The 144,179-nt window shown below is 45.2% G+C and overlaps 3 protein-coding genes across 5 annotated transcripts; all 3 read right to left on the bottom strand.

Moving 5' to 3' along the window:
• Nucleotides 1-1,878: 1,878 nt before the first annotated feature.
• On the bottom strand, nt 1,879-19,734 carry LOC134351105 (low molecular weight neuronal intermediate filament-like). The gene is made up of 4 exons (XM_063057186.1): nt 17,872-19,734; nt 13,728-14,045; nt 9,834-9,958; nt 1,879-7,972 (listed from the first exon to the last, which is right to left on the bottom strand). The coding sequence occupies exons 1-4, from the start codon at nt 18,652-18,654 to the stop codon at nt 7,747-7,749; spliced, it is 1,452 nt and encodes a 483-aa protein (XP_062913256.1). The 5' UTR covers nt 18,655-19,734; the 3' UTR covers nt 1,879-7,746.
• A 20,633-nt stretch (nt 19,735-40,367) lies between these two features.
• On the bottom strand, nt 40,368-119,533 carry LOC134351103 (serine/threonine-protein kinase 10-like). 2 transcript variants are annotated; one of them, XM_063057184.1, is made up of 20 exons: nt 119,011-119,533; nt 90,512-90,676; nt 88,113-88,161; nt 84,884-85,033; nt 81,520-81,592; nt 80,112-80,306; nt 75,141-75,222; nt 71,788-71,898; nt 68,454-70,373; nt 66,733-66,936; nt 66,346-66,372; nt 62,813-62,943; nt 61,719-61,842; nt 61,418-61,594; nt 56,996-57,125; nt 55,415-55,539; nt 49,869-50,054; nt 47,324-47,449; nt 43,871-43,984; nt 40,368-41,124 (listed from the first exon to the last, which is right to left on the bottom strand). In XM_063057184.1, exons 1-20 carry the CDS (start codon nt 119,161-119,163, stop codon nt 40,990-40,992), a joined length of 4,377 nt encoding a protein of 1,458 aa, XP_062913254.1. In that variant the 5' UTR covers nt 119,164-119,533; the 3' UTR covers nt 40,368-40,989. The 2 variants fall into 2 exon arrangements, with proteins under 2 accessions (XP_062913254.1, XP_062913255.1); XM_063057185.1 differs by having other exon boundaries at nt 66,346-66,369.
• A 6,986-nt stretch (nt 119,534-126,519) lies between these two features.
• Nucleotides 126,520-137,943, bottom strand: fam136a (family with sequence similarity 136 member A). Of its 2 annotated transcripts, none has more exons than XM_063057182.1 (3): nt 137,826-137,943; nt 135,449-135,589; nt 126,520-130,809 (listed from the first exon to the last, which is right to left on the bottom strand). In XM_063057182.1, exons 1-3 carry the CDS (start codon nt 137,916-137,918, stop codon nt 130,621-130,623), a joined length of 423 nt encoding a protein of 140 aa, XP_062913252.1. In that variant the 5' UTR covers nt 137,919-137,943; the 3' UTR covers nt 126,520-130,620. The 2 variants fall into 2 exon arrangements, with proteins under 2 accessions (XP_062913252.1, XP_062913253.1); XM_063057183.1 differs by having other exon boundaries at nt 135,449-135,584; nt 137,826-137,937.
• Nucleotides 137,944-144,179: the final 6,236 nt, after the last annotated feature.

Here is a 144,179-nt window from a genome sequence, read left to right as displayed (position 1 = left end):
GTATCTATTAGTTTGTTAACATGATCTTACTCATCTCTGCAGTCTACTTGAGAGGACCGTTTGTAATCGATTCCAGATTCTGTACTATAAGTAGCTTCCACACTAGGTGCTGTTGCTCTTCATAATGATAGACAGAATAATACTGAGACATCAGGCATCAGGTGAATCGGAGGTCAAAGTCATTGTTATGTAAATGCGATAGAACAGGGAACATAGGACAGTGCACACAGTACAAGCTCTTCAGCCCATGATGTTGTGCCAACCTTTAAACCAACCCCAGGATCAATCTAACACTTCCCTCCTACATAACCCTCCAATTTTTGATCATCCACAGCCTATCTAAGAGCCTCTTAAATGTCCTAATGTATCTGCCTCTGTCACCATCTCTGGCCCCATGTTCCACACACCCACCACTCTCTGTGTAAAGAAAACACACCTTTAACATCGCTGCTATGTTTTCCTCCAATCACCTTGTATTAGCCATTTATAGTACTGCGCGAAAGTTGTAGGCAAATACATACAGACTTAGGGTGGCTATGACCTTTTGTGGGAGGGGAGTGTTAGATTGATCAATTTAACACTCGCCTAATCACACGACAATTTACAATGACCAATTAACCTTCTTACCTTTATGTCTTTGGATTGTGGGAGGAAACCAGAGCACTCAGAGGAAACCCATGCAGTCATGGGGAGAGCGTACAAACTTACAGACAGCGGCAGAAACGGAACCCCGGTCTCTGGTGCTGTAAAGCGTTGTGCTAACCACTACGCTACCAGATCGTCCCTTTTGTTAACATGGAGGATCATATATGCCCTCTGTAAATGCAGTTCAAATCTTACAGACCTTATTCATTATGTTTTGTAACTTCAAGACATTAAACTAATTCAAAGGAAGTCTGAAATGTGGATCTAACTTTGAGTATCATGTGGTAGTGTGATGACATATGAATTCGTGTATTTATACATATAACCCATAATGAATTATTTAAATGAACAAGAATGCTTAATCAAACTATATACATATATATAAAAAATCGCGTGTGTATATAAGATTGTTCAAATATTACTGAAATATTAAATACACATTATTGTTCAATATTCCTTGAATTTACCGTTCTTTCATTTAATGGCACAACTCTTGTTTAATCATTGATATCATAGACTGTATGGTAGTGCAGCAGTTGGCACAATCCCTTTCCGGCACCAGGGATCATCGATCGGGCTTCGATTCCTGCCGCTGTATGTAAGGGGTTCGTGTGTTCTCCCCAAGACCGATGGGTTTTCTCTGGGTGCTCATTCTAAGCTATTGCTCTTTTCATAAATATTTGTTCAGTGGTATAACATCCAAAAACTAAATTCAATGGAAGAATCCACAACCTTGTCAAAACTCTAAACCTGACACTCAAACAATCAATGGGAAGTCCCATTTTGCCTCTCTCCAGGCCTTGATAGAGTGGATGTAGAGAGGATGTTTCCTATGCTAGGATCAGAGGGCACATCCATTTAGAACAGAGATGAGGAGGAATTTCTTTAGCCAGGGAGCGGTGAATCTGTGGAATTCATTGCCACAGGTGGCTGTGGAAGCCAAGTCATTGGGTATATTTAATGCAGAGGTTGATAGGTTCTTGATTAGTCAGGGCATGAAGGGATACGGGAGAAGGCATGAGATTGGGTCTGGGAGGGAAATGGATGAAATGGCAGAGTAGACCCAATGGGCCAGATGGCCTAATTCTGCTCCTATATCTTATGGTTATTTAGGTTTGGGGTTGTTCCTTACTTCACAGACAAGTTATTTCATATCTTAAACCTGCATTTGAGCCATATCATAATCACGAGGACAGTTAAGGTGAAACACAAGACAGGGAGAACAAATTTTTGTAGTTTGCTTTATTAGGCATCAGAAGGTTGGAGGGTTTTTTTTCATTACAACAGGGTAAAACCATACAGATTTGAATAAAATTTTTGCATTTAGACATTTCCAATGGCTGATTCATTCTCACATTTAACATGACTGTTATAAGCAAGCTGCAAGTCCATGGAGATGCATTTTATACCTGTTTCCTTTCTCAGCTTCAGGCAATTCCTCTGCAAGAAAGTTCACTGTTGTTCTTCACACAAGCTATAAATTGCATCCTGCATTACAGTCTCTAAGGATTATTACAAGTTCATAACTTTGTTCCTCACTTCCCTTTCCAGCAAAATGACTCCTTGACATTTTATACTTTTAAATATACACTCTACACCCTCCCCCGGTTCATTGTTTTTGGGTTGGTTTGCAATTTGTCTCCCTATTACATAAATTTAACTTTATATTATGTAGTAATATGTTGGTTAAAAATGCCAAAAATATGAAAACATTTTCTCTACAACTCATGTTCTCAATATTACTGATTATTAATATTCATTTGTATTTGCACAGTTTGTCTTCTTCTGCAAATTGGTTGTTTGTCTGCCTTTGTGTGTAGTTTTTCATTGATTCCATTATATTCCTTTGTACCTACTGTAGGAAAATGAATATCTAGGTAGGATATGGAGACGTACATACTTTGATAATAAATTTACTTTGAACTTTGAAAAATGTTTTTCTTTAGACCAGGAAGATGAATGAAAAAGACAATGTCCTGCTGGAATCTGGTATTATTCAAAGAAGATTTTGCCAACAAAAAGACTAAAGAGGGAGGCTCAAGAGAACAACATACATGGCTCCTTTACAGGCTCTGAATTTGTGATCAGGAATTTTGAGGTGTTATATATATTTTGGTGTGTTTTCCAGAGGAATCGTAGCAGCAATGCTTTACAATAGGCTATCCAGAATATGCCTAGGTTAATGTAGCAATAGTATTGCTTGGAGAACATCACACAGATGGACTTCTTGTGAATTTCACTTTAACAGCAGGAAATAAGAATCCTAATAAGCCAATTGGATGCTCCTTCAGTCTGCCTCATATTCATGCAACTCCTCATTTGAAACATTGTGATTGATAGTTTGTGTTTAAGGTGATAGATATTAAAATAGGGCAATTCTCAAATTAAGCTTTGAAATGACGCAAATCACCGTCCCCATTCCGCAAGCCTCAGGATTGAGGGACGTCCACTTAGAGCAGAGATGAGGGGAAATTTCTCTAGCCAGAGGGTGGTAAATCTGTGGAATGCTTTGCCACAGCCAGCTGTGCAGGCCGAGTCATTGGGTACAATGAAGGTTCTTGATTAATTAGGGCATTAAAGTTACGGGGAGAAGGCAGAAGATTGGGATAATAGGTCAGCCATAATGCAATGATGGAGCAGTCTCAATGGGCTGAATGGCCTAATAACGCTCCTGCCTTATGATCTCAATACAATTTCCATTCCATTCTTCATCTCACCTGCAATATTCCAAAAGCAAACTTGTACCCCTGTAATATTACATACTGTTGCCATGCCAAAGCCTGGAATTCCTTTTTCCTCTGCCTCTCTGTGTTTGTTGTTGTTCCTCTCCCCACTTTTTAGTACATTGGGTGGCAACCTTGCTCTTTCTTTGACATTTGTCTATTATTTTTTACGAGACCAAGTTGCTAGCTCGATGCTCAACCCTGCAGGGCTGGAAAGCATGCAAGGAGCCAGCCGGATTCGAACCGAGGCCACTCACCTTGAAGTCTGGTGCAGATGCCACTACACCACCGGACAGCTATCTGTGTTCCCCCCCCCCCCCCGCTTCCATTATGGGCTCTAAAACCAACTTAAAACAGATGGAGTCCCCGGCTGTGTCCTCAGATCCTGTGCGGACCAACTGTTGGAAGTATTCGCAGCCACCTTTAACTTTTCCCTACTCCTGTCTGTGTTTCTGACCCCCTTTAAGAAGACCACTATTCTGTCAAAGCAGAATAAGGTAACACACCCTGATAACCACCGCCCAGTGGGTTGGACACCTTCCATCATGAGATGCTACAAAAGGCTTCATGGCACATGTCACCTTCACCCTCCCATCTAACCTCGACCCACTACTGAACACATGAACACCATCTCCCTAGCCCTACTCTGATCTCTTGAACATCTCAATAACAAAGACACCCATGTCAGATTCATTTTTATTGACTGTAGCTCCAAACAACTCCAAACAAGGTAATCTCAAAACTCAGATCTAAGACTCTGTATCCTTCCTCTGCAAATGGATCCTTGACTTCTTGACCAGCAGACCATGATCAGCAGATAGGCAGTAACACCTCCTCCACAGTTATCCTCAACACCACTGCCCCACGGAACTGTACCTTCAGCCCTTATTACCCATACATTCAAGACTGTGTGGCTGGGTTCTGCTCTGACCAGATACAAATTTGCAGGTGACACCACCATAGTTGGCATATCTCAAACCATGAAGAGACAGAGTACAGGAGGAAGATAGAAAGCCTAGTGGCATGATGTCAAGTCAAGACCCTTTCCATCAATATCCACAAAATGAATGAAGGAGCTGGTCAATAACTTCAGGAAACTGGATGCAGTACACATCCCTGTTAGTATCAATGGGCTGTGAGGTGCAGATAGCTGAGAGCTTTGAGCTCCTGGGTTTAAATATTGTGAATAATTTGTCCTGGACCAGCTATGTAGATGCTACAGCCAAGAAGGCACACCGGTGTCCTCAAAAGGCTAAAGAAATGTGGCCTGTCCCCAGTGACTCTAACCATTTTTAACAGACGCACGACGAAGAAACATTCCATGCAGATGCATCACAGCTTAAGATGGCTGTTGCTATGTGCAAGACCACAAGAAATTGCAGAGTGCATTCAAGATGGCGGCACGTACAGTCTTACAGCTCTCCAGTCCGAGCTCCGCAATTGCGTCTTGAGCAAAGGCAATAAAGTTTTATTCTATTCCAGAGTTGTGAAGACAGCCCAGTTCACCATGGAAACCAGACTCCTCTCCATTGACTCTGACTGCACTTCCTGTGCATCAGTAAAGCAGATAAGGACCCCTCTCATGCCAGTCATTTTCTCCTCCGTCATTCCGAAGATAAAAAATGCCTGAAAGCACAGACAAAAGCCTCTGCTTAGGAGCACATACTACCAGGTTGAAGGAAAGCTTTATCTTTCCAACCTGGCTCTGGGTCCCCTTCTCCCTCCCTTTCTCCCACGGTCCACTCTCCTCTCCGATTAGATTCCTTCTTCTCCAACCTTTTATCTTTCTAACCCACCTGCTTCACCTATCACCTTCTCACTATCCTCCTTCCTCTCCCCCCACCTTTTAATTCTGACATCTTCCCACTTCCTTTCCAGTCCTGATGAAGGCCCTCAGCCTGAAACATCGACTGTTTATTCCTCTCCCTAGATGCTGCCTGACCTGCTGAGTTCCTCCAGCATTCTGTGCGTGTGTGGCTTTGGATTTCCAGCATCCGCAGACTTCCTCGCGTTTAAGCTTTCTATCCTGCTGTTACCAGACTCCTGGATGAACTCTGTATCCACGAAGAATAAAAAGAACTCTGAACTTCCAATCTACCTCGCTAGAATTTCTCTGTAATGTCATATTCTGCACTCTGTTTTCCTCTGTGTGACCTTGATGTATGATGTGTGAGGTGTTGTCTGGATGGCACACCAACAAAAGTTTTCCCACTGTACCTCAGTACGTGTGACAATAATAAACCAGTGCCAGCTCTGTCCTTGGCCCCTACGTTGTTCTTGTCACCACTGCCGGGACACAGGGTGCTGACAGCAGCTTGCCAGATTCCTCTATCCTGGGCCAGTCTTCTATGTCTGGGTGTAGCTCATCGATACATCTTCTAGGTGAAGATCCTTCCTCTCCCAGGGACGAGATCTTTGGAGCTTCTGTTGGCGTTTCTGTAGCTCTGGGTTTTTATGGGGTGGGTTTGCTAATCCTTTGCCCAACCCCCACCTCTTTTTGTTGCCGGACATCGGACCAGAGTTCCACCACGTGCTGACCTTTTATCCCACTCTGAGATCAATCTATCTCCAAGAGGACCACAACTTTGTCAAGGGGTTTGGAGGCTTGTGTGTCCTAATGACATGGAGGTCTATGTTGGTTGGAGTCAGAGCTCTTGGTAAAGTCACCCATGTCAAACAGGTCAAAGGATAGAGGCCAGACTGAGAGAAGCCCACCAATCCTCCAGGTTTGGAGGTTCAGCTCAGGAGTTTGTCCCTGACTGGCAAAAACAAATTGTTATGGAAATAGCAATGGAAGTTCCTTGGAGCTTCATGCTGCCCTAAATACCAATGACATAACAGGCAGTAACCACTACCCGCACGGTGACTTGACTTTTAGTAATTTTTCCCTATTACTATCTCTTTGTGTGGCTCAACATTGGCTTTTTGTTGATTCACAGTGACGTCTGATGCCCATTCATGTTGAAGCTGCTATGCAAATGGAAGATGTCATCCAAGAACATTTGAGAGTCACGAGAGAATCTGCAGTTGCAGGAAATCCTGAGCAACACACAAAAAGCACTGGAGGAAGTCAGCAAGTCAGGCGGCGAATAAACATGTTTAAACATGTTTTGGGCCACAGTTCATCAGGACTGGAGAGGTAGGGGAAGAAGAAGACTGAAGAAGGAGCTGGGGGAAGGGGAGGAGTAGAAACTGTTAGGTGATAGGTGAGCCCAGGGGAGGGACTGGGTGGGTGAAGTGAGAAACTAAAATGGGATAGGTGGAAGAGGTAAAAGGCTGAGGAAAGAAATCTGATGGGAGAGGACAGTGGACAGTGGACCATGGGCGAAAGAGAAGGAGATGGATGTTGCCTGACCTGCTCAGTTCTTCTGGCATTTTTTGTGCGTTAGAGAACATCGGTTGCATTTCAAACATGACGGACGACAATACTCTGATTAGATAATCGGGTTTAACACGGAAGCATGCAAGATTATGTCCTCAGTCCTCCAATGGCCAGTGCATCTCCATCACAGCTCAGCCGCCTGCAGCTTGTCTGAAGGTATGCGATCAACTGGAAATGATCGGATTTAATACAAATCCAGGTTGGGCTGTGCTCACGATGGGCGGTTTGACAACAGATTGCAGAAAAGGCCTAGGCACAGCTGCACATGGTGTAGGGACAGGGCTGGATTCAAAGGCCTGCCCAATTGCACATTGACGGTGAACATGCATGTAATATGCATCAATTTAAAATGCCCTTCCCAAAGCTGTCAGGTCTAAATTCCTAAACACACCCGCGAGTCTAAGCCACAGGCAACAGCGTCTGATGACAACTCTGTGAAGTGCCATGAGAATTCTGTACTTAAGGCAAACATTGTGCTGTGGGAATGAGTGAATGACCTGAGGGAGGAAATGGGAACAGGAAAAGGAAGATTACATTCCCTTCCAATGCGGCTCTTTTCTAAATACTAATCCATGTTTTTAAAATATTCACATAAAATCTTATTGTAAGTACTGTCTGTAATAAATTAAGGATCAAGGATACTGTAGTTCCAAGCATTGACAATAACCTTCAGGATATTATTGTTGATGATAAAATTATAAATATATAATAATCTAAAAACAAGAATACATCTGATTTGAGAGTTAACCAGAACAAATATAAAATAATTTCAATTAATTAGAGCTAACTATACCTTTGTATATGCTGAGCTTTATAGATAGAATATAATAGGAGGATCGTGTTGTAATAATCCTGACTGTCTCCTGTAAGCAGACTGCAAAATATCCTTTCTGTTCGCTAGAAACTATGTACTTGTTCTTGATCTGGGGTGAGGTGAGGTGAGGAGAGAGGTGTGAAGAGGTTGGAAGGGAACAGCTGGTTGAAGAACGGGCACCATTAATTCTTGCTCTGCATTTTTCCTGCCTTCTCATCCTCGGCAGTCTTGTCCCTCTCTGCGGCCCGTGCTTTCTCCATGCCGTCCGCTCCTGCGCTTCTCCGGAAGCCACCGCCAGCAGTGAAGGTCTTTGTCTCAGAGAAGATGGAGGTAAAGGTAGGGATCATGAACGCGGGAGAACCGCCACCTACTGTGTTCAGCCGAGTCTCCTCTCCCTCCAGCAGTTTCCTTGAAAAGATTCAGAATATTACGTTACTAAAGTAGTATTTTTTAAAACACACAGTGGGTACATGGAACACATTGGCAGCGGTGGTGGCAGAAAGGGACGTTTAAGGGGCTCTTAATAGGCACATTTGGTCATTTGTATGTGATTGATCGACGTTATCGTGTTCTTTGTTTCCCTGTGAATGCCTGCAAGAAAATGAATCTCGAGATGGTGAATGGTGATATACGCACTTTGATAATAAATGTACTTTGAAGTTTGAACATGGATGATAGAAAAATGGAAGGCTACGTGGGAGGAAAGGGTTCCATTGATCTTAGAGTAGGTTAGAGGTTGGCAGAACATTATGGGCCAAAGGGTCTGTACTGGGCAATAATGTTCTATGTTCTATTCTGGTTTTTATATGGGTTTGGGGGTGGAAAATTAATTTCATTTTTTTCTGATACATAGGCTAGCAAAAACAGTACTTTCAGACCCAATTTGTAATTCAAATTCTATATGGGAACTTGAATATTTGGTTAAGTCTATTTTTAAAGTGTGATTTCACATAAAACACTTCTCAGTAATCTAAGCATTTAAATAAGTAAATTCAACCAAATTTCAAGTCTCACCCACCTGCCTTTCTCCACACTCCACACCACCCCTCCCCAACCGGGCTCTTTTTCCTACTCCTACTGCACGGGAGGAAAGTGCACTGCAGAGAGCTGTGGACTCAGTCAGCTCCATCATGGGCACTAGCCTCCATAGTATCCAGGACATCTTCAATGAGCGATGCCTCAAAGAGGTCATTAAGGACCCCCATCACCCAGGTCATGACTTGTTCTCATCGCTACCATCAGGTAGGAGGTACAGGAGCCCAAAGGCACACACTCAGTGATTCAGGAACAGCTTCTTCCCCTCTGTCATCCAATTTCTAAATGGACACTGAGCCCATGAACAGTACCTCACTACTTTCTTATTTCTATTTTTTTGCATTACTTATTTAACTATAGTAACTCACATGTTTTCCTCTCTATTGTAATGTATTACACTGCACGCTGCCACAAATTTCACGATGTGTGCCGGTGAGGTTAAACCTGATTCTGATTCCTCACCACTCCTCAGTTCACCTATCACCTAAGCCCCCTGACTCACCCCCACCACCCCTGCTTCTTATAGTGGCCATCCTTGCTCTTCAATCTCAACATTGATGCAGGAATATTAGCAATTCCTTTCTCCCCACAGATAGTGCACCACCTGCCAAGTCCCTCCGACCGTTTGAATTTAGCACAAAGCACGTTTCTTGTCTACCAATAACTATTAAACTTACTACAATGATGATCAAGAAGCATTGAGCAAATTATTTCACTGATCGTATTGTAGAACTGGCTCTACAATGACGTTCATTGTTCTTGATGAGAAATTTGAAATACTCTTTTAAGATTTGATCAAATTGATTGTAAAACATTAATGAATATTGACTTATCGCCTCCAGAAGTTTTCAACTATTCTGTTAAAAACCATAAGATACAAGTGCAGAAGTAGGCCATTCAGCCCATTGAATCTGCTCTGCCATTCTATCATGGCTGACTTACTATCCCCCCAACCCCTCTGCCTCCTCCTGTACCTTTGACATCCATACTAATCAAGAAACTGCCAGCCTCTGCTTTAGATGTACTCAATAACCTGGTCTCCATATCCATCCATGGCATTGAATTCCACAGATTCAGTACCCTCTGGCTAAAGAAATACCTTCATCCCTGTTCTAAAGGGACGTTCTTGTCCATGGATGGGTTTGCTAAACAAACTTTCAGTAAATGCTTCTGTGAGAGTTAGCAGGCTGGGATAATTAGCACACCAAGACATCGTTACAAAGTAGGCCTTTACCTATATGCAGCTATTTCGATGTCCAGGGCCATTTTGACGTTGAGCAAATCTTGGTACTCTCTCAGATGCTGAGACATTTCACTCTTAGTGGATTGCAAAGCATTTTCAAGTTGATTGATGGTCTCCTGTTGAAGTTAAAAGAAGTACAATCAGGTTTTTAGTTTTACAGTTTTTAAGTCTTCCACACCTGCTAAAGGCAAATTGGAAATCATTGTATAGGCTATCACCATATGGCTGAAGACCCATCTTTAATCGAGATAAAACTCTAGTCAAAATGTTTCAGTAAAAGCTAAACGCTCTTTAAGTATATAAAGGGTAAAAGAGAGTTGAGGGTAGATATAGGACCAATAGAAAATGTCGCTGGAGATTTGGGACTTGGGAGTCCTTGTGCAGGATACCCTAAAGGTTAACTTCCAGGTTGAGTTGGTGGTGAAGAAGGCGAATGCAATGTTGGCATTCGTTTTTAGAGGTATAGAATATAAGAACAGTGATGTGATGTTAAGGTTCTATAAGGCACTTGTGAGACCACACTTGGAGTGTTGTGTGCAGTTTTGGGCTCCTTATTTTAGAAAGGATAAACTAACCTTGGAGAGAGTTCAGAGAAGATACACAAGAATGATTCCAGGAATGAAAGGGTTACCATATGAGGAACGTCTGGCAGCTCTTGGGTTGTAATACCTGGAGCTCAGGAGAATGAAGGGTGATCTCATAGAAACATTCCAAATGTTAAAAGGCCTGAACAGATTAGATATGGCAAAGTTATTTCTCACTGTAGGGGAGTCTAGGACAAGAGGGTACAACTTCAGGTTTGAAGGACGTCCATTTAGAACAGAGATGTGGAGAAATTACTTTAGTCAGAGGGTGGTAAATCTGTGGAATTTGTTGCCAAAAGCGGCTGTGGAGGGCAAGTCATTGGGTGCATTTCAGGCAGAAATAGATAGGTTCTTGATTAGCCAGGGCATCAAAGGGTATGGAGAGAAGGCAGGGGAGTGGGGATGACTGGAAGAATTGGATCAGCCCATGATTGAATGGCAGAGCAGACTCGATGGGCTGAATGGTCTACTTCTGCTCCTATACATTATGGTCTTCAAATGTACAGTCTTGGCAGAGATTCATTCTTAACTAAATACAAGCATTAAAAGATTCTATATCTGTCATATCCAAACATTGAAAAATCAGTTGGGTCAATGACCAACCGAGTGCAAAGATGTGCTGGGCAACCTGCAAATATCGCCAAGCTTCCGGTGCTAACAGACCATGCCCACAAGTTACTAATCCTAACCCATACATCTTTGGAATGTGGGAGGAAACCCATGTGATTACGGGGACAGCGTACAGACCCCTCATAGGATTGATGGGAATTGAATCACAGTGGTTGATTGCTGTAAAGAGTTGTGCTAACCGCTACACTATCGTGCTGTCCTCTCTATTTTGCTCAAATTACATAAAATATTTAGCACAGAAATATTCAGCACAACCATTTGAGAATTGTTCCATCCTTCCTCAATTAATTTTCTCAAAATAATTTCCGTTCCTGTTAATCTTACCCATATTGTGAGCACTTACCAATCCCAAATTCAAAATAAAATTTATTATCACAGTATAATAGTAACTGTAACAGGATCAATGAAAGATCAACCAGAGTGCAGGAGACAACAAACTGTGCAAATGCAAATATAAATAAATAGCAATAAATAACAAGAACATGAGATAACAAGACAGAGAATCCTTAAAGTGAGATCATTGGTTTGGCCACTACAACTATACCTATACAAAGACTGATATCAGATTTGCAACCTCGATTTACCAGTGACTAGGTGATCCAGATCCTTTCGAATATACAATGTAATGGACATCGAGAACTGTGCAGAAGTCTTAGGCAAACATATATAGCTAGGCTATTTAAGACTTTAGCAATTTTATGTATTGCGCTGTTCTGTGCCACAAAACAAAAACAAATTTCATGACATATGTGAGTGATGATAAACCTGATTCTGATATGGGTCTCGGCTGTGGACTGAGAGTGGGAAGGGGGCAGGGAGAGGGGAATCATGGCTGGGAAAAGGGGAAGGGAGAGGGGAGGAAGTGGGAAGCACCAGAGAGACATTCTGTAGTGATCAATAAACCAATTGTTTGGAATCAAATGACCTTGCCTGGTGTCTCAAGGGTGGGTGTGTCTGCATCCACGCCAACCCCCACCCCGGCACTTCTTCTCTGCCACTTGTCCCACACCCCTCCCATGACACTTCACCCTCATCATTCCCAACATCCTTTGCTCCTGCCAGATTTACACACTTGCTGTCCGCTCCATATTGACAACTACAGTACTGTGCAAAAACCCTTAGGCACCCTAACCATTTATATGTGCCTAAGACTTTTGCACAGTGCTGTGAAAACTGAGCTTAAATTGAGTTGTGTGGTGTAGTAGTTAGCAAAATGCTACCACAGCCCAGCAACCTGGATTCAGTCCCACCGCTGTCTATCAGGAGTTTGAATGTTCTCCCCATGACCAAGCGTAGGTTTCCTCCAAGTGCTCTGGTTTCCTCCCACATTCCAAAGATACATGGGTTAGTAGGTTGACTGGTCACATGGGTGTAATTGGGCTGTGCAGTACAAACTGTTCACCTCGATACTTACACCCGTATGTATGGTGTTTACTCCAGTGAAACAAAAACCTACAAATTAATTCTAAATCTCTGTGGATCATTGATACATTATGGAATGTACAAGGCCTGCACTTTAACTGAAACAGTGTACTTTAACTGCACTGCAGTCTGTGATAAACAGTAACCATAAAGCCACAGAGGAGATATTGGGACATGAAAGGTATATTTTAGGAAACAAGACCACATGACCAAAAGATACAGGAGCAGAGTTAGGCCATTTGGCCCATTGAGTCTGTTCCACCATTTGATCATGGCTGATTAATTTCCCTCTCAGACCCAATCTCCTGTCTTCTCCCCATAACCTTTCATGCCCTGATTAATCAAGAATTTATCCTGAAATATATACTCAATGACTTGGCCTCCACAGCCATCTGTGGCAATGAATTCCACAGATTCACCACTCTCTGGCTAAACAAATTCCTCCTCATTTCTGTTCTAAATGGATGTCCCTCTATTCTGAGGTCATGTCCTCTGGTTCTAGACTCCCCACCATAGCGAATATCCTCTCCACATCCACTCTGTCGAAGCCTTTCAACGTTCAATGAGGTCCCCCTCCTCATTCTTCTGAATTCCAGTGAGTACAGGCCCGGAGTCTGTACTCAGAGTTTCAGAGGGGAAGAGATCAGGGCACTTGTTAAGGCTTTGCTGTTTGGAACGAAGGAGGATTAGAGGTGACTTGATAGAGGTGCACAAGATGATAAGAGGCATAGATAAAGTGGATAGCTGGCGCCTTTTTCACAGGTCAGCAAAGGCTGATACAAAAGGGCATCATTTTGACGTGATTTGATGAAAGCATAGGTGCATATCAGAAGTAGTTTTTTGAAAAAAACAGAGTGGTGGGTGCATGGAACGTGTTGCCAGGGGTGATGGTAGAGGCAAGTACATCAGAGATATTTAAGAGACTCTTAGATAGGTACATGGATGATAGAAAAATTGAAGTTTTTGTGAGATGGAAGATTATGTGAGAGGGAAGGGTTAGAATGATCTTGGAGTAGGTTAAATAAAAGGTTAGTACAACATTGTGGGCTGAAGGGCCTGTACTGTTCTATATTTAAAAGGTGTCTAGTGCATTGAGCGCTCTGGAAAGTGAAGGGAAACGGACCGTTGCCATAGCCTCTGGAAACGGGGAGAGGGATGATCTATAGAGGTAGAACTATGTCAGAGTCATTTTGATGTGAGACACCGAGGGAAGTGTTGCCATTTGGCTGGATGAATATTGAGCGTCTACCTGCATGTTATTGATCTCCTCGTTGTGTCTCTCCTCCATCTCCTGCATTTGCTTCTCTAGAGATTCATTGGTGCTTTTGACAGCTTCAATTTCAATGTTTCTCGACTGCAGCTGGCGCCGGTACTCTGAAATCTCCTCCTTGGCTGCCCGGGCAGCCTCGTTGCCACGCGCTGCGTTCTCCGTGAAGTTGGCGAACTTTGACTTGTACCACTCTTCCGCCGTTTGCTGGTTCTTTAATGCTATCATCTCATACTGGGATCTGATTTCCTTCAGAGCGGCCGTCAGATCCGGCTTGCTCACGTCGACCTCCACTGACACCTAGCAGGAGGCAAGGTCATTGATTAAGGTCAGAACACAAAGTCACAGGTCTTTGAAGCACAAATCACTAGACCATTTTAACAATGGTGATACAGTACTGTGCAAAGTCTTACACATGTATAGCTAGGGCACCGAAGACTTTTGCACAGTACTGTAGTAATTTTATGTACTGTATTGCACTGAATGCTGCCACAAAATAAAAACAAATTTCATGACATATTTGAGTGATGATACACCTGATTCTGATTTGAGTCTCTATTGTGGACTGAGAGAGGGAAATGGGACAGGGAGAGGGGAATCATGTTTGGGAAAAGGAGAAGGGAGGGAGAGGGAGCGGGAAACACCAGAAAGACATTCTGTAATGATCAATAAACCAATTGTTTGGAATCAAATGACCTTACCTGGTGTCTCAGGGCAGGGTGTGTCTGCACCCAAGCCAACCCCTCCCCCTCGCCCCGGTACTCATTTTCTGCCACCTGTTCGCGACCCCTTCCATGGTATTCCACCCTCACCATTCCCAATACCTTTCGTTCCCACAAGATTTACAAATGCGCTGTCTGCTTCACGTTGACGATACAGTACTGTGCAAAAGTCTTAGGCACCCTGGCTATATAGATGTTCCTAGGACCTTTGTACAGTACCGTGGGTCCACTGGAAGAGTGTGTTTTGCCTGGCCTGCAGAGATTTTACCTGGAGCATGAAATGTACAGCTGTTTGCACACCCAGATCCAAATTGAAACCAGGACTAAAGCATCAGGATGTGATCGCATGGCCCTAATCACTGACTGTAAACACTGTGAATAATGTTAAATTACAGTATTCTAATGTTGTGAAATGTTCCAACGTGACAGAGGTGTGCAAGATGATCATGTAGACAGCCAAGAGGATTTCCCAGCCCCACTTACCCCCCCAATGGAAATGACTAATACTAAGGGGCATAATTTTAAGGTGATTGGAGGAAAGTATAGGGGGAAATCAGAAGTAAGTTTTTTTTAACTCAGAGTGTGGTGGGTGCATGGAACACACTGCCCGAGGGGCTGATAGAGGCAGACACGTTAGGGACATTTAAGAGACTCCTAGGCAAATGGATGAAAGTAAACTGGAGGGCTATGCGGAAGGGAGGGGTTAGATTGATCTTACAGTCGGTTAAATGATTGGCACAAGCGTGTGGGCCGAAGGATTGAATCTTCCAACCATTACAAACAGATGATAAATCAAAATTTCTTCTGATGTTGCAAGAGGAATATTGATCAAAATTCCAGATAATGCTCCTGAACAATACCATGTTTGTTTCAAACCATTAACCCTTTGCACCAGAGAGTCCAGGTAGGAACTTGGTTTCTCATAGCAAATCAAGGACACTCACAACACGCTGGAGGAACTCAGCAGGTCGGGCAGCATCCGCGGAAACGATCAGTCAACGTTTCGGGCCGGAACCCTTCGTCAGGACTGAAGAGGGAAGGGGCAGAGGCCCTATAAAGAAGGTGGGGGGAGGGTGGGAAGGAGAAGGCTGGTAGGTTCCAGGTGAAAAACCAGTAAGGGGAAAGATAAAGGGGTGGGGGAGGGGAAGCAGGGAGGGGACAGGCAGGAAACCTGAAGAAGGAATAGGGGGAAACACAATGGGTAGTAGAAGGAGGTGGAACCATGAGGGAGGTGATAGGCAGCTGGGGGAGGGGCAGAGTGACATAGGGATAGGGGAAGGGAGGGGGAGGGAATTGCCCGTGTCCTAAAAGACGAGGTAGCCCCACCGTAACCTACACTCATTTAGCTGGCTCCAAACCAAATTATATTCTCCTGATTCTATTTCAATGACTACGATTTGTACTATAGTAATGGGAGGCGGGGTGGAGACACGTCTGTATCAAAGGAGGTGTGAGGTGCTCCTTCCCTCCGCTAGCCTGCAGGTCACCCTCGGGCGAGGTGTAGCACCTGATTAGCCTCCCCCCCCCCCACCGGATCAGGGTCAGGTGAAGCCACCGGAGCAGCCTGACATGCTGAGTTCTTCCAACGTTTTGTGGGCGTTGCCCTGAATTTTCAGCATCTGCAGACTTTCTCGTGTTTATAAAACTACTCATTTTAGAGAGAAAAAAATAGCCGGCCGTTCGTATAATCGTAGCAAAAGGAGGAGAAGCATTGAGATCGTCCCGACAAGTTGCATCTCCGTCGGGGATGGGAGCGGCAGATCATCGGACAGGAAGCCCCAACGAGGGACTGTGAGGATCGCTGAGAGGATCATAGGGGTCTCCCTAGTATCCATCGGGGACATTTATCAGGAGCACTGCGAATGCAGGGCCCTTAGTATTATGAAGGATCCCACTCATCCATCCAGCATCCTCTTTGTCTTTCCACCACCGGTGCATGAAAACAAGGCTGGGAAACAACTTCTTCCCCCAGGTCATTAGGCTTTTGAACTCCCCCCCCCCGCCCCCGCTCCCGCTACATCGCATTCGAAGTGTCGCCGGATAATCTGTTCCGTACCTTACAATATTTAAGTTTACTTTGTCATTTTTGCGTGATTCATCTGTAGATTTTATTTTCTTACCTTCATAAGTTAAAAGTGTACTGCTGTGCTTTACACGCTGGTCTGGATTAATATATACATGTATATAGTTAGATGACATTAAACTTGACTTGAAAATAAACCAATTAAACATATTTCACAAGAAATTAACCGTTGTTTTGATGCCACTGGAACTGGGTGCAAGCGAGGGAGCCGAGAAAAGTCGATGTAATTCATTCAAACCATTAATTCTGCCCCTCATTAGAATCAATACTTGGAGTGTATTTTTTTCGGTCTAAAAGATAGTGAATGCGAAGCGCAGAATTGATTTTTAACCAAACAGCGCCTGGACCACAGCCAGCCGCTCTGGCGCACCGATCCGCAGCCCAGTGCGGCCGTGTTTCAGTCGAGAAGGTGACCGAATCTTCATCGATCAACGAAAGGACGCACGGACGGAGAACCTAAACACAAAGAGATTCTGCAGATGCTGGAAACCCGGAGCAACACACACACAAAATGCTGGAGGAACAGCAGGTCAGACAGCATCTATGGAGAGGAATAAACTGTCCACGTTTCAGGCCGAAATGCGCAATCGGGACCCCGCTTTACCGCGTCCTGCCGGGGTATGATGCTTGGTACAATTCGTTAAACATACTCAGCCAGCGTTTTTTATTTCAGAGTCGCGTGGACACAGGAAATATCAGCCCTACCATAAAATGTTTGTACAAATAGCGACCTGACAGCTAATTTTCCGTGCACACCCCGTGTCCCTTAGTAAAAATCTACCCATCTCCGTATCGAATGTGAAGATCAGAAACCTGGAGAAATAAAAAAACAGAAAACGTTGGAAACATTCAGTCAGGAAGGCAGCATCTGTGGAAAGAGAAACGGTTAAGGTTTCTGGTCCGTCCCTCCCCCCCATCTCCTTCATGGGCAATAGCCTCCCCTCACCTACCCCCAGCATCTAGGACGTGCCCTCTTCTCATTGCTACCCAGGGAGGAGGTACAAAAGCCTGAAGACCCACACTCGGTGTTTTAGAAACAGCTTCCATCAGATTTCTGAACGGACAATATTTTGCCCCCTTTTAAACTATTACGTATATACACTTTCCTTACTGTAATGTACAATATAGTTATGTGTTGCACTGTCACGCTGCAGCAAAACAGCACATTTCACGACATATGCCAGTTATAATAATGTAGACACAGGCACACCAGATGCTGCTGAACTCGGCGGTCCGGCAGCATCTGTGGAGGGAAGTGGGCTTGAATATACCAGCTTCGCTGCCCAGTCGGGGGCACTTTCCGCATCCTTGCGCGCTCTACCTGGCTGGCCTGCAGGGCGGCTTGTAAGTCGGCCACATCCTCCTGGTGGATTTTCTTCATGAACGCTATCTCATCCAGGAGGGACTCGATCTTCTTCTCCTGCTCCAGCCTGGCCAAGGTGGCGTCGCCCAGGTCCTTCCTGTGCGCCTTCAGCGTGGCCTCGGCTTGCTTCCGCAGCTGGAGCTCTTCGTCGTACTTGTCCCTCAGCTTGTCGAGGCAGCTGGCCAGCTGCTCGCACTCGAGCCGCAGCTGGCTCCGTTCGTGGCTCAGCTCCTCCACCCGGGTGCGCAGGTCGCGGATCTCCTGCTCGTAGACCTGGTTCAGGCGGGATGGCTCGGCTTGCTTCTGCCGCAGCCCCGCCACCTCAGCCTCCAGCACCTTGTTCTGCTGCTCCAGCTGGTGCACCTTGTCGATGTAGGTGACGAAGCGGTCGTTCAACCCCTGGAGCTGCTCCTTCTCGTTGGTCCTGATGATCTTGAACTCGTTGTTGACCGCCGTGCATTGGGACAGGTCGAACGAGTCGGGGGAAGAAGGGTAGCGGCTAGCTCTCTTGTAAGAGAAGGGGGAGAGGCTCCTCGACACGGACACCTTCGTCACCGAGCTTCGGGACGGGCTGCTGGATGTCAACCGACTGGACAACCGCAGGCAGTCCCCGAAACCCTTACGGTAGGGTCCATGGTAAAAGTCGGCGGTGTAGCTCATCTCGGGGATCAGGCTGCGGACTCTCGCCCTGCGTCGAATGAACAAAGGAGCCTCTGCAAAGCCGTCTTTAGTACCCGGCATGTGAGCGGACACAGCGAATCCGCAGCGCCCAGCACCCCATTCGGCCCCTCCCTTGTTACGACCCTCCGAGGCTTACCGTCCCTCCTTGCAACCAAATCACGTCGTGCCTGACTTCAGCAGAAAATGTACGCATTTCTGTTAATGTTTAATACGCGAAGGGCTGACTTTTAACAGGCGGGGGAACGAAATTATCTGAGGCACATCTACAGATTTTAAACATCTCCCCCCACCCCCCCAGAAAGATCTTGGTGTTATTTCATGTGGTACACCAGAAGTGAAAACGTGAAATAACTGATCCGCCGCCACAATCGGTCTGTCCATTTCCAGCCTTCAAATCACTGAAGCGTGAAAATCTGTCTGTCCCCGTCCTTACTTTCCATACGCGTGGATATTATTGTCTAGAAATAAGCGAACTGCCCGACACAATGTCATACACAACGAGGGTGGACTTACACCTTTTCTGATAGCGCCTGGAACAATTTGTCAGAACTAAAATTAACTATTTTTCCATTGTCCCCCCCCCAATTCGCAAAAGGAATAACGCTGACATTTTATACTTAGTAATTACATTTCTGAACACGCTTTTTCCTATTGTCCCAAGTTTGAAATCGGAGTATTGTGTCTGAAATTCCTCTTTAACCCCCTTGCGCTCCTGGCAGACGATAAAATCAAAGCGGCGGGGATGGGGTCACATGGGCTGGACCTTCATCTCTCAGACAACCAATCGTGTTGCAGTATTTGGCTGCTGCTCAGATTTGCAGGGGTGGTTACAGTTGCCGCATTGGAGCGTCTTTGTCGGCTGCAAAATACAAAAAAAATGCAGAGCCACAGCAGGTCAGGCAGCAACTATGGAAAGGGATTAAGAGCCGACGTTTTGGCCGTAATGTCAACTGCGTGTTCCTCTCCGTACTTGCTCCCTGACCTGCCGAGTTCCTGCAGCATTTTGGGTGCGCTGCTCGCTGCCTTGGATTTCCAGCACTGCAGGAAATCTTGTGTTTTCAAAATTAATTAATTTATGTATTGAGATTAAGCACAATAAACTGGACTGGTCAAAGAACACTGAGGCTGTCTACAAGAAGGGTCAGAGCCGTCTCTATTTCCTGAGGAGACTGAGGTCCTTTAACATCTGCCGGACGATGCTGAGGATGTTCTACGAGTCTGTGGTGGCCAGTGCTATCATGTTTGCTGTTGTGTGCTGGGGCAGCAGGCTGAGGGTGGCAGACACCAACAGAATCAACAAACTCATTTGTAAGGCCGGTGATGTTGTGGGGATGGAACTGGACTCTCTCACGGTGGTGTCTGAAAAGAGGATGCTGTCTAAGTTGCATGCCATCTTGGTCAATGTCTCCCGTCCACTACATAATGTACTGGTTGGGCACAGGAGTACATTCAGCCAGAGACTCATTCCACCGAGATGCAACACAGAGTGTCATAGGAAGTCATTCCTGCCTGTGGCCATCAAACTTTACAACTCCTTCCTTGGAGGGTCAGACACCTTGAGCCGATAGGCTGGTCCTGGACTTATTTCATAATTTACTGGCATAATTTACATATTACTATTTAACTAGTTATGGTTCTATTACTATTTATTATTTATGGAACAACTGTAAAGAAAACCAATTTCCCCTGGGATTAATAAAGTATGACTATGACTATGACTATGACTGAAAAAGCAATATGGGGAGAAAAGATGAGATACAAAGGCAAGCTAGCCAAGAATATAAAGGAAGGCCCTTGAATACAGAAATGAGTGAATTTATTATGGGGAACAAGGAAATGGCAGACGAGTTGAACAGGTAATTTGGATCTGTCTGTCTTCACTAGAGAAGACACAAACAATCTCCCAGATGTAATAGTGGCCGGAGGACCTGGGGTAACGGAGGAACTGAAGGAGATTCACATAAAGCAGAAAATGGTGTTGGATAGACTGATGGGACTGAAGGTTGATAAATCCCCAGGGCCTGATGGTCTGCGCCCCAGGGTACTTAAGGAGGTGGCTCTAGAAATTGTGGACGCATTGATAATTAATTTCCAATGTTCTATAGATTCAGGATCAGTTCCTGAGGACTGGAGGGTAGCTAATGTTATCCCACTTTTTAAGAAAGGAGGGAGAGAGAAAACAGGGAATTATAGACCCTGATATCAGTGGTGGGGAAGATGCTGGAGTCAATTATAAAGGATGAAATAGCGGCACATTTGGATAGCAGTAACAGGATCGGTCCGAGTCAGTGTGGATTTACAAAGGGGAAACCATGCTTGACTAATCTTCTTTGTGATACCTGCCACTGAAACCAAGCAGTTACAGTAACAATGGCGGCCCCTGTTTCCATCCGGGGGTCAGTGTGGACATGGTGGAGGATTACAAATACCTGGGGATACGAATTGACAATAAACTGGACTGGTCAAAGAACACTGAGGCTGTCTACAAGAAGGGTCAGAGCCGTCTCTATTTCCTGAGGAGACTGAGGTCCTTTAACATCTGCCGGACGATGCTGAGGATGTTCTACGAGTCTGTGGTGGCCGGTGCTATCATGTTTGCTGTTGTGTGCTGGGGCAGCAGGCTGAGGGTAGCAGACACCAAAAGAATCAACAAACTCATTTGTAAGGCCAGTGATGTTGTGGGGATGGAACTGGACTCTCTGACGGTGGTGTCTGAAAAGAGGATGCTGTCCAAGTTGCATGCCATCTTGGACAATGTCTCCCATCCACTACATAATGTACTGGGTGGGCACAGGAGTACATTCAGCCAGAGACTCATTCCACCGAGATGCAACACAGAGCGTCATAGGAAGTCATTCCTGCCTGTGGCCATCAAACTTTACAACTCCTCCCTTGGAGGGTCAGACACCCTGAGCCAATAGGCTGGTCCTGGACTTATTTTCTGCCATAATTTACATATTACTATTTAATTATTTATGGTTTTATATTGCTATATTTATACTCTATTCTTGGTTGGGGCAACTGTAACAAAAATCAATTTCCCTCGGGATCAATAAAGTATGACTACTACTACTACTACTAATGTTCACTATATACCTTAAGTCCAGAATATACCTTAACACCCCCAGGTTTATAATAATCTATCATGACTGGGTTTCACACAAATTTCAACTGTCAGCAAGGAGAAGGAACTTCAGTTAGAGGACCGAATTGAGATTTTTTTGAACGGGTTGGTTCCATGGCTCTTTGTTTTGTGACTGTCTGTGGGAAGTCGAATGTCAGAGCTGGATACTGCATACATGCTTCAATAATAAATGTACTTTGAACTTTGAAATTGTGGGGTTGATTTAAAGAGATTACACTTATTTGTCATATGTGCATCGAAACATACAGTGAAATGCGTTGCTTGCGTCAAATCAAATTAGCGAGGATTATGCCTGGGGCAGCCCACAAGTGTTGCCATAGTTCCGGCGCCAACATATCATGCCCCTAACTCACTAATACTTTTGGAAGGTGGGAGGAAACCAGAGCATTTGGAGGAAACCCACACAGCCAATGGGAGAATGTACAAACACCTTACAGACAGTGGCGGGATTTGAACCGTGATCTCACAGCCTGTGCTGTGAAGTGTCGCGTTAACCATGCATGATTTCCCAAGAGCGGAGAAGATCTGACAAATTGTTTTCAATAGAAACCGATGCCCCTAGCAGGAAGGTCCACAGAGGACCTGGATTTAAAATGATTTCCAAAGGGACTAGGGGTAAATGAGGAATATAAGCAGGATCAAATCCCAATAATGGATTTTTATTTGGGATGTGGATAAATACTGGAAATGGAAAGATAACTCCAGCGTTGTTGGGGCGTTGGGAATAATAGGACTGCTGACTGACCCATTTCTATGCAGTGAGGTGACAGCTCAGGATGAAAGTACTAACAGCAGAACGGAAGGCAATTCATTCCACACCGGACACATTTGATTGCATTAGGAAGCATCCACATTAATTTACTTGCTTCAAATGCCTTCAATGTGCACTTCTAACTGAGTCTTAGAGCCTTAATTAACCAGGCACACATCACACGAGGCTGCAGCTTTGGTCTAATGAAACAGGAAGGCAATGTGTTGTAGCTGACATCTTTCCCAATGGGAGTACAGTAACTAATGTCTCTGCAGTCCTATGCTGTATCAGGGCTGGTGCAGTTCTTCACCTTGGGCAGCTTCTTGTCAGTTGCTTCAGCCCTGCAGATAATCAGCATTGCACAGTTAAAACAACATAAATGTTCTGCCACTCTTGCCTTTACTGCAGTTTAAAGGACTATCTATTTATTCAATACCTCAGCAAATATTGATGGCGCTTCGATTAAAATCAATACCTGACAGAGGTTGGTTTGCTGAACAGGATGTAGATTGGGAATATGCGAAGAGTAAAAATTAAGTTCACAGACACTAAAGCATAGGTTTGTCTACATTTAAATAGGTTATCTCCTCCAAGAGGACCACAACCTTGTTCTACGGTTTGGAGACTTGCAACCCACAGAACTACGTTGGCTGGAGTCAGGGATTTATGCTTTGGCTCTTGGGAGGGTCACCCATGGCAAACAGGTCAGAGGGTAGAGGTCAGACTAAGAGTGGTTCACTGGTCCTCCAGAATTGGGGTTCAGCTCAGGGCTAACAACCCTGACTGGCCTAAAAAAAATTGTTATGGAAACAGGCTGCGCTAAACGCCAGAGGCATAACAGGCACTTGATTGATTGATGATGAAATAGGTTATCTGTTAAGGATCGTTCTGAGGTTATGGCATTTTGCATAATTGTTGATGAACTAAAACAAGGAACAGCCTTCAGGAAATAAAACCAGTACATAATTTTGCCCAATGTTTCTTTAATCAATATATGTTAATGTTTCCTTAATCAATATATAGAGGTCCAAGCTAGAGAGAGTGTGATACTGGATTAGGGAATGAGACAGAGCAGGTGACAGAAGTGTGGGCAGGGGAACACTTTGCATCTTGTTATGTTTTGAAACTTCAAAACATTAAACTAATTCAAAGTAAGACATGGGAGTCCAAAATATGGGTCTAACTTTGTGTTTTACTTTGAGCGAGGCACACATGAATCATGGGGTAGTGTGATGACGTATGCAATTTATGTTTCTATACATATACGTCTATACGGATGCACAATATTAAATGCACAACAGATCTAGTGATCTTAATTACATTATATTCATGATAATGAAGGAGAAGGATAGGTCTGGTCCTTATATTGCTACTCTAAATTGGAGAAAGGCCTATTTTGATTGTATCAGAAAGGATCTGGCAAGCGTGGATTGGGACAAGTTGTTTTCTGGCAAAGGGATGCTTGTTAAGTGGGAGGTGTCACAGGGAGCTCTTGCAACAACTGAACCCAAGTGCAGAGGAACGACAGACTCCCATGTAGAAATGAAAATAAGAGTTTACATATAGGAATTCCAACAGAACATATGTGGCTCCACCAAGCGACAGCACGGGACAAATCATTCTTGGAACAAGGACCCCACAATAGGCACTAATTGGGAGTCCGCTACAAATGATCAAGGTACGCAGAAAGCCCAAGCCAGTCAAAGTAAACTCGATAAGGTGAAACAGAAAGCACAAGTTAAGGCAACAATGAACAAATACAGGTGCTCTCGAATTCTTGGAGCCAATGCTTTACAGCTGGCCTCAGGCCCGCAGGTCTCATGACAGAGACGGTCCTCAAAAGTGAAATTATCAGAGTTTGTATGTTTCTATTAGAATAAAAGGCAAGGCTAATAGGTTTAGGGAATTCTGGTTTCCCAGTGATATTGAGGCCTGGTTAAGAAAAAGGAGGTACATACATAGCAGCTGGAGGCTGGAAAAAAAAACTAGGGCTTGAGGAGTGTAAGAAATGCAAGAGAATACTTAAAAGAAAAATCAGGAGGGCTAAGTGAAGGCATGAGGTTGTTCTGGCAGAAAAGGTGAGAGAGAATCCCAAGGGGCTTGTACAGATATATTAAGAGCAAAAAGATAGAAAGGAACAAAGTTGGTCCATTTGGATGCATGGAGTCTAACGAATGGGGGCAACATTCCCCTCTAATTTCATTCTTGGAACTTCAGAAATGAAACGAATGGCTCGCAACCTCAGCTGAAGGTTACAATTCAAGTGGAAATTGCAGTGCTGGAGTAGGACTGGAGAGGAATTGACAGCTGTAGACCTGATTTATGGCTGACCAGCATTCTACTCTGATCAAGGTCTCATTACGTCGGTGGGAAAAATGGGTTGAACTATTGATTAGCTTCACAAAGAGCTGAGACAGTAGTTAAATTGAAAGCACTGAGATTTAGGGTGAATGCTTTTCCACAATGTCCTTTGACAGGGATGACAATTTAAGAAACAAACTCAATACACGAAACGCTGTGAGTTGGAGAGATACGTGGCCCAGGAAGCAGACCTCCTGAATTATTTTGTATTTTTACTTGGTATGTGATATTTTTAGAATAGGTGCATTTACTTACCACTGAATGAGGTGTTCAACCATGGATTTGCCTGCTGTTTTGTCTGGACATAAAATATGTTCATGTGTTAGTCTCGTGAGACTATGGATTTCCAAGGCGCAGGCCTGGGCAAGGTTGTATGGAAGACTGGCAGTTGCCCATGGTGCAAGTCTTCCCTCTCCATGACACCAATATTGTCCAAGGGAAGGGCACTAGTGCCGATACAACTTGGCACCGGTGTCGTCGCAGAGCAATGATTAGTTAAGTGCCTTGCTCAAGGACACACACGCTGCCTCAGCTGAGGCTCGAACTAGCGATCTTCAGATCAGTAGACCGATGCCTTAACCACTTGGCCACGTGCCAACATAAAATATACCATGGTGCCAATTAAAGAACTACTGGATCTCCCCTGGATAAAAATTATTTGGATAATATTTATCCTTTAACCTTCAACAATTATTTCTGGTAATTTTTACAGATCTGTTTGTGGTAGCTTGCTGTGTAGATTTCAGTGGTCATACTTCCAGGATTGTAACAATAGTGGATCTTCAAGATACAGATTTCATTAAAAGGCGTTCTTTAGACGGTATCCTTTCCTTCTTAAGTCTAATGATATGGGGCAAGATTCAGGAGTGTAGCTGACCAGAAGGCATCTTATTGTACTAGGGTACCAGTCTTAGAACATTGGGGTAGAAACCAGTCCTTCATCCCATTGGTATGTGCTTTCAGGACTTTGTATCTTCTGCCTGATGGGAGGAGGAGAACACAACCTATTCCAGAAGACAGCATTCCGCTTTACCTGCAGCGTATTCACAAACATTCACTCCACTACTGGGTTTTCAGGAAGAGGATGGGAGCATGGGGAAATAGATCAACTGTGGTCGAATGGTAGGATGGACTAAATGGGCCGATTGGCCTGGTTCAGCTTCTATACCTTATGGTCTTCTGAGTCAGACTAACAAACCTTGTAGTGTAGTGTTCAATGGTAGCTGCAGGAAATCACTAGATTTCAAAGTTCAAAGTAAAAATATCAAAGTTCATATATATCACCATATACAACCCTGAGATTTATTTTCCTATAGAACATAGACCATAGAACACAGAAAATCTACAGCACATTACAGGCCCTTTGGCCCACAATGTTGTGCCAACCATGTAACCTACTCTAGAAGCTGGCAAGATACCATGGCACAAATTGTGGGCATACTCAATAAATCTATAGAATAATAAGTATAACAGAATCAATGAAAGTCCGTCCAACTAGGTTATTCAACCAAAGTGCAGAAAACAACAAACTGCGCAACTGCGGAAAGAAAAAAACAATAATAATACATAAATAAGCAATAAATATTGAGAACGTGAGATGAAGAGTCCTTGAAAGCAAGTCCGTAGGTTGTGGGAATATTTCAGTGATGGAGCAAATGAAGTTGAATGGCTATCCCCTTTGGCTCAAGAGCCTGATGGTTGAGGGGTAATAACTGTTCCTGAACCTGGTGGTGTGGGACCTGATGGTTGAGGGGTAATAACTGTTCCTGAGCCTGGTGAAGTGGGACCTGATGGTTGAGGGGTAATAACTGTTCCTGAACCTGGTGGTGTGGGACCTGATGGTTGAGGGGTAATAACTGTTCCTGAACCTGGTGGTGTGGGACCTGATGGTTGAGGGGTAATAACTGTTCCTGAACCTGGTGGTGTGGGACCTGATGGTTGAGGGGTAATAACTGTTCCTGAACCCGGTGGTGTGGGACCTGATGGTTGTAGGGTAATAACTGTTCCTGAACCCGGTGGTGTGGGACCTGATGGTTGTAGGGTAATAACTGTTCCTGAACCTGGTGGTGTGGGACCTGATGGTTGAAGGGTAATAACTGTTCCTGAACCCGGTGGTGTGGGACCTGATGGTTGAGGGGTAATAACTGTTCCTGAACCTGGTGGTGTGGGACCTGATGGTTGAGGGGTAATAACTGTTCCTGAACCTGGTGAAGTGGGACCTGATGGTTGAGGGGTAATAACTGTTCCTGAACCTGGTGGTGTGGGACCTGATGGTTGTGGGGTAATAACTGTTCCTGAACCTGGTGGTGTGGGACCTGATGGTTGAGGGGTAATAACTGTTCCTGAACCCGGTGGTGTGGGACCTGATGGTTGTAGGGTAATAACTGTTCCTGAACCCGGTGGTGTGGGACCTGATGGTTGAAGGGTAATAACTGTTCCTGAACCCGGTGGTGTGGGACCTGATGGTTGAGGGGTAATAACTGTTCCTGAACCTGGTGGTGCGGGACCTGATGGTTGAAGGGTAATAACTGTTCCTGAACCTGGTGGTGTGGGACCTGATGGTTGAGGGGTAATAACTGTTCCTGAACCTGGTGGTGCGGGACCTGATGGTTGAAGGGTAATAACTGTTCCTGAACCTGGTGGTGTGGGACCTGATGGTTGTGGGGTAATAACTGTTCCTGAACCTGGTGGTGTGGGACCTGATGGTTGTAGGGTAATAACTGTTCCTGAACCTGGTGGTGTGGGACCTGATGGTTGAGGGGTAATAACTGTTCCTGAACCTGGTGGTGTGGGACCTGATGGTTGTGGGGTAATAACTGTTCCTGAACCTGGTGGTGTGGGACCTGATGGTTGTAGGGTAATACCTGTTCCTGAACCTGGTGGTATGGGACCTAATGGTTGTAGGGTAATAACTGTTCCAGAACCTGGTGGTGTAAGTCCTGAGGCTCCTGTATCTTCTTCCTGATGGCAGCAGTGAGAAGAGAGCATGCCTTGGGTGGTGGGGATCTCTGATGCTGGATGCTGCTTTCTTGCGACAACGTTTCATGTAGCTGTGCTCAACGTTGGTGGGGGGGGGGCTTTACCCATGATGGACTGGGCTGTATCCACTATTTTTTGTAGGATTTTCTTTCCTAAGGTTGTCATAGCTGGGGGTGGTGGTGGGGATAAGCTCCCATTATTTATAAAGTGCTCCAGATGGCATGTGGCTCTAACAGCCTCCTGCAACCAAGTCCAACTCTGGACCTTCACATGTGGATTAGCTACTAGGCCCAGCGGAACTGTTTCTACTGACAGGAGAAGGGGCAAAGGCGGACCACTGGCACCTCAAAACCAGTTGCTTTGGGCAGGTGGGGCTTGTCAGCCTCGGTTGGCAGTTCGCCCAGGAGAAGGAAAACTCTGATTTTAAACCTCTGCTGCCTTGCGGCCATACCCCCCCATGGGAAAGGCTTCGGGAGTAAACCCTGAGGAAGAAATCTGGAGCCGGGGTCCCTAAGGCAGTTTGATGTTGTTTACAACTTCACTCTGGCAACTTCTGCGACGACACTGGTGCCAAGCTGTATTGGCACTTGCCCTTCCCTTCGACGACATCAGTGACGTGGAGACGGGGAACCTGCTGTATGGGCGACAGCCAGTTCTTCAAATCTTCCCGCCCTGGAGAGGACACAGTCCACCAGGGGTGCAAACCCATGATCCCCTGGGATCGACGGCTGCCTACTACTATTAGTTCTTTCCCCAAACTGCTCACCAGAACTGCCCAAAAGGACAAAATGCTCCAAGAACAGGGTGGCAGGGATATTCAGTTGCAACACACATCAAAGTTGCTGGTGAACGCAGCAGGCCAGGCAGCATCTATAGGAAGAGGCGCAGTCGACGTTTCAGGCCGAGACCCTTCGTCGTCCTGCTGTGTTCACCAGCAACTTTGATGTGTGTTGCTTGAATTTCCAGCATCTGCAGAATTCCTGTTGTTTGCGTTTATATTCAGTTGCAAACCGCTTTTTAAAGCTTCTAAGAGTAGTTGGAGCGTTCACATGCGCATTGTGCAGCGTGTGATCCACGCACAGCCCACTAAGGCTGCAGGACTCGTGGCAGTGTTGTCGCTCATTGTTTTGTGCAGCTGCAAAGTTCCTGCGATGATATTGAACCTTGGACACCCGGCCAAGAAGCAGTGCGGGTCACAGACTGGGAAGCATGTCCGGATAGAGGAAGCAGCCCACGTGAGCACTCCTTGAAGGACAGAACACACATGAAACATTGTCGTTGGGGGGAGGCTTGTTGCAGAAAGCAGTGAGTGATGGATCAGAACATAAAACAGTAGAACACAGTACTGGCCATTCTGCCCACAATGTTGTGCTGCCCTTTTAACCTACTCCGAGATCAATCTAACTCTTCCCTCCCACATATCCCCCCCCAATTTCTTTTCATCTATGTGCCTATCTTAAGTGTTCCCAATGTGTCTGTCTCCATCACCACCACACACTCACCACTCCCTGAATAAAATAGCTACCTCTGACATCACCTCTATACTTTCTTCCAATCACGTTTATGCACCCTCATATTATGGCTTGCAGTGGGATCTGGACCTGTTGGGAAATGAGCTGAAAAACTCAGATGGAATTAAACACAGACAAGTGTGAGGTATTGCACTTTGGTAGGACCAACCTGGTTAGGTCATACACAGTGAACGGCGGGGCACTGAGGACTGAGGTAGAACAAAGCGATTTGGGAATCCAGTCCATAATTCATTGGAAGTGATGTCTCAGGTTGATAGGGTTGTAAAGAAAGCTTTTGGTACATTGGCCTTCATAAATCACTGTATTGCGTACAGAAGATGGGATGTTATATTGACTTTATATAAGGCATTGGTGAGGCCAAATTTGGAATATTGTGTGAGTTTATACTTTATACTTTATACTTTATTGTCGCCAAACAATTAGTACTAGAACGTACAATCATCACAGCGATATTTGAATCTGCGCTTCACACTCCCTGGATTACAAATATTAAATATTAAAAATAGTTAAAATTAGTAAATATTAAAAATTTAAATTATAAATCATAAATACAAAATAGAAAAATGGGAAGTAAGGTAGTGCAAAAAAAACTGAGAGAGAGGTCCAGATATTTGGGGGGTACGGCCCAGATCCGGGTCAGGATCCGTTCAGCAGTCTTATCACAGTCGGAAAGAAGCTGCTCCCAAATCTGGCCGTACGAGTCTTCAAGCTCCTGAGCCTTCTCCCAGAGGGAAGAGGGACGAAAAGTGTGTTGGCTGGGTGGGTCGTGTCCTTGATTATCCCGGCAGCACTGCTCCGACAGCGTGCGGTGTAAAGTGAGTCCACGGACGGAAGACAGAAGGTTTGGTCATATGAAAGGTGTAAGTAAGGTTGAGAGAGTACAGAGAAAATTTACTGGGATGTTTCTAGGTCTGGAGGACCCGAGTTATAAGGAAAGATTGAATAGGTTTGGACTTTATTTCTTGGAATGTAAAAGATTGAGGAGATATGACAGAGGTATACAAAATTATGAGGGTTTTCCCCCCACTGAGGTTGGGTATATCTACAACCAGAGGTTAAGGGTGAAAGGTGAAAAGTTTAAGGGGAACATACGGGGAAACTTCCTCACTCAGAGGGTTGTGAGAGAGTGGAACGAGCTGCCAGCTGAACTGGTGCATGTGAGCTCGAGCTCAATGTTTAAGAATGTTATGCAGGGGTTAGTTTACTTGTCGGTGAAAAGCCGCTTCCATCGATCGGCCCTTTCGAAGGATGCAGCAGCTCTTTCCCATTGGTTGCCTTGTGCGCCATGGCACAAATATCCAGTTTCAGGCACCTCAGGGGTGTAAGAGGGGGAGGTTCAGTCTCTGTCCTTTTGTTCCCTGGGGGAGCTTCACACTGACGTCACGATCAGTGCTGATGAACCACTGGGAAAGTGTACTCCAGGCTTAGAAGGCCCGTGCACACTCCCAGCTAAGTATCTATGAGTTGAACATTTAGTTTTGTAGCTTGTGTAACTTGGGCGGGGGGGGGGGTACTTAGATGTTTGGTCAAATCTTTTACCGTTTGTAAATAAATGATTAAAATGCTTATCCATTGTCAGTGCCTTCTGTCTCGCTCTCTAAACCCGTGAACCTGGTTCCACATTAGAAAGAGAAGTTTGGATGGACACATGGAAGGTAGGGGTATGGAGAGCTATGGTCCCAGTGCAGTTTGATGGGAGTAGGCAGTTTAACTCCATTGGCATGAACTAGATTGGCCAAGGGGCCTGTTTCTGGCTGTATTTCTTCAGGACTCTATATTGCAATTTCCATTTTAAGCAGACTCTCAGCATTTTGCATGGGAGACCTGTTTATTTGTGGGGTGAAAACTCCAAATCATTGCCTGGCTGTCAACACTAACCATCAAGATGTCCAGTCTAGAGGCAGACAGATTGGTACCTTCTTCTAGGTCCATCCCACCACTCACCTCAAGCTTTCCTTCCACTCCTGGGGACCATTCCTGTTTAAATAATTATTAAACCATTGCTTCCAGAGGTACATCAGTGATGCAATATTGTAATGAGCTCTTTGGGCGCTGGAAGGCATCGAGCTCCAAGGTTTTTAAGAGCATCTGAATTGGTTACCTGTTGTTTAATAGACCATAAGATATAAGAGCAGAAATAGGTCATTCATCCCATTGAGTTTACTCTGCCATTCAATCATGGGCTGATCCAATTCTTCCAGTCATCCCCACTCCCCTGCTTTCTCCCCATACCTTTTGATGTTCTCGCTAATCAAGAACCTATCTATCTCTGTCTTAAATACCCCCAATGACTTGGCCTTCACAGCCACTCATGACAACAAATTCCACAGATTTATCACCCTCTCACTAAAGTACTTTTTCAACATCTCTGTTCTAAATGGACGTCCTTCAATCCTGAAGTCATGCCCTCTTGTCCTAGACTCCCCTACCATGGGAAATAACTTTGCCATATCTAATCTGTTCAGGCTTTTTAACATTCAGAATGTTTCTATCAGATCCCCCATCATTCTCCTGAAATCCAGGGAATACAGCCCAAGAGCTGCCAGACGTTCCTCACACAGTAACCTTTTTATTTCTGGAATCATTCTCCTGAATCTTCTCTGAATCCTCTCCAATGTCAGTATATCCTTTCTAAAATAAGGATCCCAAAACTGCACACAATACTCCGTGTGGTCTCACGAGTGCCTTATAGAGCCTCAACATCACAACCCTGCTCTTATATTCTATACCTCTAGAAATGAATGCCAACATTGCATTCGCCTTCTTCACCACCAACTCAATCCGGAGGTTAACCTTTAGGGTATCCTGCACAAGGACTCCCAAGTCCCTTTGCATCTCTGCATTTTGAATTCTCTCCCCATCTAAATAATAGTCTTCCCATTTATTTCTTCCACCAAAGTGCATGGCCATACACTTTAATAAGAGTCGTTAATCGTTTAGATTTCCTTCTGTTTTTTTCTTGAGCAATCCGCTCTTTGTAATGGGGGTCTCATGGTGTTTCTGTTTAAGCTTATTAAATTTATTTGATAGGCTCAGGGATCCCACGTTACTTGTATTATTTAAGTGGAAACCTGATTAGAGCTAATCATGGGGTCCTAGTTTTGAGAATGTTAGTTTTCCTGGTGTTATTTGGCTGAGCCACCTATATTCTTTGTAATTAATATGAATAAACTGTAGTTGCCTTCTCTACATTGGAGTCTGTCTTTTCTTTGCACTTGGGTTCTGATACTGCTGTGCACACCGTGACAGATACCACACACTCAGGTCCAAATGAAGATTCATTGAGTGAAACCTCGAGTCTGTTTCAATTTCTGTAGATCTGTTGGGTACTTCTAATATTTTCTGTTTTTATTTCAGATTTCTAGTAACCGTAGTTTAAAATTATTAATATAACATACAACTAGTTTAGTAAGGCTCAAATCTTGAAATGATGCTTGGGTATTTCAAAGTTCAAAGTAAATGTATTATCAAAGTACATATATGTCACCATATACAACCTGAGATACTCAATAAATTCAGGATAGAATGATAACCATAATAGAATCAATGAATGATTGCACCAGCTTGGGCATTCAACCAGTGTTCAAAAGACACAATTGTGGAAATACAAAAAGAAAGAAACAAATGATAATAATAAAATATGCAAAAAATATTGAGAACATGAGATGAAGAGACCTTGAAAGTGGTTGTGGGAAAATTTCAGTGATGGGGCAAGTGAAGTTGAGTGAAGTTATCCCTTTTGGTTCAAGAGCCTGATGTTTGTAGGGTAATATCCATTCCTGAACCTGGTGGTGTGGGACCTGACGGTTGAGGGGTAATAACTGTTCCTGAAACTGGTGGTGTGGGACCTGATGACTGTAGGGTAATAACTGTTCCTGAACCTGGTGGTGTGGGATCTGATGGTTGTAGGGTAATAACTGTTCCTGAACCTGGTGGTGTGGGATCTGATGGTTGAGCGGTAATAACTGTTCCTGAACCTGGTGGTGTGGGATCTGATGGTTGTAGGGTAATAACTGTTCCTGAACCTGGTGGTGTGGGATCTGATGGTTGAGGGGTAATAACTGTTCCTGAACCTGGTGGTGTGGGACCTGATGGTTGAGGGGTAATAACTGTTCCTGAACCTAGTGGTGTGGGACCTGATGGTTGAGGGGTAATAACTGTTCCTGAACCTGGTGGTGTGGGACCTGATGGTTGAGGGGTAATATCTGTTCCTGAACCTGGTGGTGTGGGACCTGATGGTTGAGGGGTAATAACTGTCCCTGAACCTGGTAGTGTGGGACCTGATGGTTGAGGGGTAATAACCGTTCCTGAACCTGGTGGTGTGGGACCTGATGGTTGAGGAGTAATAACTGTTCCTGAACCTGGTGGTGTGGGATCTGATGGTTGTAGGGTAATAACGGTTCCTGAAGCTGGTGGTGTGGGACCTGATTGTTGTAGGGTAATAACTGTTCCTGAACCTGGTGGTGTGGGATCTGATGGTTGAGGGGTAATAACTGTTCCTGAACCTGGTGGTGTGGGATCTGATGGTTGTAGGGTAATAACTGTTCCTGAACCTGGTGGTGGGGCATCTGATGGTTGAGGGGTAATAACTGTTCCTGAACCTGGTGGTGTAGGACCTGATGGTTGAGGGGTAATAACTGTTCCTGAACCTGGTGGTGTGGGACCTGATGGTTGTAGGGTAATAACCGTTCCTGAACCTGGTGGTGTGGGACCTGATGGCTGAGGGGTAATAACTGTTCCTGAACCTGGTGGTGTGGGACCTGATTGTTGTAGGGTAATAACTGTTCCTGAACCTGGTGGTGTGGGACCTGATGGCTGAGGGGTAATAACTGTTCCTGAAGCTGGAGGTGTGGAGCCTGATGACTGACGGGTAATAACTGTTCCTGAGCCTGGTGGTGTGAGACCTGATGGTTGAGGGGTAATAACTGTTCCTGAACCTGGTGGGGTGAGTCCTGAGGCTCCTGTACTGCCTTGCAGATGGCAGCAGTGAGAGGAGGTGGTGAGGTTTGCTGATGAGAGATGTCACTTTTCTGCAACAGCACTCCATGTCGATATGCTCAATGGAGGGGAGGGCTTTACCAGTGTGAGGGACTGTGCTGTATCCACTACATTTTGTAGTATTTCTGTTCAAGGGCATCAGTGTTCAGTATTTGTACAAAATGCTGTGAATCACACCAACTTTGGCATTATGCCTTTTACACTGTTCATGCTTGATTAACACACACACACACACACACACACACAAGATGCTGGGGGAGCTCAGCAGGTCGGGCAGCATCTATGGAGGGGAATAAACAGTCGATGTTGTAGGCCAAGACCATTCATCAGGACTGGAAAGCAAGGGGGAGGATGACGTAATGAGGTGGGGGAAGAGTAGGAGTACGAGCTGGGGGATGATAGCTGCGACCATGCGGAGGAGAGCGTGGATGAAGTAAAAGCTGGGAGGTGATAGGTGAAAGGGGTAGAGGGCTGAAGAAGGAACCTGATAGGATAGAAGAGGTGCATCGGACAGGAGAATGGGCACCACAGGGAGGTGATAGGCAGAAGAGGAGAAGAGAACGGGAAAGAGGGACCCAGAATGGGGAATGGGAAAAGAGAGAAGGGGGAGGGGGAGGGGTATAAATTACTGAGAGGCGGAGAAATCCATGTTGCTTGAGCATTGCTTTCTACGCTGTGGGCCTTGGGCACTCATCATTCATCAGCCAACTCCGCCATCTAGTGTTCATTATCTTACATTTCAGACAAGATGGTTGGTCTATAAACAGCCTGGAACCAGGCCCCCGGTTCAGCTGATCCATCCCAATGAGATCCCTCATCCAAGCTAATCCCATTTGCCAGCAGCCGGCCCCCTAACCTTCCAACCTTTCTGTTGTGTATTTAATATTTCAGTAATCTTGTATATAGTAGATTAGTTGATTAAGCATTCTTGTTTATTTAAATATTTCATTATGGGTTATATGTATATGTACGTGAATTGCACACGTCATCACACTACCACGAGATATGTGCGTGCCTCACTTAAACTGAAAACACGAACTAAGACTGGCATCATCGTGAAGTTACAAAACATCACACATTCGCTACTCATATGCTCCTGTCCAAAATTGTGACGTTGTACATCGTTCAACAGGATTTAGCAGGACTTTGCCTGGACTGGTGTTCCGAGTTAGAAGGAGAGGCTGTGTAGGTTAGTATTTTCCATTTTACTTCTTAGTCAGTCTGATTCTCCAGTATATCCACTTTGTAAGTGTTGGACCAACATAAGGGCTAAAATTATGCTTCGTATGTTATTTGGTTGGCCGGCTGGTGGCGTTGTGGCATCAGCACCAGACTTCGGAGCGAAGGCTCTCGAGTTCGAATCCAGCCGGCTCCCTTGCATGCTTTCCATCCGTGCTGGGTTGAGCGTTGAGCTAGCAACTCGGCCTCGTAGAAATAAGAAAGCCTTCTAAAAAAACGCCGTCAAATGAATGATGGCGTCCCAATGACTCCACTCGGAATTAAGGGCTTTCTTCTTCTTCTTCTACGTTATTTGGTTGGTGGGGTGGAGATGCGTCTCTACCAAAGGAGGTGTAAGGTGCTCCTTCCCTCCGCTAGCCTACAGGTCACCCTTGGACAAGGTGTAGCAGCTGCTTAGCCCCCGATCAGGGTCATGTGAAGCCATGGGAGCAGGTGGTGGATGGTCATACGAGCAGCCGGTGCAGATCACAAGTCCTGGTTATCTAGTCTCTAGATGCTTTTAGAACCAGCTGTTTCCAATCTTTTTTATGCCATGGACCAATACCATCAAGCAAAGGGTTCATAGACTTTAGGAAGCCCTGATCTTGAACTTTAAAAAAAAATTATCAAAGAACAATTGAACAGTTTTCTCTTAAAGCCTGGAGACAAAATTGTAACGTTTGTACATCATTCAACCAGATTTACCAGGATGTTGCCTGGACTTGGTGTCTTGAGTTACAAGGAGAGATTGTGTAGGTTAGTATTTCCCGTTTTACTTATCAATCAATCTGCGTGTTCAGTACATCCATTTTTAAGAGACAGACCAATATGTTTTATGTATGCATACAAGAAATAGACTTCTCTGAGCTTGTGTACAAGTAGGCTCTGAGAACCAAGTCCAGCTCCTGGCCACGTGTGGCTTCGCTACTAAGCCCGGCGGAACCGTTTCTGCTGACAGGAGAAGGGGCGAAGGTGGGTTACTGGTACTTTAAAACCAGTCGCTTTGGGCAGAATGGGGCTCGTCAGCCGTGGTTGGTAGCTCATCCAGCAGAAGGAAAACTCTGATCTCAAACCACCGCTGCCTTGTGGCTAAACCCAATCATGGGGAAAGTTTCAGCAGTAAACCCTGAGGGAAAAATTCGGAGCTGGAGTCCTTAGGCAGCTGACTGAGCTCGACACAGACTGGCAACTCCTGTGACACTGCTGGTACCAAACTGTACCGGTCTCTGTCGTTCCTTTGGGTTTATCAGTTGTCTGGAGAGGAGGAGATTGCTACATAGGCAACTGTTTGCTCTCTATGTTGTACTGCCCAGACTTGTTTATCTAGACAGCCAGGACAGCATGGTTAAGCCTGACTGTTGGAAGCCCTGGACTCTATGAATAAACTCAATTAATTGTAATCAACGACTGACATTATATTTACAAAGGACAACAGCATTTTCTTTATTTGCAGGCAATTATACTTTACAGTGTTGGAAGACATCTTGGAAAAAATATAGGATTCTTGAAACAAGAAATGTTTTAGCTTGGAAATGATCTTTTGATGAGTTATCAATATTCAGTGTTAATTATATTCTCTGAAGTTACAATTTCTCCCCAGAGGAACTTTTTAAACCTTTCTGTTCTCCATCTTTGAATATTTTGGGAATCTGTTTGACATTTAAAAATTTTCAATGCATTAGCTATTATAGATAGTATTTATCGGCCTCCTTGCTCCGGTCAGTGAGTTGGAGTAAGGACAGGGACAGCGTATGTGATTGGTCTCACGGTAAACAGTCTATGGTGTTGCAGGCAAATTCAAAGTACTCAGGAATCAGAGAGGAGCAGAGGGAACAGAACTTGTGGAGAAAACTGCAGCAACTTCTCCCAGTAAGAGCAGGGAAATTTCTCCAGTTGAGACGACTGGCATACAAGGTAGCAGAAAAAACTATCGCAGTCTTTTACAGCAATGCTCAATTGACAGGGAAGTTACCTGATCATTTTTGGTATGGCTGGGAATACCTTTTAAATATATAGAGTCATTTTAAAAGTCAAAACATCATAAGGCATAGGGACAGAATGAGATCATTTGGCCCATCGCGACTGCTCCACCATTCAATCATAGCTAATTTATTTTCCCTCTCCCCATTCTCCTGCCTTCTCCCCATAACGTTTGATTCCCTTACTAATTAAGTATGTATCAATCTCTACTGTAAATACACCCAATGACTTGGTCTCCACAGCAATAAATTCCACAGATTTACCATTCTCCAGCCAGAGAAACTCCCTGACATCTCTGTTCTAAAGGGACGCCCTTCTATTTTGGGGCTATAACACATAATATCACATGAGAGTTGCTTCACTGATGCAAGCAATTGAAAACACATCATGTGATACATCTCCCATTTGCATATAATTATAATATTATGATAGAATTATTGTTCACCCAATGTCAATTCTGATGGAAATGAAAAACCACGAGTGGGAAGATAGCAAGTTGGCTGTGGCACTAACTGAAAACCCTCTGTTGGAGTATTCCCCATTATCGGGGAATCCTACATACCAAGCAACAGTGAGAATAATTACCTCAGCGCTGATTTTCTAAACATAAATAAGCATGTTCAGATTAATGAGGAATCCTTCCAGGAATTTAACAATGACTTTTCCCACTCATCACTCACTGATACATTCTGGGCAAGAGCTCCTGCTTTAAACTTTCAATTACTCCATTTTTCCAGAATTGTGGCTGAGACCAAGGGACATAGGAGCAGAATGAGGCTGTTCGCCCGTTGAGTCTAACCCTACCATAAACCCAGTCAGTGACTCCCAAGCCAATCCACCCGTGAACAGTGACGAGGAGCAGGAGTCTGTGTTGTCTTGTACGTAGTGTTCTGAGTTCTCTGGTGCTGAATTTAGTTAGGGAGTCCTAGATCAGCCAGTGGAGAGGACTCACTGGGCCAGTTGACCCAATTTGACTCCTATGTCTTAGAGTCATAGAGTCATAGAAAAGTACAGCACAGAAGCAGGGTCTTCAGCCCATCTAGTCTGTGCCGAAACCACTTAAACTGCCTGCTCCCATCGACCAGCACCAGGACCATAGCCCTCCATACCCCTACCAACCACGTACCTGTCCAACTCTTAAACGTTGAAATCAAGCTCGCACGCGCTGCTTGTGCTGACAGCTCATTCCACACTCTCACAACCCTCTGAGTGAAGAAGTTCCCCTTCATGTTCCCTTTTAACTTTTCACCTTTCACCCTTAATCCATGACCTCTGGTCGTAGTCCTACCCAACCTCAGTGGAAAAAGCCTGCTTGCATTTACCCTATCGATACTCCTCATAATCTCCTTTCAATCTTCTAGATAGATAGTTAGATAGATATACTTTATTGATCCCGAGGGAAATTGGGTTTCGTTACAGCCGCACCAACCAAGAATAGAGCATAAATATAGCAATACAAAAACCACAAACAATCAAACAACAAAATACAAACTATGCCAGATCTAAAATAGGTCCAGGACCAGCCTATTGGCTCAGGGTGTCTGACCCTCCATGGGAGGAGCTGCAAGTTCGTTGGCCACAGGCAGGAACGACCTCCCGTGCCGCCCAGTGTTGTATCTTGGTGGAATATGGCCGAAGTCCAACAGTAAAAAGTTCAATATCCGGTCTACAAACACGTTCCTCGATCGTAATATGACCCGGATTGCACCATCCGTTGTTAGCCAGAACAGTAAGCACCCAACTCCTTTACGCTTACTGCTCTCAGTGCACTTCTGGTCAGTCCGAACGGTCTGGAAGCCGTCCATGGAAAGGATTCTACGTTCCAAGGAATAAAGTCCTAACCAGGACCACCAGACCGGCAACATTCTTGTAAATTTTCTTTGCACTCTTTCAACCTTGTTTACATTTCCTGTAGGTAGGTGACCAAAACTGCACACAGTACTCCAAATTAGGCCTCACAAACGTCTCATACAACTTCGACATAGCATCCCATCTCCTATACTCAATACATTGATTTATGAAGGCCAATGTGGCAAAAGCTTTTTTATGACCCTATCTACCTGTGACGCCACTTTCAAAGAATTGAGGGTCTGTATTCCCAGATCCCTTTGTTCTACCACATCCTTCAGTGTCCTACCGTTCCTGTGTAAGATGTTATGGTCTATTTATTCCTGAAGAAACAACAGTGATGACCGTCTGGTCCAGACCAGTCCAGGCTTCATCGAAGGGTCAGCAGTGGAAAGGGTGAGCGGCTTCAACTTCGGGGTATCAACATCTCTGAAGATCTACCCTAGGTCAACATATCGATGCGGTTACAAAGAAGGCACAACAGCTATATTTCATTAGGGGTTTGAGGAGATTCGGTCACCAGACTCGAGCAAATTTCTTCCGATGTACCATGATGAGCATTCTGGTGTATCTTCATCTAGTATAGAGGGTCCAATGCATAGGGTCAGAGGGTTCTACACTAAACCAGCTACATTATGGGCACTAGCCTCCCCGCCTTTGAGGACATCTTCAAGAAAGCAGAACCTAACATTAATAACCATCGCCACCAGGACATGCCCGTTTCTCATTGCTACCATCAGAGGGGAGGTCCAGGAGCTTGAAGAGACACAAGTCAAGTGAATGTAGCAGATTGAGAGGAGATTATGAGGAGTATCGATAGGGTAAATGCAAGCAGACTTTTTCCACTGAGGTTGGGTAGGACTACAACCAGAGGTCATGGATTAAGGGTGAAAGGTGAAAAGTTAAAAGGGAACATGAAGGGGAACTTCTTCACTCAGAGGGTTGTGAGAGTGTGGAATGAGCCGTCAGCACAAGTAGTGCGTGCGAGCTTGATTTCTTACCCTTATCCACCGCCATCAGATTTCGGAACAGTCCGTGAAACCATGAACACAACTTCATTACTATGCTTTTTACTGGACTCTTAAAAAAATATTGTAGCTTCTAGTAATCTTTTTATGTATTGCACTGTGCTGCTGCTAAAAAAAACAAAAAAGAAGTCACGACAGATGTTAAACTTGATTCTGGTTCTGTGCTCTGGCTGATCTGGAAGCTGAGACTGAAGCAGGGCTCTTCTCATACAACAAGTTGAATATTCTGACCTTTAACCTTCTGCATATAAATCTGTCATAAATCACTGCTCAGAACTTGTAACATTCATTCACCAAATCCCTCTACAGATGAACTATTTCTGTCTCTCCCCCCAAAAAAACACCTCCCAAACCCATTTCACTTTAAGAAGCTTCTCCCACTGGCTACCTCAATACCAAAGGGAATACCTCACCACCATGTGACACTGTGTAACGTCTTTGCACTTGGTTCAACTTCAGCATTCAGAACTCAATGAGCGATCTCTCGGGTGTGACAGACACCCACTGCTGAGTGGCAGAGTGCCCTCTAGTGCCCGAGAGTGGCAGGGACGTTGCCTATGACTGGAAGGTGTGGAGCTGGAGAAACCTGGACATCCTGTGCAGTGAGGACTTGGAGGAGTCTGGTTCACTGCTTCGCCTGCAAGGGACCTGCTGCTGTTGTCGTTTTCTGGCGAGCTCTTCCTCCAGGATCTGCACAGAGAGAACAACCACGGTTAAGCCTCACTGATGGACAAGAGATCACCAACATCTGAGAAAGATTGTCTTTATGCACGCCGGGACACTGAAACATACAGCGAAATGTTACTTGCACGAAATCAGTGAGCATTGTGCTGAGGGCAACCTGCAAATGTCACCATGTACAAACTATGTACAGGGAGGAGGTCAAACACCTAGAGAGCTGGTGCAGGGATAACAACTTGATGCTTAATGTCACCAAAACCAAGGAGATGATCGTCGATTTCAGACGGTCTCAGCCTGAGCACACCCCCCTCAGCATCAGCGGCTCCACAGTGGAGAGAGTGGAAAACATCAAGTTCCTTGGGGTGCAGATCTCGGACAATCTCACCTGGTCCAGGAACACCACTGGGATTGTGAAACGGGCCCAGCAGAGATTGCACTTTCTGAGGAAGCTTAAACAAGCATCACTCCCCACTAACATCTTAACTACATTCTACAGAGGTGTGGTTGAGAGTGTGCTGACCTTTTGCATCACAACCTGGTACTCCAGCTGCAGTGCTGTCGACAAAAAAGCCTTGCAGAGGGTGGTTAGGGGAGCAGAGAAGGTTATTGGGGTCTCCCTACCTTCTGTCCAAGACCTCTTTCAGAGTCGATGCCTCCAGAAGACACGGTACATCATTAAAGACCCCTCACACCCTCTTCATGAACTGTTTGTTCTTCTGCCATCAAAACTAAAACCACAAGGCTACTAAACAGCTTCCTCCCACAGGCAGTCAGACTGCTAAATAGCTGCTCCACCTGACTCTGCTTTGGACACTTTTAACTTGCACTGGACACTTATAACTGATTTTAACTGACATGTGGCTGTTGTGTTTTACTATTTATTGTTATGTTTATTATTTAGTGTTGCATTTGTTATGTTATGATTGCACTGCTCCTGAGAAACGTTGTCTCCTTCTGCCCTGCAGAGCTGATGTATGGTTAGAATGACAGTAAAGTTTTTTGAATCCTTGAATCCTTGAATGCTTCCAGCAACAACCTGGCATGCCCTGTCTCTGCTTACCTCTCATATACAACTCAGTCTCCTCTATTCCAGTGAATGTAAACCCAACCTACCCTGTCTCTCGTTACCACAGCCCTCTACTCTGGGTACCATCCTGGTGAATCTCATATGCATTCTCTCTGTTGCTCCCACATCTAACCTGTATTGTGGCAGTCAGAACCGTACACAATATTCTAAGTGTGGTCTAACCAAAGTTTTGTACAGCTGCAACATGACGTCCCAATTCTTATACTCAACGTGAAGACAAACAAAATCTGCTTCACTGTTCTCTCCATCAGTGTTCCCACTTTCAGAGAGCGTGGATTTGTGCTCCAAGACCTCTCTCTGCATCAGAACAGAGGTCCCAGTGAAATCAGTTCAGGGTTGTGGTGGATGAAGTTACCCACACAGGTTCAGGAGCCTGATGGTGTAGTGTGATAATTGTTCTTGAACCTAGTGGTGTGGGACCTTATCACCTTGTACATCTCGTTCAAGTCACCTCTTATTCCCCTTCGCTCCAAAGAGAAAAACCCTAGCTCATTCAATATTTACATATTTATAATTTTAATAGCATTCCAATTAAATAAATAAACCAATAGATAGATAAATAGGTAGCTAGATAGTTAGATTGATAAATGAATGTAAAAAAACTGAGTACATGAGTTGTAGAGTCCTTGAGAATGAGTCCATTGGTTGTGGAATCAATTTTGAGTTGAGGTGAGTGAAGTTGTCCATGCTGGTTCAGGAGCCTGATGTTTTAAGGGTAATAACTGTTCCTGAACCTGGTGGTGTGGGACCTGATGGTTGAGGGGTAATAACTGTCCCTGATCCTGGTGGTGTGGGACCTGATGGCTGTAGGGTAATAACTGTTCCTGAACCTGGTGGTGTGGGACCTGATGGTTGAGGGGTAATAACTGTTCCTGAACCTGGTGGTGTGGGACCTGATGGTTGAGGGGTAATAACTGTTCCTGAACCTGGTGGTGTGGGACCTGATGGTTGTAGGGTAATAACTGTTCCTGAACCTGGTGGTGTGGGACCTGATGGTTGAGGGGTAATAACTGTTCCTAAACCTGGTGGTGTGGGACCAGACTGTTGAGGGGTAATAACTGTTCCTGAACCTGGTGGTGTGGGACCTGATGGTTGTAGGGTAATAACTGTTCCTGAACCTGGTGGTGCGAAACCTGATGGTTGAGGGGTAATAACTGTTCCTGAACCTGGTGGTGTGGGACCTGATGGTTGAGGGGTAATAACTGTTCCTGAACCTGGTGGTGTGGGACCTGATGGTTGAGGGGTAATAACTGTTCCTGAACCTGGTGGTGTGGGACCTGATGGTTGACGGGTAATAACTGTTCCTGAACCTGGTGGTGTGGGACCTGATGGTTGAGGGGTAATAACTGTTCCTGAACCTGGTGGTGTGGGACAAAGGTTCATGTACCGCCTGCCCAATGGTAGTAGTGAGAAGAGAGCATGGCCTGGATGGTGAGGTTCTTGAAGAAGAGTGCTGCTTCCTTGTGGCAGCGCACCTTGTATTTGTGCAGATGTGCTCAATCGTGGGGAAAGGAAGGCTTGATGGACGTCTGTATGCAGATGTTGGGTGTGGAACATAGTCTTTACGGGGAATGAGACAGTAGCTTATTGGATGGATTGAAGTCTACGAAGGGAGGAAGTGGGACTGGTTGCAATCTACAATCCAGAACATCTACATTAGACGTTTACCTCTCGGCGAGAAGCAAGACGTTCCTTCCATTCCTTCAGCTCCATTGTGTGCTCCTCATTGAGTGTCTTCAGTTTTTCTTTCTCACTTTCTGTCAGAAGATGCAACTTCTCATTCTGGTGAGAGATAAAACAGCGCGTTAACCCAACGTTCACCTGGTTCAGGTAGAACTCAGTTCAAACCTAGGACTATTTAATTTATTATAACATTCCCGTCTGCCCATAGTCAGGGGTTCCCAGTCTGGGGTCCATGGACCCCTCAGTTAATGGTAGGGATCCATGGCATCAAAAAGGTCGGGAACCCTTGGGTTGGATCCTAATGGTATTAGATATGCGTGGACCAAGGATGGCAATGGAGTAGTATGATTAAACGTTTCTGCTGAGTCATGTTAGTAACGTTAAATGCTGAGCAACTTAGTGTGGGAGTGACGAACCAGGCCCCCAAGACGAAGAACATGCACCAAAAGGCAGAGACCTCCTCGCGTAGGAGGACCAATCGGTTCACTGTGTGATTGGTTGGCCGCACACACGCTTGCTAGATTCTCACATTTGATCTGATATGGTTCAAATGGATGTCCAGAATTCCACCGAACTCCCAGATTCCATAAGATTCCAGATGGCAACAATGTAGGGATGGCTATTTTTAATTTGCAATTCAAATATTGAAACACAAAAACTTTCCAAAAGACACTGAGTCAATGTTTTGTCACTGACGAGGCTTTAAACTACCCCCAAAGCAGTGGTGGGTCTCTCTTGCGTCAGTACAGTCCTGATGGTGAAGCTACTTTGCCAGTGTTTTTAGATAGGGAGTTCAAGAACTTTGATACAATGACACTGAGGCACTTCAAAAATAAATGGAAATTATGACAAGTTTTTATAAATGGCTGGAGTTTGTGCAATGAAAGGAGGGGTGAGGGGGTTTTGGGTTCTGATGTTTCTATTATTCATTCCATAGGGGTACTTGTTTCATGGCTGTCTGTGAAGAGTAAGAATTTCAGGTTGTATATATTCTCTGACATTAACTTGAACAATTTGGAGTTGTTTAGTACTTTAGTGCAAGAGTGTTTATTAGGTGTGTCAAAAGTCAAACTTTCAAAAATTAATGAAAATACTGAAAAGATAACTGCCAATATTTACAAAAAGATATCTACCAGAAAACACAATAATAGCTCCATACTATTTTTGTCCAGTATGAACTCCTGAAAGCCCCGATTTCTCTCCATTACTGAGGTGAAAAGCTCGTTTTTATTTAGGCACCAGGAAGTACCATCTTTAATTACCAACAAAATTAACTTCACGCTACACATGAATCAGAATATGATGTACCCCACAATGTTGTTACAGTTATAATACAAAATAAACAGAAGTAGCTACCTTAAATAAAGGATACAAACAATATATACACATTTACACATCCCCATTACTAAAGGAATGGAATATTTTACCGTTGACCTTTCCAAATCTTCTTTATTAACTTAAAATATACAAATAGAGGAGTGGAGTTGACGACATTACTGAACGTGTCTGATTCAAGGTATTGGTTTAGCCCTGTTTTGTCCTGTTTGCTTTTTTTTGGGTGTAGTATTTAGTTTTTTTTTTCTTTCTCTTTTGAGGGGTTTTCTTTGTTTATATACATTTTTTTCTTTTTTCTCTTTATGACTAATTTCATTATGAGTTTGGAAGTCTATTATACCTATGTTACTTAAAATCTTTTTTGTATATGTTTATTAAGATTATTCCAATCTCTTTGTATCGACATTGTTACTGTGTTTATAATTCTGAAAATTAATAAAAGGATTTAAAAAGAAAGGAATATTCTACTGTGTATGGCAGGAAAGGCCATAATGCCAATCCATTAGAACCCATTATAAGAAGTGTGTGTGTGTGTGTGTGTGTGTGTGTGTGTGTGCGCGCGCAAGGAGTGTATTTACCAAGCACTCTCTGTCACGTACTTCAAATAACTATTCAGAAGATAGAAATTCTGACAAGTTTTGATAGAGTGGATTCAGAAAACTTCCCATTTTGGAAAAACACATCATGTGAAGTGTGGAATATTAAAAAAGTCATCAAGGAACCTAACACGGAGAGTTTAAGAAATGGCCTTAATAAGGAACTGGAACTTTCTCCCACATGACAGGGTGTGTTGTGGTGTATAAAATTTTGTAAAAATATTAGATGAAAGTCTGAGGAATTCCAAGTGACACTTTAACCCTTTGTGAGCTCACAGCATGCAAGGTGCCTGTGCACTGTAGGTTTGTTAAATGTTTGCTAATTGTGACTGGATTCTTTCTTAGCCTCGGGCACCAGTGGCATGAGAACAAAAGACCAAAGAGTTCATCTGTCTCTGTGTGTCTCTCAATGCTTGTGGATTGAACCCTAGTTATTGAGACACCTTTCGCATGGTTCTTGGGAGTTCACCTAGTTCAAGGGTTCCAGGATGGACCCAGGGAGATTACACGAGTCCGAATTCGTAGGTCCCTCAACAACAGTGACAATCAAGTCCCCTAAAGACAGCAACAATCAGGTGGAGACTAAGAATCATGAGCCCTGAAATCTTTGTGGAAATTTTTGTAACTTACGATTTAGTATTTAGAGTTATTTGTGCTTTTTGTTTTATAATAATAAATTAGGCCCAAGTTACTTTGTTGTGCTTGTCTGCTTAATGTAGATACATTTAAGGGGAGAATCAATAATGAAAAGAGGGAGAAGGAAATCGATGGCTATACTGAGAACAGGAGTCATAGACTCCTTGAAAGTGAGTCCATAGGTTTTGGAAACAGTTCACTCTTGAAGTGAGTAAAGTTATCCATGCTGGTAGAGGAGCCTGATGGTTGAGGGTAATAACTGTTCCTGAACCTGGTGGTGTGGGACCTGATGGTTGAGGGGTAATAACTGTTCCTGAACCTGGTGGTGTGGGACCTGATGGTTGAGGGGTAATAACTGTTCCTGAACCTGGTGGTGTGGGACCTGATGGTTGAGAGGTAATAACTGTTTCTGAACCTAGTGGTGTGGGACCTGATGGTTGAGGGGTGATTACTGTTCCTGAACCTGGTGGTGTGGGACCTGATGGCTGAGGGGTAATAACTGTTCCTGAACCTGGTGATGTGGGACCTAAGGCTCCTTCCGGATGGTAGCAGTGAGAAGAGAGCATGGCCCCCATGGGCTGGTCAATTTAAATGGGAAGAGTTTCAAGTGCATCATAAATACCAGTATTCTGTAGTTGGGCTGAATATCCTGTGAGCCTTCTGTCTTACGTAATCCTGACTGAAATTGTGTACAGCAGAGTGCTCCTATTCTGACAGACTTGTTGTGCACTCTTCTTTCTCGGTCATACTTTACCCCTCACCACATCTCTGCTCCAGTCTCTATCTGACCAAAGGCCAGGACCTGGAAGTTGTGAAGATACTGTAAGGCCAACAATGGAGGTGCAGCCGATTCGGCGGGGCTCTGAGTTACCTGGAGCTGCTGTAGTTCCACACTGTTGTTCTCACATTGTTTCAGCAGATCCTTGAAGTGAGCTTCGTGCAGTTGCTGTTGGTGTTGTTTCTCTGCTTTCTGTTGGGCCTCTTCCTGCATCATAAACTGGTGAGAAAATCACAAGTGGTTAACTAATTCTGTAGTTTGCTCAGTGATCTGTAGAGAGGTTGCTCTCTCTCCATTGGCACTCTGAGAGGCTCAATGTTTCCATTTAATATCAGAGAATGTACACAGCATACGACCTGAAATTCTTACTCTTCACAGATGTCCCCGAAACAGGAGAAAACCCCAAAGAATTAATGACAGAAAAGCGTTAGAACCCCCAAGCCCTCCCTCCCCCTCCCCCACACAAACAGCAGCAAAGCATCAACCCTCCCCCACTTGTTCCAGCTGAAAGCATCAGTGCCCCCCACCCACCAAGCAAAACCCCCAAAGAGAACGTGATCCAGGTCCAGCAAAAACCACAATCTATAACCCAGCTCTTCGACATGCCACAGGTCACTAACAAGGGAGAGAGAGGTGTTGCCCCACCACAGTGAGAGGCGAGACCAACAAGCAGCTCCCTGTTCTGATGTTACAGCCTGCAGTGTCCACTTTTATTCTGAGTTTCTCTGAATTGGGAGGGGTGGAAAGGGGGAGGGGGTTGAAGGGGCAAGAGAGCAGTGGAGAGAGGGGGGAGAGAGAGATACACACACAGATGTTCAACTCAATAAAAAAAAACTAGGAATTGTGACGTGTAATTTACCCACATACTCCACTGGAGTACAGGGTATTCATCGACTTCTACCTTAATCCTAACAAATTATACCGATCTTAAAGTGATCCACTCAACGTATTTTAACTCAGTACTAGTTCTAACAACTAAATCCTATTTTAAATACAATTTCAGAAAATGTGGCAAATACTCAGCTGGTCAAGCAGCTTCTGAGGGAAAATTCCGAGCATTTTCCATTTTTATTTCAGATTTCCAGCAACTGCAATCTTTTGCTGATCAGCCCTGGTTAGAGCACACGTGGAATATTTCTTTATTTTATCTATTGCGATCCAGCATGGGATAGGCCCTTCTGACCCTTCGAGCCACATCGCCCTGCAGTCCCTGATTTAATCCTAGCCTAATGACCAATTAACTCACCAGCCAGTATGCCTTTGGACTGTGGGAGGAAACCAGAGCACCTGGAGAAAACCCATGTGGACACGGGGATTACGTACAGACCCTTTGCAGGCAGCGGCAGGAATCGAACCCGAATCGCTGTTACTGTAAAGTGTCATGCTAACCACTACGCTACCATGTTCAGCTCTGTCACCTCATTATAGGAAGGATGTGGAAGCCTTAAGGAGGCTGCAGAGGAGATTTACCAGGATGCTGCCTGGACTGGAGAATTTGTCTTATGAGTGTACTAGGGCTTTTCTCTTTGGAGAGTAAAAAATTTTCTTAGTTTCTGGTTGAAGACAAAAACTTTCTGATTCTGATGAAGGGTTTTTAAATGGAAAAGGTAACCCTGGCGTCTCTTCCTATAAATGGTAACTGACCTGCTAACTCTTTACAGCATTTCCTATCTTTATGTCAGATTTTCAGCATCTGCAGTTGTTTAATTTTGATTTTCTGCACTGAATTCCTCCGCGTGCAACTTTAAACTGGAAGGTAGGAATCAACATTGAGACCAACGCAGCTACAAAGAAGGCAAGACAGCGGCTATATTTCATCAGGAGTTTGAGGAGATTGGTTTGCCTCCTAAAACACTCGAAAACCTCTACAGATGTGCTATGAGAGAATTCTGACTGGCTGCATCGCTATTTGGTATAGGATGGTAGGATCGTGGAACACTGCACAGGATGGAGGAAAGCTGCAGAGAGTTGTAAACTCAGTCCGCTCCATCATGGGCACTGGCCTCCGTAGTATCCAGGACATCTTCAAGGAGCAGTGCCTTAGAAAGGCAGCATCTATCATTAAGGACCCCCATCACCCAGGACATGATGTTACCACCAGGAAGGAGGTACAGGAGCCTGAAGGCACACACTCAGCAATTCAAGAATAGCTTCCTCCCGTCTGCCATCCGATTTCTAAACGGACATTGAACCCATGAACACTACCTCACTGCTTTTTTTTATAATTTCTGTTTTTGCATTACTTATTTTAATTTAACTTTTATAAATATATATTTACTGTAATTCAGTTTTTTTCAATATTTATCATGTATTGTACTGCTGCCACAAAGTTAACAAATTTTTTTGCACTACCTTACTTTCCCTTTTCTATTTTCTATTTATGATTTATAATTTAAATTTTTAATATTTACTATCGATTTGTACTGCAGGGAGCACAAAGCGCAGAATCAAATATCGCTGTGATGATCGTACGTTCTAGTATCAACTGTTTGGCGACAATAAAGTAAAGTAAATTTCATGACACATGCCAGTGATATTAAACCTGATTCTGATCTCTGGTAGATCCCATGCATTAGGGTTAGGGTTATGGCATCGTGTTAATGCTGTGATGCACGTGGGGTCAAATAGAATGGATGACCTGTTTGATGAGATCCCTTTGCTCCAGAGGGCTGATGGCCTGGCTCTTCAGGCTCTGTTTGAAGATATTCAGCTGGGTCTTGGCCTCATTGCGCTGTGTTTTGGGCAGTCGGGCCCGCTCCTGTGCCTGTTGGCTCTTCAGGTCTTCTATGAGGCAGTGGTGATCGTGGGACATTCTCTCCTTCTCCTGCGAAAAAGACAGAGAGAAAAAAAACAGCTCATTACACAGAAGAAATTTAACATCAGCAATGTCTTTTTGCTTTCTGCAAGGGCTTCATAATATTCGTTTGTTCATTATGTGGTGATCTTGGTCTATCCATCGCTATGATTGACCTTGGCAAATTTTTCTACAGAAGCGGTTTGCCATTGTTTTCCTCTGGGCAGTGTCTTTACAAGACGGGTGACCCCAGCCATTATCAAAACTCTTCAGAGATTGTCTGCCTGGCATCAGTGGTCACATAACCAGGACTTGTGATATATGCAAACACGAGGAATTCTGCAGATGCTGGAAATTCTAGCAACACACATCAAAGTTGCTGGTGAACGCAGCAGGCCAAGCAGCATCTCTAGGAAGAGGTACAGTCGACGTTTCGGGCCGAGACCCTTCGCTGGCTGCTCACCCGACCTTCACCACCTGTTCCCATCGCTTCACGCGACCCTGACTGGTGGGTGGAGGGGGGTGCGAGTGACTGAGCAGATGCTATGATGATTGTACGTTCTAGTATCAATTGTTTGGCAGCAATAAAGTATAAAGTGACCTGCTGGCTAGCGGAGGGAAGGAGCGCCTTACAGCCCCTTTGGTAAAGACACGTCTCCACTCCACCACCCTCTTCATAATATTATCCGTCCAAGAAAACCTAATTCCCTTTCTTTAACAGGCAAGGATGTTGCTTTGGCAGACTGACTTCTACCTTGCCACGGACACACAGACACCTCTGCTTACTTCAAGTTCAAGTTTATTGGCATAATCAAAAATTATTGCACCTAACCTCAAATTCAAAGTAAATTTATTATCAAAGTACGTGTACGATATTCATTTACATGTTACCTTGAGATTCACTTTCTTGCAGGCATTTACAGGAAATTGACTGAAACTTCACACCTGTTGGCTCATGCTCCTCACCCCTCCCCCATCATTTGATTTTGGTCTCTCCCCTCTTCCTTTCTAGTCCTGATGAAGGGCCCCGGCCCGAAAAGGTTGACTGTTCATTCCCCTCCATTGATGCTGCCAGACCTGCTGAATTACTCCAGCATTTTGTGTGTGTATACAGAATCTGCAGAACTGGTGAGCACATCTACATAAAAAACACTGTCACAGGAAAGCAGCATCCATCATCAGAGACCCCCACCACCCAGGACACACTCTCTTCTTGCTACTACCATCAGGAAGAAGGTACAGGAGCCTCAGGACTCACACCACCGGCTACAGGAACAGTTATTACCCCTCAACCATCAGGTCCCACACCACCAGGTTCAGGAACAGTTATTACCCCTCAACCATCAGGTCCCACACCACCAGGTTCAGGAACAGTTATTACCCCTCAACCATCAGGTCCCACACCACTAGGTTCAGGAACAGTTATTACCCCTCAATCATCACATCCCACACCACCAGGTTCAGGAACAGTTATTACCCCTCAACCATCAGGTCCCACACCACTAGGTTCAGGAACAGTTATTACCCCTCAATCATCACATCCCACACCACCAGGTTCAGGAACAGTTATTACCCTACAACCATCAGGTCCCACACCACCAGGTTCAGGAACAGTTATTACCTCTCAACCATCAGGTCCCACACCACCAGGTTCAGGAACAGTTATTACCCCTCAACCATCAGGTCCCACACCACCAGGTTCAGGAACAGTTATTACCTCTCAACCATCAGGTCCCACACCACCAGGTTCAGGAACAGTTATTACCCCTCAACCATCAGGTCCCACACCACCAGGTTCAGGAACAGTTATTACCTCTCAACCATCAGGTCCCACACCACCAGGTTCAGGAACAGTTATTACCTCTCAACCATCAGGTCCCACACCACCAGGTTCAGGAACAGTTATTACCCCTCAACCATCAGGTCCCACAACACCAGGTTCAGGAACAGTTATTACCCTACAACCATCAGGTCCCACACCACCAGGTTCAGGAACAGTTATCACCCTCAACCATCAGGTCCCACACCACCAGGTTCAGGAACAGTTATTACCCCTCAGCCATCAGGTCCCACACCACCAGGTTCAGGAACAGTTATTACCCCTCAACCATCAGGTCCCACACCACCAGGTTCAGGAACAGTTATTACCCCTCAGCCATCAGGTCCCACACCACCAGGTTCAGGAACAGTTATTACCCCTCAACCATCAGGTCCCACACCACCAGGTTCAGGAGCAGTTATTACCCTACAACCATCAGGTCCCACACCACCAGGTTCAGGAACAGTTATTACCCCTCAACCATCAGGTCCCACATCACCAGGTTCAGGAACAGTTATTACCCCTCAACCATCAGGTCCCACACCACCAGGTTCAGGAACAGTTATTACCCTACAACCATCAGGTCCCACACCACCAGGTTCAGGAACAGTTATTACCCCTCAACCATCAGGTCCCACACCACCAGGTTCAGGAACAGTTATTACCCCTCAACCATCAGGTCCCACACCACCAGGTTCAGGAACAGTTATTACCCCTCAACCATCAGGTCCCACACCACCAGGTTCAGGAACAGTTATTACCCCTCAACCATCAGGTCCCACACCACCAGGTTCAGGAACAGTTATTACCCTACAACCATCAGGTCCCACACCACCAGGTTCAGGAACAGTTATTAGCTCTCAACCATCAGGTCCCACACCACCAGGTTCAGGAACAGTTATTATCACTCAACCATCAGGTCCCACACCACCAGGTTCAGGAACAGTTATTACCCCTCAACCATCAGGTCCCACACCACCAGGGTCAGGAACAGTTATTACCCCTCAACCATCAGGTCCCACACCACCAGGTTCAGGAACAGTTATTACCCCTCAACCATCAGGTCCCACACCACCAGGTTCAGGAACAGTTATTACCCCTCAACCATCAGGTCCCACACCACTAGGTTCAGGAACAGTTATTACCCCTCAATCATCACATCCCACACCACCAGGTTCAGGAACAGTTATTACCCTACAACCATCAGGTCCCACACCACCAGGTTCAGGAACACTTATTACCCCTCAACCATCAGGTCCCACACCACTAGGTTCAGGAACAGTTATTACCCCTCAATCATCACATCCCACACCACCAGGTTCAGGAACAGTTATTACCCTACAACCATCAGGTCCCACACCACCAGGTTCAGGAACAGTTATTACCTCTCAACCATCAGGTCCCACACCACCAGGTTCAGGAACAGTTATTACCCCTCAACCATCAGGTCCCACACCACCAGGTTCAGGAACAGTTATTACCTCTCAACCATCAGGTCCCACACCACCAGGTTCAGGAACAGTTATTACCCCTCAACCATCAGGTCCCACACCACCAGGTTCAGTAACAGTTATTACCTCTCAACCATCAGGTCCCACACCACCAGGGTCAGGAACAGTTATTACCCTACAACCATCAGGTCCCACACCACCAGGTTCAGGAACAGTTATTACCCCTCAACCATCAGGTCCCACACCACCAGGTTCAGGAACAGTTATCACCCTCAACCATCAGGTCCCACACCACCAGGTTCAGGAACAGTTATTACCTCTCAGCCATCAGGTCCCACACCACTAGGTTCAGGAACAGTTATTACCCCTCAACCATCAGGTCCCACACCACCAGGTTCAGGAGCAGTTATTACCCTACAACCATCAGGTCCCACACCACCAGGTTCAGGAACAGTTATTACCCCTCAACCATCAGGTCCCACACCACCAGGTTCAGGAACAGTTATTACCCCTCAACCATCAGGTCCCACACCACCAGGTTCAGGAACAGTTATTACCCCTCAACCATCAGGTCCCACACCACCAGGTTCAGGAACAGTTATTACCCCTCAACCATCAGGTCCCACACCATCAGGTTCAGGAACAGTTATTACCCCTCAACCATCAGGTCCCACACCACCAGGTTCAGGAACAGTTATTACCCCTCAACCATCAGGTTTCGCACCACCATGTTCAGGAACAGTTATTACCCTACAACCATCAGGTCCCACACCACCAGGTTCAGGAACAGTTATTACCTCTCATCAGGCTCTTGAACCAAAGGAGATAACTTCACTCAACTTCACTTGCCCCGTTATTGAAATGTTCCCACAACCTATAAACTCACTTTCAAGGACTCTTCATCTCATGTTCTCAGTATTTATTGCTTATTTATTATTATTATTTCTTCTTTTTGTATTTGCATTGTTTGTTAACTTCTGCAGTCTGGTTGAATGCCCTAGTTGCCCAGTCTTTCATTGATTCTGTTACGGTTATTATGCTATAGATTTATTGAGTATGCCCACAAGAAAATGAATCTCAGGGTTGTATATGGTGATGCAAATGTTCGTTGATAATGATTTTCTTTTCTGGTCTGATCATCATAAAAATACTGGAGAAGACCATTCAGCCCTTCAAGCCTGCTGTACCATTCAGTAAGGTCTTTTATCACAGAGCTACTTCGCGATGTTGATCTCTGTGTCCTTGGGGACTAGGCACAGTAGAGGGGAATACAGCCCGACACAGTTCAGCAGTGATCACACTGGATGGATGGCAGAACGATAACACAGTGCTTAGCGTAATGCTTTACAGCACCAGTGATCGACTCGTGCCAATGTCTGTAGGGAGGTGGTTCGTTCTCCCTGTGGCTGTGTGGGCTTCCTCTGGGTGCTCTCGTTCCCTCCCACATTCCCAAAAAGTATGCGTGTTCGGATCAGTCAGTTGAGGTCAGGCAGGCACCAGACGCATGGTGGCACCTGCAGTCTGGCTCCAGCACGACCTCGGACTGTGCTGGTCGTTGACGCAAACAACGCATTTCCCTGTGGCGTTTCAATGTTTCAATGATAGACATGTGACAAATAAAGCTAATCTATTTTAATCTTAGAATGAGAGGGCAGGTTTGAGGGGCTGAGTGGCCTAGTTCCTGCACCTATTTCCATAGCCCATATTCTCTTAACATCTAAAAACCTACTGACCTCTGCTTGAATATAGTCCATGACTGAATTTCCACGGCTGCCTTGCTTAGAGAATTCCAAAGATTCACTACCTTATGAATAAAGGAATTTCTCCCCATCTCCTTAGACTCAGAGTCATTGAAAACTACAGCACAGAAACAAGCCCTTCGGCCCATCTAGTCTGTGCTGAACCATTATTCTGCCTAGTCCCATCAACCTGCACTGTGACCATAGCCTTTCATTCCCCTCCCACCCATGTACCTGTCTAAATTTCTCTTAAACGTTGAAATTGAGCCTGCATCCATTACTCACGCTGACAGCTCACCCGGCACTCTCACCACCTCTGAGTGAACATATGCACAGATACTCACCCTTAGTGTGTAGACTTTGCATGCGCTTCTCACTCACCTTCTCATGCCTCTTCATCAGCTGTAGTCTCTGTAGCGAGAACTGTTCCTTCACCTGCTGCTTGAACAAGTGATACTTCTCATTTAGATGTCGTTGCTCAACGTCCCAGACCACTGCCTCACGGTCTAATGTTGGAACGGTTTTACAAAAGGTTATAAAAGATTTAAAAAGCCAGCTAAACATTAAAAGATTAGTGTTGTGTATTTAACATTTCAATAATATTTGAGTAATCTTGTGTACATATATACAGTATATATATGTATGTATGTATGTGTGTATATATATATATATATATATATAGGTTGATTAAGCATTCTTGTTCCTTTAAATAATTCATTATGGGTTATATGTATAAAACGTGAACTGCATACGTTATTATGCTACCATGTGACACGTGTGCACCTCGTTTAAAATAAACTCGAAGTTGGACCCGAGTTTCGGACTCTCGAGTCTTCCTTTGAATTAGTTTGATGTCTTGCAGTTACAAAACATAGCAGCTAGCTTTATTTGTCTGTCCCAATGGACCTACTTTCAAGGACTCTTCATCTCATGTTCTTGATATTTATTGCTTATTTATTTATCATTATTTCTTCTTCTTTTTTGTGTTTGCACAGTTCGATGTTTTCTGCACTCTGATTGAAGGCCCTAGTTGGGCAGTCTTTCATTGATTGTGTTCTGGCTATTATTCTGTAGATTTATTGAGCATACCCACAGGAAATCCCAGAGTAGTATATATTGACAAATATGTACTTTGGTAATAAATTTACTCTGAACTTTGAAACATCAAAGCATACAGTGAAATGCGTCGTTTACATCAAAGACCTGAAGATGTGTTGGGGACAAGTGTCATTAATCTTCCGGTGCCAAACTAGCATGTCCACAACTGACTAACCTACTAACCCCCAGCTCTTTGGATTGTGGGAGGAAACCGGAGCACCTGGCGGAAACCCATGTGGTCAAACGGAGAACGTTCAATCGCCTCACAGCGGCGGGAATTGAAACCCGGGTGACTGGTGCTGTAAAGCGTTAGGCTACCGTGCTAAAGGTTGCTTTTGACATGTCCATGTGTGGACATTTTGCAACAGTGTTGAAAAGTCACACAACTGAGGGAGAGGAGTAATAATTTGCCTGGATGTTTCAGATCTGGGGAGGAAGTGTTACTGTAAATCGATACGCTATGCACTATGCTAGCATGCTCAAGACTGATTTTGACATGTGGCATCTTACAATAGTGTTGAAAGGTCACAGAACTGGGAAAGAGGAGTAATAATTTGCTTGGATACTTGAGATCTAGGAGGTGGTGCTGACAGGGAGACTTGATAGCATTGGAGGTTTCAGATTGGGATACGGCTACCCCAATCATGACTACCAATTCATTGCCATTACAAGTGAGAAATAAATACAAAAAGCTGTGTTAGTCTGGAGCTCTATCATGCAACGTTCACTCGACATCGTTCACCCTCAAGGAAGGCAGCAGTGGTCTCAATGCCACATGCAATTTTAATTTGTCACCATAGTGATACTAAACGTCTGACAATCAACGTGTGATGTGGATTTACATGTGGTCTCAAATGTCCTCACCTCTCTTCAGCTGTTGCACTTTCATCAGCCGCTCAAAATCAGTGGAAGATATTTTTGACTTGCGCTGCTGAACGACCTTTTGCAAGGCCTCATTGAGCTTCTGCTGTTGTTTCTGAATGAATTCTTGCTCCTGGTAAGAAGGAAAGATATCCCAAAGTGATTTGCAGTCAGTCTCCTGCATTGTGATGTTAGTTACTGTCATAAAGTGGGGAAGTTGTAACAACCATAGCACAGAAAAATATTAAAGGTTTCGCACGTTACGTCGTGAGTGTGAACGGAGGCACGCTGGGGTGTGAAGAGTAGTCTGAATCACAGCCTTAGAACTCGGACTCTGCATTGCGAATTAGCGGAACCCCAGCACTCTTGGGATCAGGAACTGGGCTTAGAAATGGTAGATGGAGTTCAATCCGGCAAAATGTCACTTTGGCAGGACAAAATTGAAGGCAGAGTACAGGGACATGAAGAAGGGTCTCGGCGGATAACGTCGACTGTTTATCCATTTCCACAGATGCTGCCTGAGCTGCTGAGTTCCTCTCACAACACCCTGTGTGTGTGTTGTACAGGGTTAATGGCAGCATTCTTGGCCATTCTGTGCCTGTGTGTTATGATCTTATGGAAGGAACAGAGCGATCTTGGGGTCCACAACCTCGTGATTACAAGACGCTATTGGACGTTGTTAGTGTGGAATGCCGCAAGTCCGATTCACTGATTTATTGGCGGCTGGCGAGGGAGCTGCGTCGCCTCGGCTGCAGTGAGGACCAGGCCTCAAGCCGCGGACGCGCGGTGTTGCCTGTTTACAGCTGCAAAGGAGAGAAGCGTCGGAGTCGGTACGCTTCACTGGAGGCAGTGCTGCCCCCCAGTGTTCGCCCAGCAGAAGACAAGCTGTACTGAGGTCTATATTTATTAAATATTGGACTACATATTCTTTTGTGTGACTGTATTTTACTGATATCTTACATGTGCTTGCTATCTTATACGTGCTACATGTGCCTTGTGCTGTGTATGATTGTTGGTACTGTGTTTTGTATCTTGGTCCCTGAGGAACACTGTTTCGTTTGGCTGTGTTGATATATATTCTTGTATGGTTGAATGATAATTAAACTTGACTGTTCAAGGTGATAGGGTGGTGAAGAAGGTGTATGCTGTGTTAGCCTTCATTAGTTTGGAGGTTGATTTTAAGAGCTGCAAGGTAATGTTGCAGCTCTACAAAACCCTGGTTAGACCACACTAGGAATATTGTGTTCAGTTCTAGTCACCTCATTATAGGAAGGATGTGGAAGCCTTAGAGGGAGCACAGAGGAGATTTACCAGGACACTGCCTGGATTAGAGAACATGTCTTATGAGGATAGGCTGAGTGAGCTAGGGCTTTTCACTTAGGAGTGAAGAAGGATGAGAGGCCTTTACTTCCTGAGAAAGCTAAAGAAATTTGGCCTGTCCCCTAAAATCCTCACTAATTTTTATAGATGCACTGTAGAAAGCATTCTTCTAGGGTGCATCACAACCTGGTATGGAAGTTGTCCTGTCCAAGACCGGAAGAAGCTGCAGAAGATCGTGAACACGGCGCAGCACATCACACAAACCAATCTTCCGTCCTTGGACTCACTTTACACCGCATGCTGTCGGAGCAGTGCTGCCAGGATAATCAAGGACATGATCCACCCAGCCAACACACTTTTCGTTCCTCTTCCCTCCGGGAGAAGGCTCAGGAGCTTGAAGACTCATACGGTCAGATTTGGGAACAGCTTCTTTCCAACTGTGATAAGACTGCTGAACGGATCCTGACCCGGATCTGGGCCTGTACCCTCCAAATATCCGGACCTGCCTCTTGGTTTTTTTGCACTACCTTACTTTCCATTTTTCTATTTTCTATTTATGATTTATAATTTAAATTTTTAATATTTACTATCGATTTGTACTCCAGGGAGCACGAAGCGCAGAATCAAATATCGCTGTGATGATTGTACGCTCTAGTATCAATTGTTTGGCAACGATAAAGTATAAAGGTGACTTGATAGAGGTGTACAAGATGATAAGAGATCAAATGGATAACCAGGGACTTTTCCTCGGGTGGAAATGGCTAATACGAGGGGGTATAATTTCAAGGTGATTGAAGGAAAGTATAGGAGGGACTTCGGAGAAAAGTTTTTTTTAGTCAGAGAGTAGTGGGTGCATAGAACCTGCTGCCGGGAGAGGGGTGGTAGAAGCAGATACTTCAGGGACGTTTGAAAGAACGCTAGATAGGCTCATGGATGAAAGAAAAATAGAAGTCTAGGTGAGAGGGTTTGATTGATTGTAGAGTAGGTTAACAGATCGGCACAACATCATGTACTTCACTCTACTGTTCTCTGACTCCGTGGCACGGGATCTGATCACAGCAGGAGCCTAATGGCAGTACAGGAGCCATTCATGGTACCAGCCAATTGTGGCATAGGGCTCCGTCCTAAGAAAAGGCCAAATTGCAGCACAGGATCCCACTCTGCAGTTGACACAGTCACATCATAAGGCTCAATGGTAGCATGGGGTATGATCAGGCCCTGACCAGAAGACCATAACAGCTAGGAGCAGTATTTGGCCATTCAGCCCATCGAGTCTTCACTGCCATTCAATCATGGCTGATTTATTTTCCCTCTCAACCCCATTCTCCTGCCTTCTCTCTGTAACCTTCGATGCCCTGACTAATCAAGAACCTATTAACCTCTGCTTTAAATATACCCAATAACTTGGCTTCCGCAGCTGCCTGTGGCAATGAATTCCAGACTCACCACCCCTGGCTAAAGAAACTCCTCCTCATCTCTGTTCTGTAGGGACTTTGTCTGTCTATCCTGAGGCTGCCCCGACCCGAGACTCTCTCACTTTCACACCAAGAGGCCCCATTATGCAACCATTCATTTCCACAGTACCGACTTCTATTAAGCATCAATTCAATTGTAATGTAGAGCTGCAACAATACTTCAAGTGGATAGACAGAGACTTTTTCCCAGTGTAGGAATAACTAATATGACGGGGCATAATCTGAAGGTGATTGGATGAAAATGTAGGGGGGCAGAGGTAGTTTAAGAAATCTTTTTGCACCAAAAGTGGTGGGTGCATGGAATTCCCTGCAATGGACAGCGGTTCCCAACCTTTGGTCCACAGACCCCACATTTAATGGCATTGGTCCATGGCATAAAAAAGGTTGGGAACCCCTGTGGTAGAGGCAGATACATTAAGGACATTTAAGGTGGGTACATGGATGATAGAATAATTGGGGGTTATGTAGGAGGGAAGGGTTACATTGATCTTAGAGTAGACTAAAAAATTGGCATAACATTGTGGGCCGAAGGAACTGTACTGTGCTGTAGTGTTACACACACGCACGTACGCATACACACACACACACGCACACACACACGCACACACACACACACACACACACACGCACACGCAGGAAGCATCATGAATGCAACAGCAACTGTGACTCATGCAGATGCTGTCTATGATCATAGAGATAACCTTCAACGATTTTCCATGAGCGAAAACTGCTAAAGCAACTTCTTAAAGACTAGAATTGTCTGGCCATAGTAGGCATTTTAATGTACCTAAAATGGCTGAAATCAATTTTCTGGACAAATTCTACAGACATAGAACATAGAACAGTGCAGGCCCTTCAGCCCACGATGCCCTGCTGACCTTTCAGCCTGCTCTAAGCTCAATTAAGTGCTTCCCTCCCATATAGCCCTCTACTTTCCTACCCATGCGTCAACCTAACGTATCTGCCTCTATCCCCATCCCTGCAGGATGTTCCACGTTCTCACCACTCTCTGTGTGAAAAAACCTACCTCTGGCATCCCCAGCCCCTGTAATTTCCTCCAATCACCTTAAAATTATGCACCCTTGTATTAGCTGTACTTGGGGATTTTTGATTCAAAGATTCAAAGTACATATGTGGTGTACAACTCTGAGATTTGTCTTCTCACTGACAGCCACGAACAAAAGGAAAACATCAAATACCCTAATGCACAAAAAAGAAATCACACAAATGGCAGACAAAAGTGAAAAACACAGAATATAAAACCGTCAAGTCGTGAAGTCATTGAACCAGTCTAGGAACGTTCAGTTCAGTCTAGTACTGTGTCATTCATCGACTGCTAGCCGTAGAGCCAGCCCGCCTCGATCGAATCGCACAAAATAGCAACAAAAAAAAGCAGTGCTGGAAACCAGACGCACATCATAACATGAACTACAGAGTATAATCGACAAACAATGTTGATGAAACCTTGCCCAAGACCCTGGCAGCATTGAGCTAGAGGGAGAGAGAGACCAGTAAAATGGGGCAGGATTGAGGATTCTTACATCTAACTCACAGTATATCTAGCCTAGTACCTGATGGCAACTGTTGTAGTTTAATAGAAAATAATTAACAGTATTTAAATTGACCTTACCTGCTTCTTATCCTTCAGATTCCGGCGCTCCTTGGCTAACTCCTTTGCTTGTTCAGCTTTCAGCCTCTTTGCCTCTTCTTGCAGTCGGTTGGTATATTCTATTTCCAGCCGATCAATAGTCTGTCTACAGTTTCGCTCAAGGGTCTCGATCTCCTGATCATAGTAAAGCTTCTTGTTCTGTTCAGGCGTGAACAACACAGGCAAGTCACAGAAGCTCGAAAAGCTCTATGTGTGAATGTGAGATTACACTTTTCACTTCTCAGTACTTTCTCTTTCTCACCTCTGCAAACACCAGCCTTACCATCATTTCCAGCTCGATTTGCCGGAACATCTGCTCTCGCTGTTGCTGCTGTTTCAGGTCGAGCTGAGCCTGCGCTCGCTGTTCCTCCTTCTGTAGCAGTCGAAGTTCCCGGAGTTCCTGGCGCCTGTGGGTAATCATCGAGTTCACTGGAGGTTTCACCCATGTTAACACAGAATGGCCGTTTGGCCATAGGTAGTGGGGAAATCAGTGTGTAATAGAGTACCTTACGTAGGATAACTGGCTAATGGCATCTTAAATCAAATCGGTGACAGGAAATTAAATAGGATAGCGTGTTTCAACATTTCCTAACTGGTAAAATTCATCAAAAATCAAAAGAGTATTAAAATGCCTGATATGCTGTACACTTTGTTGCTACAAAACAACAAATTTCATGACATATGAATCAGAATCAGATTTAATATCACTGGCATATGCTGATAATGTTGATATGGTGACAATTTTCATGGCATCTGTCAGTAATATTAATCCTGGTTCTGATTCTAAGTCTGATGTATGACACAGAAACAGGCCACTCAGCTCGATCTGCTGAGTTGTAGGATTCCGTGATGAAAAGGATTGAAAGGAAGATGCAGGGAGTGTTAGAGAATACCCTGGACTTAGGGTGTATAGCAAAACATTAACTTCAGCCACCAACCTTCAGATCTGAATACGGACTGTAGACTAAATTTAAAATGCAGCTCTGGACAATGGGTTCCAAAGAGCAGTTAACTGGAAGACCAGAAAATGCTGATTTAACATACATTTGTTTGCCTGTAGTGTGGGTGTGAAGAAGGAGGTGTGAAATTTATATGTAATTCAAAGGAAGCATTGTAGATACAGTGTAAATATAGACGTCCTTTGTTATTTAGCATATAAAATGTCACGTAATATTGGGTTGAACAGGTCTCTTCCTCCGAAAGGGTCTCGATACGATGCCTGCTGTGTCTCATTTTGTTGAATAAAAGACTGCTTCATATCTACCAGCTACACCTGTCCGATGACTTAGTTCATGTTACAACAGGGAGGGGTAAGATGGGGAGAAAGATCTAATGGATGGTGAAGACAGTGGAGTTCGAACTGCGGTGAACTCTTACCTGGCTGACCGCATATCTTGGTCCTTTTTGTCATCCTTGCTAACAACCTTTGATGTTGTGACACTGACTTCCACTCCATCCACTACGAACTTCCGGGTTTTCTTTAACGTCATTCTCTGCACGGGTCGCACCTTCAAATGGACAATATATTTACAAAGTCCATGAAACATTCCTGTTACAACGGCATCAAACGTTAATTTCCCACATTATTACCTTACTAAGTTTATATCGCTTATGATCCATTTTCTCTCAGTGCCTGGTAGCCACTGCAGGGTTGCTGATGAGGGGGAAAGATCAAGTGGTTAGGGCTTTTCTCTTTGGAGTAAGGGAGGACGTGAGGTGACTTGATAGAGGTGTGGAAGGTAATAAGAGGCACTGACAGAGTAGACAGCCAGGGACAGTTTCCTGGGTGGCTGCGGCTAAGACCACTTCCAAGCTGAGTGGAGGAAAGATTAGGGGGATGTCAAAAGCAAGTTGTTTTTTATGCTGAGAGTGGTGGGTGCGTGGAACACATTGCCGGGGGTGGTGATAGAGCCAGATGCATTGGGGACTTTTAAGAGACTCCTAGATAGGCACATTGATGAAAGAAAAATGGTTGGGCTATGCGGGAAGGAAGAGATCGATTAATCTTCAAGTAGGTTAAAAGGTGGGCACAAAATTATGGCTGAAAGGCCTCCAGTGTGCTGTACTGTTCTGTGTTTGGTGGTTGAGAGTTGTTGAGTCGGGTATGGTGGGGGAGTCTTTTCCCATGGTGGGGGAGTCTAGTACGAGAGGGCATGACTTAAGGGTTGAAGGGCGCCCATTCAGAACGGAGATGCAAAGACATTCTTTTAGCCAGAGGGTGGTGAATCTGTGGAATTTGTTGCCACGGACAGCAGTGCAGGTCAAGTCATTGGGTGTATTTAAGGCCGAGATTGATAGGCATCTGAGTAGCCAGGGCATCAAAGGTTATGGTGAGAAGGTGGGGGAGTGGGACTAAGTGGGAGAATGGATCAGCTCATAATAAAATGGTGGAGCAGACTTGATGGACCGAATGGCCGACTTCTGCTCCTTTGTCTTATGGTCTTATGGTCTTATGGTACGAATGGGAATGGAGCTAAGGCTGCATTTTGGAGTTAAGGTACAGCTCAGTTACGATTTTGGTTACAAAAGGCAGTGGATTCAGTTCAGTCCATCCCCAACATGGAGCGCATCTACATGACACGCTGTCGTAGGAAAGCAGCATCCATCATCAGAAGATCCCCACCACCCAGGCCCTGCTCCTTTCTCACAGCTGCCATCAGGTAAAAGGTTCAAGAGCTTCAGGACTCATACCACCAGGTTCAAGAACAGTTACTACCCTTCAACCATCAGGCCCTTGAGCAAAAGGGGATAACCACACTCATTTGCCCATCCATTGAGATGTTCCCACAAAGATCTCACTTTGAGGACTCTACCTCATTATCTCATGTTCTCATTATTAGATTAGATTAGATTAGATTATGAGGACACGCAGTCCTCTTTTATTGTCATTTAGTAACGCATGCATTAAGAAATGAAACAATATTCTTCCGGTGTGATATCACAGAAACACAGGACAGACCAAGACTGAAAAACTAACAAAAAACACATAATTATAACATACAGTTACAACAGTGCAACAATACCATAACTTGATGAAGAACAGGCCATGGGCACAGTAAAAAATTCAAAGTCTCTCGAAAGTCCCGCATCTCACGCAGACGGGAGAAGGAAGAAAACTCTCCCTGCCATACCCGACCACAGTCCGACTCTGAGTCGTCCGAAAACTTCGATCTCCGACACCGAGTACCGAGCACCAGCTCTGCCGAACGCTTTGACCCCAGCCTCGGTCGCCAGCAGCAGGCAAAGCTGGGGATTTTGGGGCCTTCCCTCCGGAGATTCTCGATCACACAGTAGCAGCGGCAGCGAACCGAGCATTTCAGAGGTTTCTCCAGATGTTCCTCTGTGCTTCTCGCGTCTGTCTCCATCAAATCAGAATTGTGCATGGCATCCTGCTTACAAATACGCTATCATTTCACCGGAGAGCTGCGTGCACTGCATCACGCCGCCATCTTCTCCCCCCGCCATTATTTATTGCTATTTATTTATATTTGCCTTTGCACAGTTTGTTGTCTTCTGCACTCTGGTTGATCTTTTAATGATCATGTCATAGTTACTATTCCATAGATTTGCTGAGTATGTCTGCAGCTAAGTGATTCTCATGGTTGTATAAGGTTATTTATACTTTGATAATAAAATTTACCTTGAACTCTTGAGCTTTGAGATTGTGTTTGGAAGGGGTTAAAAGATTGGCACAACATTGAGGGCTGAATGGCCGTGCTGTGCAGTACTCTTCTGTGCTCCGCGTCCCATGTTCTCTCATCCCCTGCATCTTACTTCAGCACGGATTGTTAAGCCTAGTATTTGGATACTTTTATCATATTATATAACTAATACAGTATATAGTTGTATAACTTGCTCACTGTTCCCGGAGGAAAGGTTCCTGCATTTAAATGGTCTCTCTCTCTCCCTCTTGCTCAGGGCTGCCAGAGGATGGCGCTGGAGAGCTCTGATAAAAAAAAAGATGTCACCCTGAAATCCTTGATGTTGCAGTGTTTGCCGAGTCCTGTCTGGCCGACGTAGTTCTTGTTGCGATCTTCATAGGTGACCCCGCACGCCACAATGCTTTTGTCAGTTGTCTTCACTTTCAACTCATTTACGGGAACACAGACTGGCGGTACGGAGACGTGATTCACTGTCTCTGATCTCGGTACGCGAAGACCGAGTAGGACTCACTTTAACTGGGACACCGTGGAGGTTCTGGCGCGGGCAGACACGAAGCAGAAGCGTGGTTCTCTTCTGATAACTCTGTAAGCAAACTTATCGATGTAGATGCCATTTACGAACCTCTAACAGCCCAAGAGCCAATAGAAGCCAAGGGCCAACTGAAGGGGTAGCCAGTCAGGACAAGGCAAGTGAATGGGAGGTGGCCTAAACAATGAGAGCTGTCCCAGAGAGAAACACCAACAATTGCGCGCTGAGGACGTCACCTCAACTGGTGATGAAACGTCTGCAAGCTAATTGCCAAGCTCGGCAAACACCACAACACCAAACACCTCAACCCGAGATAACAATATTCACCACCATCCTCATCTCAACTCTGCGTGCGTCACCATGGATGCAGACTGACCAGATGAGTGCTTAGAACACATCTTATTTTTATTTTGGATGCTTATCATCCACAGGATTTGACTTTATATTAAGCACTTAAACTCTGATCTGTGTGTTTAAAGTGTTTTTTCTGTTTTGGGCTTATTTAGTGTTAGTTTTTGGTTTGTCCTTTTTTTGTGATATCACTCTGGAGGAACATTGTATCATCTCTTAATGCATGCATTTCTAAATGACAATAAATGAGGACTGAGTGTGCTCATAATCTAATCTAATTTACGCTTATTAAAGTGTATAGCACTGAAAGTCGGGAATGTTTGCAATGATAAGAATTAAATAATCAATCAAATCAGAATATTACTTACCCCTTCTTCAAGTTCCTTAAGCTGCTGCTGGAAATAAAGATAAATAGACAGTCATTCAGGTCATTGCCAAATAGGGCAAACAAAAAACAGCAGCGTAGTGGTTAGCACAACGCCTTACGGTACCAGCAACCCGTGTTCAATTCCCGCTACTGTCTGTAAGGAGCTGGTATGTTCTCCCTATGACTGCATGGGTTTCCTCCAGTTTCCTCCGCAGTCCAAAGATGAACTGGTTGGTAAGTTAATTGGTCAATGTAGATTGTCCCGTGATTGGGCTAGGGTTAAATCGGGGATTTGCTGGGTTTAAGGGCTGGAAGAGCCCGTTCCACGCTGTATCTCAATAATAATAAGAAAAGTAGTAAAATATTAACATCTGTTAAAATGAGGTACCTGTTTGTGAAATTCATCTCCACTGCAAGGGTGCAGCCTATCTGATTCAAGATCTTCAGCGGAATATTGGTCAGAACCTCTCCTTTCTCCATTCTCACCCTGTGGTGATTGTTTAACCAATAGTGGAGTGACCTCAGAGGATTCACATGATCTCTCCCTTTCTTGCAGCTTTATGGTTTCCCTGCAAACATCCAGCTCTGCAACCTTAAAAAATAGAAGCAAAGTTATTTTTTGGATTTTTTCTTCTCCTGTATGTTCATAGGCTGGGCTCATTGGTCCACATACAACCCTGAATGTTCACAAGTGACAAATGGGAGTTTCTGCAAAGTTTACTCTATAACCATCGGTCTCATTCATAAACTTTGGAGAAAGCCAAGGATCCACAGTTTGGGGCAGTGGCCCTGTTTAAATGAACAGGGCAATTGTGAAAGTGAGGGGCAGTTCCTCACTGAGGTCTCAAGGGGTTAGAAAGGGAGGTTTTGCAATTATGTTTGAATTTGATACTGTGAGGATGAGAGGGGTGGTGATGGGGGCGGCTGGATGAAGAAGAACACTGAGAATGAAGAAAGGAAAATCTCAGAGGAACACCAACTGTAGATAAAATGGAGGAAGAGGCAGAATGTGGGTGCTAGAGTTGTCAACCATAGTAGCAGTAGTGCAATCGTTGGAGTTGAGTTTGATGTTCTCCTGTGGGGTTTGGTTCCCAAGTGGTTTGTTCTCCTATGCCGCTGAGTGATGTTCTCCTGTGGGGTTTGGTTCCTAAGGGGTTTTTCTCTTATGCTGTTGGGTGGTGTTCTCCTATTGGGGTTTGGTTCCTAAGGGGTTTTTCTCCTATGCTGTTGGGTGGTGTTCTCCTGTTGGGTTTGGTTGGTCCTCAGGTGCCTGTAGAGGCCGATTGGGATCCACATATTCCAGTGCAGTAGTCAATCCTAACTCACTGGCAACAAGTTTGTCTGAAACTAGAATATTATGAGTTCAGGACCCATTCACTTGACCCCAACATAAAATCTCTAGTGCAGCAGAGTAATCTTTGTACTGTTGGAGGTACCATCTTTCACATCAGACAGTGAACCATGGCCCTGTCTGACTCTTTAGCTAAATACAAAAGATTGTGTGACACTCTGCAAGGAAGATCAGGGATGTCTTCCTCAAGTTAGGGGTTGATACTTAATTATCAACCAACATTGCCAAAACAGATAATTTATATATTATTGAAGTTAGTGGGAGCTCAGATGACATGCCCCATTTCCTACATGATGCTTCAAAGTTCTCCATTCTCTAGAAATCCCAGAAAATCTTAGATCGAGAAAGGTACATTGTGTATCGTGTTTTTAAACTGCAGAGAAGAGTCCATAACCAGTGAATTCTACCTGCTAGCTTCCTATAAAGTAGAGCAATACACACAAGATGCTAGGGGAGCTCAACAGTTCAGGTAGCATTTATAGAGAGGAATAAACTGTTGACGTTTTGGGCTGAGACCCTTTGTCTGGACTGATAAGGAAGGGGGAAGAAGCAGAGTAAGAAGATGACAGGTGATAGGTGGAAAAGGAATGAAGAAGGAGGAATCTGATAGAGGAGGACAGTGCACCATGGGAGAAAGGGAAGGTGGAGGAGCACCAGATGGAGCTGATGGGCAGGTGAGGAGAAGAGAAAAGGGAAGAGGCGAGTCTTCCTATAATGTATTGTCTGACATAAATGTTTCATTCTTTTATAAACTCTACCTTATTTTGAGGACCTGTGGAAGTTTTATAATGCTGGTCACAAGCAGCATCTTCTGCCGATGCTCCTGACACATCATTTCTCTTGCTCTTTTCTCTCTGACAGTGTTCTTCCTGGTCTCTCTGATTATCAGGCAGCTCTTCCTTCTTCCCCACATCACCATTTCCGGATCCATTCTCTGCAGCTGGGGGGTTGAGCCCTTCGGAGGCACCTCTTCCTTCAGCGTCGTGAACGGAACCTCCCCCGAAGCAAGCACTTTCTACTTCCGGCAGGGATAGTGTGATTTCCTGCTCACATTCTTTAGAGTTACTGACCTCGCAGGCTCTTTCGTTCACTATTACCAAGTCTACCAGTTCATTTACAAGGCATGTTACTATGGCAACAGCATCACTTTCTTTCGGCACATTTTCTTTCTCTTTAATTAAAGAAATCTCTGCCTCCTGTGCATTGTCTTTGTTGACTGTTTGAGTAGTGTTTGCTCTACTTTCGGTAGTTTGTGGCAACACAGATTCATCACAGTTTAATTGCTTAGGTTTTTCAACCTTATAGCTTTCTTCATCTGCATGTAGAACCTCTGTTGAAGACTGTGTTTTATTCACTTCAGGAAACTTTATTGCATGGTTCTTTGCCTCATTGCACCGTGTCGATTGATCAGAGTTTTCATCCTCTGCTTCAGAGGGCAGCATCTCAGAAGCAGCCTCTCCACTGGGCCCTTCTGAATGATTCTCTGTAAAATTTATTAACTTATCATTTACAAGTACCAAGTTGTGTGCTACTTCCTTTAACTCATCTACTTTATTAATCTCAGGCTCTGTGCTCATGTGCAGTGATAACCCAGGGTCTTCCTCATTCTTTGTTGTGCCTTCAGATGGTTCTGCATCATCATCATTAGGAACACAATCAATAGCTGAAGGGGATTGAGAAATTGCCTTATTTTCCTTGAGACCCTGTTCATATTCCTTGCACGGTGAGGGAGTGTCCATTACATCCACATCAGAATGAGGTTCACTATTCAAGTTGCATGTCTCCTCGTCCTTCACTGCAGTTGTATCTGGTTCTCCAGGTCCCAGGGAGAGAACAGCAATTTCTTCTTCTCTTGACTCAGTGTTGGTTTCTTCAAATGTTTCTGTTTCTGCTGGGATCTCCTTTGGATGCACAATATTTTCCTCCAGTATCGCGGAATTTTCCACTTGTTCAAGCTTTGCAGTTGATTCTGTGCTTTGGCTTAATGGGTCCATTGGTGTCCTTAACACTTCTGTCCCAACCTCCTCAGATACTGGCACAACGTCTGTTTCTGTTACATCCTCTTGTCGCAATTGTGAAGTGGATTCTGTCTCTAACTTCTCATCGCTTATCTCCTCACGCTCTGGTGTCCCGCTGGGTGTTACATCGCCACAATCCTCACATGTGGATTGTACTAGCTTTTCCAGATTAGTCTCCAGGTCTTTGCTCTCCACAAGTTCATTTGAGGTAGCTTTTGGTTTATCGTCATTTTGTTCCTTTTCACTTTCGTTGATATTATTTCCTTTTATTTCCATTTCAGTTGACTCTCCCAACTGTATCATAAGCTCGTTACTTGTCACTTCTTCACCTTGATTAAGACTGACCGTGAGGGTAGATCCAGCAGTTGGTGTTTTCAAATGAACCTCCTCATCCATCACAGCCAGTTGCTGATGCTCAGGTGTTTTGCAGTCAGGTAAATCCACATCTTCCTTCACCTCGCTATCAGCTACGAAGCCTCTTAATTCAGCAGAATTGGCTTTGTCTTCTTCTGCACCATTCAGGGTTGCATTGGCATCTTGACTATTGTCAGCAGACCCAACACACTCTGGCTGTTCCTCCAACACTACCTTGGTGATCTTGATTGGCTGCTCTTCCTCCTCATTTTGTGGGTTAATGGAACACGGACGATCTGTGGAGATCTGGGAACAAAATAAAGTCAACACACTACATGAAGCAATAGGGAAAAATGTATGGAAATACACAAACTATTAGAATTAGGCCATTCAGCCCATTGAATTCGCTCCACCATTCAACCATGGCTGATATTTTTAACCCCATTGTCCTGCCTTCTCCCTGTAACATCTTTTGTCTTCTTTTGCACATTGTTTGTTTTTCAGTTTTGTTTATGTATAGTTTTTCATAAATTCTATTGTATTTCTTTATTTCCCTGTAAACACCCGCAAGAAAATGTATCTCAAGGTAGTACATGGTGACATATACATACTTGCATAATAAATTTACTGTGACTTAACTTCCTAAACAATCAAGGACCTACCAATCTCTTCCTTAAATGACTTGGCCTGCACAGACCTCTGTGGCAAGGAGTTCCACCCACTGGGTGAAGAGCTTCTTCAAGGCAAAAAGGCAGCATCCATCATTAATGTCCTCCGTCACCCAGGACGTGCCCTCTTCTCATTGATACCATCCGGAGGAGGTGCGGGAGCATGAAGACACACACTCAAATGTTCAAGAACAACTTTCTCCCTGCTATCAGATTTCTGAATGGACATTGAACTCACGGTCACTACCTCATTACTTTTCTAGGTTTTATTTTTGCACTACTTATTAACTATTTAGTTAACTAGTTACTTATTTAAATAAACTATTATATATACAGCTAAATTAATGATATATAATTTATATAATATATAATTAATTACTATAGTATAGTATATATGTTATATATACATATGTAACTTCATGACATACGCTGGTAATATTAAACCTGATTCTGATCCATCGCAACCTTACTCTAACGCTAGGCCCTCGGAACGGAAGGGTCCAGAGGACAGACAATAAAGTTTGAAAAATAATCCAAACATTTTGCTGGTTATGTGAGTTACTGTCGCCTCCCTGTTAGCTTGAACCAGCCTGGCCATTCTCCTCTAACCTCCCTCATTAACAAGGAGGTTTCACACACAGAACTGCCGCTCACTGGTTTTTTGTTTGTTTTTCGTGCCTTTCTGTGTAAACTCTAGAGACTGTTGTGTGTGAAAATCCCAGGAGATCAGCAGTTTCCAAAGATACTCAAAACACCACATCTGGCACCAACAATCATTCCACAGTCAAAGTCACTTAGATCACATTTCTTCCCCATTTTGATGTTTAGTCTGAACAACTGAACCTCTTGACCATGTCTGCATGCTTTTATGCGTTGAGTTGCTGCCACTCAATTAGTTGATTATATATTTGAATTAATGAGCAGGTGCCCACTGAGTGTATATTGCATAATTAATTAAGCTGTTATAGCCACAGTTTACAAATGACAACCCAGACAAAATGGGCTGAGGGTCTGTTTCCATGCTGTATTAGTCTGTGACTATGTACCAGTACCTCCTGTTCTTCTTCCTTGCCCTCTTCAATCTCTTCCATAACCTCTGCCTTGGCTTCAGCAATCAGCTCTCGGATCGGCTTGTTGCTTGAAACAGAAGCCATGAAAGGGTGCTGAAAGAAACACTCATTTTAATTAAACAGCGGACACAGGGAACTAAAATCAGCCAAATGTTCTTCAAAGAACCCTTCACTTTGATTGAGAAAATCAACATCTTTGATGAGAGCCTTTCACTACGCAATCAGGGGTCTTCAATTTGTGGAAATCCCATCAGGAAGTAATTCAAAGTGATTACTGAGTACTCATCATTAATCTGAGAAGCTCCTCGTAAACACAGCAGATTCTGCAGAGGCTGGAAATATAGAGTAACACACACAAAATGCTGGAGGAACTCAGCAGGTCAGGCAGAATCTATGGAGGGGAATAAACAGACAATGTTTTGGGCCAAGACCCTTCATCAGGACTGGAAAGGAAGGGGGCAGAAGCCAGAATAAGAAGGTTTGGGGAAGGGGAAAGAGTACAGGCTGGCAGGTGATAGGTGAGACCAGGTGAGGGGGAAGGCGGGTGGACGTGAGAAGCTGGGAGGTGATAGGTGAGACCAGGTGAGGGGGAAGGCAGGTGGATGGGGGTAAGAGTGGACGTGAGAAGCTGGGATGGGATAGGTGAGACTAGGTGAGGGGGAAGGTGGGCAGATGGGGGCGAGGGTAGATGTGAGAAGCTGGGAGGGGATAGGTGAGACCAGCTGAGAAGGAAGGCGAGTGGATGGGGCGAGGGTGGACGTGGGAAGCTGGGAGGGGATAGGTGGAACAGGAAAAGGGTTAATGAAGAAGGTCAATTATTGTTTTCACAATATAAAGGTATTTCCTTAAGATGTAGCGATGTCAATACAGCCTGTGGCCACCTCCTGTACCTAATAAAGTGGCTACTGAGCGCAGAGAGATACGTTGTCAGTGTGGGAGGAAGTTTATGGAGAATGTGAGTAATGCCATGAACCAGTTGGGTTAATGTCTTTGTCCTGCTGAATTTTCTTAATAAAAGATTTATTTCCCTTTTATCTACTTCATCAAACCTCAACAGAGCAAAAATATTGGAACTGGAATTGGATTATTATTTATTGATTTATTGAGACACATCACAGAGTAGGCCCATGTCTACCTGTACCTATTGGCTCCTGTACCTGGACACAGTGAAAAGCTTTTGTTTGTGTGCTATCCAGACAGGTAATTCCATAAACTATGGAATTTTGTTTGACAAATCTTATTGAATTTTTTTGAAGAGGTTACTAGGAAATTTGATGAGGGTAAAGCGGTGGATGTTGTCTATATGGACTTCAGTAAGGCCTTTGACAAGGTTCCACACGGAAGGGTAGTTAGGAAGGTTCAACCGTTAGGTATTAATATTGAAGTAGTAAAATGGATTCAGCAGTGGCTGGATGGGAGACGCCAGAGAGTAGTGGTGGATAACTGTTTGTCAGATTGGAGGCCGGTGTCTAGTGGTGTGCCTTAGGGATCTGTACTGGGTCCAATGTTGTTTGTCATATATATTAATGATCTGGATGATGGGGTGGTAAATTGGATTAGTAAGTATGCAGATGATACTAAGATAGGTGGCGTTGTGGATAATGAAGTAGGTTTTCAAAGCTTGCAGAGAGATTTAGGCCAGTTAGAAGAGTGGGCTGAAAGATGGCAGATGGAGTTTAATGCTGATAAATGTGAGGTGCTACATTTTGGCAGGACTAATCAAAATAGGACATACATGGTAAATGGTAGGGCATTGAAGAATGCAGTAGAACAGAGGGATCTAGGGATAATGGTGCATAGTTCCCTGAAGGTGGAATCTCATGTGGATAGGGTGGTGAAGAAAGCTTTTGGTATGCTGGCCTTTATTAATCAGAGCATTGAGTATAGGAGTTGGGATGTAATGTTGAAATTGTACAAGGCATTGGTAAGGCCAAATTTGGAGTATTGTGTACAGTTCTGGTCACCGAATTATAGGAAAGATGTCAACAAAATTGAGAGAGTACGGAGAAGATTTACTAGAATGTTGCCTGGGTTTCATCACCTAAGTTACAGAGAAAGGTTGAACAAGTTGAGTCTTTATTCTTTGGAGCGTAGAAGGTTGAGGGAGGACTTGACAGAGGTATTTAAAATTATGAGGGAGATAGATAGAGTTGACGTGGATAGGCTTTTTCCACTGAGAGTGGGGGAGATGCAAACAAGAGGACATGAGTTGAGAGTGAAAGGGCAAAAGTTTAGGGGTAACATGAGGGAGAACTTCTTTACTCAGAGAGTGGTAGCTGTGTGGAATGAGCTTCCAGCAGAAGTGGTTGAGGCAGGTTCGATGTTGTCATTTAAAGTTAAATTGGACAACTAAATGGACAGGAAAGGAATGGAGGTTTATGGGCTGAATGCAGGTCGGTGGGTCTAGGTGAGATTAAGAGTTCAGCACGGACTAGAAGGGCCGAGATGGCCTGTTTCCGTGCTGTAATTGTTATATGGTTAACTATAACACATAGGAGCAGAATTAGGCCATTCAGCCCATCGAGTCTGCTCCACCATTCTGTCATGGCTGATCCATTTTCCCTCTCAACCCCATTCTCCTGCTTTCTCCCTGTGACCTTTGACACCCACATATCAACCCCCACATTAAATATACCCACAACCGTGTGTAAAAGTGAATTGCACCGTGTCACCACCCTCTGGATAGAGTGTGGTGAATCATACATCAGAGCTGTAGCAATGCTGAGCCAGGCAAAGTGCCTGCTATGCCAGATGCTCAGAAGATTACATTAGATTAGCTTTATTTCTTATATATACATCGAAAAAATCCAGGGAGAGGCGTCGTTGGCGTCAACGATAAACATAGCCCTAGTATGTGCTGGGGGCAGCCCGCAAGTGATGTCACAAGTCCAGTGCCCAAATAGCATGCTCACAACTTACTAACCACAACCCATACGCTTTCAGAATGTGGGTGGAAACCGGAGCACCTGGAGGAAACCCATGCAGTCACAGGGAGAACCTGCAAACTCCTTACAGACAGCGTCAGGAATTGAACTCTGATTGCTGGCACTGTAAAGGGTTATGCTAATCACTACACTCCTATGCTGCGCACTGTGGCCCCTAAAATGCCGCGGATTTGCTGCATTATATGTGTGGATTATGCAGAAACTTGGAAGCATGGACCATGTTCTGTAATTCTACGGTATTCCCCCAGCAACGAGGTCTGCGATCACCCGTGAACATTCAGCCTGAATAACCTCCACAGCCCACTGGACTCACACACTTATAGGCGGCAAGCGATTGAGTGAATTGACCCCACCGAGAGGAAATGAGGAAACTCAAAAAGCAGTGATCACCTGCAGAAGCTGCTTCGTGCACCATCGGTCATCAACGTTCTTTTCCAAAGCCCTTCTCAGGAAGTCTTTAAAATGTAACGACCTGAAAATCAATTTAATGACCCGAGAAATTAGTTGTAAATATATTTGGAACAAACAGAATGAGGACCAGAAACAGGTTTATTATCACTGACATATATTGAGTTGTTTTCTGATCTTCTCCGATCATCCAATCATCAAACCAACCCAACCATCAGCCACCTGAGCTACACATCTTCCAAATTATATCTGTCATGAAATTTGTTGTTGCAGCCGCAGTATGGTGCAATATATAAAATATACTATAAATTGCAATAAGAATGTAGAAAAATATAAATTAATAGTGCAATAAGAGAACAAAGTATTGAGGTGTGAAAATGAGTTCATGGACCGTTCAGAAATCTGACTGTGGAGGGGAAGAACCTGTTCCTAAAACATTGAGGCTGTGTCTTCAGGCTCCTGTACCTCTCCCTGATGGTAGCAATGAGAAGGTGGCATGTGCTGGGTGATGTAGTCCTTCATGATGGATGCTGCCTTCTTGAGGCCACCGCCTTTTGAAGGTGTCCTTGATGGTGGGAGGCCCATGATGAAGCTGGTGGAGTTTACAACCCTCTGTGACTATTTCCAGCCCTGTGCATTGGCACCTCCATACCAGAGAATGATGCAGAAAGTTAGAATGGTTCTCATGATATATCGTATCTGTAGACATTTGCTAGACTCTTTGGTGACATACCAAATCTCCTCAAACTTCTACTGAAATATAGCTGCTGTCGTGCCTTCCTTGTAACTGCATCGATATGTTGGACCCAGGATAGACCCTCAGAGATGTTGACACTCAGAAACTTGAAGGTGTTCACTCTTGTCACTGATACAACTGAGTTTCCTCTGATCTGAAGCTGATTCAATATGGTCATTTTACACCAAGGAAAATTTACTCATGTCCCATATCTCTCTCTCCCTCTCCCTGTATCTATCTGTCCGACTCTCTCTTTTACTGTATCTGTCTGACTCTCTCTCTCTCACACACACACACTGTCTCTCTTTCTTTCTATTTTGCCCACGGGTTTTCCCATGTATGCATAATGTGACTTCCTCTTCGGTGAGGAAGACAAGCAACAATGAAATAGAACTGTGGGTGAGCATAGCTCCAATACCATATTTAAGTTTACTGACGACATCACTGCCGTTAGCCGAATCAAAGTTGGTGACGAATCAGCATATAGGAGGGAGATTGAAAATCTGATTGAATGGTACCACAACAACCTCTTACTCAATGTTAGCAAGACCACGGAGCTGACTATTGACCTCTGGAGGAGGAACCCAGAGGTCCATGAGCCAGTCCTCATCAGAGGATCAGAGGTGGGGAGGGTCGGCAACTTTAAACTCCTTGATGTTATAGTCATAGTCATAGTCATATTACTATATTTATGCTCTATTCTTGGTTGGTGCGGCTGTAACGAAACCCAATTTCCCTCGGGATCAATAAAGTATATCTATCTATCTATTGATCCCGAGGGAAATTGGTTTTCGTTACAGTTGCACCATAAATAATTAAACAGTAATATGTAAATTATGCCAGGAAATAAGTCCAGGACCAGCCTATTGGCTCAGGGTGTCTGACCCTCCAAGGGAGGAGTTGTAAAGTTTGATGGCCACAGGCAGGAATGACTTCCTATGACGCTCTGTGTTGCATCTCGGTGGAATGAGTCTCTGGCTGAATGTACTCCTGTGCCCAACCAGTACATTATGTAGTGGATGGGAGACATTGTCCAAGATGGCATGCAACTTAGACAGCATCCTCTTTTCAGACACCACCGTCAGAGAGACCAGTTCCATCCCCACAACATCACTGGCCTTACGAATGAGTTTGTTGATTCTGTTGCTCATTTCAGAGGATCAGTCCGGGGCCCAGCACGTAACTACCATTACAAAGAAAGCACAGCAGTGCCTCTACATTTTTAGAAGTTTGCATATATTAGGCATATCATCTAAAACTTTGACAAACTTCTATATATGTGTGGTGGAGAGTATATTGTCTAGAAACACCAATGCCTTGTATGGAAAACACTACAAAAAGTAGTGGATACGGCTCAGTTCGTCACAGGTAAAGTGCTCCCACTGTTGAGCACATCTATCTGGAGAAACACACAAAATGCTGGAGGAACTCAGCAGGCCAGGCAGCACCTATGGAAAAAAGTACGGTTGACTGTACTTTTTACATAGATGCAGCCTGGCCTGCAGAGTTCCTCCAGCATTTTGTGCGTGCTGCTTGGATTTCCAGCAGCTGCAGATTTACTCTTGTTTGTGACATCTATATGGAGTGCTGTTGCATTCATTATCAGGAACACCCACCACCCAGGCCGTGCTCTTTTCTCACTGCTACCATCACGAAGAAGGTGCAGGAGCCTCAGGATTCACACCACCAGGTTCAGGAACAGCTGTTACCCAGACTCTTGAACCAACTTCACTCAACTTCACTTCACCCATCATTGAAGTGTTCCCACAACCTGTGGACTCACTTGCAAGGACTCTTCATCTCATGTTCTTGATATTTATTGCTTATTTATTTATTCCTCTTCTTTTTGTATTTACAATTTTTCTCACAATGGTTGTTGTGTGGTCTTTCATTGATTCTATTGTGAATTTTGTATTTACTGTGATTGCCCACAGGAGAATGAATAGCAGAATTATATATGGTAACATATGTAAACACAAAATACTCTGCAGATGCTGGGGTCAAAGCAACACTCACAACACGCTGGAGGAACTCAGCAGGTCGGGCAGCATCCGTGGAAACGATCAGTCGACGTTTCGGGCCGGAACCCTTCATCAGGACTGAAGAGGGAAGGGGCAGAGGCCCTATAAAGAAGGTGGGGGGAGGGTAGGAAGGAGAAGGCTGGTAGGTCCAGTTGAAAAACCAGTAAGGGGAAAGACAAAGGGGTGGGGGAAGGGAAGCAGGGAGGTGACAGGCAGGAAAGGTGAAGAAAGAATAGGGGAAAACACAATGGGTAGTAGAAGGAGGCAGAACCATGAAGGAGGTGATAGGCAGCTGGGGGAGGGGCAGAGTGACATAGGGATAGAGGAAGGGAGGGGGAGGGAATTACCGGAAGTTGGAGAATTCTATGTTCATACCAAGGGGCTGGAGACTACCTAGATGGTATATGAGGTATTGCTCCTCCAACCTGAGTTTAGCCTCATGCTCTACCATGATGAGGTAACCTGGGGTTACCGTTTTTCAACATCAGACACCCTTGCCCAGATGACCTAGCCAGGGATGACCAGACCCCGGCTTGTGTTCCAGCAGCATTGGTCCATGGGCCACACCTCTTGATCCACAGCCACCTGGCTCTGTGATGGTCCTGATAGCTCTTTTCTTTGCAGCCCCCGTCATGCCAAGGAGAGAGTAGATTCTGCAGAGTGAACAGCCAGTAAAACCTCTACACCCCACTTCTATAGATTCTCATCATGCCCTCCACCCCTGTCCCTGGCACTGCTCCAAGGGAGCACAGGATATGGGCCTGGTGAGTTTAAAGAGATAATGGGAACCAAGCCCTGCTGCATTGAAAGGGACAAAGTCAAACATCATCTGGCGAGCTATCGAGATTTCCAAGTAGCCAGACAATGAATTATTGGAATTTTATTCTCCTCCAAAAGGACCACAACCTTGTCGTAGGGTTTGGAGGCTTGAGAGCCTCAATGACCCAGAGAGCGATCTTGGCTGGAGTCAGGGATTTACGCACTGGCTCTTGGTAGGATCACCCATTGCCAAACAGGTCAAAGGGTAGAGACCAGTCTAAGGGCCTTTTGTTTAATTTCTTGTTTTAGTTTCACAGTTTCTGGCTAAGTTTCTTCCTCTTCTTGTTTTTCTTCCTCTTGGATGTTTCCATCCAGGGGGTCAGTGTGGACATGGTGGACGATTACAAATACCTGGGGATACGAATTGACAATAAACTGGACTGGTCTAAGAACACTGAGGCTGTCTACAAGAAGCATCAGAGCCGTCTCTATTTCCTGAGGAGACTGAGGTCCTTTAACATCTGCCGGATGATGCTGAGGATGTTCTACGAGTCTGTGGTGACCAGTGCTATCATGTTTGCTGTTGTGTGCTGGGGCAGCAGGCTGAGGGTAGCAGACACCAACAGAATCAACAAACTCATTCGTAAGGCCAGTGATGTTGTGGGGATAGAACTGGACTCTCTGACAGTGGTGTCTGAAAAGAGGATGCTGTCTAAGTTGCATGCCATCTTGGACAATGTCTCCCATCCACTACATAATGTACTGGTTAGACGCAGGAGTACATTCAGCCAGAGACTCATTCCACCGAGATGCAGCACAGAGCGTCATAGGAAGTCATTCCTGCCTGTGGCCATCAAACTTTACAACTCCTCCCTTGGAGGGTCAGACACCCTGAGCCAATAGGCTGGTCCTGGACTTATTTCCATCTGGCATAATTTACATATTATTATTTAATTAATTATGGTTTTATATTGCTATATTTATACTCTATTCTTGGTTGGTGTAACTGTAACAAAACCCAATTTCCCTCGGGATCAATAAAGTATGACTATGACTTTTTCTTCAAACTTGACATCAGACATTGGTGCCCCAGGGGCAATCTGTGGTCCTCTGGTCCTCCAGGTTTTGGGGTTCGGCTCAGGGCTAACAAACCTGACTGGTAAAACAGAATTGTTACAGAAACAGCAATGAATAAATGTTCTGCATCTGAGTGCGATGGTATTCCTGAGTCTCCACCTGGGACTTGCATGACCGACTGCAGTGAAAACTGAGCTACTGACACGATGAAGGAAGCCCTGAACACAACCAGGGATGGAGGACCTTCATCGTTGCCCTAAATGCCAGTGACATAATGAACAGTAGGGATTGTATATACTGCACTGTCCAGATGCTCAGAATGTTAAAGTAAGTCATAAAGGTGATATAATTCACAGTTACCATTGGGAGGAGACTGTCAATGTTGGAGGCGGAGCCTTTGTGATCTTCAGGAGGACCCTCATTGGGTTGAGTTCATGGTGAGGGGGTTCCATCTCAGCCAACTCTATCAGAGTGATTCCCAGAGACCAGATGTCAGCCTTGTGATCATAAGGTGCATCCTTCATAGTCTCACACCGGACAACCTCAGGAGCCATCCTAAATGACAGAAAGACCAATTGAAATTCCAGTGTGCTCAAGTTCACCACCGGCAACCAATTCATTATGAAGTAAATTATTCTGAATTTTTCATTATTTCAACTCCACTGTAAAACATGGTAGTGTGGATATTAGCAAAACACTTCACAGCACCAGTGACGAGCGATCGAGGGTTCAATTCCTGCCACTGCCTGTGAGGAATTTGTGCGTTCTCCCTGTGAACATGTGGGTTTCCTCCGGGTGCTCTTGTTTCCTCCCACATTCCAAAGAGTATGGTGGTAAGCTGTTGGCACTGGTAGCATAGCGACACGAGTGTGTTTCCCCCAGCACAATTTCGGACTGTGTTGGTCATTGAACATAGGATGTATTTCACTGTAAGTTTCATGCCCACAGCTCACTAACCTCACTAACCCTAACCTGCACGTCTTTGGAAGATGGGAGGAAGCATTCATTTGGTCACCATCTGACAGAGGTGAGGTGTGGTCTATCCTATTGCAAGAAGTCCACAAAATATAGGAACAGAATTAGGCCATTTTGGCCCATCGAGTCTGCTCTGCCATTTCATCCTGGCTGATTCATTTCCCTCTCAACTCCATTCTCCTGCCTTCTCCTTGTAACCCTTCATGCCCTGACCTATCAAGAGTCTATAAACCTCTGCAATGAATATATCCAATGACTTGGCCTCCACAGCCACCTGTGGCAACGAATTCCACAGATTCACCACTCTCTGGCTAAAGAAATTCCTTCTCAGTTCCGTTCTAAATGGATGCCCCTCTATTCTGAGGTTATGTCTTCTGATTTTAGACAACCCCACCATAGGAAACATCCTCTCCACATCCACTCTATCAAAGCCTTTCAACATTTGACAGGTTTCAATGAGGTCACCCATCATTCTTCTGAATTCCAGTGAGTACAGGCCCAGAATCATCAAATGTTCTTCATGTGACAAGCCTTTTAGTCCTGGGATCACTTTTGTGAACCTCCTTGATAACCCAAGTGAGGCCCCACCAGTCACAATACTCCAAGTGAGGCCCCATCAGTCACGATACTCCAAGTGAGGCCCCACCAGTCACAATACTCCAAGTGAGGCCTCACCAGACATTGACAAGTGTAAAAGGTGGCTGCAGGAGCCCCATGAAGGGCATCTAAAGTTTTCAGGAGAAACAGAGATGGTAGAAAATGTAGGTAAATGGAAAAAAGAAATAAAACTTACCAATAAGGTGTCCCAATAAATGATGTTCTCCGTTGGATGGTGTGGGTATTCTTCGCAGACACTCCAAAATCAGCTGGAAAGGAGAAGATATTAGTTTACTGAATAATTGAAAGTTTCTGTTTCCTGTAGTTAGCAGAAAGTTACTGACTAAAAATTATTAATCTTTGCTTTCATTCTGCTTTATGTCAATCGCTTATTGTGGGCACCAGGGTTTGTTCATTATGTACCTTGTTGTATTATGTAGACGATCATGGTCTTTCCGTGACCATAATTATTCTTGGCAAATTTTTCTACAGAAGTGATTTGCTCTTGTCTTCTTCTGGGCAGTGTCTTTACAAGATGGGTGACCCCAGCCATTATCAATACTCTTCAGAGATTGTCTGCCTGGCGTCAGTGGTCACATAACCAGGACTTGTGATATACACCAGCTGCTCGTACGACCATCCACCACCTGCTCCCATGGCTTCACATGACCCTGATCGGGGGCTAAGCAGGTGCCACACCTTGCCCAAGGATGACCTGCAGGCTATCGGAGGGAAGGAGCACCTTACACCTCCTTTGGTAGAGACGCATCTCTCTGTGTATCGGTTAATGCAACACTATTACAGCTTGAGAAGTTCCGGAGTTCAGAGTTCAATTCCAGCGTCCTCTGTGAGGAGTCTCTGTACGGCATGCCTGTGGAATGTATGGGTTTTCCCTGGCTGCTCTGGTTTCCTCCCACAGTCCCAAGACGTACCAGTTAGTAGGTTAATTGGTCATTGTAAATTGTCCCGTGATTCGGCTAGGATTGAAATCGGTGTGGTCGGCGGTCGCTGGGCAACGGGGCTCAGAAGGGCCTACTCTGCATGGTAGCTCAATAAATAATTGAATAAAAATATAGAGTGAAATACAGCCAACACATCCGGGAATGTCGCGGCCAGGGGTTGAAATCAGGGTCGGCGAGGGTTGCTGGGCAGTGGGGCTCGAAAGGCTGGAAAGGCCTTCTCTGCACTGTATCTCCAAACAAAAAATAAAACAAAATAAACCTTCTGAGTCTATCAGGTCGGTCCTGATCACACAGGGCACTTGATGTGATGAGGCAACAGGACTGATTTGAAGACAGGCCTTTAATTTGTGCAAAGGTTCTGTGACTCACAACGGAAAAGACCTTTAGATCGTAGGGAATGAAAGCTAATTTTAAACCTCCTCAATGATTTTCCCAGCCACTGCTGGGTGGATTCTTGTTCATCACATCGCACTGTTGCTATTAAAGAAAAAGCAGATTAAAGATTAGCTTTATTTGCCACATGTACATCAAAACGTCAAAACATACAGTGAAATGCATAGTTTGCGTCAACGGCCAACCAGTCCCAAGGATATGCTGGGGGCGGCCCGCAAGTGTTGCCTTGCTTCTGGCGCTAAAATAGCATGCCCACATCTTACTAACCCCCCTAAACCGTAAATGTTGTGTATTTGATAGTTCAATGATATTTGAGTAATCTTGTATATATATTGTTTGACTAAGCTTTCCAGTTTGTTTAAATAATTAATTATGAGTTATATGTACAAATATATGAATTGCATACATCATCGCGCTACCACGTGATACGTGTGTGCCTTGCTGACAGTAAAGACAAAGTCAGACACGTATTTCAGACTCCAGTGTGTTTCTCTGAATTAGTTTAATGTTTTGAAGTTACAAAACATAACAGTAAGTGTTTGGACGGTGGCAGGAAACCAGAATGCCCGGAGGAAACCCATGAGGACACGGGGAAAATGTACAAACTCCTTCCAAACAGTAGTGGGAATTGAAACGCAAACAACAGGAATTCTGCAGATGCTGGAAATTCAAGCAACATACATCAAAGTTGCTGGTGAACGCAGCAGGCCAAGCAGCATCTGTAGGAAGAGGTGCAGTCGACGTTTCAGGCCGAGACCCTTCGTTAGTCCTGACGAAGGGTCTCGGCCTGAAACGTCGACTGCACCTCTTCCTATAGATGCTGCTTGGCCTGCTGCGTTCACCAGCAACTTTGATGTATGTTGTTGTGGGAATTGAACCCTGATTGTTGATCATTGGCATTGTTATAGCGTTATGTGAACCGCTCTGAACTGTGCCCCTCCCCCCCATATGCAGTGGTAATCTTGGATATGCTAAAACACAGATAATGCAGCTCCCTTGGGACTTCATAATTCCGGACTGGCAAATTTGGATGTTACTCCAAACAGACTTCCACTTCCCTTCATCTTTCACTTGTTACACAGTTCTTAGAATTAGTTTGCCAGCAAACCTTTGAGCTTAAAATGAAAGGGAAATAATGAACATTCTGGACCTTAGCTCTAGCAACAGACCAACCACGTTCCCAACCCCTGGTTCCACCTCATCTCTGGTGGCACGTCCAGTCCCCAGCTCCAGCTGCAAACCCTTCCTGCTCTCTGGACTTTCAGCACACATTCTAGACTAATGAAGGAATGTGAGAACATTTATCTATCTATCTACCTATCTATTTATCTATCTATCAATTTATTTATTTATTTGAGATACTGCGTGGAATAAGCCCTTCCAGCCCTTTGAGCTGCACAGCCCAGTAACCGTCTGATTTAATCTTATCCGAATCATGGGACATTTTACAATGAACAATTAACCTACCAACTGGTACGTATTCGGACTGTGGGAGGAAACCAGAGCACCCGGAGGAAACCCACGCGGTCACGGGGAGAACGTACAAACTCCCTTCAGGCAGCGGTGGGAATTGAACCTGGGTCACTGGTGCAGTAAACTGTTGTGCTAACCACTATGCTACTGTGCTGCCCTCTTTCTTATTCAGTCTGCTTTAACTATGACGAGATGAATGTCAATGTTTCTTTATCACTGGTAGCACAGAGGTCAGAGTAACGCGATCAGCACTGGCGATCACCAGTGATCAGCGATCCGGGTTCAATTCCGTCTCTCCTCTGTCAGGTTAATGTCTATGCCAGATACACAGAAGTTAAGTGTGGCTGTGGGACATCTTCTGATACTACTTCTATGGCCAGTGAGGATGATAAAATCTTCACCGATGGGACAGCAATCTCCGCTCTCACTTTCCCATGTAACCCGGGGTATGTCCCTTCTGCCCCCGGGGACCTACCAATGCTAAAACTGCTCAAAAGTTCCAACACATCCAGTTTCTTAACCTTGGCGTGCTCCAGCACATTAGCTCACTCTACGATGATCTCACATAATTAAAGACTTTACATACCCCGGATGCTCGCTCTTTACAGTCCCCCAACCCAAACCCCCCAATTGGGCAGAGGAGATGGAAGTCCAAAAGCAAAGATTGAGAGTGGCAGTGGGCTGGAACATGCTCGATCGTCTACTTTCTGCTCTCTCATTCCTTCTTCTCACCTAGTTTAATGTCCCCTTCCTGAGTCAGAAGGACATTTCCAGCCTTTAGGTCCCGGTGTATGATCTTGTTGCTGTGGAGATAGTCGAGGGCTTCAAGCATCTGTCTGCAAATTACACGAATCTGTGGCTCTGTCAGACCTCTCTCCAACTCTGTGACAAACCAGAAACATACCAAGGTGAGACAAATGAAGATCATTTCTGTCTCAGAATGGGTAAATGCTTCCCTCTCCTTGAAATCCTCCAAGAGGATCAGAACCCTGTTGTGGTTTGGACGCTGTGTGCCTCAATGACCCTGATCGGGGGCTAAGCAGGTGTCACACCTCGCCCAAGGGTGACCTGCAGGCTAGCGGAGGGAAGGAGCACCTTACACCCCCTTTGGTAGAGACGTATCTCCACCCCAACACCCATAAACTGCGTTAACAAACATTGAGAATCCCATGCTAATAGACGGGGCTCACTGTTTCCAGCAGAAGCACATCCTATGTGCACTGTGGCATCTGGTAACATCTGATCCACAAGTCCGAACCGTATCGGATCGATTGCGAGAATGGGTCAAGTGCGCAATTGATCACGCATTGAATCGTTTGGACTTACTGCAGGTAGAAGGCCTTGGAGAGGATTCAAAGGAGGTTTACAAAAATGATTCTGGGATTGAAAGCATTGTCATATAAAAATTGTTTGATGGCTCTGGATCAAAATTCAGAAGAATGAGGGTTGACCTCATTGAAACCCTTTGCACGTTGAAAGGCCTCGATAGGGTGGATGTCGAGAGGACATTTCCTACAGTGGGGAGTCTAAGACCAGAGGACACAGCCTCAGAATAGAGAGGTGTCATTTTAGAATAGAGCTGAGGAGGAATCTCTTTAGCCAGAGTGGTGAATCTGTGGAATTCATTGTCACCGCGGAGGCCAAGTGATTGGTTATATTTAAGGCAGATGTTGAAAGATTCTTGATTAGTCGGCATGAAGAAATATAAGGAGAAGGCAGGAGATTGGGATTGAGTGGGACAAAGTGGATCAGCCATGATGAAATAGCAGAGCAGACTCAATGGGCCAAATGGCCTAATTCTGCTCCTATATCTTAAGGTCTCATGGTCTCTTTTTGCACGGGGTTTTGAGAGTGCATGTTTTCTTCTTGTCGGGTGTGGTTCCTGAATCTCGCACAGCAAGTTACCCAGCATGTACTATTACTAACATGACTTAGAAAAGACGCTGAATACTATTGTCATTCTTGCTCTGTGATACTTAACAGAGGGTGCATGTGCCATCGAGGCAGGATTTTTTAAACACAGAGAGGGGTGGGTGTATGGAACACACTGGTGAGGCAGGTACATTCGTGACGTTTAAGACACTCTTGCCTCTCAAAGTCCACCCCCTGCGTCCCTGCCGTGAGAGGTGGAAATGGGTAAGGCTGGCCAACAGGGCCCTGGTGAAACCGTACAGGCCGATCGCTTGTACGATGCATTGTAGAAGCATCGATGAACTCCAACCAAACCATCGACTTCAGAGGACATGGAGGCGGGAGGTCGTCGATGGCCTATGTTTCACTGGGAGCTAAGGGCCCAAGTAAGAAAGAAAGACACTCTTAGGACGGAATGGTTAGACTAACCTTGGAGCAGGTTAAAATGGTGGCTCAACATCATGGACTGAAGGGCTTGTTCTACAGAGCAAGCAGGAGAATGGTATTGAGAGAAAAAAATAAATCGGCCATGATGGAATGATGGAGCAGATTTAATGGGACGAATGGCCTCATTCTGATCCCGTGTCTCATGGTCTTATGGTCTATGGACACCGATTAGAGTTTCCAAGGCACTACTTACAACTAAGTTTTGCATACTTTGTGTGGGTATCTATAGGAACAAATTCTGTTTCCATTTCTTCAGTAATCCAATAGTTGGAAGGCATTCTAGTGAGTGATTCCCAATCAAGAAAGGCAAATTGTGCAAGCCCATCTCAATGTGAGCATTGGGTACAAAAGAGTTCTACTCACAGTCAGGCTGTCCGGTGAGTATCCTGATCTGAAGACACCATTACTGGAGACTGCTCTCTTTCTGCACCACTTCTTTAATTTTTTGATATATACGTGTGTGTTGGCACGTGGCCGAGTGGTTAAAGTGTTCGTCTAGTGATCTGAAGGTCGCTAGTTCGAGCCTTGGCTGAGGCAACGTGTTGTGTCCTTGAGCAAGGCACTTAACCACACATTGCTCTGCGACGACACTGGTGCCAAGCTGTATGGGTCCTAATGCCCTTCCCTTGGACAACATCGGTGTTGTGGAGAGGGGAGACTTGCAGCATGGGCAACTGCTGGTCTTCCATGCAACCTTGCCCAGGCCTGCGCCCTGGAAACCTTCCAAGGCGCAAATCCATGGTCTCATGAGACTAATGGATGCCTATATACATGTATTTTTTTTATTGAAACTTATTGTATATTTTATGTATTGCACAGTACTGCTGCCACAAAAAAACAAATTTCATGTCAATAAATTTTTTTAAAATTTTAGACAAGTTGCCAATGAACAGCACTACCAGGGATGACACCCTCACAACAGGTCATGGAGCAACTTGCTCCACTTCTTTCTCATCTTCTGTTATCTCAGACGTGGCTTTGCTACTGTTGAAGACTGTAATCCACATTCAGGCCGATCAGACCATCTGTGCTTTGCTGTCTCCGGGAGGGTCCTACGAGGCCGTGAGCGAAATGTGCCGCATGGAGACGGGACGCGAGCCCGTCATCGACTCCGTCTCTCGATTAGAGCGCCGAGGAAGACTGAAATCCTCGAGGCGGGTGTGGAGGCGAGCGAGTGTTCAGTGCTGTCTAGCAGTCTCTCACTCATTGCTGCTGGAGGAGGGTGTCCTTGTGGGGCGGTCTTTCTCTCTCCCTCTCGCTTGCTGCCTCTGAGGGAAGGTCCTCGCATTTTGAATGATCTCTCTCTCTCTCTCGATGCTGTTGGGAGATGGTGCTGGAGCAAGGTTTAATCGACGCAGTTTATCAACTGGACTTTAATTCACATTATGATGTGTTCTATTTTCTGATCACTCTTTTTTTGCTGCTATTTTTGAATCCTTTGATAATAAACCTAATTCTGATCACACTATTGAACTGCCAAGCATATTACTGAATGTATGTCTGTTTGCTGGTTCTTCACTGAATATGCAGAGTTTCAGTAATTAGGATTGGAAGGGATTAGTTGGAGGAGAGCTAAGTAGATTTAATTTCTACATATACTCACCCAGCATTATTGCATCGACAGCACCACCGGCACAAAACTCTGTCAGAATCTGTAACATAAAAGGGTGGGGTTACGAGTCTGGAGTTTCTCGTCTTGGTCACATTTATATCAGAAGGCAGTGACTGGTGAGAATGCCGACCTCACCCCTGCGTGCACAGCGATAAAACACAGGACCAGATCGAGATAGCTTGGGCCCCAAGTGGAATCAGTGGTTCAGTGGTCCCATTTAATATTGGAGAATGTAGACAGTGCACAACCTGAAATTCTTACTCATCACAGACATCCACAAAACAGAAAAAAACCCACAAAGAATGAATGACAAAAAAACATCAGAATTCCAAAGCACCCCTCCCCCTTTAAGGACTCACTTTAAGGACTCTTTATCTCATGTTGTCACTATTTATTGCTATTTATTTATATTTTCACTAGCACAGTGTATTAACTTCTGCACTCTGGTTGATCTTTCATTGATCCTGTTATAGTTACTATTCTATAGATTTGCCGAGTATGCCCACAGGAAAATGAATCTCAGGGTTGGGTATAGTGGCCTACATGTATATGGTGTCCCAGCTGCTTGTGTAGACATGGACGGCCTATACAGCCCATCCAGCTAGGCCCTGCTCATCTGGCAGCAGGCTCCAAACAGGATCTGGGTCTCTGACAATATGAGATGTGGTCTGATATATGGGGGTTGTTGGCAACCCTTGGGCAAGTGTACCTTGGACCTTGGACAACACTTGATTGGAGTTGGACAGCACTCTGATTGGAGCTGGGCTTTGTCACCCTGTAAAAGCTTGAACTGCTCTTAAGTGCCGCTGACCTGGCCCGGGATCCGAGGCCATTCCCCATCAAAAAGCTCCACTGTCCTCACAGGGCTGGCTCCACGAGGAGTCTGACAGCAGGACGAGTCAACAGGTTTGGGCTGCTGGCTTGAGCGTTTTCAGGACCTCCACATTTGACAATGCATGTACTGAAACCTGAGACGTTACTGTGCCACTGGTCAAACTGTGGCTGTTCCACAAAGTCACTGACAACAATCTGCAAGAACTGGCCCATTGAATCAATGTCAGGACAACCTAGAAGGTGGATAGTTATGGTGAGAGACTCCTTTTTGTGAGTACAAACTGCAGAAAGACCATTTCACTTATTAAGTCTGTGTACTTATGTGTTCCAGATTCTTGAGTCACTGAATCCATACCATTAATTCAAAGTTCAATGTAAATTTATTATCGAAGTACATATATGTATGTTATGTGAAGGGTGGCACGTTAGCATTGCAGATATCGTTAACGCTTTACAGTGCCAGCAACCCTTGATCCCTTGAATGGAAATCTTACAAAATGTAGTGGATATGGCCCAGTCCATCATAGGCAGAGCTCTCCCTTCCACTGAGCACATCGACATGAAACACTGCCTCAGGTAAGCAGCATCCACCATCAGGGACTCTCACCACCCAAGACATGCTCTCTTCTTGTTGCTGCCACGAGGAAGGTGCTACAGGAGCCTCAGGGCTCACACCACCAGGTCAGGAACAGAAACAACTCCTCGACCAACAGGCTCTTGGACCAAAGGAGATAACTTCACTCAACTTCGCTCACCTCATCATTGAAACGTTCCCACAACCTATGTACTCACATTCAAGGACTGTATCTCAAGTTCTTGATATTTATTGCTTGCTTGCTTGCTTATTTATTTATCTATATCTATTTCTTTCTTTCTTTCTTTCTTTTTGTATTTGGACTGTCTGTTGTCTTCTGCAGTCTGGTTAAACTCCCAAGTTGGGCGGTCTTTCACTGATTCTATTATGGTTATTATTGTGAGGATACTGGAGATTTATTGAATATGCGACGCAACAAACTTTTAATATAGTAAATCTGCGAGTTGTTTGTTATATCTCTCCTCTTGCTGTGAAACGGGGACACCTCTTTTCCCCTTGTTAGGGAGAGAGAGAGAGCCTGTGGTATGTCGAATTATTGGGTGAACGAGTAGTCTTTGGGGTACTGCAAGTCTGTGTCTTTATTGATGCTTTGCTGCACACTTGAGTGCTCGGTGAGGGGCGCCAATGCTTTTTTTTTGCTGGTGGGGGGTTCGTTGCTTTGTTGCTGTTTGTGTGTGGGTGGAGGGAGCTGGAGGTGGCTTTGGGGTTCTACATTTAACTGTCATTCATTCTTTGGGGCGCTCCTCTGTTTTCGTGGATGTTTGCAAGGAAAAAGAATTTCAGGGTGTATATTGTATACATTTCTCTGACATTAAACGTACCTATTGAAACCTTTGAGAAAATGAATCTCAGGGTTGCATACAGTATTGTGACATATATATACTTTGATAATAAATTTACCTCGAACTTTGAACTTTTTAGGGTCAGTTGTTTCTATTTCAAGTTCTTTATTATAACTCACCCAAAGGTTGTTGTTGTAGTAGAAAGCATCGAGCAGCTTCACGATGTTGGGGTGATCACAGGAACCCAGAATGTTAATTTCCACCATGTAATCTTCTAACTCTTCCTCATTCAGTGAGCTTATCACCTTGGCAGCTGCGACTGCGCCGGTCTCCTTGTTCAGTGCCTTTAAAGCAGAACACAAAGGTAAACAGAGATGAGCTTTATTTGTCATAAGTACTGTACATCGAAACTTCTTAGTCGCTGATGTTTGCCTTGCCGACTGGAGGTCTGTGACCGGTGGTGCACCGCAGGGATTGGTGCTGGGTCCATTGTTGTTTGTCATCTATATTAATTATTTGGATGAAGAGGTGGTAAACTGGATCAGCAAATTTGCAAGCCCAGCCTATCCAAATTTTCCTTGTAAGCCAAGCCATTCATTCCACACCTATGGAATAAATCATTTGACATACACACACACAAAGTGCTGGAGGAACTCAGCAGGTCAGGCTCACCTATGGAGAGAAATAAATAGTTGAGGCTTCAAGCTGAGAGCTTTCATCAGAACTGAAACATCGGCCAGAAAGGCCGACTATTCATTTCTCTCCATGGATGTTGCCTGACCTGTTGAGTTTCTCCAGCATCTTGTGTGTGCTTTGTTCTGGATTTCCAGCATCTGCAGAATCTCTTGTGTTTATCATTCTAAGTTTAATCTTCTAGATATTTCTGCTTAATTTCCCTTACTGCCTCATCCACTCTCAATTTTTCTTCCTGTTCTTGTCTAAGCTTCTCTTTCCCCATTCCTACTTGTTCCCATCCTGCTCTTCCTTTGCCCCAAAATCCCCTCAGAGCTGGACTTCCCACTGGAACATGTTGACTGCCTCCCACTGGCGCTGTGAACCAAGGCTCAACGATTAACTTTATTCATCAAATACATTCAGTGGCCACTTTATTAGGTACACCCGAACACCTGCTCGTTAATGCAAATATCTAATCAGTCAATAATCTGGGAGCAACTCAATGCATAAAAGTATGCAGACGTGGTCAAGAGGTTCAGTTATTGTTCAGACCAAACATCCGAATGGGGAAGAAATGTGATCTGAGTGACTTTGACCATGGAATGATTGTTGGTGCCAGATGGGGTGGTTTGAGTATCTCAGAAACTGCTGATCTCCTAGGATTTTCTCACACAACAGTCTGTCGAGTTTACAGAGAATGATGTGAAAAAGCAAAAAAAACATCCAGTGAGGGGCAGCTCTGTGGGTGAAAACGCCTTGTTAATGAGCAAGGTCAGAGGAGAATGGACAGACTGGTTCAAGCTGACAGGAAGACGACAGTAACACAAATAACCACACGTTACAACAGTAGTGTGCATTTCTGAACGCACAATATGTTGAACCTTGAAGTGGATGGGCTACAGCAGTAGGAGGCTACAAACATACTCTCAGTGGCTAAGAATACAGTGATGACTGAGTGTGCATTTCCATGTAGCAGTTTGAGCACCCCGTATCTGAATGCTTGGGGCCAGAGGTGATATGGATTTTGGAATACATAATAGGATAGTTTAGGATTGCTATCATTTCTGACATTTAGGTGCTACCAGTAAACAGTCTTTGTGTTACACTTGTTCATCACACATACGTATTTAGCAGTAAAAATCCATACAGACCATTAATATAATGAAAATATAATGCGTGTAGGGTAACAAAAACAGCGCAGCATCGGGAGAATACCTGAATCAGCTGTTGAAGAACAACAACAATTTTCAGTCTTGCAGTCTCCACCGACCACGCCATGTTTTCATTAAAAGGTTATGATACAGTATATTAGTATTTTACCTTTTTTTTAGGTTTTATGTATCAATCAGCATCATACACTTGTTCTGGTGCTAGATTTTCGTGAACAGCGGATGCTTTAAAAATATATTACCATGCCTTCTCTTAAATTTCTGCGAACAGCCTGCTGAATATTCACAATTGCCTTCAATTTCCAGTTGGTCATGATAGGTTGTTGCTTGTTTCATGATCAGCACACCATCAATCGGCATTTGTTCACTCCGACTGGGGGAGGAAACGGGATCACCCGGGGAAACCCTACGCTTTGCATGGGGAGGACATACAGACTCCTTACAGACGGCGCTGGAATTGAACTCCGAGCTGGGAAATGCTGAGCTGTAATAGTGTTACACTAACCGCCATGCTACTGCCTCTATTTCTGTCAGAAACAAGCGCCATACCTGCCCCGACACCTCTTCCCTCATTACCACTCAGGGCCCCAAACAGCCCTTCCAGGTGAGGTGGCACTTCACTGTGAGTCTGTTGGGGTCATCTACTGAATCTGATGCTCTCAGTGTGGCCGCCTGTATATCGGTGAGACCCGACGTAGCCTGGGAGACCACTTCGCCGAGAACCTTTTCTCTGTCTGTCCCAGTGGCCACCATTTCAATTCTACTTCCCATTCCCATTCCAACTTGTCAGTCCGTGGCCTTCTCTGCTGCCATGATGCGGCCACGCTCAGGCTGGAGAATCAACACCTTACATTCTGTCCAACCTGATGGCATCAACATCAATTTCTCAAACTTCTGTTAATGGCACCCCCTCCTCTCCTTCACCATACTCCATTCTTATTTCCCTCTCTCATCTTCTCTCCTTTCCTGCCCATCACCTCCCTCCGGTGCCCTTCCATGGCCTTCTGTCCTCTCCTATCAGATTCCCCCTTCTCTAGTCCTTTATCTCTTCCACCAATCAACTTCCCAGCTCTTTACTTCACCCCTCCCCCTCTCCTGGATTCACCAATCACCTGCCACCTTGTACTTCTTCCTCCCCTCCCCCCTTCCTTTCCATTTCTGATGAAGGGTCTGGCCTGAGACAACGACTGTTCACTCTTTTCCACAGATGCTGCCTGACCTGCTGAGTTCCTCCAGCACTTTGTGTGTGTTGCTTTGAATTTCCAGCATCTGCAGATTTCCTCGTGTTAATGAGTTGGCCAGATGCCAGATTATTGGAGATTACGTAATAGAATTTTATTAGAAAGTTAGACAATAGTAGAAGATAGAGCTTTTTTTCAAAGTACATTTATTATCAAAGTTTGTGTATGTCACTGTGCAAAAGTCATAGGCACCCGTATGGTTTCAGATGGTGTGGGCCCCACAGAGCCCTGATCTCAACATTGTCAAGGTTGTCTGAGACAGAAGCAAGCGAGACAGCCAAAGTCTGCAGAGGAACTGTGGCAATTTCTCCAAAATGTTGGAACAAACTACCAGCCAATTTTCTTATACAACTGCTCAAGAGTTATACCTTACAGATGTGATGCAGGTTTAAAGGCAAAGGGCGGTAAACCAAATATTGATTTGATTTAGTTTTTTTTTACTATTTACTGCTTTTTTTTATATTTGGAAACTTTTCATTTAATTATTTTGAAAGCATCTTCACTTTAGACTTTTTTTTAGCATGTGACTTAGACTTTTGCACAGTACTGTACTAGCTTGAGATTTAATTTCTGCAGGCATTCACAGGAAAATAAAGAAGCAATGGAATTTATGAAAAACATGCATAAACAAAGACTGACAACCAATGTGCAAAAGACAAATCGTGCAAATAATTTAAAAACTGTGTATAAATAATACAGAATTGTAGAGTCCTTGACAGTGAATCTGTAGGTTGTGGAATCAGCTCAGTGTTGAGGTGAGTGAAGTTATCCACTCTGGTTCAGGAGCCTGGTTGTTGAGTAGTAACTGCTTTTGAAATAAATTGTGAAAACTATTATTGTGACGTTTCCTGTGATTTTGAGTACATTTGACAGCTTAGGACAATATGCTCCAGGTCAGGCAGAGAGAAGGCCAACCATTTTATCCCTTCGACACAGCGGGAGATTTCATTTATCCTTGATCTGTTGAAATACAGTACTTTAGTAGTGGGTTAAGTGAGGCTTCCCCACTTACACATGGGAGGAACTGGTGATGATTGTCCATTGCGACCAATGATGACAAGAAGCCCGTGCAGGAGAGTTTATAAAGTGGAAAAGCTGTTGTACTAGGACAGTTCCACTCTCGACCTCAGGAGTCTGGATTCAGCGGTATGAACGAACGTCAGAATCTGGGGTCTTCCTTGGTTACGGAGGATGACCATGATGTCTTCTGTGCCTTGTCAACCCCTTCACTCTCCACGAAGTGTTGCAGAACCACCTCCCTGGCCATTGGATCTCACTGTATTCTCACCCGCCCGGTCTGCCAGAGCTGACCTCGCTGCTAGGGTAGGCATGTCCCTATCTCACCGGCTACTCTCACCTGGTTTAGCCCACCCGTCGAAGCTGAGTACCGGGGTGCGGCCAGTGTCACATGCAGACAGCTACTTGGAGCCACAGGTGAGAGTGAAGCGTCTGGTGGGGACCAAAGGTGAGTGAGGTGCCCTGGAACGGGCACAACAAGCCCCTTCCCCAGAGGTACAGTACTGCCCCTCCCTGGTATAGGAGGAAAGAAAAGTATCGTCTGGAAACATTGGACTGATCAAGTTTATGGGTCAGTGATGGGGCAGGGGGGATAATCTGCTGAGGAAGTTCATTTGGTTCCCACGGGCTTTGGGAACACTTTATGACAGAAAGTTAAGATTCCTTTCCTAAAAGTTTCCAATTAGAACACATTATTGCAATTCTACCCATAATAATTTATAAAATGGACTAGCTCTAATGTTTATACTATAGTAATTCCAAATATAATTTGCAAGCCAAATTTCTATTTCTTGACTCTAAAAAGAAGTAGAGTCTGTTATCTAGGCTATATTAAGGCAGGAAGACTGATATCTGCACTGTATGGTTTGTATAAACATTTGGTTAAGTTACATCTGGACTATTAACCATATAGAGCATAGAGCATAGTCTTCCTACTTTACGAATGTAATGAGTTCAATTCCTGCTGTGGTATTTGGAGAATTTAGCTGATTGGCTTCTTGGCGTGTCACAGTGGTGTAGAGGAACACTATTGTAGACCCAGTGACACAGGTTCAATTCCCACCACTCTCTGTAAGGAGCTCGCACGTTTTCCCCTTGACCGTGTGGGTTTTCTCTGGATTTCTCACATTTCAGAGACATACGGGTTAGTAGATTAATTGGGTTAGTAGATTAGTAGATTAAGTGGAAGAACCTGTTAGCGTGTTGTATTTCTAAAAATAAATAAAAACAGCATTGAGATCCCTGGGTGTTGTGTATTTAATGTTGCAGTAATATTTGAGTAATCTTGTATGCCTATTGTTTGATTGAACAAACTTGGTCATGGATTGAGAAAAAGAATGTGTATGAGAAAGAAAGGTGTGAGAGAGAGCAGCACTACAAGAAAGAAAAAGGGATCAAATAGATGCAGAGAGAAAAGCCGAGAACAGGACAAGAAAGGAGTCTGGAGCTGTCTCAGGGTCAACCCCTACAACCACCACGGAGAATCTCCCAGAAGCTCACCTCTGTCCTAAAAATCACCCCTCAGTCTTGAGGCTGTGCCCTCTAGTTCTGGATACCCCCACCACAGGAAACATCCTCTTCACATCCGCCCTATCTAGTCCTTCCAACATTTGATAGGTTTCAATGAGACCCCCCCCATCATTCTCCAAAATTCCAGTGAGTACAGGCCCAAAGCTGCCAAATGCTCCTCGTATGTTAACCCCTTCATTCCCAGAATCATCCTCATGACCTTCCCCTGGACCCTCTCCAATGACAACACATCCTTTAAGAGATATGGGATCCAAAATTGTTGACAATACTCCAAGTGTGGCCTGACTAGTGTCTTATAAAACCTCAGCATTATCTCCCTGCTTTTATATTCTATTCCCCTTGAAATAAATGCCAACATTGCATTTACCTTCTTTACCTCAAATTCAAACTAGAAATTAACTTTCTGGGAATTTTTAGATATTACTATAGGGACAATGTATACAGAGCCTCATTTGTGTTCCACGGACTTTAAAATTCTTCTTTTAATTCCACATATTTCTGGTATTTTTCATTTATTGAATTCTGTATGTTATGCTTGTTTGGAATGGTTATATCTGTTAAACAAGTGGTTTTTGCTTGTTTATTCTGTAAAATTATATCCAGATGGTAATTATGGATTGTCCTAATTGTAATAATAGATCGGTTGTATTGTAATAACTATCTCAGCTCAAGCCGGAAAAAAATAAAAATAAATAAATAATATTGAAAACACGAGTTGAAAGTGAGTCCATAGGTTGTAGAATCAGTTCAAAATTCAGTGTTTCCAGAATATTCCATTTTTATTTCCGTTTTCCAGGCACCTTTTTTTTTTGTCTTTTAGTGTTTCCTTCGGGAGTGTTGATCCTTTTAGCATGTTCACTAAAAGTTTTGTCATTGCTGTTCAATCTTTTGGTTATCTGGCTAGAGAGGCCTAGTCTCGACAACTAGATCCTGTAGGTTGTAGAGGAGATGAGGAGGAATTTCTTTAGCCAGAGGGTAATGAATCCGTGGAATTCATTGCCACAGACGGCTGTGGAGGCTGTCATTGAGTACATTTAAAGCAGAAGTTGATAGGTTCTTGATTAGTTAGGGCATTAAAGGTTACTGGGAGAAGGCAGGAGAATGGGGTTTAAGAGGAAAAATAAATTGGTCATGATAGAATGATAGAGGAAACTTGATGGGCTGAATGGCCTAATTCTGCTGCTACGTCTTATGGTCCTCACCAGAGATTCATACATGGACTTTGTTGTGCATTGGTCTCACTATAACACACAAACGGTGTCTATAATTATTTACCCACTCAGTTGGTATACGTCCTTATGGATAAACTGAATCCCAGATTCGTCAGGCAGAATAGACTGTGTGTGGGTACAATTTATGCGAGGGGATTTCTTGCAAATGTTGGCTCAAAAGAAAGCGACCGGGGAATTGTGGGAATAAACAGATCATTGTCAGCCAGTGAAGTAGAAGTGTAATCATCCAGATTAGTGCTTGGGTGCCAGCTTTTCCTAGTTCACACCAACAATCTGGCTGAGGGTACCATGTCTGCTGACAGACAGCTCTGGAGACCAGACCATTGTGTATACTTGAAGTGGAAGTTCATTGGTTCTTGATTAGTAAGGGCGTCAAAGTTGAGGGGGAGAAGTCAGGAGGGTGGGGTCGAGTGTGTGCCACTGTAGCGTAGTGCTTAGCGCTATATTATCACAGCTCGGCGCGTTTTGGAGTTCAATTCCAGTGCTGTCTGTGAGGAGTTTGTACGCTCCTCCCCATAAGTGTGTGGGTTTCCTCCGGGTGCTCCGGTTTCCCCCCACAGTCCAAGGACGTACCAGTTAGTTGGTCAACTGGTCATTGTAAATTGTCCTGTGATTAGGCTCGGGTTACATAGATGGGTTGCTGGGCCGTGCAACTCGTTAGGCTGGAAGGGCCTGTTTTGCGCTGTAACTCAAGATAAACAAACAAACAAACAAACAAATAAATAAAAATCAATTACGATTGAATGGTGGAGAAAATTCGATTGACTGAAAGGCCTTATTCTGCACCTATTCCTTACGGTCTTATGGTCCTCCTACCCTGATGCTCTGTCCTTGTCCAGTCTCCTTCTACCTCCATCTACCTTCCCTCCACTGACCTCCCCACCTCTCACAGGTTCACCCTCTGAAATTCCCCACAACTCAACTGGGTTCTCATACTAGAAATGACCTCCCCTCAGTTTCCATCATTCTGACGGGACCATCTCCTCCAGAAATCTCTCGCTCACTTTGCCATCAGCAGGTACAATAAGGTGGGGAGGGGGAGGTCGAGGAGGTGATAGGTGAGACCAGGTGAGGGGGAAAGTGGGTGTGGGGGAGGGGGTTGAAGTGAGAAGCAGGGAGGTGATAGGTGTTACGTTTTGTAAATTCAAAACATTAAAACAAATTCAAAGGAAGACGGGAGTCCGAAACGTGGGTCTAACTTTCAGTTTACTTTAAGCAAGACGCACGCGAATCATGTGGTAGTGTGATAACATATGCAGTTAATGTATTTATAGATCTAACCCATAATGAAATGAACAAGAATGCTTAATCAACATATTATATATAATTATACACACACACACACACACACAAGATTACTCAAGAATTATTGGAATATTAAACACCCAACAATAGGTAGGAAAGGCAAAGGACTGAAGGAGGAATGTGACAGGACAGGCGAGTGGACCGTGGGAGAAAGAGGAGGAGGGTCACTAGGGGGAGGTGAGATGGTAAAAGAGGAGCTAGAATGGAGAATGGAAAGATCATGGGGGCCGTTTGTCCCGTCAGTTCTTTCAGATCAGATTTGTGTTACTTGGCTCACAGCTTACTCAGATTTGGAGTTTGAACCACAGGATGAAACCCCCACAAGTTGTGCCAGCAGGGCGGGCAGACAGGCTGTGCCAGCCGGGCGGGCAGACAAGCTGAAACTCGGAAATGGCTGTGGTTTTGTTCTTTCTGAGAAACATCTGACTGAATGTGAAGCAGATTATTGTTTAATGATAACAGCTAAAGCATTTCCTGGCTGCTTCCTTCGAGCCAGCACTTGGAATAAATCCCCCTGCATACACAGTCTATTCCACCTGACAAAGTTGGGATTCAGCTGATCCACAAGGACGCATTTCAACTGGGTGGCTCTCAGTCCCATTCTCTTGCCTTCTCCTCATAATCTTTAACGCTCTGACGAATCAAGAACCTTTCAACCTGCACTTTAAGTATAGCCATTGGCTAGGCCTCCACAGCTGTGTGTGGCAATGAATTCCACAGATTTGCCATCCTTTGGCTAAAAAATTCCTCCTCATCTCTGTCTACAACCTGCTACGGTAGATCTAGTTGCCAAGAATAAGCCACTCTAGCCAGAGCTTAAAAAGCGATGACAAAATGTTTGGAAAACAGATGTATTGAGGTCCAACGCTCCTGAAAGAAACAACAAAAAACAAAAAGTCCCTGCAAAAGGGAAATAGTTTTTTTTTAAATCGAGATACAGTGCACAATAGGCCTTTACAGCACTTCAAACCATGCACCCAGCAATTCCTCGATTTAATCCTAGTCAATCATGGGACAATTTACAATGACAAATTAACCTGCCAATGGGTAGGTCGTTGAACTGTGGGAGGAAACCCATGAGGGCACACCCACTGCCAACCAGAAAAGGCCCCTTTATTCCCACTCTTTATCTCCAGCCAGTTAGCCAATCTTCTATCCCTGCTTGCATCTTTCTTGCAATACCATGGGCTCTTATCTTGTTAAGCAGCCTCCTGTGCAGTAACTTGGCAAAGGCCTTCTGAAAATCCAAGTAAATAACAATTTTGGCCAGCTTGTCTCTCTACTCCACTGTAATACTGATACAATTAACTTCAGCCTCTTCCTCTCAAACTGCAGCACGAATTCTATCATATTATGATTTCTGGCTCCTAAGGGTTCCTTTATCTTAAGCTCCCTAATCAAATTTTGTTCATTACACAACTCCCAATCCACAATTACCTTTGTCCTACTGGGCGCAGCCACAAGCTGCTCTTAAAAAGTTCCCTCTCTTGGGATTTACCTGCATATTGAAATCCCCATGATAATCGTAACATCAGCCTTTTAACGTTTCTTTTCTTTCTGTCATTGTAATTTGTAGCCCACATCCTGACTACTGTTTGGAGGCATGTATACAAATCTCTTCAAAGTCTTTTTACTCTTGCAGTTTCTTAACTCTGCCCATGAGGATTCTACATCTTCCGATCCTACGTCACCCTTTCTAAGGATTTGATATCACTTTTTACCACCCCAACCTGAGCTGCCTGTCCTTTCAATACAATGTGTGTCCTTGAATGTAAAGCTCCCAACTATGATCTTCTTTCAGCCTCGACATTGTACCTGGCAATCACTAGTTGTGCTAGAAGATCATTTACTTTATTCTGTATACTACGTGTATTCAAATATAATATCTTCAGTCCTGCATTCATCACCTTCTTTGATTTTGCCCCATGCCCTTCAACTCATTGCACTGGCTACAATTTTGCCCTACCATCTGCCTGTCCTTCCTCACAGTCTCACTGTATACTTCATCGACTTGTATACCAACTGCTCCATCATTCTGGTTCCCATCCCCCTTCCAAATTAATTTAAACCCTCTCCATAAGGAGATCTACCCACAAGGATATTGGTCCTCCTTGGGTTCAGGTATTTAAGGCATCCATTAGTCTTGCGAGACCATGGATCTGCGCCTGGAAAGTCTTCACTCTCCAGGGCGCAGGCCTGGGCAAGGTCGTATGGAAGACCAGCAGTTGCCCATGCTGCAAGTCTCCCCTCTCCATGACACCACTGTTGTCCAAGGGAAGGGCATTAGGACCCATACAGCTTGGCACCGGTGTCGTCGCAGAGCAATGTGTGATTAAGTGCCTTGCTCGAGGACACAACACGCTGCCTCGGCTGGGGCTCGAACTCACGACCTTCAGATCACTAGTCCAATGCCTTAACCACTTGGCCACGTGGCCACACGTGTCCTTTTTGTACAGGTCATACCTTCCCCAGGAGAGATCCCAATGATCTGGAAATCTGAAATCTGCCCCCTGCACCAATTCCTCAGTCACACATTCATCTGACAGATCATCCTATTTTTGCCCTCACTGGCACATGGCACAGGCAGCAAATCCAGAGATTACTACCCTGGAGGTTCTGCTTTTCAGTTTTCTGCTTAACATCCTACAATTCTCTCTTCAAGACCTCCTCCCTTTTTCTACTTAGTGTATGTCATTGGCACCGATATGTACCACAACTTCTGGCTGCTCACCCTCCCCCTTCAGAATGCTGTGGACTCAGTCCAAGACATCCCTGACCCCGGTACCTGGGAGGCAAAATACCATCCGGGTGTCTTTGTCACATCCACAGAACCTCCTATCTGTTTCCCTAATGATGAAATTCCCCATCACTACTGCATTCCTCTTCCCCCCACTTCCCTCTGAGCCACAGCACCAGACTCAGTCGTCGCTGCTCGACCAGATCTTTCTTAACGCTGATGCAGTCCTCGTTTCCACAACCTCCTCTGGTAGCTCATTTCTGACACCAACTACCCTTTCTGCGAAAAATCTGTTCCTCACATTCCCACAGTCAGATTGAATATCACTGACATTTGTCATGATGTTTATCATTTTGTGGCAGCAACATGGAGCAATACACACAATATACTATAAATTCAAATAAGAAATACGTAGGTATATTTAAAATAATTCATCATCATTATGTGCCATGTGGTATGATGTGGGCGATCATGGTCTTTCCATGACCATGATTGTTCTTGGCAAATCTTTCTACAGAAGTGGTTTGCCATTGCCTTCTTCTGGGCAGTGTCTTTACAAGACGGGTGATCCCAGCCATTATCAATACTCTTCAGAGATTGTCTGCCTGGTGTCAGTGGTCACATAACCAGGACTTGTGATCTGCACCGGCTGCTCGTACGACCATCCACCACCTGCTCCCATGGCTTCACGTGACCCTGATCGGGGATGGGTGGGGGGGGGGGAAGAGAGGCTAAGTAGGTGCTCCACTTTGCACCTGCAAGAGTGACCAGGAAGCTGGCCTAACACCTCCTTTGGTAGAGACATATCTCCACCCATAAAATATACTATATATTACAATAAGACATAAATACAGAGCCTATAAAAAGAATTCCTCCCCGCCCCCCGCGACTCTTTCATGTTTTATTGTTTTACAACATTGAATTACAGTGGGTTTTTTTTGTCTTTTTTGACACTGATCAACAGAAAAGGCACTTTTTTGTCAAAATAAGAACAAATTTCTACAAGTTGGTCTAAACTTGTTACAAGTATTCACCCCCTTCAAGTCAGTATTTAGTAGATGCACCTTTGGCAGCAATTACAGCCTTGAGTCAGTGTGGATAGGTCTCTATCAGCTTTGCACATCTGGACACTACAGTTTTTCCCATTCTTCTTTACAAAACTGCTCAAGCTCTGTCAGATTGCATGGGGATTGTGAGTGAACAGCCCTTTTCAAGTCCACTCCAGGACATTAACTTTGTTGTTTTAAAGCCATTCCTTGTAGCTTTGGCTTTATGCTTGGGGTCATCGTCTTGCTAGAAAACACATCTCCCAAGTCACAGTTCTCTTGCAGACTGCATCAGGTTTTGCTCCAGGATTTCCCTGTATTTTGCTGCATTCATTTTACTCTGTACCTTCACAAGCCTTCCAGGGCCTGCGGCAGTGAAACATCCCCACAGCATGGTGCAGCCACCACCTTGCTTCACGGTAGGAATGGTGTGTTTTTGATGTGTGCAGTGTTCAGCTTACGTCAGACAGTGTTTAGTCTGATGGCTAAAAAAAGCTCAATTTTGGTTTCATCAGACCGTCCTGCTGACTTCTGAATCTCCCACATCTCTTCTGCAAACTCTAGCAAGATTTCATGTGAGTTTTTTTTCCAGCAGTGGCTTTCTCTTTGCCACTCTCCCATAAAGTTGCAACTGGTGAAGCATCTGGGCAACAGTTGTTGTACGCGCAGTCTCTCCCAGCTCAGTCACTGAAGTCACTGTAACTCCTCCTCAACCCCTCCTTGCACGGTCACTCAGTTTTTGAGGACAGCCTGCTCTGGGCAGATTTACAGCTGTGCCATATTCTTTCCATTTCTTGATAATTGACTTAACTGTACCCCAAGTGATATTCAGTGACTTGGAAATGTTCTTGTATCCATCTCCTGACTTGTGCTTTACAATAACCTTTTTGCAGAGTTGCTTGGAGTGTTCTTCTGTCTTCATGGTGTAGTTTTTGCCAGGATACTGACTCACCAGCAGTTGGACCTTCCAGATACAGGTGTGTTTTTAATACAATGAATTGAAACACCTTGTCCGTACACAGGTGATCTCCATTTAACTAATGATGTGACTTTAAAAACCAATTGGCTGCCCCAGTGATGATTTGGTGTGTCATATTAAAGGAGGCGAATACATATTCAATCAATTATCTTGTGTTTATATTTGTAACTAATTTAGATCACTTTGTAGAGATTTGTTTTCACTTCAACTCAAAAAAGTCTTTTTCTGTTGATCATTGTCAAAAAAGCCAAATTAAATCCTGTGTGTTCAGTGTTATAAAACAATAAAACATGAAAAATTCCATGGGAAGTGAATACTTTTTATAGGATAGATAGATAGATAGATAGATAGATAGATAGAATAAATAAGTATTGCAAAAATTTTACCCCATCCTCCCACCACCCTACCAGGAATAGGGTTCCTCTTGTCTTCACCTACCACCCCACCAGCCTCCGCGTCCAGCACATAATTCTCCAAAACTTCCACCACCTCTAACGGAATCTCACCACCAAACACATCTTTTCCTCCCCACCCCAACTTTCTTCTTTCTGCAGGGATCGCTCCCTACGCGACTCCCTTGTCCATTCATCCCTCCTCACTGGTCTCCCTCCTGGTATTTATCCTTGCAAGCGGAACAAGTGCTACTGCTCCTTCCTCACTACCAATCAGGGCTCTAAACAGTTCTTCCAGATGAGGTGACACTTCGCCTGTGGGTCTGTTGGGGTCATATACTGTGTCCAGTGCTCCTGGTGTGTCCTCCTGCACATCGGTGAGACCCAACGTAGATTGGGAGACCGCTTCACCAAGTATTTATGCTCCATCCACCAGAACAAGCAGGATCTCCCAGTGGCCACCCATTTTAATTCCACATCCCATTCCCATTCCAATATGTCCATCCATGGTCTCCTCCACTATCATGCTAAGGCCACGTGTTGGTTGTAGGAACAACACTTTATATTCCATTTGGGTAGCCTCCAACCTGATGGCATGAACATTGATTTCTCAAACTTCCAGTAATGGCTTCCCCTTCACTATTTCCCATCCCATTGTCCCTCTCTCATGTTATCACCTCGTCTGCCCATCACTTCCCTCTGGTTCTCCTCCCCATCGCCCCTTTCTTCTTTCTTCCATGGCCCCTGTCTCTTTCACCTGTCAATTTCCTAGCTCTTTGCTTCATCCCTCCCCCTCCAAATTCCACCTATCGCCTGGGATTTCTCTCTCCCCTTCCTCCACCTTTCAAATCTGCTCCTCAGCTCTTTTTCTCCTATCCTGCAGAAGAGTCTCGGCCTGAAATGTCGTCTGTGCTTTTTCTTTTCCATAGATGCTGCCTGGCCTGCTGAGTTCCTCCAGCGTTTTGTGTGTGTTGAGTGCAAAAATTTTACCTCCTCCTTCTCACATTAAGCCTTCTAGATTTAGACATCTATACTGGAGCTACCTGACTGTAGCTACTTATCAAATCCTCCCTCTCACATTAAGCCTTCTAGACATAGACACCGCTACCCAGGGCAACAGACCTACCAAATGCTTGTTTTCCAAAATTTTAATTCCCTCTGTCATGTCACCCTCCAGCTTACCTTACTCTGGACCAACACACTCGGCCAGTATATAACATTTTCATTTATAGAATCCCTACTCTATGTATGTTGAAACTCGAAGGACGATTGGGATTGCTAAGTGCACGTTCGAGCGTTTGAGCAAGACACTAAAGAATAACACAATTTCTATGGGTACGAAACTCAGAGTGTTGCAGTGCTACGTTCATTCCACACTAACATATGGAAGTGAACGTTGGACAATATCAAAGCAAAATGAGGGAAGACTCGCAGCTGCAGAAATGTGGTTTTTGAGGAGAATGATGAAAATATTGTTTAAGGGCAGAAAAGCAAATGAGGAATTGTTGTGAAAAGCCGGAATAAGAGGAGAGCTGATATCATCAATCAGGAAACGGCAGCTGGAGTTTCTGGGACATACACTGGGAAAAGAGAAGCTCAATCATCTTGCAGTGATGGGAAAGAATTATTGGAAGAAAAAGTCACGGTTGGCAGTGCATGACATTCATAATTTACATCAAGGGGTGGACAGGCAAGAGTTTTAAAGAGCTCATTGGAACTTCTCAGATTAAAGATTGCCCACATCATACAACACAGCATATCATGATGATGACTACAGGAAGGATGCCATTAAATTAGAGAGGGTGCAAAGATGATTTAAGAGGATGTTACCAGGATGGAGGGCTTGAGTTATAAGGAGATACAGGATGGGGTCGAACTTCGCCCCCCCCCACCCAAAGTGTAGGATGCTGAGGGATGAACCTTGTACAGATTTATAAAATTATGAAAGGCAGAGACATAGTGAATAATCAAAGTCTTTTGCCCAGGGCAGGGGAGTTCAAAACTTGATGGAGAAAGTAGGGGTAACTTTTTTGCATAATATATAGAACTTTGAACGTTATAGCACAATACAGGCCCTGCAGCTCACGATGTGCTGATCCTTTAACCTGCTCTAAACCAATCTAACCCATCCCTCTTACATAGCCCTCTGTTTTTCTATCATCTATGTGCCTCTCTAAGAGTTTCTTAAATGCCCTTAATGTAATTGCCTCTACAACCTTCTCTGGTAGGGTGTTCCATTCACCCACCACTCTTTGTGTAAAAAACTTGCTAATTGACAGCACATAATTCTCTGTAACTTCCTCTATCTCCAACGGGATTCCACCACCAAAAACATCTTTCCCTCCCCCCCATCCCACTTTCTGCTTTCTGCAGGGATTGGTCCTAGCGAATCCAGTGTCCATTCATCCCTCTCAATTGAACTCCCTCCTCCTCTCTCTTACCACCATTCAGGGCCCCAAATAGTCCTTCCAGGTGAGGCGACATTTCACCTGTGAGCCTGTTGGGGTTATATACTGTATCCTTTGCTCACGGTGTGGGTATGACACAATGTAGACTGGGAGACCTCTTCGCTGAGCACTACAGTCTGTCCACCAGAAAAAGTGGGATCTCCCCAGTGGCCACTCATTTTAATTCCACTTCCCCTTCCCATTCCGACATGTCAGTCCATGGTCTCCTCTCCTACCACGATGAGGCCACACTCAGGTTGGAGGAGCAACACCTCATATTCCGTCTGGGTAGACTCCAACCTGATGGCATGAACAGCAACTTCTCAAATTTCCGGTAATTGCTCCTCCTTTCACCATTTCCCCAATCCTGTTTCCCTCTCATCTTATCTCCTGACCTGCCCATCACCTCCCTCTGGTGCTCCCCCCACTTCCCTTTCTTTCCCCTTCCACTCTCTCCTATCAGATTCCCCCTTCTCCGGTCCTTTATCTCTCTCACCAATCAACTTCCCACCTTCTTGCTGTGACTTCTCATCTGTTTTTCCAGTCCTGATGAAGGGTCTCGGCCCGAAACATTGCCTGTTCACTCTTCTCCAAGGATGCACCCTGGCCTGCTGAGTTCCTCCGGCATTTTGTGTGTGTGTTGCCTCGGATTTCCAGCACCTGCAGATTTTCCTACTATTGATATCCCCCAAATATTTTCCTCTAATCACCTTGTTTTAGCCATTAACACCCTGGGAAAAAGTCTCTGTCTATCCACTCTATCTGTGCCTCTTATCATCTTGTACACCTCTATCAAGTCACCTCCCATTCTCCTTTGCTCCAAAGAGAAAATCTCCAGCTTGCTCAACCTGTCCGCATAAGACATACTCTCTAATCCAGGCGGCATCCTGGTAAATAAATCTCCTCTGCACCCTCGCTAAGGTTTCCACGACCGTCCTATATTATGTCTAGCATATACGTATGTAATGACAATGGGGGGAAGTGATAGAGGTGAGTACAGTTATGATATTTATCAGGCATTTATACAGTTACAGGGTCAGTAATGGTTCAGAGGAATATGGGTCAAAAGAAGGAAAATAGGACTAGCCCAGTTAGGCAATTTTATTGGCATGAAAGTGTTGAGCAAAGGGCCTGTTTCTGTTCTGTATAATGTATATTCAACCCTTTCATACCAAGCAACATCCTTGTGAATGGTTTCTGCACCATCTTTAGTTTGATAACATCTTTTCTACAGGGCAGTGACCAGAATGGCCCAGAATAGTCCAAGTGTGGCCTAACCATTGTTCTCTACAACTGCAACACACCATCTCAGCCTCAGTACTCAGTGCTCCTGCCGTTCACCTCCCTCACCAACTCGTCCACCTGTATGGTGACTTTCAGGAAATGATGTGCTTGTACTTCATGGTCGCCCTGTGGTCCTGCTGCTCACTATATTTGTCCTGCCCTGGTTTTTCTTCACAGAATGCATCTCTTCACTCCTATCTGAGCTAAATTCCATCAACCATTCCCTTATCTCTTTTCAGTTGATCTATATCTGAGAACGTTCTTCACTGCACTCTACACCACCAAGTTTGGTGTTAAAATTGCTAATTATTCCGCCTACATTCTTCGAACAAAGGACTCTACAGCACAGTACTGGTCCCTCTCGCCGAGGCCTTGTTCCAACCTTATAACCTACTCTAAAATCAATCTAACCCTACCCTCATACATAGCCCTCCATTTTCCTATCATCCGTGTACCTACTTAAGGGTCTCTTAAATGCCCCTAGTCAGCTATAGAGAGGGTACAGAGAAAATTGACCAGGACGCTGCCTGGATTAGAGAGGATAGGTTGAGTGAGCGAGGGCTTATCTCTTTGGAGTGACGGAGAATGAGAGGTGATTTGACAGAGGCATAGACTGAGTGGACTTTTTCCCCACAGGGCAATACGAGGGAGCATGATTTTAAGGTGATTGGAGAATAGGGGGTATGTCAGGAGTAAGTTTTTAACAGAGAGAGTGGAGAGTGAATAGAACACCCTACTAGGGGTGGTGGTAGAGACAGATACTTTGGGGGTTTTTAAGAAACTCTTGGGTAGGCACGCGGATGAAAGAAAAATAGAGGACTATGTGGGAGGGAAGGGTTATATTGACCTTAGAGTAGATTATGAGGTTGGCACAACACTGTGGGCCAAAGAGCCTGTACTGTGCTCTAGTGTTCCATGTTCTGTCCCACGTTTCCACCCCTGTAGGTGAGCAACTTCCAACGCTTATCCAAGAAAGCTTAAGTGTGGAGAGCGTTTCTGTCTCCCCTTTTAGCCAGCCAGTTTCAGAAACCCCACCCCATTTTGAAAGATTTTTTAAAAAACCCTCAATTCTTCCTTAATCCTCTGCCATTTACTTCTCTTGTATCTGCAGCCCACCCTCAGCACACGGTAGAACCTCCCCTGATTGAGTCACTACGAATGGAGGAGGGCGGATCACTGAAGTTAGCTCCTCATTGGGAACCAGTTGAATGGAAAGTGAGGCAGTCTTGCCTTTGTTTCATGAGCACTGTAATGTTGACCTCATTTCCTTTTGAAACCAGACAGGTTGTTGCAATGTGTTTCAGTACTCTGTGAGATGACAGGCAAGCTTTGTTACACTTCCTTTCCTTGAGCTATTAAAGCTGCTGTGTCATTATTGATGCTGGCTATATTTTTGGCATGGTTGTATTTTACTAACACCCTATATGTGCTTGCTGTCTTGTATGTGCAAGAATCTAGAAGATTATAAGGCTAACAGGAAGGGGTTTAAGAAGGAAATAAGGAGAGCCAGAAGGGGCCATGAGAAGGCCTTGGCGGGCAGGATTAAGGAAAACCCCAAGGCATTCTACAAGCATGTGAAGAGCAAGAGGATAAGACCTGAAAGAATAGGACCTATCAAGTGTGACTGTGGGAAAGTATGTATGGAACTAGAGGAAATAGCAGAGGTACTTAATGAATACTTTACTTCAGTATTCACTATGGAAGGGGATCTTGGTGATTGTAGTGCTGACTTGCAGCAGACTGAAAAGCTTGAGCATGTAGATATTAAGAAAGAGGATGTGCTGGAGCTTTTGGAAAGCATCAAGTTGGATAAGTCGCCTGGACCAGATGAGGCGTACCCCAGGCTACTGTGGGAGGCAAGGGAGGAGATTGCTGAGTCTCTGATGATGATCTTTGCATCATCAATGGGGACGGGAGAGGTTCCAGAGGATTGGAGGGTTGCGTATGTTGTTCAGGAAACTATAGTCCAGTGAGTCTTAACTCAGTGGTTGGTAAGTTGATGGAGAAGATCCTGAGGGGCAGGATTTATGAACATTTGGAGAGGTATAATATGATTAGGAATAGTCAGCATGGCTTTGTCAAGGGCAGGTCGTGCCTTTTGAGCCTGATTGAATTTTTTGAGGATGTGACTAAACATATTGATGATGGTAGAGCAGTAGATGTAGTGTATATGGATTTCAGCAAGACATTTGATAAGGTTCCCCATGCAAGGCTTATTGAGAAAGTGAGGAGGCATGGGATCCAAGGGGACATTGCTTTGTGGATCCAGAACTGGCTTGCCCACAGAAGGCAAAAAGTGGTTATAGACAGGTCATATTCTGCATGGAGGTTGGTGACCAGTGGTGTGCCTCAGGGATCTGTTCTGGGACCCTTACTCTTCGTGATTTTTATAAATGGCCTGGATGAGGAAGTGGAGGGAGGGGCTAGTAAGTTTGCTGATGACACAAAGGTTGGGGGTGTTGTGGGTAGTGTGGAGGGCCGTCAGAGGTTACAATGGGACATTGATAGGATGCAAGACTGGGCTGAGAAGTGGCAGACGGAGTTCAACCCAGGTAAGTGTGAGGTGGTTCATTTCGGTAGGTCAAATATGATGGCAGAATATAATATTAATGTTAAGACTCTTGGCAGTGTGGAGGATCAGAGAGATTTTGGAGTCCGAGTCCATAGGACGCTCAAAGCAGCTGCGCAGGTTGACTCTGTGGTTAAGAAGGTGTACAGAGTATTGGCCTTCATCAATCGTGGAATTGAATTTAGGAGCCGAGAGGTAATGTTGCAGCTATATAGGACCCTGGAGTACCGTGCTCAGTTCTGGTCGCCTCACCAGAGGAAGGATGTGGAAGCCATAGAAAGGGTGCAGCCGAGATTTACAAGGATGTTGCCTGGATTGGGGAGCATGCCTTATGAGAATACGTTGAGTGAACTTGGCCTTTTCTCCTTGGAGCGACGGAGGATGAGAGGTGACCTGATAGATGTGTATAAGATGATGAGAGGCATTGATCGTGTGGATAGTCAGAGGCTTTTTCCCAGGGCTGAAATGGTTGCTACAAGAGGACACAAGTTTAAGGTGCTGGGGAGTAGGTACAGAGGAGATGTCGGGGGTAAGTTTTTTTACTCAGAGAGTAGTGAGTGAGTGGAATGGGCTGCTGGCAACAGTGGTGGAGGCGGGTACAATAGGGTCTTTTAAGAGACTTTTGGATAGGTACATGAAGCTTAGAAAAATGGAGGGCTATGAGTAGGCCTAGTAATTTCTAAGGTAGGGACATGTTCGGCACAACTTTGTGGGCTGAAGGCCCTGTATTGTGCTGTAGGTTTAAAAAGAAATTAGGCCTCAAGCCGCGGTGTTGCCTGTTTACAGCTGCCAGGAGACAGGTGTCAGAGTTGGTGCCCTCCACCGGGGGTGCTGTGGAGAAGCGTCAGAACCAGTGTATTCCACCGGGGGCGCTGTGGGAGAGGCGTCAGAGCCAGTGCCCTCCACCAAGGGCGCTGTGTCGCAGCATTCAAGCTGGAATCGGTTGCTGCTTCCTGCGTTCGCTCGGCAGAAGACAAGCCCTATTGTGGTTGACTGCAGTTTCTGCATTGATGGCTTGAGTCTGGACTTCTTTATTGTGTGGCTGTTTCTTACTGATACCTGTATGTGCTTGCTGTATTGTACGTGCTGTGTGTGACTGTTTACACTGTTTTCAGCACCTTGACCGTGGAGTAATGCTGTTTCGCTTGGCTGTATTCATGGGTATTTGTGCATGGTTGAATGACAATTAAACTTGAGTTGAGTTGAATTGGTGTTGCTGTGCTGGATGTGGGTTGCATGCTATGCTGGTGCCAGAATATGAGGCAACAATTGCGGGCTGCCCCCAGCACATCCTCGGGTTGTTAATGTAAATGACGCATTTCACTCTGTGTTTCACTGTGCATGTGATAAGTTAATGCATCTGAATCTGAACGTGTTGCTACATGTATTCACTCCATTGACAGCTCTTTAACTTGAATTACCAACTTTCCATTTTCCTCCACAGATTTGTGGCTGGGCCCACAGATTTCCTGATTCTTGTTTTCACTGCAAATTCATAAGACATTGGAGCAGAGTTAGGCTATTCAGCCCATTGAGTTTCCTCCGCCATTTTATCACGACTGATTTATTATCCCTGTCAACCCCTGTGCTGCCTTCTCCCCGTAACCTTTGACGCCCTGACTAATCAATAACCTATCAACCTCTGCTTTAAATGTACCCAGTGACTTGGCCTCTATAGCCGACTCTGGCAATGAATTACACAGGTTCAACACTCTCTGCTTTAAAGGGATGTCATATTGTTGGTGTTACATAGAACATAGAAATCTGCAGCACATTACAGGCCCTTTGGCCCACAATGTTGTGCTGACCATGTAACCTACTCTAGAAACTGCCTAGAATTTCCCTACCGCATAGCCCTCTATTTTTCTAAGCTCCATGTACCTATCTAAGAGGCTCTTAAAAGACCCCATTGTATCGGCCTCTACCACAGTTACTGGCAGTACATTCCACACACACACACCGCTCTCTGTGTAAAAAAACTTACCTCTTAAATTCCCCTTAAAAGCACCTTAAAACTATGCCCCCTCACATTAGCCATTTCAGCCCTGGGAGAAGCCTCTGGCTCTCATCATCTTATACACCTCAATCAGGTCACCTCTCATCCTCCGTTGCTCCAAGGAGAAAAGGCCAAGTTCACTCATACTATTCTCATAAGGCATGCTCCCCAATTCAGGCAACATCCTTGTACTTCTAAACCTCTTCTGCACCCTTTCTATAGTTTCCACATCCTCCCTGTAGTGAGGTGACCAGAACTGAGCACAGTGCTCCAAGTGAGGTCTAACTATACTTGATACTTTATACTTCATTGTTGCCAAACAATTGATACTAGAACGTACAATCATCATAGCGATAGTTGATTCTGCGCTTCCCGCTCCCTGGATTACAAATACTAAATATTAAAAATAGTAAAAATTAGTAAATATTAAAAATTTAAATTGTAAATCATAAATAGAAAATAGAAAAATGGAAAGTAAGGTAGTGCAAAAAAACCGAGAGGCAGGTCCGGATATTTGGAGGGTACAGCCCAGATCCGGGTCAGGATCCGTTCAGCAGTCTTATCACAGTTGGAAAGAAGCTGTTCCCAAATCTGGCCATACGAGTCTTCAAGCTCCTGAGCCTTCTCCTGGAGGGAAGAGGGATGAAAAGTGTGTTGGCTGGGTGGGTCGTGTCCTTGATTATCCTGGCAGCACTGCTCCGACAGCGTGCGGTGTAAAGTCAGTCCAAGGACGGAAGATTGGTTTGTGTGATGTGCTGCGCTGTGTTCACGATCTTCTGCAGCTTCTTCTGGTCTTGGACAGGACAACTTTCATACCAGGTCGTGATGCACCCTAGAAGAATGCTTTGCACGGTGCATCTATAAAAATTAGTGAGGGTTTTAGGGGACAGGCCAAATTTCTTTAATTTTCTCAGGAAGTAAAGGTGCTGGTGGGCCTTCTTGGCAGTGGACTCCGCTTGGTTGGATCAAGTCAGTTTATTTGTGATATTGACCCCGAGGAACTTAAAGCTTTTGACCTGTTCCACTTGCGCACCACCGATGTAAATTGGGTCGTGCGGTCCGCTACTCCTTCTGAAGTCAACAACCAATTCCTTCATCTTGCTGATATTGAGGGATAGGTTATTGTCTTCGCACCATGCCACCAGGTTCTTAATTTCCTCTCTGTACTCAAACTCATCATTACCCGAGATACGGCCTACAATTGTTGTGTCATCAGCAAACTTATATATTGAGTTTGATGGAAACTTTGCTACACAATCATGGGTGTACAGTGAGTACAGCAGGGGGCTGAGTACACAGCCTTGTGGGGCACCAGTGCTCAGAGTGATTGTAGAGGAGAGCTTGTCCCCTATTTTTACAGCCTGGGTCCTGTCTGTGAGGAAGTTGAAGATCCAGCTGCAGATCTGAGTGCTAAGGCCCAGGTTCCGGAGCTTAGGAATCAGTTTATTTGGAATGATGGCTATACTAAGGTCTTGTATAGCTGTAACATTACCTCTCGACTCTTGAACTCAGTCCCATGGTCCCCAAATGCCTTCTTAACAACACTGTCAACCTGCGCAGCAGCTTTGAATGCCCTATGGACACGGACCGTAAGACCTTGATTATCCTCCACACTGCCAAGAGTCTTACAATTAATATTATATCCTGTCTTCAAACTTGATCTACCGAAATGAACCACCTCACACTTATCTGGGTTGAACTCCATCTGCCACTTCTCAGTCCAGTTTGCATCCTATTGACATTGTGCTGTAACCTCTGACAACTCTCCAGACTATCCACAACACCCCCAATCTTTGTGTCTTGTCATCAGTAAACTTATTAACCCACCCTTCTTCTTCCTCATCCAGGTCATTTATAAAAATCACAAAGATGAGTCCCAGAACAGATCCCTGCGGAACACCACTGATCACCAACCTCCATGCAGAATACGAACCACCCACAACCACCCTTTGCCTTCCGTGGTCAGTCCAATTCTGGATTCTCAAAGCAAGGTCTCCTTGGATCCCAAGCCTCCTTAATTTCTGAATGAACCTTGATGGGAAACCTTATCAAATGCCTTATTGAAATCCATATACAGTACATCCACTGCTCTACCTTCATCAATGTGTTTGGTTACATCCTCAAAGAGTTCAATCAGGTACATAAGACATGACCTGTCCTTTACAAAGCCACACTGACTATCCCTAATCAGATTACATCTCTCCAAATGCTCACAAATCCTGCCTCTCAGAATCTTCTCCAACAACTTGCCCACCACTGAAGTAAGACTCACTGGTCTATAATTTCCTGGGTCATCTCTACTCCCTTTCTTGAACAAGGGAACAACGTTTGTGAACTTCCAATCCTCCAGTACTTTTCCCGTCCCTATTGATGATGCAAAGATCATCGCCAGAAGCTCGGCATTCTCCTCCCTCACTTCCCACAGTAGCCTGGGGTACATCTTGTCTGGTTCCAGTGACTTATCTAACTTAAAATCTTTCAGAAGCTCCAGCATATCCTCTTTCTTAATGTCTATACACTCGTGTTTTAATCCGCTGTAAGTCATCCTCACAATTGCCAAGGTCCTTCTCACTGGTGAATACAGAAGCAAAGTATTGATTAAGTACCTTCGCTACCTCCTCTGGCTCCATGCAGATGTTACCACTCTTGCTCCTGATTAGTCGTATTCTCACATGGCTCATCCTCTTGCTCTTCACGTACCTGTAGAATGCCTTGGGATTTTCCTTAATCCTGCTCGCCAAGGCCTTCTCTTGGCCCCTTCCAGCTCTCCTAATTTCATTCTTGAGCTCCTTCCAAGCACCCTTGTAATTTTCTAGAGCTCTAACAGTACCTAGTTTCTTGAACTTTTCATAAGCTTTTCTTTTCTTCTTAACTAGATTTTCTACATCCTTTGTACACCATGGTTCTTTAACCCTACCATCCTTTTCCTGCCTCAATGGAACACACCTATGAAAAACGCCATGCAAATGTCCCCTGAACACTTGTCACACTTCTGCCGTGCGCTTCCCTGAGGACATCTTTTCTCAATTTATGTTCCCAAGTTCCTGCCCAACAGCATCATATTTCCCCCTAACCCAGTTAAATGTTTTCCCAAATCATCTGCTCCTATCCCTCTCCAGCGCTATGGTAAAGGAGATAGAATTATGATCACTATCTCCAAAATGCTCTCCACTGAGAGATCTGACACCTGACCAGGTTCATTTCCCAATACCAGATCAAGTACAGCCTCTCCTCTTGTAGGCTTATCTATATATTGCGTCAGGAAACCTTCCTGAACACACCTAACAAACTCCACCCCATCTAAACCCCTTGCTCTAGGGAGATGCAATCAGTATCTGGGAAATGAAAATCTCCCACCACGTCAACCCTTTTATTATTACACCTTTCCAGAATCTGTCTCCCTATCTGCTCCTCGATGTCCCTGTTACTACTGGGTGGTCTATATAAAAAAAAACACCCAGTAGAATTATTGTCCCCTCCCTGGTTCTGACTTCCACCCACAGAGACTCAGTAGACAATCCCTCCATGATTTCCTCCTTTTCTGCAGCTGTGACACTATCCCTGATTAGCAATGCCACTCCCCCATCTCTCTTGCCTCCCTCTCTGTCCTTTCTGAAACACCTAAAGCCCGGCACTCTCAGCAGCCATTCCTGCCCCTGAGATGTCCAAGTCTCTGTAATGGCCACAACGTCATAGTATTCTGTGTTGTTCTGCTGAGCGTTGTGGGGATGCTATATTGGCCAGAGTGTCTGGCAACTTGTGGGCTGCCCCAGGATACCTTTAGGTTATGTTGGTTGTTAATGCTTTTCACTGTATGTTTTGATGTGCAGTATTGTGCAAAAGTCTTAGGCACATATACTGTATATAGCTTGTACTTATATACTGTATATACTGTATACAGCACATATACTGTATATAGCTTGGGTACCCAAGACTTTTGCACTGAACTTTAGTAATTTATGCATTGCATTGTACTGCTGCCACAAAAAAATTCATAGAATCATAGAGAAGTACAGCACAAAAAAAAATCAGGCCTTTCAGCCCATCGAGTCTGTGCCAAACCATTTAAACGGCCTACTCCCATTGACCTGCTCTGGGACTATAGCCCTCCGTACCCCCATCATTCCTCAAATGACATACGTGAGTGATGATAAACCTGATTCTGATATGGGTCTCTATTGTGTACTGAGAATGGGAAGGGGCAGGGAGGGGGGAGTCATGGTTGGGAAAAGAAGGGAGTGGGAAGCACCAGAGAGACATTCTATAATGATCAATAAACCAATGGCTTGGAATCAAATAGCCCTACCTGGTGTCTCAGGGCTGCGTGTGTTTGTACCCATGTCACCCCCCACACCCCTAGCACTCATTCTCTGTCTTCTGTCCCACTCCTCTCCTGTGGAGTTCCGCCCTTGCCATGCCCATCATCCAGATTTACAAACTTGTTCTCTGCTCCACTTTGACAAGGACAGTACTGTTCAAAGTTCTGAGGCACCCTAGCTATGTATATGCACCTAGGACCTCTGCACTGTACTGTACACATGATGAATCTGAAATCTGATATGTCAGTGATTAAAAGAAACAAATTTGATTCTGTTATCTACATCCACCTTCACATCTAGCAGCACATTCCAGGTACCTACCACTCTCTCTATAAACACATTGTTTTTGTCATGGTCCAGTCCGTGAAGTCCACATTCTGGTTCACGGTCTGGTCCATGGACTCAGGACTCTGGGTCTTCCAGTTGTCCCTTGTTTGATTGAGTTAATCATAGGCACCTGATTCCCATCTTGGGGCTTGGAATATAAGTAGCCTTGGGGTTGAGTGTGGGCTGTTGGTTTGTCTTGGCAAGATCCACTGGGAGCAATATGCTGGTGGAAGGCTAGTGTGGCTACTTGCCATCTTTAGGCTGCGTTGGAGTACCATCGCTTCATGGAGCCTTGCTGTCGGTAGTCAGAGCTGTCTTTGCAGTATGGATTCGGCTTTTTCCCGGGCCTGCTGAGTGGCCATCGGCCACTCTGAGCTAGGTAAGGATCCCGCTGGCTGTAACTGCGACTTAGAGCAATCCTGAAGCAGAGATGGAACTGCCTGTTGTTCTTTGGTGTTTGTCTCTTCTTGTCCTCACCTCTGTCGGGTAAGCCAGGCCGTTTTGCTGTTGCCCTACGGGGGGATCTGTCTTGCCTTGTCATCACCTCTGTGGGGTAAGTCAGGCTGTTCTGCCATTGCCCTATGGGGGGGGGGGGGATCTGTCTTGTCTTGTTTTTGCCTCTGTTGGGTAAGTCTGGCTGTTCTGCTGTTACCTTGGTGTGGAGATAAAGTTGAGTCCCGGCTCTATGTCTATGTACTGTCCAGTCTTCTGTTAGTGTCGAGTTAAAGATGAGTCCCAGCTTTTTGAAGGATAAGTCCTGGCTCTCTGATGTACAGTTCCCAGTCTGTCTCCGAGCTTCAGCCTCCGAGTTATCAGCCTCAAGAGCCAAGACCCCAGCCACGTCCTGTCCGGTAGCCATGTCATGCCCTTGCCTAGTTCTGGGGTCTGAGCCTGAGGCAAGACCTGGGTCCTGGGTCCTTGTCCAGTCTCTGGCTCGGAGTCCAAGCCCAGGCTCCTAGTTCATATTCCTTGTCCAGGTTCCCTGTGTCTAGTCCATGTCCTAGCCCAAGTCTGTGTTTTTGTCCCTGCTCCTTGTCTGTTTCTTGTCACGTCCCTACGAAAGTCAAGTCCTGTTCCTTGTACTTCTGTATCTTGCATTTGGGTCCATTCCCAATGCCCCCATTGTGACAGTTTTGTTCTCCTTAGCTAAAGGGGGGGGGGGCAACCTGGGGCCCATGGCATAAAAAAAGTTGGGAACCCTTGCCATCGATGAACCACAGTGATTATGGGATGAGGAGGGCTTGCTGAAAAATGATGTATGCTCATTGAAGTCTAAACCAGTGAGAATCAATCACAAACACAAGAGGTTCTGCAGATGCTGGAAATCCAGAGCAACACACACACAAAATGCCGGAGGAACTCAGCAGGTCAGGCAGCATCTATGGAAATGAATGAAGAATTGACATTTCAAGCTGAGACTCTTCTTCAAGACTGAGAAGGGCGGGGGGGGGGAGATGCCCCTGAAAAGGGAGAGGGGAGGGGAAGGAGGATAGCTAGAAGGTGATTGAAATCAGGTGGGTGGGACAGGTAAAGGGCTGGAGAAGAAGGAATCTGACAGGAGAGGAGAGTGGCCGAGAGGAGAAGGGGAAGGAGGAGGGGACCCAGGCAGAGGGGACAGGCAGGTGAGAAAGGGAAGAGTTTGGAAAAGATGAATTGGTGGGGGGGGGGATTTGTTAACCGGAAGGAGAAATCCATATTCATGCCATCAAGTTGGAGGTGACCCAGACGGAATATAAGGCGTTGCTCCTCCACCCTGGGGGTGGCCTCATCTTGGCACAGGTGGAGGCTAGGAACCGACACATTGGAATGGAACGGGAACGGAAATTAAAATGTTTGGTCACTGGGAAGTCCCGTTTGTGGTCGATGTTGTGGAGGAGTTTGTGAAGCAGTCCCTCAATTCACAAGGTTCTCGCCGATGTAGAGGAACCAATGAGAAGTTATCTTCATTGAACAGTAGAGGACTATGTTTTTATTTCCCTTGGCTGTTGATCAAAGCCGCAGAGGGGAGTGGACACTACAGAGGGAGAAAGTGAGAATCTCCCAAAACTCTCGTCGGTGAACGGGGGACATCTACAGAGACACAAAACGACTGATTGAATAGAGAAACAGACTAAAGAATTCCCGCTGTGACTACTGCCTGTTTTTGCCCGGGACATATTGATACTGATAAATTGATAAACAACGCATACGGATTCCCAAGTCCCCAATGTTTCTTGACACCCAAGTACACATCTGCCTTTGTAAAAATCCATTGTTTCACCTGAAAGGCAAATCTTCGCCTCTGGGACTTTTTTTGTGTGTGAGCATTCACAGCCCACAGACTCGCTGATTGACAACCGCGCAGTGGTGCTGAGGATGTGGTTTGGGCAGCACGAACGCGAAGCGAGACCATGGCCTTCTTCCGCCTGCTTACCTTGAACACTTTGCCGAAGGCTCCATCCCCCAGCTCCCCGACGATCTTCCACACAGCCTCGGGGTCCACGTCCCTCTTCACATGCTCATACTGCCTCGCCTTCTTCTTCTCCGGACCCAACTTGAAACGTTTCATGAAGCTGAAGAAAGACATTTGGTCCCGCGGGGCTGAGCCCAGATCGCTCCGAGCCAAGGATCAAAGCGAGGAGAAAGATTTTAATAACAACTAAGGCCGGTTGAGAGATACATCACAGGCGGGCACATCAACCCCATTGAGCGTAACTTTACACCGTGCTGTCCAAGAGTTTCTCTAACTTCAGCAAGTCCAACTGAAACCAGACATGCTTGGAGATAACGCCATCAAGCAAACACAACAATAAACCCTAAACCGATTTCCAGCGGGAGTTAACAGTGAAATGTTATCTCTGGGTCTTAGCTGCGTGGCTTTGCACGCTCGTATTTTCTGCAACTGCACATTCGAGGCTGCGGCCGGAAGAGATTAACTCATATTAACATCTCGAGTAATTGGCGACGTTCATCCGAGGGACTGCGCTGTTCCCCAAGATGAAACCTCGCCTCCGCCCCCGTCCTAATGCATTTCCGCGGCCCCCAACTCCAACTCGCTTACACTTAAGGCAAGCTGGCAATAATTCACGCTTAACCAGATATAATTTAACGATAATAACAGGTCTGAGAGCTTTCTTTCCCCCTCCCCCTCAGGAGAGTTGTGTCGCAATTTTCCGACAGCCCCGCGGGTGTTGCGGTTAGTACGTTGGTGAGAGGGTTGGTATCATTTCGGACGTGAATGGGCCGCCAAGTTTTAATGTTTGAATTTAAAGCGGTATTTTTGCGTTCAGGGGGTCGGGTCGGGTGACATCGGACCTGAGGAGCGAGCGTCAAGCAGTCCAAATTCTAAAAGCTAAAAAAGGAAAATGTTTTGAAATGATTGTCATAACTGCGATGAAGTTGTCAATATCCTCAAAGAGAGGGCAAGAGAATTAACGGTACAAGGTCGTAAACACGGGAGATTCTGCGGATGCTGGAAATTCAGAGAAACACACAGGGCACAAAATGCTGGAGGAACTCAGCAGGTCAGTCAGCATCTGTGGAGGGGGCTAAACAGTGAAGGGTCTTGGTCAGAAACGTCGACTGTTTATTCCCCTCCATAGATGCTGCCTGACCTACTGAGTTCCTCCAGCATTGTGTGCGTGTGTTACTAATAACATAATAACATCGTTAGTGGAGTCAACATTTTGAGTGAGTTTTATTTGAGCGGATAAGGAGAAGGGAGACGTAAGCAGAGTGCGTGGGACAGTGTTATAGAGATCTGTCTTTGGCTCATCAGGCTTGGGCAAACGCATACACGGGCTCTAAGTAAGTTTCCAGTAGTTTTTTTGTGTGTATATTAGTATATAGCAATTGCGCCGAGAATGGGTCCAGAGTTAGCGGCATGTTCCTTATGTGAGATGAGGGAACTTTGGGAGATCGCCAGTCTCCTTGATAACTACATCTGCACAAAGTGTGGCGAGATGCAGCTCCTTAGAGACCATGTCTAAGGATCTGGAGCTGCAGCTCGACGACCTTCGACTCATACGGGAGAATAAGGAGGTGATAGATAGGAGCTACAGGGAGGTAATCACCCCTAAATTGCAGAAGGCAGGTAGCTGGGTGGCTCAGGTGAGGGAAAGCTAATAGATAGCTGGTGCTGGTGTTTGAACAGCGGCCACTCAGAGATCAGGAGCGAGAGAAGCCGTGTCTCGGGTCAGTGAGTGCACATTAAAAAGCAGTGCTTCGCAAGAGTGTCAATGTTGGAACAGCAGCAGAGATCTGGATTCATTGGCAAAGGCAAATTAAAACAAGTGGAGCGGTCTTTGTTGGAGTGGACAGTGTTGAAGTGGAGATTTTGAGACTTAAGCTCTTCAAGGCTTTGGTGAGAGAAGGCGAAAAGCTATGGGTAGATTTTTTTTCCAGTTTATTTATTGTTTCCTTCTTCAAATTTGCACAGTTAGAACAGTAGGGATGCCAGGCAGGATAGTTGAATGTTCATCTTGTGGAATGTGGGAACACATTGTTCACCTGCAAGACGTTCATCCGGTTGCAGCTTCTAACATTCACTTAAGGAGTTGGAGCTGGAAGTGGATGGACTCCAGATCATTCAGGAGGCTGAGGGGGTGATAGATAGGACATACAGAGAGGTAGTTACACCCAAGGTGCAGGACACAGGAAACTGGGTGATAGTCAGGAAGGTGAAAGGAGTCAAGCAGCCAGATGCAGAGTACCTCTGTGGCCACGCCCCTCAAGAACAGGTATATCACTTTGGATACTGTTGGGGGGGGGGGGAGTCCTGACCTAGCAGAGGAAAGTCACAGTGGCACTGACTCTGGCTCTGTGGCTCAGAAGGAAGGGGGTGGGTTGGGAGAAGAGGTGAACTATGGTGATAGGGGATGCATTAATTATGGGAATTGAAAGGAGGTTCTGTGGACGCAAACAAGATTCCCAGGATGTACGTTGCCTTCCGGGTGCCAGGGCCCAGGACATCTTGGATCAGGTCATCAGCATTCATAAGTGGGAAGTTGTGTAGCCAGAGGTCATGGTCCTCAAAGATACCAATGATATTGGATGACATTGGAAGAGTGACAAGGTTCTGCAAAGTGAGTTCAGGGACTTAGGTGCTAAGTTAAGGGACAGGACCTCCAGAAATAGGAAGATCATACAGTTTAACACATAGCTAAGGAGTTGGTGCAGGAGGGAGGGCTTCAGATCTTTGGATCATTGGGCTCTCTTCCAGGGGAGGTGGGACCTGTATAGATTAGATGATTTGCACCTAAATACTAGAAGGATTAGTACCCTAGTGGGAAGGTTTACTAGTACTGCTTGAAGGTGGGGGCTTAAACTAGAGTTGCAGGGGGATGGGAACCAACGCGCCAGAACAGATAGTGGAGAGGTTGTGGAGACAGATGTTCTTAGGACCTCAGACAAAGTCTGGAATCAAACTTTTGAGCATGGTGAAACTAGTGTTCTGAGGTGTGTATATGTCAATGCAAGAAGTATTGTAGGAAAGGTGGATGAGCTCAGGGCGTGGATCAACACATGGAATTATGATATTGTAGCCATTAGTGACACTTGGTTGCAGGAAGGGCAGGACCAGCAGCTCAGTATTCCAGGGTTCTGTTGTTTTATATGTGACAGAGCAGGGGGGATTAAAGGGGGAGGGGTGGTATTACTAGTCAGGGAAAATGTCAAGCCAATGCTCTGTCAGGGCAGACTACAGAACTCGTCTAGTGAGGCTTTATGGGTGGAAATGAGGAATAAGGAAGCCATGACCACATTACTGGAGCTATATTACAGACCACCCAACAGTCCTAGAGATCTAGAAGAACAAATTTGTAGAGAGATCACAGACTCTTGCAAGAAACATAAAATTGTGATAGCTGGTCGTTTTAACTTTCCATATATTGACTGGGACTCCCATACTATAAAAGCACTAGATAGGCTAGAATTTGTCAAATGTGCTCAGGGAAGTTTCCTTAATCAGTACATAGAAATTCCAACTAGAGTGTAATACTAGACCTCCTATTAGGAAATGAGATAGGGCAGGTGACAGAAGTTTGTGTAGGGAAACACTTTGCATCGAGTGATCATATTACCATTAGATCCCACATAGACATGGAAAAGGATATGTCTTATGTCGGATTGAGATTCTAAATTGGAGAAAAGCCAGTTTTGCCAGTATCAAAAATGATCTGGCAAGTGTGGATGTCTTCTCCCATCAGTTCGGATCTCCCCCTCCCCCTCTCAAATCTCTTACTAGCTTTTCTTTCAGTTAGTCCTGACGAAGGGTCTCGGCCTGAAACATCAACTGTACCTCTTCCTACAGATGCTGCCTGGCCTGCTGCGTTCACCAGCAACTTTTACATGTGTTGCTTGAAATTCCAGCATCTGCAGATTTCCTCGTGTTTGGACTGGGACAGGTTGTTTTCTGATATAGGTGTACCTGGTAAATGGGAGGTCTTCAAAAGTACAGTTTTGGGAGAACAGAATTTGTAGGTTCCTATCAGAATAAAACACAAGGATAATGGGTTTAGGGAACCTTGGTTTTCGAGAGATATTAGTTTTTGGTTAACAAAAAGGAGGTGCATAGCAATTATAAGCCGGCAGGAGCAAATGAGGTACTTGAGGAATATAAGAAATATAAGAGAACACTTAAGAGGGAAATAAGGGCTGCAGCAGACAAGGTGAAGGAGAATCCTACGGACTTCTACAGATATGTTAAGAGCAAAAGGATTGCTAGGGGCAAAATTGGTCCTCTGGAAGGTCAAAGTGGTAATCTGTGAGTGGAACAGAAAGAAAGAGGGGGAGACCTTAAATCGATTTTTTGCATCTGTATTTGCTCAGGAAATGGACACATAGAGATGTGAGGAAAAGCAGCAGAGAGGTCATGGACCCTATTCAGATTGCAGAGGAGGTGTTCGCTGTCTTGAGGCAAATTAGGGTGGATAAATCCTCAAGGAGTTCCCTCGGACCCTGTGCAGGAATTGCAGGGGCCCTAGCAGAGATATTTAAAACATCCCTAGCCCTGGGGGAGGTGCTGGAGAATTAGGATGGCCAACGTTGTTCCATTGTTTAAGAAAGGCTCTAAGAATAAGCCAGAAAAATTATGGGCCAGTGAGCCTGACATCCGTCTTGGGAAAATTATTGGAAGGTGTTCTAAGAGACCAGATACGCAAGTATTTGGATAGACAGAGACTGATTAGGGATAGCCAGCATGAGTTTTTTTGAGGATGTTGCCAGGAAAGTTGATGAAGTTTTTGTCCACAAGGACTTTAGTAAAGTCTTTGGCAAAAGTCCCACAGATTTTTCTTCTTATTTACATATAGTTACAACAGTGCAACACTACCATAACTTGATGAAGAAGTCCATGAGCACAGAATTGAGATACAGCACAGAATAGGTCCTTCATGTTGTGCCACCTGGCAATTCCCAATTTATCACCAGCATAATCATGGAATAATTTGCAATGACCAATTAACCTACCAACTGATACATCTTTGGACTGTGGGAGGAAACTGGAGCACCTGGAGGAATCCCACGCGGTCACAGACAGAACGTACAAACTCCTTACAGGCAGTGGCAGGAATTGAATCCGGGTCGCTGGTATTGTAAAACGTCTTGCTTACCACTATACTACAGTGCCACTCCCCCTTTTTTGAGGAGGTTATTAAGAAAAGCAATGAAGGTGATAGACATGGACCTCAGCAAGGCTTTTGACAAGGTCCCATATAGTAGGTTGGTTGAGAAAGTTAGTGCATACGGGTACCAAGGTGTTTTGGTAAACTGACTCCAAAATTGGCTTTGAGATAGAAGGCAGAGGGTAGTGGTGGTGGGTTGCTTTTCTGACAGTAATCAATGATGTACCACAGGGAATTGGTGCTGGAATCTTCCATGCTTTTCATATATGTATTATGTACACACAGTGGCCACTTTATTAGGTACACCTGCTCAAGAATGAAAAATCTGCGGGATCTTGTCAAAGGCTTTGCTAAAATCCATGTAAACAACTTCCACTAATCAACTCACTGCATAAAAGCACGCAGACATGGTCAAGAGGTTCAGCTGTTGTTCACACCAGATATCAGAATGGGGAAGAAATGCGATCCAAGTGACTTTGACCGTGGAATGATAGTTGGTGCCAGACAGGGTGGTTTGAGGATCTCAGAAATAGCTGATCTCCTGGGATTTTTATGCACAATTCTCTAGTTTACAGATGGTGGGAAAAACAAACAAAAAAAATCCAGAGAGTGGCAGTTTTGTGGCCAAAAATGCCTTGTTAATGAGAGACGTCTAAGAATGGCCAGATTGGTTCAAGAAGGCAAAAGTAATTCAAACAACTGCACGTTACAACAGTGATGTGCAGAAGCGCATCTCTGAATGCACAAGACATAGATCTTTGAAGTGGATGGGCAACAGCAGCAGAAAACCACAAACATAGACTCAGTGGCCACTTTATTTGGTACAGGAGGTTCGTAATAAAGTGGCCACTGAGTGTAAATCAGTTGGAAAAGTGGCCAAAGCGATGGCTGACGGAATTTAATCCAGACAAACGTGAGGTAAGGCGTTTTGAGTCGTCTAGCACTGGCCAGACATTATAAACAGCAGACCTTAGAAACACCCATGTGGAGAGACCTGTGGGGGGGGGGGGGAGAGGAGGGGTGGTGCAAGTTCATAGCTCATGCTGGATGTCAGGGCAGTGAAGGCTGGATTCAACTTGCTTCTACTCAGGGTGCCACGGCCCGGAGTTCGGAGTTCAATTCCAGCGCTGTCTTTAAGGAGTTTATACGTTCTCCCTGTGACCGCGTGAACTTCCTCCAGGTGCCTGATTCCTCCCAGTCCAAAGGTGTACCAGCTGGTAGGTTAATTGGTCACTATAACTTGTTCTGTGATTAGGCTAGGGTTAAATGGGGAGGGGGGGGGGTTGTGGCTCATTGGGTCCAAATGGCCTTTTCTGCGCTGATTCGCTATGTATAAGTAAATAAACAGCCAGCATGCTGAGTGTTAGAATTGGGACATCATGCTGCAGCTGTACAGGACACTGGTTAGGCTGTGCTAGGATTATTGTCTGCTTGGGCTGATTACTATATACCTGTGTTTATAGACCAGACTTTTGTAACTTCACCTGCAAGTTCAAGATACTTGGGTCCTCTCCAGCTTGATTAGGGTACGGTCCTTTCATATGAACGAGTGTGTGGGAGACCAGTGGAATGGATTTAATGAGTTGCAGGGCTGCAGGCGTCTTCTGCAGTGCAGGAACATGGCTTACAGCTGCAGTTCCAACATGCAAACTATTTCAGTGATGAACAGTTCACAGGAATGGCATCCCACTGTAACCTGGGAACACTGTTCCCGATAAACTGCGTAGGTGCGCGGCCGCACAGTAACTGAAATGCTCCCGTGCACATAGACTTTGTTGCTGCACAGCTGGATTTTCTTTACATAACGTTAATATAATTTTGAAATCTGTTAATTGTAACATAACCTGTAATTAATTATGTTAATATAGTCCATTTGTTGTTCAGATCAAACATCAGAATGAGGAAGAAATGAGACCTAAGTGACTTTGACTGTGGAATGACTGTTGGTGCCAGACGAGGTTGTTTGAATATCTCGGAAACTGCTGATTGCCTGGGATTTTCACGCACAACAGTCTAGAGTTTACTGAAAATGATGTCAAAAACAAAACAAAAAAAATCAAGTGAGCAGTAGTTCTGTGGGTGAAAATGCCTTGTTAATGAGAAGTCAGAGAAGGGTCAGAACAGTTCCAGCTGACAGCAAGTGGACAGTAACTCCAGTAACCATGCATTACAACAGTCCTGTGCAGAAAAGCAACTCAACGCACAACTTGTCAAACTTTGAAGGAGATGAGCTACAGAAGCAAAAGACCACACCGGATTTCACCCCTAATTAAGTGGCCACAGTGTGCGTAGACACATAAAACAAACACCTGAAAGTTGTTAAACTTCTTTAATTTGACATTCATACAGACACCCTGCCCAGGAAACTTCACATTTAAACCAACTCCAAACAGGAAAAATATATCTTTAAAGGCTTCACAGTACATCTCTCATTTACTTTCTCAGTACATAAATTCATTCAAAAGTATTGTTTTTTTAAAACTGGCCCGTAAATACCTGAGGTAATAGGGTCAGACATGACAATTGTATTGATCTGACCAGTGGCAGCAATGTTGCTCAAGTTAACAGAACCTCACTCACTCATTTAACAGCCCAGGAGCAAAGCAAATTTAGCAATTTGGTTTAGTTTTTCCATGATACAAGATACAATTTGCAGAAGGAGCATAATTACTTCAGATGAATTCAGCAGACTGCAAAATGAACTCATTCCTCCTAAATTTCTAACTGGACTTTTATTTTGAGAGGTTGGGTAAGCAATGCACATCAAACACTGAGGAACAGACAACAGCAGACGCAACAGTTCGATCAGCTACACAATCAGATCACTTATGTTTTACAGTCTGGTTTGTCACATGCACGAAGCAGTCAGAACATTCTTACTGACATAACATTAATTTGAGACTTACAATAAAACTCTGAGAACCCACTAACCATGTGCCTGAAGTAGCGATGGCTGGGTATTGGCTCAGGTCCGCCATGCCGTGCTTCCTTCCTACACACTGCATCCCCATCCAACAGCACTGAGAACTTGCTAATCCAACATCAAACGTGGCAGATTACTGGAGTTTCTCTCTATATAGAGATAATCCTGGGAATAGAAAAATTACAGATAGAGGAAAGTCCTTAAGTGTCGAGTGCCCCATCCACACCCATCTGCAATTTCCAGCTGTGACGAGGCATGGCGCTACGGAAAAAAAAAGTTTACTGTCACTGTACAAGTTGTACATAACCAGGAGAAAGAAATAGGCAGGAAAAATAATCGTAGACACAAATCCACCCTGCAAACTGCCTTTTCTAAAAGCTCCCTTTTGGAAAGCGCTAATGGAGCTATTAAAAGGAAACTATTATTTTATTTAGTGATACAGTGCCATCTCAGCAACCCCTGAGAAAACTGATTAACCCACACCTAAATGACAGGACAATTTACCGAGATAAGTTGGTCATTGTATGTCTTTGGACTGTGGGAGGAAACTGGAGGATTTGGGGAAAACCTAGGCATTCCACAGGGGAGGACAGACAGAGACTCCTTACAGAATGGTGCCAGAACTGAACTTCAAAATGCTCCAAACTGTAATAGCGTAGCGCTAACCGCTATACACCACCAGTGCCCAAGATCAACAATTCCATTTAGCCCCCCGCCTCTATTATCCTTCCCCCATCACCTCTTTGCACTATAAACACTTTAACCACTTTTTATGCTGTTTACATTCTAAATATGCCTGTGGCTTTATTTATGTATACTTTAGTCCACATCTGTCCTTTAACCTCTAATTTTATTAGCTTTTCTACTTATATATCATTCTTTATAATTGCTGAAATTTTTTTGTTGCTTGTCGTGCCCTGAGCACAGCAAACTCCTCCCACGTGTAAATGTACATGGCCAATAGTTTATCTTTCACGAGCACAGAAACAGTCCAAAACTCAACAGCCCCCTGCTTCCTAGCACCAGTCTCCCTTGCATACAGATGTTACCCTTCACAAGAGCATAAATAACTCAACAGCCTCCTGCTTCCTAGCACCAGTCTCCCTTGCATACAGATGTTACCCTTCACAAGAGCATAAATAACTCAACAGCCCCCTGCTTCCTGTAAACAGACTCCTTCGCATACAGATGTTAACCATCACTGAAACAGATTTGAATTGAAAGAAGCACTGAGTAAACAGACAAATCAGAGAACAGTGAAGAGTAAACGGATTGTCCTGGAGGAACTGTTCAACTGAGACTGGAGGAAGGACAAGGACTATGCCCCCCACAACGTAGGAGAATGAGGGGAGATTTGAAAGAGGTATACTAAATTATGAGGGGTACGGATAGGCTAAATGCAAGTAGGTATTTTCCACTGAGGTTGGGTGAGAACTAGAGGTCATAGGTTAAGGGTGAAAGGTGAAATATTTAAGGGGAACTTCACTCAGAGGGTGGCCAGTGTGGAATAAGCTGGTTGCAGGTTGGATTTCAACGTTTAAGAGACGTAGATAGGAGGGGTACGGAGGGCTATGGTCCAGGTGTGGGTCGATGGGATTAGGCAGAATAACAGCTCAGCATGGACAAGATGGGCCGAAGGGCCTGTTTCTGTGCTGTGCTGCTTTATGACTACGACAGATGGAGGACAGTCTTTAAGCGTCAAATGCCTCTGTACCACAAACACTTGCTTGAGGAGGCATGGCACAGAAAAGATGAAATGAGAACATAGACACTGCCTCTCCCATAACGCTGTTCAATGCTTGACAGTCTCCTTGCTTCTTCCTACCAGTCTCAGGCGTTAACCATCTTTGAAATTGGTCTGAGTGGAAAAGAAGCAGTAAACAGACAGATCAGAGAGCACTGGCAAACAATAAAACAGATGAAGGAACTGATGGGCAAACTGTTCAACTGAGGCTAGACAAAAGACAGCAGCCAGACGATGTCAACAGCAGGTATATATTACTTACTAAATATAGCGCTGTTTCCTGTCCACTGTAGTGTGCACTATCTAGCAGCAAACTTATTATAGGCACAGCAGCGTCTACTCTCAAGGCAGGCCTGTATCAGTATCAGCTCACCTTGACCGCGCTTCCTGTGCACACTGCACTGGGTAAATAACTGGTGTTTGTGTTTGTGTGCGTGTGAGAGGCTGCAGGTAAAATGAGTGTCTGTACACTTAACACTGCTTTACAACAATGGCACCCTCTCAAAGTTGTCAGAATTAAGGCAAATTTCCAGATCTATTTGTTAATTTACTACAATGCAGCTGAAGTAGTCATCAAGCTATGAAGCAAATTCTTAAAACTACATTCTCAGATACTCAGTTCCTCCAGCATTTTGTGCGTGTTTCTCAGATCTCTGCTGAGTATTTCTAGTGATCTTTCTATTATATCCATAGTTTCTTGTCAGACTCCATTTACTGGCTACCAACCGGGAGAAGGTATGGGAGCCCAAGGACTCACATGCGATGTTTTAGGAACGGGTTCTTCCCCTCCATTGTCTGATATCTGAATGGACAATGAACCGATGAACACTACCTTACTGATTTTTGCCCTCTTTTCACACTGCTGATTTTTCAAAAAAAAATATTTTTTTATTGTAACCTAATTTCTTAAATGTATTGCACTGTACTGCTGCCACAAATTCCACAACATGTCAGTGACAATAAGCCTGATTCTGAACCTTAGGCCAAGATCCCTTGCCCTATTACGGGGACCGGTGTAGCACCAAGTAGTGTACCATCAGGACGGAGAAAGGAGGAGAAGGAAGCAGAAATGGGAAAGGGGATAGCGGGTAGGGGAAGGGGAAAGGGGGTTTCTGGTACACTGTGGTCTGGAAGAACGTTGTTTCGTTTCGTCATATGTACATACAGTTAGACAATAGACTTGGTCTTGACTTTAACTGGAACAGGGGATGGGGGATAGATGAATGGGAAAGGGGATAGGGGAAGGAAGAGATTTAAGCCAAGGCTGCAGATTCCGCTCACCACCCAGTGAAACCCAGATGATGAGGCGCTGGCCGCAATGTCCATTTAAAACAGTGGATGGTCGGCTAAGTGAGATTGCTGTTGTGCCTGTTTGCCCCAGCAAAAGTCGGTGTTTTGAGGAAGAATCAGGAGATTATAGTCGTTGCCCCAGAATGATTTTCAATGTGCAGAAATGAGGGACAGGAGTGTACACTGTGAAATGGGTCATGCAGACTCTGAACTGACAGGTCGTCGGTCTCCAGCTGCGACTGCTGTTCCTGGAAATCGTTGCCACCCACCTCCAAGCAACCGGTTACCCTACGGTTCATATCGCTTTTGCTCTACGGTCTGCAGTGGTGCGTGAATTGGAGCCTCTGGGCCAGGTTTTCACATGGATAGACTGTATTGGAATATTTGGTTCGGGGTGACGCCCCCGCTTCGGCGCAGCATACGTTTCTTAACCAGAGATTCAGCTTTACGGGTGAGGGCACAGCCTTATTTCGCAATGGAGGCTAACGAGTCCTTCAAAGTCCTCGTCATGCTGGGGATGAGGACAGCATGATCATCCACACATTTGGTGACGCAGGATTCGGCCTTCTGCTTGACGTCCAGCTCTCTCACTCCCGAATCAAGGGCATCCTTCGCTCGGTCGTTACAATCCATCATGCAGCGTTGCAGACGATTCTGCAATGAGAAAGTAACACATCAGTCTGAAAGGCTTTCTCCTACTCAGCCTCAGTTTACCTGCTTGCTGACAGGTGTTCCGCGCAAAGAAATTCCAAAAGGGGAGCTAATTCCGAAATCAGAGGTGTAAAGGGACTTGCAGGATTCCCTAAAGGTTAAATTGCAGGTTGAGTCGGTGATGAGGAAGCAACGTTAGCATCATTTAGAGGCAGCACGGTAGCGCAGTGGTTAACACAATGCTTTACAGTACAGGCAACCCCGGTTCAATTCCCACGCTGTCTGTAAGGAGTTTGCATGTTCTCCCCGTGACAACACAAGCTTCCTCCAGGTGCTCCAGTTTCCTCTCACCAGTCAATAGGTTAACTGGTGATTGTAAATTGTCCTGTGATTAGACCAGGGTTAAATCGGGATTGCTGGGCGGCACAGCTTGAAGGGCTGGAAGAGCCTATTCCACCCTGAATTTCAAATAAATAAAATTCAAGAGGACTAGAATATAAAAGCAAGGATGTAATACTGAGGCTTTATAAGGCCCTGGTCAATTGTACTTGGGAGTATTGTGAGCAGTTTTGGGCCCCTTACCTGAGAAAGGATGTGCTGACATTGGAGAGCATCATGATGAGGTTCATGAAAATGATCCCGGGAATGAAAGGGTTAATGAGGAGCATTGATGGCTCTGGGCCTGTACTCACCGGCTTTTAGAAGAATGATGGGGGATCTCATTGAAACCTATCGAATACTAAGAGGCCTAGATAGAGTGGAGGATGTTTCCTATAGTGAGGGAGTCTCGGAGCAGAGGGCACAACCTCCAAATACAAGGATGTCCCTTTAGAACAGAAATGAAGAGGAGTGTAGAGTATCTGTGGAATTCCTTGCCACAGTCGGCTGTGGAGGCCAAGTCATTGGGTATTTTTAAATCGGGGTTCTCCCCGATTAGTTATGGGGTTGAGGGGGATAATAAATCAGCCACGATGGGATGGTGGAGCACACTCGATGGGCTGAATGGCCTGATTCTGCTATGTCGAACAGTCTTATGATACCAAAGTCGAGCACTCGCAGATTGGACACATGGAGATTAAAACTCAAGACAGGACTGGCCCCACCTCTACTCGTAACATACAAGTGATCAGATAGCTGGGCTTCACCAAGTTGAGCTAGTGGGCAGTTTCTTTTTCGGGAACACCTGCACATAAGGGGTTGAACTGAGTCTGATAAACTCCGTTGGTGAAGATACTGAGGCAGCTGGTGAGGACTGGAGCTCATTATTCATGCCTGGTCTCCAAACCGAGACCCAGAGAGGGAAAAACAAACACAGTATAGAAACAGCTGTCACTACCAGCAAGTGCCTGCTAGCCTTTATCAGAATCAGGCTCAATATCACCAGCATATGTAATGAAATTTGTCGTTTTTGTGGCAGCAGTACAATGCAATATAATAAAAACTGTGAATTGTATACATTAAGTAGTAAAATTAAATAGGTAGTGCAAAAAAGTAGTGAGTAGTGTTCATGGGTTCAATGTTTATTTAGGGATCTCATGGCAGAGGGGTAGAAGCTGTTCCTGAATCGTTGAGTGTGTGTCTTCAGGCTTCTGTACCTCCTACCTGATGGTAGCAATGAGAAGAGGGCCTGTCCTGGGTGATGGGGGTCCTTAATGATGGGTGCCACCTTTTTGAGGCATCGCTCCTTGAAGATGTCCTGGACACTGGGGAGGCTGGTACCCATGATGGAGCTGACTGAGTTCACAGCTTTCTGCAGTTTATTTCGATCCTGGGCAATGTCCCCCCTCCCCAGTGATGCAGCCAGTTCGAATGCTCTCCACGGTACATGGGTAACATGTACCCCAGCTATGTGATCAGTACCCCAAATCCCAGTACTCATACTTCAACCATATTCCTTTATTCCCTTTTCCTTCAGCCACCTGTCCAAACGGCTTCTGCCACTGATATCAGTTACAGCCCAAAGCCAAACCCCATCACAAAGGAGCCTCACCACGCAGAACATGCTCTCTTCCCACTGAGGAGGTAAACAAGCCCAACGACACACACTCAACATTTTAGGAACAGCTTCCTCCCCTTTCCCCATCAGATTTCTGAACAGTCCACTACCTCTCTATTTGTGCACCAAATCAATATGCTGTAATTTAATATATATATTTCTTATTGTATTTTGCAGTATATTTTACATTAGCGCTGTACTGCTGTCTCAAAACAACAAATTTCACAATATATAAGATGAATGGTGGTGCGCTTGGGTGCAGTCGCTTCTCGGGGGCCAAGCAAAGGTGTTTTTGTCTTTTTACGATCGCAAGACAATGCTGGACTCTAAGCATGTCAGATACTGCAGGTCTACGCCATCAGCGAGCTGCTAGTTGGCGGAGGAGCTGGACTCGATGTGTGAAAGTGGCGTGCAGTGTAATCACGGGTGACTGCCTTGGACGTTTCTCTTGCAATTGTAAGACCCTGTTGGACATTGACAACTTAAAGTGTTGCAGGCCTGTTTCCCTTGTTTGTTGGCGCGACAGATAGCGGGACAGCCACACAGCCTCGGCTGTAGAGAGATCTAGGCCTCAAGCAGACGCCTTGCCTGCTGCTGCAGCCCAGGAGAGGAGACAGTGGAGGCGGTGTAGCGTGGCGTCCATGTTCGGCTGGGGGCTGGCATCTCCTGTTGGTGCTGCCCTCCAGTGTCTGACCAGTGCAATGACAAGCTGGATTGAGTGTGTGTGTTTATCTGCGGACTGCTGGGAACTGCACCATCAATCTGCAGGACAAGTCATTCAGAGCTATTCGCACATATATAAGTCTTTTTGCATGCCTGTATGTTTGCTTGTTATCATGAATGTACTGTGTGCGCCTTGTGCTATGTTGTACTGTGTGCCCTAGGCTCCAGACGACTGTTGTTTCATTCAGCTGTATTCACGTAATGATAATTAAACTTGAACTTGAACGTGTTAGTGACAATAAACTTGATTCGGATATCTGCTTACACCCTCACATCTAGTAACATATTCCACATACCTACCATTCGCTGTTCAAATATATACCATACACGTACTTCGATAATAAATTTATTTTGAACCTCACTCTCCTCTAATCCAAAGCATTTTATTTCACCAAATTCTACAAACCTCTTCTGACAAATACCAAGATAAAATACAACTTACATAGAAGGGTACAGTGCAGGTCAGGCCTTTCAGCCCACAATGTTGTGCTGACCCTTTAACCTGTGATCAATCTAACCCTTCCCTCCACTTTTCTTTCAGCATGTGCCTAATGTATTAATTGATTAATTGATTGATTGAGAAACAGTACATAATAAGCCCTTCCGGCCCTTCGAGCCACACAGCCCAACAATCCCCTGATTTAATCTATCTAATTGCAGGACAATTTACAGTAACCATGTAAATTGCCAACTGGTACGTCTTTGGACCCGTGGGTGGAAACCAGAGCACCCGGAGGAAACCCATGCAGTCACGGGGAGAACGTATAGGCAGCGCTGGGAATTGAACCCTGATCATCTGTACTGTGATGCGTTGTGTTAACCACAATGCTACCCCCGGCATCATGTTCCACACACCCACCGCTCTCTGCGTAATAAAAACCTATGTGACATCCCCTTCCCCATACTTTCCTCCAATCACCTTAAAATTACACCCCCTTGTATTAGCCATTTCCACCCTGGGAAAAAGTCTCTGGCTGTCCTCTCAAACTTTGCATCTTTTCATCTTATACACCTCTTATCAAGGCCTCTCATCCTTTTGCTCCACAAAGAAAAGCCCCAGCTCGCTCAATTTCACAAGACACGATCCGCAAAGTGAAGCAAACTTGTGTCACCTCAGCTGTAAATAGCCTACCCCTTATTTCAACATGGTGACCCCCTACTCTAGACATAGTTCCAGCCAACATCCTCCTCTCCAAAGAGAAAAGCCCTCGCTTGCTCAACCTATCCTCGTGAGACATACCCACTAGTCAGGCATCATCTTGGTAAACCTCCTCTGTAGCTTCTCTTAAGCTTCCACAGCCTTTCTGTAATGTGGGACACAAACTTCCCCCAAGTTCAAGTTTATTGACATCCAAACGTATACATGTACTCCACTAAACACAATGAAATTCTTCCAGACCACGGTGCACAACACAAAAGGTATTATTACCACAAACAAATTAACACATAATAAGGTGCATTTACAGTACAAGTCAAGAAGTAAACAGCATTGTTCAACTTTTAAGAGAAGTTTGGATAGGTACATGGATAGTAGGGGTATGGATGTCAGTGGTTCCTGTAAATGTTGATTGGAGTAGGCAGTTTAAATGGACCAGATGGGCGAAAACTGTTTCTGTGCTGCACTTTCCTACCACTCTTTACGCTACGGGCACTTCATACACGGTGAGACCTGGGTGGTGGCAGGGAGTTCAGTCGTCTCACGGCCTGGGGAAAGGAGCTGTTTCCCATCCCAACAGATCTTGCCCTAAGGCTACGGTGCCTCCTGTCTGATGGTAGGGGGTGAAAGAGATTGTTGGATGGATGGGAGAGATTGTTGACAATGCCAAGGGCCCTGCATACGCAGCGCTCCCGATAACTAACTCGGATGGGCGGAAGGAAGAGCAACGATCTAATTAGCTGGGGTGGAGGCAGACTGTTGCTTACCTGGAACCTCTCGAGCTCCCCGGTGACAGCAGCCTGTGCCTTGGCAAGCGGGGTGTGGCATCGCTCGATACACTGATGAACCTCTTCCATGGAGGAGATGCCGTTGTCACAGCAGTCAGCGCTGCAGCGGAACATTCTGCCCTGGTGAAGAAATTTAAACACCAGCACTGAGATCCCCGTTCCCCACACCGTTCTCTCTTTCAAATGCAGCGGACAGGTTATGTATTGTTCACCTTTGTTACCGTTCACTGGGCGCAACCATATAGATTAAAACGGAGCAGCAGAATGAGGCCATTCAGTCCATCGAGTCTGTTCTGCCATTCTTTCACGGCTGATTTACTTTCCCTCTCAATCCTGTTCAAAGGTACTATGGAGGCTCGTACCCAAGATGGAGCAGACTAATTTTATGACCTTCTGCAGCTTCTTTCAGTCCTGTGCAGTAGCTCCCCCCTCCCCAATTATACTAGACAGTGATGCAGCCCGTCAGAATCCTCTCCACAGTACATCTATAGAAGTTTTTGAGTGTCTTAGTTAACAAAGCAAATCTCTTTAAGCTCCTGATGAAATATAGCCGCTGTCTTCTTTATCGTAGCTGTATTGATATGGTGGGACCAGGTTAGGTCCTCAGAGATCTTGACATCCAGGAACTTGAAATTGATCACTCTCTCAATCTTATTATTTCACGTTTTCATTACTTATTGCTATTTATTGATATTTACACTTTCACAGTTTGTTGTCTACTGCACTCTGGTTGATCTTTCATTGATCGTGTTGTAGTTAATAGGCAACGGTTAGTCTCATGAGACCATGGATTTGCGCCTTGGAAGGTTTCCAGGGCGCAGGCCTGGGCGAGGTTGTATGGAAGACCAGCAGTTGCCCATGCTGCAAGTCTCCCCTCTCCACGACACCGATGTTGTCCAAGGGAAGGGCATTAGGACCCATACAGCTTGGCATTAGTGTTATAGTTAGTATTCTATAAATTTGCTAAGTATGCCCGCAAGAAAATGAATCTCAGGGTTGTATGTGGTGACATATATGCATTCTGATAAAATTTACTTTGAACTTTGAAATGCTCCTTATATGTTAACCCTTCTGTCCCCAGAATCATGCCTACAAACCTCCTCTTGGCCGTCTCCAATGCTTTCCTTTGATATGGGGGGTGAAATTGCTCACAATACCCCAAGTGTGGGCTGACCAATGCCTCAGCATTGCAAGCCAGCTTTTATATTCTGTATCTCTTGAAATGAATGGTAACATTGCATTTGCCTTCCTCACCACCCGACTCAATCTGCAAGCGAACCTCCAAAACATGGGCTTCCAACTTTTTTATGCCACGGACCCCTATCATCAACCGAGGAGTCCATGGACGCCTGCTCAAGGGAATCCTCATAAAGCCACAGGGTTCGATTTGGGCAGTAGCTGGTGCTCAGGACTGACCTTTGGTCCTGCAATCATGAACAGCTTTTCATTCAGTGCAAACACATGCTGGGGAGGGGGAAGGGGGTGCTCTGGTGGGAGAGGTGGAGCTATGGATGTTCAGTGAACACAACCTTCCCCCTCCCTCCCTGTCAAACATACCTTAGGACCTACTCTCCCCCACCATTGCCATCAGGTATCATCCCCCAACCGCCAGGGATCTTTTCCTCCGCCCTCCCGCCTCCAGAGAGTTTCCCTCTCTGGCCTTTTCCTCGCTCTCGACCTTCCCCATTACCCACCAACTCCTCTCACTTAACTTGCTACCCTCCCCTTTCCCCCTCACCCCATGCCTTCTACTCTCCTCCCAACCACCACCCCACACCGCCTCTCCCCTCCCTCCTTCCTCACCCCTACCCCACCCACCTCAACCTCAAACTCTCCCCTTCCCCACCCTTCTCTCCACTCACTCCCACCCCGTCCCATCATCTCCCGGCCCCACTCCCTCCGCAAATCTTCACCCTCATTCAACACCTGCCCCTCCCCGGCCCAGGCCCCCTCCCTACTCCCGGCCCAGGCCCCCTCCCTACTCCTGGCCCCTCACCCGGCCCAGGCCCCCTCCCTACTCCCGGCCCCTCACCCGGCCCAGGCCCCCTCCCTACTCCCGGCCCAGGCCCCCTCCCTACTCCTGGCCCCTCACCCGGCCCAGGCCCCCTCCCTACTCCCGGCCCCTCACCCGGCCCAGGCCCCCTCCCTACTCCCGGCCCCTCACCCGGCCCAGGCCCCCTCCCTACTCCCGGCCCACCCACCATCACCCACTCTCTCTCCCCAGCCCTCTCCCCTTCCCATGCCCTCGACCCTCGACCTTCCACCTCCCTCCCCCGTCCCCCGTCCCCCGTCCCCCGTCCCCCGTCCCCCGTCCCCCGGCACCGGTAGCGAGCGCGGCTCCGCCGTGAAGGCCCACCTGCATCTTGCGGATCTGCTCCCTCTCCAGGCCCTGCACCATCGCGTCCACCGCCCGCTGGAGCCGGCGCTGCTGGGACTCCGCAGCCGCCATCGCTGCACGCTGCCCCGGACACCGAGGAGGCTACGGCGAGGCAAGAGCGGCCGCGGGGGCGGGGGGGGGGGAGTTGTCCTCCAGCTCACCCTCCGCCGCTGGCGCCGCCCCGCTGATCGGGAGAGGCAACTTCAGGACAATGCACTCTCCTTTGAGAACTCCTAACTCCATGGGAAGGGTTGGGCTCTTCAACCATCGAGTGACATAAACCTTCCTAATCGCAATTATTGTTGTCACATGTACTGAGGTACAGTAAAACACTTGCGATGTGTACTGTTCATACAGATCGATTCATTCGTTCGCGGAACAAGTGCTACACATGCCCTTACACTTCCGCCATTACCACCATTCAGTGCCCCAAACAGTCCTTCCAGGTGAGGCGACACTTCACCTGTGAGTCGGCTGGGGTGATATACTGCGTCCCGTGCTCCCGATGTGGCCTTCTATATATTGGCGAGACCCGACGCAGACTGGGAGATTGTTTTGCTGAACACCTACGCTCTGTCCGCCAGAGAAAGCAGGATCTCCCAGTGGCCACACATTTTAATTCCACATCCCATTCCCATTCTGACATGTCCATCCACGGCCTCCTCTACTGTAAAGATGAAGCCACACTCAGGTTGGAGGAACAACACCTTATATTCCGTCTGGGTAGCCTCCAACCTGATGGCATGAACATCGACTTCTCTAACTTCCGCTAGTGCCCCACCTCCCCCTCATACCCCATCTGTTACTTACTTTTATACACACATTCTTTCTCTCACTCTCCTTTTTCTCCCTCTGTCCCTCTCACTATACCCCTTGCCCATCCTCTGGGTTTCTCCCCCCCCCTTTTCCTTCTCCCTGGGCCTCCTGTCCATGATCCTCTCATATCCCCTTTGCCTATCACCTGTCCAGCTCTTGGCTCCATCCCTCCCCCTCCTGTCTTCTCCTATCATTTTGGATCTCCCCCTCCCCCTCCCCCTCCCACTTTCAAATCCCTTACTCACTCTTCCTTCAGTTAGTCCTGACAAAGGGTCTCGGCCTGAAACGTCGACTGTACCTCTTCCTATAGATGCTGCTTGGCCTGCTGCGTTCACCAGCAACTTTGATGTGTGTTGCTTGAATTTCCAGCATCTGCAGAATTCCTTGTGTTTACAATTCATTCGTTCGTTCATTATGTTTTGTAACTTCAAAACATTAAACTAATTCAAAGGAAGACATGGGAATGTGGGTCTAACTTCGTGCTTACTTTAAGCAAGGCGCTTATGTATCATGTGGTAGCGTGATGATGTATGCAATTCACCTATTTTTACCTATAACCCATAACGAATTATTTAAATGAACAAGAGTGCTTAATCAAACAATACACACATAAAGGGTTACTCAAGTATTACTTAAATATTTAATACACAGCAGTGCCATGTTGTTAGGCAGGGGCGATCATGGTCTTTCCATGACCTTGACTGTTCTTGGCAAATTTTTCTACAGAAATGGTTTGCCATTGCCACCTTCTGGGCAGTGTCTTTACAAGACGGGTGATCCCAGCCATTATCAATACTCTTCAGAGATTGTCTGCCTGGCGTCAGTGGTCACATAACCAGGACTTGTGATCTGCACCGGCTGCTCGTACGACCATCCACCACCTGCTCCCATGGCTTCACATGACCCTGATCGGGGTGGGGGGGCTAAGCAGGTGCTACACCTTGCCCAAGGGTGACCTGCAGGCTAGCGGAGGGAAGGAACACCTTACACCTCCTCTGGTAGAGACACAGCCCTATCATGACCAGTCCAATCAATTCATTACGCAGTGCACTGAGGTAGATCGAAGTGTGAGGCTCTCCATTGGTCAGGGTCAACCATGGGTGCTGCACCCAGCAGTCTACATGATATGCAAGGCAAGGCACTACGATTTGGAGAGCAAGCTGTTGCCCATGCAGCAGACGGCTGCTCTTCTCCACACAGCTGCTGAATCCAGAGGAACGGCAGAGACCGATACAGTTTGGCACCAGCAGTGTCGCAGGAGCTGCCAGTCAGCGCTGTACTCAGCATTGGGCCACCTTAGGGACTCCAGTTCCAACTTTATCCCTCCGGATTTACTCCCAAAGCCCTCCCCATGAGTGGGTGTAGCCACAAGGCATCAGAGGTTTGAGATCAGAGGTTCCCTTCTCCTTAATGAGCTGCCAACCACGGCTGACAAGCCTCATCTTCCTGAAGCAACTGGTTTTAAGGTGGCAATAACCGTCCTTTACCCCTTCTCCTGTCAGTAGAAAAGGTTCTGCCGGGCTTAGTAGCGAAGCCACACGTGAAGGCCAGGAGCTGGACTTGGTTCTCAGAGGCTATTTGATGTGCATGCCTTTGGGAGCATTTAGTAGGTCGTGGGAGCTTATCCTCACTACCTCCACCCCTGGCTAAAAGTGTAAAGTTCAAAGTTCAAAGTACATTTATTATCAAAGTATGTATAAATTATTAGCTTTGAGATTTGTCTGCTGACAGGCAGCCACACAACAAGAAACCTGAAAGAACCCAATTAAAAACAGACCAGCAAACACCCAACGTGCAGAGAATCGTGCAAACAATAAAAGCAAGCAACAACATTCAGAACAAAAGTGAGTCCAGGGACACGAAGCCTGGAGCTGCTGGAGTAGGCCCGCAGCCTCAGCCTCAGTTGATCACCTAGAGCGGCAAACCGTCACAGAGCTTGCAGCCTCAGCTCCACGGAGAGCAGGGCAAACGTCGCAGAGCATCGAGCAGAACCGGCCCGACCCTCATCTCTGATCCCGACACCCGGCTTTCTCAGTCCATCTGGCCTGGTCCACACACCAAGTCGTTCCCCACGCTCGGACCCAGGCCCTGTCACTTCGATACACTCTGGCCCTGGACCCTGTCGCCCCGTTTCGGCCCGTACCCAACCTTTCCAAATTGTCCCTGTGCTTAGATCGACTAGACCTCGCTCTCGGTTTGGGTGGACGGGCTCTGAAGTTTCTCTGCTTCAACTTTTCTCTGCTACAAATGCCTCACGCCTCCACCCTCAGGTCAGCTCTGCCTTCGCTCACCTCTTCATCATCTGCAGTGATCATTTACCACAATCCTCCACAGAAAAAGTGTTATTAATAACGTAGTTAGGTAAATTTCTTGCTTTATGAACCACCAGTAAGTTGTCCTCCCATTTTCAGAGCAAGGTAAAAGAATAACACAATGCACAGTAAAGTGTAACAGTGACAGAGGAAGTGAAGTGCAGGTAGACACTAAGGCAGCACGGTACCATAACGGTTAGCGTAACACTTGACAGTTTCAGCTGTAAGACCATAAGACATAGGAGCAGAAATAGGCCATTCAGCCTATCAAGTCTGCTCCACCATTCCATCATGGCTGATCCCAGATCCCACTCCTTAATGCCCTGATTGATCAGGAAGCTATCAACTTCTGCCTTAAATATACTGATGGACTTGACCTCCACCGCAGTCTGTGGCAGAGCATTCCACAGATTCACTATTCTTTGGCTAAAAAAAATCCTCCTTACTTCTAGTCTAAAAAGTTGCCCCTCAGTTTTGAGGCAGTGCCCTCTAGTTCTGGACAGCCCCACCATAGGAAACATACTCTCCACATGCATCTTATCTAGTCCTTTCAACATTCAGTAGGTTTCAATGACATCTCCCCACATTCTTCTTTACCACAGTCTCAGACTTTAAATTAACCTTCTGGGAGTCTTACATGAGGTCTCCTAAGTCCCTCTGCACCTCTGATGTTTGAACCTTCTACCCATTGAGATCGGAGTTCAATTCCCGTCGCTCTCTGTAGGGAGTCTGTATGTTCTCCCCGTGACCCTGTGGGTTTTCTCTGGGTGCTCTGGTTTCCTCCCACAGTCCAAAGACGGATGGCTTTGAGTTAGGGAGTTGTGGGCATGCTATAGTTGGTTCTCGGTTATTTTCCATAGAATGACCGAGAAACTTTGATTCATTGATTCGCTTATTTTAAAGTTTAAACAAAGGTACAAACAAAATAACGGTGATACAAGGCAGATGAGAGACGTGAAATCAAAGAGATTCAATATGGCACCTTTTAAAAATCTATCATCTTTATACTTGAGGTAACAGGAATTCCTTAGATAACAGAAACCAATCAAAAGTCTACGCAATTATAAGAACTACAACTTGTGAACAATGTGTGAATACTCAGCCAATGAAAAATGGCAAGGTATCTGTAACTGCCATACCACCTTCTGCCAGTAGGTGGAGACAAACCACCACATACGTACTCTGAAAAATACACGAGTTTGTTAAAGTTATAAATTGTTAAAAATATAAATTATGTCAGTAAAAAAGAAACTATGATTTTAGTCTTGTGTTCATTCAACTAATATTTTTCAGAAAAGTATAAAAACAACTGATTCCAACACTATATTGATGCTGGAAGTGTGGTGAAACTTGCGGGCAACTCCCCGCACAGTCCTCAGACTGCGTTGGTTGTCGACAGAAGCGACACACTTCACACATAAAAGTTGCTGGTGAACGCAGCAGGCCAGGCAGCATCTCTAGGAAGAGGTACAGTCGACGTCCCCTCCTGTCTTCTCCTATCATTTTGGATCTCCCCCGCCCCCTCCCACTTTCAAATCTCTTACTCACTCTTCCTTCAGTTAGTCCTGACGAAGGGTCTTGGCCTGAAACTTCGACTGTACCTCTTCCTAGAGATGCTGCCTGGCCTGCTGCGTTCACCAGCAACTTTGATGTGTGTTGCTTGAAATTCCAGCATCTGCAGATTTCCTCGTGCTAGTGACACACTTGTTTTGGTGTTTTGATGTACATGTGACAAATAAAGCTAATTTTTAATCTGCAACTTCACCAGGAGGTGGTTTGTGAGGTCAGGAGTCCATCCTGTTGTACAAGGGAACCTCGCATTAGGGTTAGGGAATTATAACTTACAACAGCTGTCCTTGAGCCTGGGGGTCCATGCTTTCAGGTAGATTGTGATGGGATGGGATGCAGTGCAGAAGTGGGAAAGGGTGCTGAGGCCCAGTTGAGTATAGAATGTTGGGATAGATTTGAGGGCCAGAATACAAAATTAACCTAGCAATTGGCAAAGACTGTCATGGAGACGTAGAGAGATACAGAATGTCTGCCCACCAAGTCCAAACCAAATGTTTTACCCCCATAATTTGCTCACAATAGGACTGTATGAAAGGAAGATGTGGGAGGAAAGCATTAGATTGATTTTAGAGTAGAATAAGATGCTGGCACAATATTGTGGGCTGAAGGGCCTGTACCTACTTCAATGGCTTCCTGTGGGAGGAAGTTCATTAGTTGATTAAAATTTAATTGTCATTCAACCATGCACAATAGCACAGCCAAATGAAACAGCTTTTCTTAGGGGCCAAGGTACAAAACGCAGTACCAACAGTCATACACAGCACTGAGTACATATAACACATATAAGATCCAGTAAACATACAGTCACACAAAATACATAGCCCAAGACCCCAAGAGTTATGACCTGTAGATTTATGGCGCATGGGATATTGTACCAGAACTGCGTTCATCTTGCACAAACACAGCTGTAGACGAACAGCTGCTGGGTGTAGTCTGGAGCTGCTGGTAATTTCTAAGGTAAGGACATGCTTGGCACAGCTTTGTGGGCCGAAGGGCCTGTATTGTGCTGTAGGTTTTCTGTTTCTATGAACACAATCCAGCTCGTTTTCCACCAAGCAAACACTAGAGGGCAGCACTGATGGGAGGGGTCAGCCTGCAACCCAGCATTGTCACCTGTCGTACCACACCACCTCCGGCAGCTGCAACGGGCAACCTCGCGGCATAAGGGCCTGGTCGAGCGACATCCGGGGCCACACAGCATCCCCACCCTCAATCTTGCCAATGAACCAGTGAACTAAACTTGCCATATTCTACATTATCGATGTCCGACAGAATCTTGCCATCACAAAAAAAAGACAACCATTTGCACCATTTGTTGGACCGCGCAACGCCTCTGACGTTTTCTTCCTTGGGTTGCCGTGGCAGGCAGCAGAAACACAGTACACAACTAATCCAAATCCCCCATTATCGAGCGACTTGCTAGTGGGGCAGACCTGCAGTGTTTGATATTCTCAATGTCCGGCAGGGTCTTGCCATCGTAAAAAAAGATGTAAAGGACAAACAATTACACCAGGATGACCGCTGTGACTGAGCGCGCCGCCATCTTACCAGAAGGAAACAAAAGGGGAAGACATGCAAACTCCACACAAACAGCATCGGAGGCTGGGAGCAAAACTAGGCCTCTGGTGCTGTGAAA

This window comes from Mobula hypostoma, chromosome 8 (assembly GCF_963921235.1).
Source record: "Mobula hypostoma chromosome 8, sMobHyp1.1, whole genome shotgun sequence".
In the NCBI taxonomy this organism is placed as follows: domain Eukaryota; kingdom Metazoa; phylum Chordata; class Chondrichthyes; order Myliobatiformes; family Myliobatidae; genus Mobula; species Mobula hypostoma.
Note: the sequence above shows the minus strand (reverse complement) of the source record. Positions and strands in the feature narration are given on the sequence as shown.

What these genes read in the sequence shown, in the direction of transcription:
- LOC134351105 (XM_063057186.1), bottom strand. Translation starts at nt 18,654, where the DNA reads ATGCCGGGTACTAAAGACGGCTTTGCAGAGGCTCCTTTGTTCATTCGA. An exon ending in CCGCCCTGCAGGCCAGCCAG is followed by an intron (nt 14,046 to 17,871) that starts GTAGAGCGCGCA and finishes GCCTCCTGCTAG; the next exon opens with GTGTCAGTGGAGGTCGACGT. An exon ending in AGGAGATCAATAACATGCAG is followed by an intron (nt 9,959 to 13,727) that starts GTAGACGCTCAA and finishes TAACTTCAACAG; the next exon opens with GAGACCATCAATCAACTTGA.
- LOC134351103 (XM_063057184.1), bottom strand. Translation starts at nt 119,163, where the DNA reads ATGTCTTTCTTCAGCTTCATGAAACGTTTCAAGTTGGGTCCGGAGAAG. An exon ending in CAAGATATGCGGTCAGCCAG is followed by an intron (nt 61,843 to 62,812) that starts GTAAGAGTTCAC and finishes GATTACCCACAG; the next exon opens with GCGCCAGGAACTCCGGGAAC. An exon ending in AAAGGGATCTCATCAAACAG is followed by an intron (nt 47,450 to 49,868) that starts GTCATCCATTCT and finishes TTTTCTCACCAG; the next exon opens with TTTATGATGCAGGAAGAGGC.
- fam136a (XM_063057182.1), bottom strand. Translation starts at nt 137,918, where the DNA reads ATGGCGGCTGCGGAGTCCCAGCAGCGCCGGCTCCAGCGGGCGGTGGAC. An exon ending in AGCAGATCCGCAAGATGCAG is followed by an intron (nt 135,590 to 137,825) that starts GTGGGCCTTCAC and finishes TTTCTTCACCAG; the next exon opens with GGCAGAATGTTCCGCTGCAG. An exon ending in GGGAGCTCGAGAGGTTCCAG is followed by an intron (nt 130,810 to 135,448) that starts GTAAGCAACAGT and finishes TTCTCATTGCAG; the next exon opens with AATCGTCTGCAACGCTGCAT.